This window comes from Anomalospiza imberbis, chromosome 1, assembly GCF_031753505.1.
Source record: "Anomalospiza imberbis isolate Cuckoo-Finch-1a 21T00152 chromosome 1, ASM3175350v1, whole genome shotgun sequence".
In the NCBI taxonomy this organism is placed as follows: domain Eukaryota; kingdom Metazoa; phylum Chordata; class Aves; order Passeriformes; family Viduidae; genus Anomalospiza; species Anomalospiza imberbis.
This window is the reverse complement of record NC_089681.1, coordinates 4,143,797-4,287,590: the sequence shown is the minus strand read 5'-3', so window position 1 is coordinate 4,287,590 and position 143,794 is coordinate 4,143,797. Positions and strand designations below refer to the sequence as shown.

General features: G+C 46.5%; 1 protein-coding gene and 1 long non-coding RNA gene across 6 annotated transcripts; one reads left to right on the top strand and one right to left on the bottom strand.

Annotated features, from left to right (window-relative positions):
• Positions 1–52,342: 52,342 nt before the first annotated feature.
• Positions 52,343–137,115, bottom strand: SLC45A4 (solute carrier family 45 member 4). Of its 5 annotated transcripts, XM_068179873.1 has the most exons (9): positions 136,958–137,113; positions 136,370–136,509; positions 88,485–89,103; positions 64,418–64,606; positions 61,865–62,044; positions 60,678–61,753; positions 60,479–60,578; positions 59,281–59,492; positions 52,343–58,428 (listed from the first exon to the last, which is right to left on the bottom strand). In XM_068179873.1, exons 3-9 carry the CDS (start codon positions 88,726–88,728, stop codon positions 58,066–58,068), a joined length of 2,364 nt encoding a protein of 787 aa, XP_068035974.1. In that variant the 5' UTR covers positions 88,729–89,103; positions 136,370–136,509; positions 136,958–137,113; the 3' UTR covers positions 52,343–58,065. The 5 variants fall into 5 exon arrangements, with proteins under 5 accessions (XP_068035974.1, XP_068035978.1, XP_068035967.1 ...); XM_068179877.1 differs by lacking the exon at positions 136,370–136,509 and having other exon boundaries at positions 136,958–137,115; XM_068179866.1 differs by lacking the exon at positions 136,958–137,113 and having other exon boundaries at positions 136,370–136,715.
• Positions 114,832–118,847, top strand: LOC137468313 (uncharacterized). Its single transcript, XR_010995871.1, has 2 exons — positions 114,832–114,932; positions 115,837–118,847. It is a non-coding gene; the product is annotated as an uncharacterized lncRNA (long non-coding RNA).
• Positions 137,116–143,794: the final 6,679 nt, after the last annotated feature.

The following is a 143,794-nucleotide window of genomic DNA, read 5'->3' as shown; positions in this document are numbered from 1 at the left end:
GTTCAGTTTTCAGTAGAGTTTCAGGTACTTCCTGAGGGCCCCTTGGTGGTGGGAAGGCACCTCTGAGCTCCTCAGAGCCGCTCTTTTCCCCTCTGCCAGCTGAGAGCTTGGCCAGGTGTAGTTGCCTCTGTGAGCCACTGTCTCCTCTCCCAGAGAAGGGACAAAGGGAGCAGGAGCTGGCCCTGGCAGGAGAAAAGGGAGGCTGTGAGTGACCGGGCTGAGCACTCCCCATCCCTCTCTGGCCCTATGGCTGTGCTGCTGTTGGGCTTGGTCAGCTTCTGTCTGAGACTCTGAGGCCAGCTTGTGCTGCCATCCCCTTCTCTTCTCTCTCAGGGAAATGTTGCCTGTTTCTTGGACCCCTCAAGGCTAGCGTTTGTTCAGCTCCTTTTTGCTGTGGTTTATTTTTCCTGGTCTCCCAACCTGAAAACCTGAGAGGAGCAGAGAGACCTGCTAGGAGCCCACAGTGCTCTTGGTCCTATGGTCCAGTTTTTGGAGGCACTGTGTAGAGAAGGGAGTTGGACTCAGTGATCCATATAGGTCACTTCCAAATTGAGCTGTTCTGGGATTCTTTGATCAAACCAAGGGGTGGCAGTGTCTGCTTCCAGAAATAACCCATCTGTGGAGATGGGAGCTGCTTGGAAATTCAGGTGGTTGTGTGCTGGCTGTAATCTCCCCAACAGGGCCATGCAGGGAGGGAGTAAACAGCCCCTTCCTCTGCCTCCCAGCCTGTGCTCACAGGCTGCTGGGGAGTTTTAAGGGACCAGGCCCCATTTTCTTTCAGTGCCAGCTGAGTTCTTTTGGAGGCAAATGGAACTAAACTCCATCTTCACCCCCTGATGTGCCTTCCTTACCTGTCTGCATCCGTTTCATCTGCCACTGTAACCTGCAGCATTCCTCCTGGCATCTTGCTTCCCTCTCCATGATGAGTTCTCCGGTGTCTCGTCACAGGTGCCCTGCTCTCTGGAGCGGTGCGTGACCCTGTGCCACCCCAGCTGTCAGGACAGGGACACTGCTGAACAAATGCACAGAATGCTACCACCAGCCACCCTTGTCCCCAGGATTTGGGCCACTGTTCTGCCGAAACTCGTCTCTGGCCCTGCTGGGTGGCTGCCCCTAGCCACTTTTTGAGATATGAAGGGCTGCCCAGCACATGGGACCCCCAGTGTGAGGGGGAGTGGAATGTCACCCGGAAGATTGTGAAATCCCACAGGCACAGCCCGTGTCCCCAGTGAGCTCTGTGTGCAATGAGTGTTCCACAGCCAGGCTGACACTGCTGCGGGGTCTGCGAGTGCATGAGGTTTCGGCTGGGGATGGACATGGGGACAATATGCCACCCCTGCCCCCCAGGATGGGAGATAGCCCAGCTGCTGCACAGCCTGGAGAATGCAGGGGCTGGCCCCACTGGGGCAGACTGGGCTGGGGGAGGTATAATACTGGTTTTTGGTTGTTCTTGGTCCAGACTGGGAAGTAGAGGCAGTGCTGGAGCAGCTCCTCTGCAGGCTGTTCCAAACCACAGGATAACTGCGGGTTATCCTGTAACGCACAACAGCTCAGGGGGTGCCCCAGACCCACTGTCCTCACCCCCACCACAGCACACTCCAGCCAGCCCAGACCCAGCACCTTGCTCGCAGCCCAAGCAGGGAGCTCTTCTTGGACAAGGATCACAGAGTTCCACTCCCAGGGCCAGGGATGAGTCACATCCCCTGGCCAGAGCAGGGGGATCACCCTAAAGGAACAACAGCATGCAAGAGTTTTCTGCTTCTTGTCCCTCTTTCCAGACCTCCTCCTGCCATGATGCTGGAAGGGATCAAGATTATTTCCCCTCCTCCTCCACATGGCACAGGGCCCCTTCACTTGTCATTGTGCCAAGAGAAGACAGAAATGTAGGAAATTCCCTGGCAGTTAATCCCCCCTCACTTTGGGCTCTCCAGGTACAGGTGTCCCTCAAGGTAAGGATGAGCCCAAGACTGTGCTGGGCAGAGTGGGGCCAGGAGGGGAGGCTGGTAGCTACTAGGAAGTTCCTCAGCTCTATCCCACCCAAACCCAGCACAGCCCCTCTCTGGGTGTCCTGCAGGTATCTGGAGAGGCTCCTACACCAGTGAGGAAGGTCCCCATTTTCCTCTCTGGACCGGTGAAAAAGCAACGGCATAGGCTGGGCCTGATGTACAGTTTATTTATTTGGCCACCATTCATCCGTCGGTGGATCCAATCTTTTCATCTCCCTGGTGCCGTTGCCTCAGGGACCTGCCACTGCCCCTGGGAGCTGAGCATCCTCAGGGGGAGCCGGCATCTTTGGCCCTCGCCCCGGTGCTGGCCCCGGGCTCACTCCTCCGGCTGCCCCCTGAGGCAGCTGCAGGAGAAAAGGCAGCGCAGAGCTCTCCGGGCCCTGTTGGCCATGGAGCGCCATGGCCGTGGGGCCGCGGGACGGCTGCGCTGCCAGCGGGGCCCGCAGGAAGGCTGCAGGCCAGGGGCTGGGCAGGCACCGGGCAAGCTGCTGCCGGCGGCTCATCTCCGCAGGGCTTTTCCTGGGGCGGGGCGGTCTGGGCATGGCCAGCCTCTGTGCCTGCTGCGTCGGCCTCCTCCACAGGCTCAGCAGGCAAGGGAGAACCCACTGACATAGCTGAGTCTTCGAGCAATGCCGTGGGGAGAGGCTGGCTGCGGTGCTGGATGCAGGGTTCGCTGTCCACTGGAGAAGCTGGTGGTTCTGCTTCCTCCTCTTGCAGTGGGAGAGATAACAGGCTCTCTGGCTCGCTGTCACTCTCTCCTGCCGCTGCACTGTCATGGAGCTCCTCTTCCTCCCACATTTCCAGGAGCTTGTCAAGAAAGGCGCAGGATGGCGAATTGTCAGAGGCAGAGCTCAGGCCTGCCAACAGGTCAGGATGTGCAATCTCCGTGTCGTTTTCTGCCTCTTCTGCGGAGTCCTTGACGAGAGCACTGCAGGAGAGTGAGTTGTCCACGACAGGGCAGAGCTCGGCCAACAACTGGTCAAGAGACACAAGCTCTGAGCAGGTTTGTGTCTCTTCCGCGGCGTCATCGGTCACACTGCAAATGTCGTGCAGGACTGAGGGGCCTGCAACTGGCTCCAGGGTGAGGCTTGATGCATCGCTGAGGATGCACTTGGACTTCACGGGCCTTTCTTTGTCCTCCAGGGAGGAGAAGGCGGCCCTAAACATCTCCTCGTAGACCTTGTCTTCCATCTCCTCCAGCTCCTTCCTCTTTTTACGTAGATGAAGCATCATAGCCTCATCATCCTCCGGGCACCACCGCTTGCGACACACAGTTTGCTCGGCTGGCCGAGGAATTCTCGTCACCTCCTGGCGGGCTCTTAGCCACTTGGAGGTTCTGGAGGTGGACCTGATGGACCTGTTCTCCCGCAGATACGGGCCCAGTCCTGCAAACAGGTTGCTGCAGGTGTTGCCCCCATGCCCTAACTGCACCTGGATGAGCTGCACTGTCTCAGAGTGCCCCGGGTGCTTCCAAGACGGCTGGGTGGCAGTGCAGAGCAGCAGACCACGTGCGGCTTGCACGGGTGGCATGGCATGGCCCTGCCCTGCTGCTGCCCCATGCCGTTTGTACAGCAGTGGCTGCCCCTGATGGGGCCGCCCGTGGGCATTCGCCTCCTGCTGCTTCCGCATCTTCAGTGTTCCTTGCCAGAAACAACCAGACGAGCTGCTGCGTCCTGAGAAGCTGCTGCCTCCAGAGAAGCTGCTGCCTCCTCAGAGAGCTGCTGTCCTGGGAGTGGCCGCTGCAGGGTATTTTTAGCCCCGGTGGCCACAACATGGACCTGAGTCACAATGGTCTCTGGGCACGATGTCACCACGGGTCACAAAGGCCTGGTTGGCATGGCCGCCCGTGGTCCCTGAGGCCTGGCCGTTTCCATGCAGATGTCCATGGTCACGAAGGCCTTTAGGCCGTTGCCCCTCGATTTGCCCACACTTGTTCTTCTCTCATTGACCTGAAGCTCTCTCATCCCCCCTTGTGGGATCCACCCCTAAATATCCCCAAAGAAGCCCTGTGCCGTGCCAAAGGGTGTTTCCCACCCAGCCCACCATGTGTCCCGGCTTTGAACCCAGGTAGAAATATCATCAGATGGCAAAAACCCAGGTAGAAATATCATCAGATGGCAAAAACCTGTTTGAATTTCATCTGGCCACTCCTTTTAAAGAGAATAAAAGGGTTTTGTTAGAGAAGTTGAGGAACACAGGAGGACCAAGGAAAATCACCCCTCCTTAATCGATGTGAGGATGAGGGGAATATGGTCACAGGGCCTGAGGAAAAGGCTGAGTTATGGAATGCCTTCTTTGCCTCAGCCTTCAACAATCAGATGGGTTTCTGGAGGACAAGCAGTCCCTTGAGCTGGCACACAAGGACGGGGAGCAGACCAGACCCCCTGCAATCCTCGAGGAAGTCTTTAGTGACCTGTGCAGCCACGTAGACGCTGCCAAGTCTGTGGGCCTGGCCCCGAGTCCCTCAGGGGTGCTGAGGGAGCCCCTGGAAGAGCTGGCTAAGCCCCTCTGCCATCCTTCATTGTCATCAGTTCTGGCCAGTCAGGGAGGTGCCTGATGACTGGAGGTGGCAGTGTGACAGCCATGCCCAAGAAGGGCCACAGGGAGGATGCGGGGAACTGCAGGCCTGTCAGCCTGACCTCGGGGCCCAGCAAGGTTCTGGAGCAGATCATGGTGAGGGGGATCACAGGGCCCAGAGAGGACAGCTGAGGGATCAGGCCCAGCGAGTGTGGGTTTAGGAAAGGCAGGTCCTGCCTGAGCAAGCTGATGTCCCTTGGGCTGAGGGGGAGTTGCCTTGGGCCTGAGGGGAAAGCGGGGCATGGAGTCTCCCTGAACTTGAGCAAAGCCTTTGACTCCATCTCCCACAGCGCAGTCCTGGAAAAGCCGTCAGCCCAGGGCTTGGGCAGGGGCACTCTTTGCTGGGTTAAGGACTGTCAGGATTGATGCATCCAGAGCGTGGTGGGGAATGGTGTCACATCCACTGGGTGTCTGGTCAGTAGCTGTGTCCCCTGGGCCCAGTCCTGTTCAGTGTCTGTCCCGCGGGTGTGGGTAAGGGCTTCGCGGGCACCCTCAGTAGTAAATTTGTGATGAGAACAAGGCAGGTGGGAGTGTCGATGTGCTGGAGGCTAGGCAGGCTCTACAGGCTGGCCAGGTGGTGTGAGGCCAGCAGGGTGAGGTTCAAGGAGAGCAAGGCCTGGGTCCTGCCCTTGTGTCCCAAGAAGCCCCGGCAGTGCCCCAGGCTGGGGGCAGAGTGGGTGGACATTTGTCCATCAGGAAAGGCCCTGGGGTTCTGGTTGACAGTTGCCAAACGTGAGCCAGTTTGTGCCCAAGTGGGCAAGGGGGAGGGTGGTATCCTGGGCTTCTGTGTCAGCACTACTGGGTCCAGCAGGATCAGTGGAGTGACTGTCCCTCTGTGTAGGGCACTGGGGAGGCCACACCTTGAGTGGTGTTTCTAGTTTTTGGCCCCTTACGTCAAGACGGTCACTGAACTGCTGAAGCGTGTGTGGGGACAGACAATGGCACTGGGAAATCTCTGGAGCACAAGCCTGGTGAGGAGTAGCTGAGGCATTTGTGGGGTCTCAGTGTGGAGGAAAGGAGGCTGAGGTGAGACTTTGTCCCTCTCTGCAAATCCCTCAGAGGAGGTTGTAGCCATGTGGGTGTCAGCCTCCTCCTAACTCACAAGCATGGAATCACAGAATCAGCTAGGTTGGAAAAGACCTTGGAGATCATCAAGTCCATCCTATGAACAGGATAAGCTGAAATAGACTCATTTTAACAGCAGGGGAAGTTTAGATTGAGTATTAGGAAGAATCTCTCCATGGAAAGGGCTGCCAAGCACTGAGAGGAGCTGCCCAGGGAGGTGATGGAGTCGCCGTTCCTTCAGGTGTTTAAGGAAAGACTGGATGCGACACTCAGTCCTCTGGTCTGCTTAACAAAGGTGGCGATTGGTCATAGGCTGGACTCAGTCTTGGAGGTATTTTCCTGTGTAATCAATTCTGTGATGATTCTATGAAAAATGAACCAAACCCCAAGCAGGCATTGACTTCTCAGAGCTGCTGATAGCTGTTCTGAGGAATCTCCTTTAGGAAGAATCACAGATGAAATCTGTCACGGAAACTAGAAATCAAATGGGACAAATGAGCTCTTCACTGTAAGTTTACCCATCAGCTGGTGTTTGTGATCTGGCTCCAGCTTTCCCCTCTTGTTCGCAGTGGTCCGAGAGGTTGATGGGTTTGGATGTGAACTGATTTCTTTGGGAGCTGCTTGTGTGTGTCTATTAAATCATAGACTCGGAGGTGATTGGGGGGACCCTCAGCTCTTCAGCCCTAGCAATGGCATGAGTGGTGACAGATTCTGTGTGACAGCCACCACCCTTTGTCAGGACAGAGCCTGGAGCTGGGGACACACGCCTGCCCCAGGTATCCCCACTTTGCTCCACCTGTGCTCTCTCCTGGGTTACACCTGAACCCTGCAAGTGTCAGGTGAGTTTAGAACCATCTCTGAATTGCAACACCCGCATTCTTGCCAGGCAGTGTTTGGCAGTAGCATTTTTGGAAATATGCACGAAGCTCTGGGGTGCAGGTGAGTGTTATTTGCTTTGCACAGCTCAAGGACCAGGTGTCCCTCTGCTCACCTTCCCTACAAACACCACAGGGACACGAGTCACCAACTCTTACTGAAACGTTTATTAAGATTGAACTTCGGAACAACAGATTGGAACACAATGTCTCATGGAGCAGAATACTTCTAAACTGATTTTTTTTCTTTTCTATGCATAAATGAAAAAAAAAAATCAAGATTATACAAAAAGAACAGAAAGTGCAGAACACAATAAAACAGTTCTCATGCAACAATTTTTTTAACCTTTAAACAGAAAATAAGCTCAACAGTGTAGAAATAAAAATCATACATACATTATGCCGTCTACGCACTCAAACATTCATCTGTGACATCACTTTTCTTTATCCCTTTTTCCTCATAAAACAACATTATGTGTTTAACACATGCTTATAAACATTGCTAAACTCAGCAAGAGCTATTATAGTGCCCCAACTTAATAAGTTGATAAAAAAGTAGTTGTCATATGGCCAGTTCACAAAGGAACTAAATATTCTCTTTTTTTCTATTTTGTTTTTGTTTTTTAATATTTTTTCCCCGCTATGAGATGCTTATATGCAGCTTTTGCTCTTGCCCTGCAGTGGGAAGCTGCAGGGCAAGAGCAAAGGGAAGATCTACGTGGTCAGTGCTGAGAGGAAGAGTGTGGAGAAGGAGCTGGTCGGCCACGCCGATGCGGTGAAGGCGCTGTGCTCGGCAGAGGACAGGTACGTCCTCAGCGGCTCTGGGAAGGAAGAAGGGAAGATTGCCATTTGGAAGGCCGGATAGTCATGCTGTTCCAAATGTGTCTGCCTCCTCTGGAGAAAGACAAAGACCTGGGACTGTGTTTACTTCAGCATTTTGCATCTACTTCAACCACCTTGCCAGTGTTATGTTCTTGTATTTATTGGGTTTCCGTCCCTGTGTTGTACAAAATGGAAATTAAAGCCAATCTTCCCTCACACCCTGTCCTGCTCCTGCACATTTGGTAAAGGAACAGAAATGAGAGAAGACAGGTCACTGTCTTCCCAACTGGACATGAGGTGGTGTGGAGGGTTGGCGTTACCTGCCTGGGGCAGGTCACATTGGGAACACCAGAGCCAGCTCAGTAATTCCATGGGAGCTCTCTCTCAGCAGTGCAAGGTTGCTTAAAAAAAAGGATGTAATGATGTCCTTACAGCCGGTAATAGGTGGAAAAGGGCACTGAAAGGAAAAAAACAAGTGCGCAGAGTTGTCACTGTGATCATCTTTCTGAGCTCAGAGCTGTAGGTGGGCAGTGTCCCTTACCCTTGGTGGGATTTCTGGGGCTGTTTTGTTTAAAATGCAGGCACAGACAGGCTCTGCCCACAGCACTGAAAGCTCCTCCAGCTGAAACAAGGTATTTCCAATGAATATTTTAGGTTTTTAAATGTATTCTTTCTTTGAAAACAGTACACAGCACTTGGCATTTGGAGCAGTTTGTGAAACTGATTTTTTTTTTTTTTTATCTGAAGCATTAATTTATTTAATTCTTGTATGTATTAGACTTGCTTTTGGAAGTACCTCTCAGTCTCTGGGCAGACCAACTTCTGCCCCTCCTCCCTTCAGTTCTTGTTCCGGCAATCAGAGGAACTGCTGTTATTTTGGGTAGAACCTGCTTTATTTTTAAGTTCTGCACAGTCCTGAAACCCCTCCTCAATCCCTGGAGCAAGCACCAGGGGCTGCAGCCTGGAGGAGTCTCCAGAGCAGCATTCCCTGATTGGTGCCTGATCCACAGTGGTTTTTCCACTGGTGACATTTATCTGCAAGTAAAACAATACATCGGTGCAGGCTAGTTTTATCTGCATCAGTGCAGAGTGGGACACAGTGTCTAAAAGACTGTAAATAGAAGGACAAAATGGGCTGCTACTTTTCTTAATGTAAACCAGTGTAGGGCTAAATAGAAGGGTGTAAACAACTGGAAAATATTATGACTAGAGATTTTACGACTCTGTATAATATTTCTGCTGATAAAAGTTTTTATCATAGCATGGTAACAAAAATTTTACTTTTTTTAGCTTTTATACCAATTTAAGAATATTAAACACTATATTGATACTCTGGCCTCTGTACTTTGTTTGAGCACTGACTTGCTCCTCTCTGTGTGCTGGAATGAAGAATTGCCTGGGATTTTCTCTCTGCATGTTCTCCTTTCTAAAACAGCTTCTGCTGTAAGGTGTCTACCTTTGAGCCTCATATCTGTGACTTTCAGGTTTCTTCTTTCCTCCCCTGGCTCAGTCAGACTGCTTGGGGTAAGTGACAGGAATTATTTACTGCATTCAAAGACGCACAAGGGCTGTTAATGAACTTTCCCTGACTGCAGAAATGAACCGGCTGTATCAACCTGCTGCCCACCTGTTGCTGTCTTTATTGATTTTCATTCCTGGCATACTTTTTAGACCTGGTTTTGTCTTCTTAGCTGGTTTTTAGGTGCTCACTGACCATCTCAGCTTTGCTCCAGGATTTCAGCTGTGGGAATGGACCTGCAGTCACAGCACTGTAAGGTTGTGTTCAGTTTTCAGTAGAGTTTCAGGTACTTCCTGAGGGCCCCTTGGTGGTGGGAAGGCACCTCTGAGCTCCTCAGAGCCGCTCTTTTCCCCTCTGCCAGCTGAGAGCTTGGCCAGGTGTAGTTGCCTCTGTGAGCCACTGTCTCCTCTCCCAGAGAAGGGACAAAGGGAGCAGGAGCTGGCCCTGGCAGGAGAAAAGGGAGGCTGTGAGAGACCGGGCTGAGCACTCCCCATCCCTCTCTGGCCCTATGGCTGTGCTGCTGTTGGGCTTGGTCAGCTTCTGTCTGAGACTCTGAGGCCAGCTTGTGCTGCCATCCCCTTCTCTTCTCTCTCAGGGAAATGTTGCCTGTTTCTTGGACCCCTCAAGGCTAGCGTTTGTTCAGCTCCTTTTTGCTGTGGTTTATTTTTCCTGGTCTCCCAACCTGAAAACCTGAGAGGAGCAGAGAGACCTGCTAGGAGCCCACAGTGCTCTTGGTCCTATGGTCCAGTTTTTGGAGGCACTGTGTAGAGAAGGGAGCTGGACTCAGTGATCCATATAGGTCACTTCCAAATTGAGCTGTTCTGGGATTCTTTGATCAAACCAAGGGGTGGCAGTGTCTGCTTCCAGAAATAACCCATCTGTGGAGATGGGAGCTGCTTGGAAATTCAGGTGGTTGTGTGCTGGCTGTAATCTCCCCAACAGGGCCATGCAGGGAGGGAGTAAACAGCCCCTTCCTCTGCCTCCCAGCCTGTGCTCACAGGCTGCTGGGGAGTTTTAAGGGACCAGGCCCCATTTTCTTTCAGTGCCAGCTGAGTTCTTTTGGAGGCAAATGGAACTAAACTCCATCTTCACCCCCTGATGTGCCTTCCTTACCTGTCTGCATCCGTTTCATCTGCCACTGTAACCTGCAGCATTCCTCCTGGCATCTTGCTTCCCTCTCCATGATGAGTTCTCCGGTGTCTCGTCACAGGTGCCCTGCTCTCTGGAGCGGTGCGTGACCCTGTGCCACCCCAGCTGTCAGGACAGGGACACTGCTGAACAAATGCACAGAATGCTACCACCAGCCACCCTTGTCCCCAGGATTTGGGCCACTGTTCTGCCGAAACTCGTCTCTGGCCCTGCTGGGTGGCTGCCCCTAGCCACTTTTTGAGATATGAAGGGCTGCCCAGCACATGGGACCCCCAGTGTGAGGGGGAGTGGAATGTCACCCGGAAGATTGTGAAATCCCACAGGCACAGCCCGTGTCCCCAGTGAGCTCTGTGTGCAATGAGTGTTCCACAGCCAGGCTGACACTGCTGCGGGGTCTGCGAGTGCATGAGGTTTCGGCTGGGGATGGACATGGGGACAATATGCCACCCCTGCCCCCCAGGATGGGAGATAGCCCAGCTGCTGCACAGCCTGGAGAATGCAGGGGCTGGCCCCACTGGGGCAGACTGGGCTGGGGGAGGTATAATACTGGTTTTTGGTTGTTCTTGGTCCAGACTGGGAAGTAGAGGCAGTGCTGGAGCAGCTCCTCTGCAGGCTGTTCCAAACCACAGGATAACTGCGGGTTATCCTGTAACGCACAACAGCTCAGGGGGTGCCCCAGACCCACTGTCCTCACCCCCACCACAGCACACTCCAGCCAGCCCAGACCCAGCACCCTGCTCGCAGCCCAAGCAGGGAGCTCTTCTTGGACAAGGATCACAGAGTTCCACTCCCAGGGCCAGGGATGAGTCACATCCCCTGGCCAGAGCAGGGGGATCACCCTAAAGGAACAACAGCATGCAAGAGTTTTCTGCTTCTTGTCCCTCTTTCCAGACCTCCTCCTGCCATGATGCTGGAAGGGATCAAGATTATTTCCCCTCCTCCTCCACATGGCACAGGGCCCCTTCACTTGTCATTGTGCCAAGAGAAGACAGAAATGTAGGAAATTCCCTGACAGTTAATCCCCCCTCACTTTGGGCTCTCCAGGTACAGGTGTCCCTCAAGGCAAGGATGAGCCCAAGACTGTGCTGGGCAGAGTGGGGCCAGGAGGGGAGGCTGGTAGCTACTAGGAAGTTCCTCAGCTCTATCCCACCCAAACCCAGCACAGCCCCTCTCTGGGTGTCCTGCAGGTATCTGGAGAGGCTCCCACACCAGTGAGGAAGGTCCCCATTTTCCTCTCTGGACCGGTGAAAAAGCAACGGCATAGGCTGGGCCTGATGTACAGTTTATTTATTTGGCCACCATTCATCCGTCAGTGGATCCAATCTTTTCATCTCCCTGGTGCCGTTGCCTCAGGGACCTGCCACTGCCCCTGGGAGCTGAGCATCCTCAGGGGGAGCCGGCATCTTTGGCCCTCGCCCCGGTGCTGGCCCCGGGCTCACTCCTCCGGCTGCCCCCTGAGGCAGCTGCAGGAGAAAAGGCAGCGCAGAGCTCTCCGGGCCCTGTTGGGCATGGAGCGCCATGGCCGTGGGGCCGGGGGCCGCGGGACGGCCGCGCTGCCAGCGGGGCCCGCAGGAAGGCTGCAGGCCAGGGGCTGGGCAGGCACCGGGCAAGCTGCTGCCGGCGGCTCATTCCCGCAGGGCTTTTCCTGGGGAGGGGCGGTCTGGGCATGGCCAGCCTCTGTGCCTGCTTTGTCGGCCTCCTCCACAGGCTCAGCAGGCAAGGGAGAACCCACTGACATAGCTGAGTCTTCGAGCAATGCCGTGGGGAGAGGCTGGCTGCGGTGCTGGATGCAGGGTTCGCTGTCCACAGGAGAAGCTGGTGGTTCTGCTTCCTCCTCTTGCAGTGGGAGAGATAACAGGCTCTCTGGCTCGCTGTCACTCTCTCCTGCCGCTGCACTGTCATGGAGCTCCTCTTCCTCCCACGTTTCCAGGAGCTTGTCGAGAAAGGCGCAGGATGGCGAATTGTCAGAGGCAGAGCTCAGGCCTGCCAACAGGTCAGGATGTGCAATCTCCGTGTCGTTTTCTGCCTCTTCTGCGGAGTCCTTGACGAGAGCACTGCAAGGGAGTGAGTTGTCCACGACAGGGCAGAGCTCGGCCAACAACTGGTCAAGAGACACAAGCTCTGAGCAGGTTTGTGTCTCTTCCGCGGCGTCATCGGTCACACTGCAAATGTCGTGCAGGACCGAGGGGCCTGCAACTGGCTCCAGGGTGAGGCTTGATGCATCGCTGAGGATGCACTTGGACTTCACGGGCCTTTCTTTGTCCTCCAGGGAGGAGAAGGCGGCCCTAAACATCTCCTCGTAGACTTTGTCTTCCATCTCCTCCAGCTCCTTCCTCTTTTTACGTAGATGAAGCATCATAGCCTCATCATCCTCCGGGCACCACCGCTTGCGACACACAGTTTGCTCGGCTGGCCGAGGAATTCTCGTCACCTCCTGGCGGGCTCTTAGCCACTTGGAGGTTCTGGAGGTGGAGTTGATGGACCTGTTCTCCCGCAGATACGGGCCCAGTCCTGCAAACAGGTCGCTGCAGGTGTTGCCCCCATGCCCTATGTGCACCTGGATGAGCTGCACTGTCTCAGAGTGCCCCAGGTGCTTCCAAGACGGCTGGGTGGCAGTGCAGAGCAGCAGACCACGTGCGGCTTGCACGGGTGGCATGGCATGGCCCTGCCCTGCTGCTGCCCCATGCCGTTTGTACAGCAGTGGCTGCCCTTGATGGGGCCGCCCGTGGGCATTCGCCTCCTGCTGCTTCCGCATCTTCAGTGTTCCTTTCCAGAAACACCGAGACGAGCTGCTGCGTCCTGAGAAGCTGCTGCCTCTACAGAAGCTGCTGCCTCCTCAGAGAGCTGCTGTCCTGGGAGTGGCCACTGCAGGGTATTTTTAGCCCCGGTGGCCACAACATGGACCTGAGTCACAATGGTCTCTGGGCACGATGTCACTACGGGTCACAAAGGCCTGGTTGGCATGGCCGCCCGTGGTCCCTGAGGCCTGGCCGTTTCCATGCAGATGTCCATGGTCACGAAGGCCTTTAGGCCGTTGCCCCTCGATTTGCCCACACTTGTTCTTCTCTCATTGACCTGAAGCTCTCTCATCCCCCCTTGTGGGATCCACCCCTAAATATCCCCAAAGAAGCCCTGTGCCGTGCCAAAGGGTGTTTCCCACCCAGCCCACCATGTGTCCCGGCTTTGAACCCAGGTAGAAATATCATCAGATGGCAAAAACCCAGGTAGAAATATCATCAGATGGCAAAAACCTGTTTGAATTTCATCTGGCCACTCCTTTTAAAGAGAATAAAAGGGTTTTGTTAGAGAAGTTGAGGAACACAGGAGGACCAAGGAAAATCACCCCTCCTTAATCGATGTGAGGATGAGGGGAATATGGTCACAGGGCCTGAGGAAAAGGCTGAGTTATGGAATGCCTTCTTTGCCTCAGCCTTCAACAATCAGATGGGTTTCTGGAGGACAAGCAGTCCCTTGAGCTGGCACACAAGGACGGGGAGCAGACCAGACCCCCTGCAATCCTGGAGGAAGTCTTTAGTGACCTGTGCAGCCACGTAGACACTGCCAAGTCTGTGGGCCTGGCCCAGAGTCCCTCAGGGGTGCTGAGGGAGCCCCTGGAAGAGCTGGCTAAGCCCCTCTGCCATCCTTCATTGTCATCAGTTCTGGCCAGTCAGGGAGGTGCCTGATGACTGGAGGTGGCAGTGTGACAGCCATGCCCAAGAAGGGCCACAGGGAGGATGCGGGGAACTGCAGGCCTGTCAGCCTGACCTCGGGGCCCAGCAAGGTTCTGGAGCAGATCATGGTGAGGGGGATCACAGGGCCCAGAGAGGACAGCTGAGGGATCAGGCCCAGCGAGTGTGGGTTTAGGAAAGGCAGGTCCTGCCTGAGCAACCTGATGTCCCTTGGGCTGAAGGGGAGTTGCCTTGGGCCTGAGGGGAAAGCGGGGCATGGAGTCTCCCTGAACTTGAGCAAAGCCTTTGACTCCATCTCCCACAGCGCAGTCCTGGAAAAGCCGTCAGCCCAGGGCTTGGGCAGGGGCACTCTTTGCTGGGTTAAGGACTGTCAGGATTGATGCATCCAGAGCGTGGTGGGGAATGGTGTCACATCCACTGGGTGTCTGGTCAGTAGCTGTGTCCCCTGGGCCCAGTCCTGTTCAGTGTCTGTCCCGCGGGTGTGGGTAAGGGCTTCGCGGGCACCCTCAGTAGTAAATTTGTGATGAGAACAAGGCAGGTGGGAGTGTCGATGTGCTGGAGGCTAGGCAGGCTCTACAGGCTGGCCAGGTGGTGTGAGGCCAGCAGGGTGAGGTTCAAGGAGAGCAAGGCCTGGGTCCTGCCCTTGTGTGCCAAGAAGCCCCGGCAGAGCCCCAGGCTGGGGGCAGAGTGGGTGGACATTTGTCCATCAGGAAAGGCCCTGGGGTTCTGGTTGACAGTTGCCAAACGTGAGCCAGTTTGTGCCCAAGTGGGCAAGGGGGAGGGTGGTATCCTGGGCTTCTGTGTCAGCACTACTGGGTCCAGCAGGATCAGTGGAGTGACTGTCCCTCTGTGCAGGGCACTGGGGAGGCCACACCTTGAGTGGTGTTTCTAGTTTTTGGCCCCTTACGTCAAGACGGTCACTGAACTGCTGAAGCGTGTGTGGGGACAGACAATGGCACTGGGAAATCTCTGGAGCACAAGCCTGGTGAGGAGTAGCTGAGGCATTTGTGGGGTCTCAGTGTGGAGGAAAGGAGGCTGAGGTGAGACTTTGTCCCTCTCTGCAAGTCCCTCAGAGGAGGTTGTAGCCATGTGGGTGTCAGCCTCCTCCTAACTCACAAGCATGGAATCACAGAATCAGCTAGGTTGGAAAAGACCTTGGAGATCATCAAGTCCATCCTATGAACAGGATAAGCTGAAATAGACTCATTTTAACAGCAGGGGAAGTTTAGATTGAGTATTAGGAAGAATCTCTCCATGGAAAGGGCTGCCAAGCACTGAGAGGAGCTGCCCAGGGAGGTGATGGAGTCGCCGTTCCTTCAGGTGTTTAAGGAAAGACTGGATGCGACACTCAGTCCTCTGGTCTGCTTAACAAAGGTGGCGATTGGTCATAGGCTGGACTCAGTCTTGGAGGTATTTTCCTGTGTAATCAATTCTGTGATGATTCTATGAAAAATGAACCAAACCCCAAGCAGGCATTGACTTCTCAGAGCTGCTGATAGCTGTTCTGAGGAATCTCCTTTAGGAAGAATCACAGATGAAATCTGTCACGGAAACTAGAAATCAAATGGGACAAATGAGCTCTTCACTGTAAGTTTACCCATCAGCTGGTGTTTGTGATCTGGCTCCAGCTTTCCCCTCTTGTTCGCAGTGGTCCGAGAGGTTGATGGGTTTGGATGTGAACTGATTTCTTTGGGAGCTGCTTGTGTGTGTCTATTAAATCATAGACTCGGAGGTGATTGGGGGGACCGTCAGCTCTTCAGCCCTAGCAATGGCATGAGTGGTGACAGATTCTGTGTGACAGCCACCACCCTTTGTCAGGACAGAGCCTGGAGCTGGGGACACACGCCTGCCCCAGGTATCCCCACTTTGCTCCACCTGTGCTCTCTCCTGGGTTACACCTGAACCCTGCAAGTGTCAGGTGAGTTTAGAACCATCTCTGAATTGCAACACCCGCATTCTTGCCAGGCAGTGTTTGGCAGTAGCATTTTTGGAAATATGCACGAAGCTCTGGGGTGCAGGTGAGTGTTATTTGCTTTGCACAGCTCAAGGACCAGGTGTCCCTCTGCTCACCTTCCCTACAAACACCACAGGGACACGAGTCACCAACTCTTACTGAAACGTTTATTAAGATTGGACTTCGGAACAACAGATTGGAACACAATGTCTCATGGAGCAGAATACTTCTAAACTGATTTTTTTTCTTTTCTATGCATAAATGAAAAAAAAAAAATCAAGATTATACAAAAAGAACAGAAAGTGCAGAACACAATAAAACAGTTCTCATGCAACAATTTTTTTAACCTTTAAACAGAAAATAAGCTCAACAGTGTAGAAATAAAAATCATACATACATTATGCCGTCTACGCACTCAAACATTCATCTGTGACATCACTTTTCTTTATCCCTTTTTCCTCATAAAACAACATTATGTGTTTAACACATGCTTATAAACATTGCTAAACTCAGCAAGAGCTATTATAGTGCCCCAACTTAATAAGTTGATAAAAAAGTAGTTGTCATATGGCCAGTTCACAAAGGAACTAAATATTCTCTTTTTTTCTATTTTGTTTTTGTTTTTTAATATTTTTTCCCCGCTATGAGATGCTTATATGCAGCTTTTGCTCTTGCCCTGCAGTGGGAAGCTGCAGGGCAAGAGCAAAGGGAAGATCTACGTGGTCAGTGCTGAGAGGAAGAGTGTGGAGAAGGAGCTGGTCGGCCACGCCGATGCGGTGAAGGCGCTGTGCTCGGCAGAGGACAGGTACGTCCTCAGCGGCTCTGGGAAGGAAGAAGGGAAGATTGCCATTTGGAAGGCCGGATAGTCATGCTGTTCCAAATGTGTCTGCCTCCTCTGGAGAAAGACAAAGACCTGGGACTGTGTTTACTTCAGCATTTTGCATCTACTTCAACCACCTTGCCAGTGTTATTGTCTTGTATTTATTGGGTTTCCGTCCCTGTGTTGTACAAAATGGAAATTAAAGCCAATCTTCCCTCACACCCTGTCCTGCTCCTGCACATTTGGTAAAGGAACAGAAATGAGAGAAGACAGGTCACTGTCTTCCCAACTGGACATGAGGTGGTGTGGAGGGTTGGCGTTACCTGCCTGGGGCAGGTCACATTGGGAACACCAGAGCCAGCTCAGTAATTCCATGGGAGCTCTCTCTCAGCGGTGCAAGGTTGCTTAAAAAAAAGGATGTAATGATGTCCTTACAGCCGGTAATAGGTGGAAAAGGGCACTGAAAGGAAAAAAACAAGTGCGCAGAGTTGTCACTGTGATCATCTTTCTGAGCTCAGAGCTGTAGGTGGGCAGTGTCCCTTACCCTTGGTGGGATTTCTGGGGCTGTTTTGTTTAAAATGCAGGCACAGACAGGCTCTGCCCACAGCACTGAAAGCTCCTCCAGCTGAAACAAGGTATTTCCAATGAATATTTTAGGTTTTTAAATGTATTCTTTCTTTGAAAACAGTACACAGCACTTGGCATTTGGAGCAGTTTGTGAAACTGATTTTTTTTTTTTTTATCTGAAGCATTAATTTATTTAATTCTTGTATGTATTAGACTTGCTTTTGGAAGTACCTCTCAGTCTCTGGGCAGACCAACTTCTGCCCCTCCTCCCTTCAGTTCTTGTTCCGGCAATCAGAGGAACTGCTGTTATTTTGGGTAGAACCTGCTTTATTTTTAAGTTCTGCACAGTCCTGAAACCCCTCCTCAATCCCTGGAGCAAGCACCAGGGGCTGCAGCCTGGAGGAGTCTCCAGAGCAGCATTCCCTGATTGGCGCCTGATCCACAGTGGTTTTTCCACTGGTGACATTTATCTGCAAGTAAAACAATACATCGGTGCAGGCTAGTTTTATCTGCATCAGTGCAGAGTGGGACACAGTGTCTAAAAGACTGTAAATAGAAGGACAAAATGGGCTGCTACTTTTCTTAATGTAAACCAGTGTAGGGCTAAATAGAAGGGTGTAAACAACTGGAAAATATTATGACTAGAGATTTTACGACTCTGTATAATATTTCTGCTGATAAAAGTTTTTATCATAGCATGGTAACAAAAATTTTACTTTTTTTAGCTTTTATACCAATTTAAGAATATGAAACACTATATTGATACTCTGGCCTCTGTACTTTGAGCACTGACTTGCTCCTCTCTGTGTGCTGGAATGAAGAATTGCCTGGGATTTTCTCTCTGCATGTTCTCCTTTCTAAAACAGCTTCTGCTGTAAGGTGTCTACCTTTGAGCCTCATATCTGTGACTTTCAGGTTTCTTCTTTCCTCCCCTGGCTCAGTCAGACTGCTTGGGGTAAGTGACAGGAATTATTTACTGCATTCAAAGACGCACAAGGGCTGTTAATGAACTTTCCCTGACTGCAGAAATGAACCGGCTGTATCAACCTGCTGCCCACCTGTTGCTGTCTTTATTGATTTTCATTCCTGGCATACTTTTTAGACCTGGTTTTGTCTTCTTAGCTGGTTTTTAGGCGCTCACTGACCATCTCAGCTTTGCTCCAGGATTTCAGCTGTGGGAATGGACCTGCAGTCGCAGCACTGTGAGGTTGTGTTCAGTTTTCAGTAGAGTTTCAGGTACTTCCTGAGGGCCCCTTGGTGGTGGGAAGGCACCTCTGAGCTCCTCAGAGCCGCTCTTTTCCCCTCTGCCAGCTGAGAGCTTGGCCAGGTGTAGTTGCCTCTGTGAGCCACTGTCTCCTCTCCCAGAGAAGGGACAAAGGGAGCAGGAGCTGGCCCTGGCAGGAGAAAAGGGAGGCTGTGAGTGACCGGGCTGAGCACTCCCCATCCCTCTCTGGCCCTATGGCTGTGCTGCTGTTGGGCTTGGTCAGCTTCTGTCTGAGACTCTGAGGCCAGCTTGTGCTGCCATCCCCTTCTCTTCTCTCTCAGGGAAATGTTGCCTGTTTCTTGGACCCCTCAAGGCTAGCGTTTGTTCAGCTCCTTTTTGCTGTGGTTTATTTTTCCTGGTCTCCCAACCTGAAAACCTGAGAGGAGCAGAGAGACCTGCTAGGAGCCCACAGTGCTCTTGGTCCTATGGTCCAGTTTTTGGAGGCACTGTGTAGAGAAGGGAGTTGGACTCAGTGATCCATATAGGTCACTTCCAAATTGAGCTGTTCTGGGATTCTTTGATCAAACCAAGGGGTGGCAGTGTCTGCTTCCAGAAATAACCCATCTGTGGAGATGGGAGCTGCTTGGAAATTCAGGTGGTTGTGTGCTGGCTGTAATCTCCCCAACAGGGCCATGCAGGGAGGGAGTAAACAGCCCCTTCCTCTGCCTCCCAGCCTGTGCTCACAGGCTGCTGGGGAGTTTTAAGGGACCAGGCCCCATTTTCTTTCAGTGCCAGCTGAGTTCTTTTGGAGGCAAATGGAACTAAACTCCATCTTCACCCCCTGATGTGCCTTCCTTACCTGTCTGCATCCGTTTCATCTGCCACTGTAACCTGCAGCATTCCTCCTGGCATCTTGCTTCCCTCTCCATGATGAGTTCTCCGGTGTCTCGTCACAGGTGCCCTGCTCTCTGGAGCGGTGCGTGACCCTGTGCCACCCCAGCTGTCAGGACAGGGACACTGCTGAACAAATGCACAGAATGCTACCACCAGCCACCCTTGTCCCCAGGATTTGGGCCACTGTTCTGCCGAAACTCGTCTCTGGCCCTGCTGGGTGGCTGCCCCTAGCCACTTTTTGAGATATGAAGGGCTGCCCAGCACATGGGACCCCCAGTGTGAGGGGGAGTGGAATGTCACCCGGAAGATTGTGAAATCCCACAGGCACAGCCCGTGTCCCCAGTGAGCTCTGTGTGCAATGAGTGTTCCACAGCCAGGCTGACACTGCTGCGGGGTCTGCGAGTGCATGAGGTTTCGGCTGGGGATGGACATGGGGACAATATGCCACCCCTGCTCCCCAGGATGGGAGATAGCCCAGCTGCTGCACAGCCTGGAGAGTGCAGGGGCTGGCCCCACTGGGGCAGACTGGGCTGGGGGAGGTATAATACTGGTTTTTGGTTGTTCTTGGTCCAGACTGGGAAGTAGAGGCAGTGCTGGAGCAGCTCCTCTGCAGGCTGTTCCAAACCACAGGATAACTGCGGGTTATCCTGTAACGCACAACAGCTCAGGGGGTGCCCCAGACCCACTGTCCTCACCCCCACCACAGCACACTCCAGCCAGCCCAGACCCAGCACCCTGCTCGCAGCCCAAGCAGGGAGCTCTTCTTGGACAAGGATCACAGAGTTCCACTCCCAGGGCCAGGGATGAGTCACATCCCCTGGCCAGAGCAGGGGGATCACCCTAAAGGAACAACAGCATGCAAGAGTTTTCTGCTTCTTGTCCCTCTTTCCAGACCTCCTCCTGCCATGATGCTGGAAGGGATCAAGATTATTTCCCCTCCTCCTCCACATGGCACAGGGCCCCTTCACTTGTCATTGTGCCAAGAGAAGACAGAAATGTAGGAAATTCCCTGACAGTTAATCCCCCCTCACTTTGGGCTCTCCAGGTACAGGTGTCCCTCAAGGTAAGGATGAGCCCAAGACTGTGCTGGGCAGAGTGGGGCCAGGAGGGGAGGCTGGTAGCTACTAGGAAGTTCCTCAGCTCTATCCCACCCAAACCCAGCACAGCCCCTCTCTGGGTGTCCTGCAGGTATCTGGAGAGGCTCCTACACCAGTGAGGAAGGTCCCCATTTTCCTCTCTGGACCGGTGAAAAAGCAACGGCATAGGCTGGGCCTGATGTACAGTTTATTTATTTGGCCACCATTCATCCGTCGGTGGATCCAATCTTTTCATCTCCCTGGTGCCGTTGCCTCAGGGACCTGCCACTGCCCCTGGGAGCTGAGCATCCTCAGGGGGAGCCGGCATCTTTGGCCCTCGCCCCGGTGCTGGCCCCGGGCTCACTCCTCCGGCTGCCCCCTGAGGCAGCTGCAGGAGAAAAGGCAGCGCAGAGCTCTCCGGGCCCTGTTGGCCATGGAGCGCCATGGCCGTGGGGCCGGGGGCTGCGGGACGGCCGCGCTGCCAGCGGGGCCCGCAGGAAGGCTGCAGGCCAGGGGCTGGGCAGGCACCGGGCAAGCTGCTGCCGGCGGCTCATCTCCGCAGGGCTTTTCCTGGGGCGGGGCGGTCTGGGCATGGCCAGCCTCTGTGCCTGCTGCGTCGGCCTCCTCCACAGGCTCAGCAGGCATGGGAGAACCCACTGACATAGCTGAGTCTTCGAGCAATGCCGTGGGGAGAGGCTGGCTGCGGTGCTGGATGCAGGGTTCGCTGTCCACAGGAGAAGCTGGTGGTTCTGCTTCCTCCTCTTGCAGTGGGAGAGATAACAGGCTCTCTGGCTCGCTGTCACTCTCTCCTGCCGCTGCACTGTCATGGAGCTCCTCTTCCTCCCACATTTCCAGGAGCTTGTCAAGAAAGGCGCAGGATGGCGAATTGTCAGAGGCAGAGCTCAGGCCTGCCAACAGGTCAGGATGTGCAATCTCCGTGTCGTTTTCTGCCTCTTCTGCGGAGTCCTTGACGAGAGCACTGCAAGGGAGTGAGTTGTCCACGACAGGGCAGAGCTCGGCCAACAACTGGTCAAGAGACACAAGCTCTGAGCAGGTTTGTGTCTCTTCCGCGGCGTCATCGGTCACACTGCAAATGTCGTGCAGGACCGAGGGGCCTGCAACTGGCTCCAGGGTGAGGCTTGATGCATCGCTGAGGATGCACTTGGACTTCACGGGCCTTTCTTTGTCCTCCAGGGAGGAGAAGGCGGCCCTAAACATCTCCTCGTAGACCTTGTCTTCCATCTCCTCCAGCTCCTTCCTCTTTTTACGTAGATGAAGCATCATAGCCTCATCATCCTCCGGGCACCACCGCTTGCGACACACAGTTTGCTCGGCTGGCCGAGGAATTCTCGTCACCTCCTGGCGGGCTCTTAGCCACTTGGAGGTTCTCGAGGTGGACCTGATGGACCTGTTCTCCCGCAGATACGGGCCCAGTCCTGCAAACAGGTCGCTGCAGGTGTTGCCCCCATGCCCTATGTGCACCTGGATGAGCTGCACTGTCTCAGAGTGCCCCGGGTGCTTCCAAGACGGCTGGGTCGCAGTGCAGAGCAGCAGACCACGTGCGGCTTGCACGGGTGGCATGGCATGGCCCTGCCCTGCTGCTGCCCCATGCCGTTTGTACAGCAGTGGCTGCCCCTGATGGGGCCGCCCGTGGGCATTTGCCTCCTGCTGCTTCCGCATCTTCAGTGTTCCTTTCCAGAAACACCTAGACGAGCTGCTGCGTCCTGAGAAGCTGCTGCCTCTACAGAAGCTGCTGCCTCCTCAGAGAGCTGCTGTCCTGGGAGTGGCCACTGCAGGGTATTTATAGCCCCGGTGGCCACAACATGGACCTGAGTCACAATGGTCTCTGGGCACGATGTCACCACGGGTCACAAAGGCCTGGTTGGCATGGCCGCCCGTGGTCCCTGAGGCCTGGCCGTTTCCATGCAGATGTCCATGGTCACGAAGGCCTTTAGACCGTTGCCCCTCGATTTGCCCACACTTGTTCTTCTCTCATTGACCTGAAGCTCTCTCATCCCCCCTTGTGTGATCCATCCCTAAATATCCCCAAAGAAGCCCTGTGCCGTGCCAAAGGGTGTTTCCCACCCAGCCCACCATGTGTCCCGGCTTTGAACCCAGGTAGAAATATCATCAGATGGCAAAAACCCAGGTAGAAATATCATCAGATGGCAAAAACCTGTTTGAATTTCATCTGGCCACTCCTTTTAAAGAGAATAAAAGGGTTTTGTTAGAGAAGTTGAGGAACACAGGAGGACCAAGGAAAATCACCCCTCCTTAATCGATGTGAGGATGAGGGGAATATGGTCACAGGGCCTGAGGAAAAGGCTGAGTTATGGAATGCCTTCTTTGCCTCAGCCTTCAACAATCAGATGGGTTTCTGGAGGACAAGCAGTCCCTTGAGCTGGCACACAAGGACGGGGAGCAGACCAGACCCCCTGCAATCCTGGAGGAAGTCTTTAGTGACCTGTGCAGCCACGTAGACGCTGCCAAGTCTGTGGGCCTGGCCCAGAGTCCCTCAGGGGTGCTGAGGGAGCCCCTGGAAGAGCTGGCTAAGCCCCTCTGCCATCCTTCATTGTCATCAGTTCTGGCCAGTCAGGGAGGTGCCTGATGACTGGAGGTGGCAGTGTGACAGCCATGCCCAAGAAGGGCCACAGGGAGGATGCGGGGAACTGCAGGCCTGTCAGCCTGACCTCGGGGCCCAGCAAGGTTCTGGAGCAGATCATGGTGAGGGGGATCACAGGGCCCAGAGAGGACAGCTGAGGGATCAGGCCCAGCGAGTGTGGGTTTAGGAAAGGCAGGTCCTGCCTGAGCAACCTGATGTCCCTTGGGCTGAGGGGGAGTTGCCTTGGGCCTGAGGGGAAAGCGGGGCATGGAGTCTCCCTGAACTTGAGCAAAGCCTTTGACTCCATCTCCCACAGCGCAGTCCTGGAAAAGCCGTCAGCCCAGGGCTTGGGCAGGGGCACTCTTTGCTGGGTTAAGGACTGTCAGGATTGATGCATCCAGAGCGTGGTGGGGAATGGTGTCACATCCACTGGGTGTCTGGTCAGTAGCTGTGTTCCCTGGGCCCAGTCCTGTTCAGTGTCTGTCCCGCGGGTGTGGGTAAGGGCTTCGCGGGCACCCTCAGTAGTAAATTTGTGATGAGAACAAGGCAGGTGGGAGTGTCGATGTGCTGGAGGCTAGGCAGGCTCTACAGGCTGGCCAGGTGGTGTGAGGCCAGCAGGGTGAGGTTCAAGGAGAGCAAGGCCTGGGTCCTGCCCTTGTGTCCCAAGAAGCCCCGGCAGTGCCCCAGGCTGGGGGCAGAGTGGGTGGACATTTGTCCATCAGGAAAGGCCCTGGGGTTCTGGTTGACAGTTGCCAAACGTGAGCCAGTTTGTGCCCAAGTGGGCAAGGGGGAGGGTGGTATCCTGGGCTTCTGTGTCAGCACTACTGGGTCCAGCAGGATCAGTGGAGTGACTGTCCCTCTGTGTAGGGCACTGGGGAGGCCACACCTTGAGTGGTGTTTCTAGTTTTTGGCCCCTTACGGCAAGACGGTCACTGAACTGCTGAAGCGTGTCTGGGGACAGACAATGGCACTGGGAAATCTCTGGAGCACAAGCCTGGTGAGGAGTAGCTGAGGCATTTGTGGGGTCTCAGTGTGGAGGAAAGGAGGCTGAGGTGAGACTTTGTCCCTCTCTGCAAGTCCCTCAGAGGAGGTTGTAGCCATGTGGGTGTCAGCCTCCTCCTAACTCACAAGCATGGAATCACAGAATCAGCTAGGTTGGAAAAGAACTTGGAGATCATCAAGTCCATCCTATGAACAGGATAAGCTGAAATAGACTCATTTTAACAGCAGGGGAAGTTTAGATTGAGTATTAGGAAGAATCTCTCCATGGAAAGGGCTGCCAAGCACTGAGAGGAGCTGCCCAGGGAGGTGATGGAGTCGCCGTTCCTTCAGGTGTTTAAGGAAAGACTGGATGCGACACTCAGTCCTCTGGTCTGCTTAACAAAGGTGGTGATTGGTCATAGGCTGGACTCAGTCTTGGAGGTATTTTCCTGTGTAATCAATTCTGTGATGATTCTATGAAAAATGAACCAAACCCCAAGCAGGCATTGACTTCTCAGAGCTGCTGATAGCTGTTCTGAGGAATCTCCTTTAGGAAGAATCACAGATGAAATCTGTCACGGAAACTAGAAATCAAATGGGACAAATGAGCTCTTCACTGTAAGTTTACCCATCAGCTGGTGTTTGTGATCTGGCTCCAGCTTTCCCCTCTTGTTCGCAGTGGTCCGAGAGGTTGATGGGTTTGGATGTGAACTGATTTCTTTGGGAGCTGCTTGTGTGTGTCTATTAAATCATAGACTCGGAGGTGATTGGGGGGACCGTCAGCTCTTCAGCCCTAGCAATGGCATGAGTGGTGACAGATTCTGTGTGACAGCCACCACCCTTTGTCAGGACAGAGCCTGGAGCTGGGGACACACGCCTGCCCCAGGTATCCCCACTTTGCTCCACCTGTGCTCTCTCCTGGGTTACACCTGAACCCTGCAAGTGTCAGGTGAGTTTAGAACCATCTCTGAATTGCAACACCCGCATTCTTGCCAGGCAGTGTTTGGCAGTAGCATTTTTGGAAATATGCACGAAGCTCTGGGGTGCAGGTGAGTGTTATTTGCTTTGCACAGCTCAAGGACCAGGTGTCCCTCTGCTCACCTTCCCTACAAACACCACAGGGACACGAGTCACCAACTCTTACTGAAACGTTTATTAAGATTGAACTTCGGAACAACAGATTGGAACACAATGTCTCATGGAGCAGAATACTTCTAAACTGATTTTTTTTCTTTTCTATGCATAAATGAAAAAAAAAATCAAGATTATACAAAAAGAACAGAAAGTGCAGAACACAATAAAACAGTTCTCATGCAACAATTTTTTTAACCTTTAAACAGAAAATAAGCTCAACAGTGTAGAAATAAAAATCATACATACATTATGCCGTCTACGCACTCAAACATTCATCTGTGACATCACTTTTCTTTATCCCTTTTTCCTCATAAAACAACATTATGTGTTTAACACATGCTTATAAACATTGCTAAACTCAGCAAGAGCTATTATAGTGCCCCAACTTAATAAGCTGATAAAAAAGTAGTTGTCATATGGCCAGTTCACAAAGGAACTAAATATTCTCTTTTTTTCTATTTTTTTTTTTTTTTGTTTTGTTTTTTAATATTTTTTCCCCGCTGTGAGATGCTTATATGCAGCTTTTGCTCTTGCCCTGCAGTGGGAAGCTGCAGGGCAAGAGCAAAGGGAAGATCTACGTGGTCAGTGCTGAGAGGAAGAGTGTGGAGAAGGAGCTGGTCGGCCACGCCGATGCGGTGAAGGCGCTGTGCTCGGCAGAGGACAGGTACGTCCTCAGCGGCTCTGGGAAGGAAGAAGGGAAGATTGCCATTTGGAAGGCCGGATAGTCATGCTGTTCCAAATGTGTCTGCCTCCTCTGGAGAAAGACAAAGACCTGGGACTGTGTTTACTTCAGCATTTTGCATCTACTTCAACCACCTTGCCAGTGTTATTGTCTTGTATTTATTGGGTTTCCGTCCCTGTGTTGTACAAAATGGAAATTAAAGCCAATCTTCCCTCACACCCTGTCCTGCTCCTGCACATTTGGTAAAGGAACAGAAATGAGAGAAGACAGGTCACTGTCTTCCCAACTGGACATGAGGTGGTGTGGAGGGTTGGCGTTACCTGCCTGGGGCAGGTCACATTGGGAACACCAGAGCCAGCTCAGTAATTCCATGGGAGCTCTCTCTCAGCGGTGCAAGGTTGCTTAAAAAAAAGGATGTAATGATGTCCTTACAGCCGGTAATAGGTGGAAAAGGGCACTGAAAGGAAAAAAACAAGTGCGCAGAGTTGTCACTGTGATCATCTTTCTGAGCTCAGAGCTGTAGGTGGGCAGTGTCCCTTACCCTTGGTGGGATTTCTGGGGCTGTTTTGTTTAAAATGCAGGCACAGACAGGCTCTGCCCACAGCACTGAAAGCTCCTCCAGCTGAAACAAGGTATTTCCAATGAATATTTTAGGTTTTTAAATGTATTCTTTCTTTGAAAACAGTACACAGCACTTGGCATTTGGAGCAGTTTGTGAAACTGATTTTTTTTTTTTATCTGAAGCATTAATTTATTTAATTCTTGTATGTATTAGACTTGCTTTTGGAAGTACCTCTCAGTCTCTGGGCAGACCAACTTCTGCCCCTCCTCCCTTCAGTTCTTGTTCCGGCAATCAGAGGAACTGCTGTTATTTTGGGTAGAACCTGCTTTATTTTTAAGTTCTGCACAGTCCTGAAACCCCTCCTCAATCCCTGGAGCAAGCACCAGGGGCTGCAGCCTGGAGGAGTCTCCAGAGCAGCATTCCCTGATTGGCGCCTGATCCACAGTGGTTTTTCCACTGGTGACATTTATCTGCAAGTAAAACAATACATCGGTGCAGGCTAGTTTTATCTGCATCAGTGCAGAGTGGGACACAGTGTCTAAAAGACTGTAAATAGAAGGACAAAATGGGCTGCTACTTTTCTTAATGTAAACCAGTGTAGGGCTAAATAGAAGGGTGTAAACAACTGGAAAATATTATGACTAGAGATTTTACGACTCTGTATAATATTTCTGCTGATAAAAGTTTTTATCATAGCATGGTAACAAAAATTTTACTTTTTTTAGCTTTTATACCAATTTAAGAATATTAAACACTATATTGATACTCTGGCCTCTGTACTTTGTTTGAGCACTGACTTGCTCCTCTCTGTGTGCTGGAATGAAGAATTGCCTGGGATTTTCTCTCTGCATGTTCTCCTTTCTAAAACAGCTTCTGCTGTAAGGTGTCTACCTTTGAGCCTCATATCTGTGACTTTCAGGTTTCTTCTTTCCTCCCCTGGCTCAGTCAGACTGCTTGGGGTAAGTGACAGGAATTATTTACTGCATTCAAAGACGCACAAGGGCTGTTAATGAACTTTCCCTGACTGCAGAAATGAACCGGCTGTATCAACCTGCTGCCCACCTGTTGCTGTCTTTATTGATTTTCATTCCTGGCATACTTTTTAGACCTGGTTTTGTCTTCTTAGCTGGTTTTTAGGCGCTCACTGACCATCTCAGCTTTGCTCCAGGATTTCAGCTGTGGGAATGGACCTGCAGTCGCAGCACTGTGAGGTTGTGTTCAGTTTTCAGTAGAGTTTCAGGTACTTCCTGAGGGCCCCTTGGTGGTGGGAAGGCACCTCTGAGCTCCTCAGAGCCGCTCTTTTCCCCTCTGCCAGCTGAGAGCTTGGCCAGGTGTAGTTGCCTCTGTGAGCCACTGTCTCCTCTCCCAGAGAAGGGACAAAGGGAGCAGGAGCTGGCCCTGGCAGGAGAAAAGGGAGGCTGTGAGTGACCGGGCTGAGCACTCCCCATCCCTCTCTGGCCCTATGGCTGTGCTGCTGTTGGGCTTGGTCAGCTTCTGTCTGAGACTCTGAGGCCAGCTTGTGCTGCCATCCCCTTCTCTTCTCTCTCAGGGAAATGTTGCCTGTTTCTTGGACCCCTCAAGGCTAGCGTTTGTTCAGCTCCTTTTTGCTGTGGTTTATTTTTCCTGGTCTCCCAACCTGAAAACCTGAGAGGAGCAGAGAGACCTGCTAGGAGCCCACAGTGCTCTTGGTCCTATGGTCCAGTTTTTGGAGGCACTGTGTAGAGAAGGGAGTTGGACTCAGTGATCCATATAGGTCACTTCCAAATTGAGCTGTTCTGGGATTCTTTGATCAAACCAAGGGGTGGCAGTGTCTGCTTCCAGAAATAACCCATCTGTGGAGATGGGAGCTGCTTGGAAATTCAGGTGGTTGTGTGCTGGCTGTAATCTCCCCAACAGGGCCATGCAGGGAGGGAGTAAACAGCCCCTTCCTCTGCCTCCCAGCCTGTGCTCACAGGCTGCTGGGGAGTTTTAAGGGACCAGGCCCCATTTTCTTTCAGTGCCAGCTGAGTTCTTTTGGAGGCAAATGGAACTAAACTCCATCTTCACCCCCTGATGTGCCTTCCTTACCTGTCTGCATCCGTTTCATCTGCCACTGTAACCTGCAGCATTCCTCCTGGCATCTTGCTTCCCTCTCCATGATGAGTTCTCCGGTGTCTCGTCACAGGTGCCCTGCTCTCTGGAGCGGTGCGTGACCCTGTGCCACCCCAGCTGTCAGGACAGGGACACTGCTGAACAAATGCACAGAATGCTACCACCAGCCACCCTTGTCCCCAGGATTTGGGCCACTGTTCTGCCGAAACTCGTCTCTGGCCCTGCTGGGTGGCTGCCCCTAGCCACTTTTTGAGATATGAAGGGCTGCCCAGCACATGGGACCCCCAGTGTGAGGGGGAGTGGAATGTCACCCGGAAGATTGTGAAATCCCACAGGCACAGCCCGTGTCCCCAGTGAGCTCTGTGTGCAATGAGTGTTCCACAGCCAGGCTGACACTGCTGCGGGGTCTGCGAGTGCATGAGGTTTCGGCTGGGGATGGACATGGGGACAATATGCCACCCCTGCTCCCCAGGATGGGAGATAGCCCAGCTGCTGCACAGCCTGGAGAGTGCAGGGGCTGGCCCCACTGGGGCAGACTGGGCTGGGGGAGGTATAATACTGGTTTTTGGTTGTTCTTGGTCCAGACTGGGAAGTAGAGGCAGTGCTGGAGCAGCTCCTCTGCAGGCTGTTCCAAACCACAGGATAACTGCGGGTTATCCTGTAACGCACAACAGCTCAGGGGGTGCCCCAGACCCACTGTCCTCACCCCCACCACAGCACACTCCAGCCAGCCCAGACCCAGCACCCTGCTCGCAGCCCAAGCAGGGAGCTCTTCTTGGACAAGGATCACAGAGTTCCACTCCCAGGGCCAGGGATGAGTCACATCCCCTGGCCAGAGCAGGGGGATCACCCTAAAGGAACAACAGCATGCAAGAGTTTTCTGCTTCTTGTCCCTCTTTCCAGACCTCCTCCTGCCATGATGCTGGAAGGGATCAAGATTATTTCCCCTCCTCCTCCACATGGCACAGGGCCCCTTCACTTGTCATTGTGCCAAGAGAAGACAGAAATGTAGGAAATTCCCTGGCAGTTAATCCCCCCTCACTTTGGGCTCTCCAGGTACAGGTGTCCCTCAAGGTAAGGATGAGCCCAAGACTGTGCTGGGCAGAGTGGGGCCAGGAGGGGAGGCTGGTAGCTACTAGGAAGTTCCTCAGCTCTATCCCACCCAAACCCAGCACAGCCCCTCTCTGGGTGTCCTGCAGGTATCTGGAGAGGCTCCTACACCAGTGAGGAAGGTCCCCATTTTCCTCTCTGGACCGGTGAAAAAGCAACGGCATAGGCTGGGCCTGATGTACAGTTTATTTATTTGGCCACCATTCATCCGTCGGTGGATCCAATCTTTTCATCTCCCTGGTGCCGTTGCCTCAGGGACCTGCCACTGCCCCTGGGAGCTGAGCATCCTCAGGGGGAGCCGGCATCTTTGGCCCTCGCCCCGGTGCTGGCCCCGGGCTCACTCCTCCGGCTGCCCCCTGAGGCAGCTGCAGGAGAAAAGGCAGCGCAGAGCTCTCCGGGCCCTGTTGGCCATGGAGCGCCATGGCCGTGGGGCCGGGGGCTGCGGGACGGCCGCGCTGCCAGCGGGGCCCGCAGGAAGGCTGCAGGCCAGGGGCTGGGCAGGCACCGGGCAAGCTGCTGCCGGCGGCTCAACCCCGCAGGGCTTTTCCTGGGGAGGGGCGGTCTGGGCATGGCCAGCCTCTGTGCCTGCTTTGTCGGCCTCCTCCACAGGCTCAGCAGGCAAGGGAGAACCCACTGACATAGCTGAGTCTTCGAGCAATGCCGTGGGGAGAGGCTGGCTGCGGTGCTGGATGCAGGGTTCACTGTCCACAGGAGAAGCTGGTGGTTCTGCTTCCTCCTCTTGCAGTGGGAGAGATAACAGGCTCTCTGGCTCGCTGTCACTCTCTCCTGCCGCTGCACTGTCATGGAGCTCCTCTTCCTCCCACGTTTCCAGGAGCTTGTCGAGAAAGGCGCAGGATGGCGAATTGTCAGAGACAGAGCACAGGCCTGCCAACGGGTCAGGATGTGCAATCTCCGTGTCATTTTCTGCCTCTTCTGCGGAGTCCTTGACGAGAGCACTGCAAGGGAGTGAGTTGTCCACGACAGGGCAGAGCTCGGCCAACAACTGGTCAAGAGACACAAGCTCTGAGCAGGTTTGTGTCTCTTCCGCGGCGTCATCGGTCACAGTGCAAATGTCGTGCAGGACCGAGGGGCCTGCAACTGGCTCCAGGGTGAGGCTTGATGCATCGCTGAGGATGCACTTGGACTTCACGGGCCTTTCTTTGTCCTCCAGGGAGGAGAAGGCGGCCCTAAACATCTCCTCGTAGACTTTGTCTTCCATCTCCTCCAGCTCCTTCCTCTTTTTACGTAGATGAAGCATCATAGCCTCATCATCCTCCGGGCACCACCGCTTGCGACACACAGTTTGCTCGGCTGGCCGAGGAATTCTCGTCACCTCCTGGCGGGCTCTTAGCCACTTGGAGGTTCTGGAGGTGGAGTTGATGGACCTGTTCTCCCGCAGATACGGGCCCAGTCCTGCAAACAGGTCACTGCAGGTGTTGCCCCCATGCCCTATGTGCACCTGGATGAGCTGCACTCTCTCAGAGTGCCCCGGGTGCTTCCAAGACGGCTGGGTCGCAGTGCAGAGCAGCAGACCACGTGCGGCTTGCACGGGTGGCATGGCATGGCCCTGCCCTGCTGCTGCCCCATGCCGTTTGTACAGCAGTGGCTGCCCCTGATGGGGCCGCCCGTGGGCATTCGCCTCCTGCTGCTTCCGCATCTTCAGTGTTCCTTGCCAGAAACACCCAGACGAGCTGCTGCGTCCTGAGAAGCTGCTGCCTCCAGAGAAGCTGCTGCCTCCTCAGAGAGCTGCTGTCCTGGGAGTGGCCGCTGCAGGGTATTTTTAGCCCCGGTGGCCACAACATGGACCTGAGTCACAATGGTCTCTGGGCACGATGTCACCACGGGTCACAAAGGCCTGGTTGGCATGGCCGCCCGTGGTCCCTGAGGCCTGGCCGTTTCCATGCAGATGTCCATGGTCACGAAGGCCTTTAGGCCGTTGCCCCTCGATTTGCCCACACTTGTTCTTCTCTCATTGACCTGAAGCTCTCTCATCCCCCCTTGTGGGATCCACCCCTAAATATCCCCAAAGAAGCCCTGTGCCGTGCCAAAGGGTGTTTCCCACCCAGCCCACCATGTGTCCCGGCTTTGAACCCAGGTAGAAATATCATCAGATGGCAAAAACCCAGGTAGAAATATCATCAGATGGCAAAAACCTGTTTGAATTTCATCTGGCCACTCCTTTTAAAGAGAATAAAAGGGTTTTGTTAGAGAAGTTGAGGAACACAGGAGGACCAAGGAAAATCACCCCTCCTTAATCGATGTGAGGATGAGGGGAATATGGTCACAGGGCCTGAGGAAAAGGCTGAGTTATGGAATGCCTTCTTTGCCTCAGCCTTCAACAATCAGATGGGTTTCTGGAGGACAAGCAGTCCCTTGAGCTGGCACACAAGGACGGGGAGCAGACCAGACCCCCTGCAATCCTCGAGGAAGTCTTTAGTGACCTGTGCAGCCACGTAGACGCTGCCAAGTCTGTGGGCCTGGCCCAGAGTCCCTCAGGGGTGCTGAGGGAGCCCCTGGAAGAGCTGGCTAAGCCCCTCTGCCATCCTTCATTGTCATCAGTTCTGGCCAGTCAGGGAGGTGCCTGATGACTGGAGGTGGCAGTGTGACAGCCATGCCCAAGAAGGGCCACAGGGAGGATGCGGGGAACTGCAGGCCTGTCAGCCTGACCTCGGGGCCCAGCAAGGTTCTGGAGCAGATCATGGTGAGGGGGATCACAGGGCCCAGAGAGGACAGCTGAGGGATCAGGCCCAGCGAGTGTGGGTTTAGGAAAGGCAGGTCCTGCCTGAGCAAGCTGATGTCCCTTGGGCTGAGGGGGAGTTGCCTTGGGCCTGAGGGGAAAGCGGGGCATGGAGTCTCCCTGAACTTGAGCAAAGCCTTTGACTCCATCTCCCACAGCGCAGTCCTGGAAAAGCCGTCAGCCCAGGGCTTGGGCAGGGGCACTCTTTGCTGGGTTAAGGACTGTCAGGATTGATGCATCCAGAGCGTGGTGGGGAATGGTGTCACATCCACTGGGTGTCTGGTCAGTAGCTGTGTCCCCTGGGCCCAGTCCTGTTCAGTGTCTGTCCCGCGGGTGTGGGTAAGGGCTTCGCGGGCACCCTCAGTAGTAAATTTGTGATGAGAACAAGGCAGGTGGGAGTGTCGATGTGCTGGAGGCTAGGCAGGCTCTACAGGCTGGCCAGGTGGTGTGAGGCCAGCAGGGTGAGGTTCAAGGAGAGCAAGGCCTGGGTCCTGCCCTTGTGTGCCAAGAAGCCCCGGCAGAGCCCCAGGCTGGGGGCAGAGTGGGTGGACATTTGTCCATCAGGAAAGGCCCTGGGGTTCTGGTTGACAGTTGCCAAACGTGAGCCAGTTTGTGCCCAAGTGGGCAAGGGGGAGGGTGGTATCCTGGGCTTCTGTGTCAGCACTACTGGGTCCAGCAGGATCAGTGGAGTGACTGTCCCTCTGTGCAGGGCACTGGGGAGGCCACACCTTGAGTGGTGTTTCTAGTTTTTGGCCCCTTACGTCAAGACGGTCACTGAACTGCTGAAGCGTGTGTGGGGACAGACAATGGCACTGGGAAATCTCTGGAGCACAAGCCTGGTGAGGAGTAGCTGAGGCATTTGTGGGGTCTCAGTGTGGAGGAAAGGAGGCTGAGGTGAGACTTTGTCCCTCTCTGCAAGTCCCTCAGAGGAGGTTGTAGCCATGTGGGTGTCAGCCTCCTCCTAACTCACAAGCATGGAATCACAGAATCAGCTAGGTTGGAAAAGACCTTGGAGATCATCAAGTCCATCCTATGAACAGGATAAGCTGAAATAGACTCATTTTAACACCAGGGGAAGTTTAGATTGAGTATTAGGAAGAATCTCTCCATGGAAAGGGCTGCCAAGCACTGAGAGGAGCTGCCCAGGGAGGTGATGGAGTCGCCGTTCCTTCAGGTGTTTAAGGAAAGACTGGATGCGACACTCAGTCCTCTGGTCTGCTTAACAAAGGTGGCGATTGGTCATAGGCTGGACTCAGTCTTGGAGGTATTTTCCTGTGTAATCAATTCTGTGATGATTCTATGAAAAATGAACCAAACCCCAAGCAGGCATTGACTTCTCAGAGCTGCTGATAGCTGTTCTGAGGAATCTCCTTTAGGAAGAATCACAGATGAAATCTGTCACGGAAACTAGAAATCAAATGGGACAAATGAGCTCTTCACTGTAAGTTTACCCATCAGCTGGTGTTTGTGATCTGGCTCCAGCTTTCCCCTCTTGTTCGCAGTGGTCCGAGAGGTTGATGGGTTTGGATGTGAACTGATTTCTTTGGGAGCTGCTTGTGTGTGTCTATTAAATCATAGACTCGGAGGTGATTGGGGGGACCGTCAGCTCTTCAGCCCTAGCAATGGCATGAGTGGTGACAGATTCTGTGTGACAGCCACCACCCTTTGTCAGGACAGAGCCTGGAGCTGGGGACACACGCCTGCCCCAGGTATCCCCACTTTGCTCCACCTGTGCTCTCTCCTGGGTTACACCTGAACCCTGCAAGTGTCAGGTGAGTTTAGAACCATCTCTGAATTGCAACACCCGCATTCTTGCCAGGCAGTGTTTGGCAGTAGCATTTTTGGAAATATGCACGAAGCTCTGGGGTGCAGGTGAGTGTTATTTGCTTTGCACAGCTCAAGGACCAGGTGTCCCTCTGCTCACCTTCCCTACAAACACCACAGGGACACGAGTCACCAACTCTTACTGAAACGTTTATTAAGATTGGACTTCGGAACAACAGATTGGAACACAATGTCTCATGGAGCAGAATACTTCTAAACTGATTTTTTTTCTTTTCTATGCATAAATGAAAAAAAAAAAATCAAGATTATACAAAAAGAACAGAAAGTGCAGAACACAATAAAACAGTTCTCATGCAACAATTTTTTTAACCTTTAAACAGAAAATAAGCTCAACAGTGTAGAAATAAAAATCATACATACATTATGCCGTCTACGCACTCAAACATTCATCTGTGACATCACTTTTCTTTATCCCTTTTTCCTCATAAAACAACATTATGTGTTTAACACATGCTTATAAACATTGCTAAACTCAGCAAGAGCTATTATAGTGCCCCAACTTAATAAGTTGATAAAAAAGTAGTTGTCATATGGCCAGTTCACAAAGGAACTAAATATTCTCTTTTTTTCTATTTTGTTTTTGTTTTTTAATATTTTTTCCCCGCTATGAGATGCTTATATGCAGCTTTTGCTCTTGCCCTGCAGTGGGAAGCTGCAGGGCAAGAGCAAAGGGAAGATCTACGTGGTCAGTGCTGAGAGGAAGAGTGTGGAGAAGGAGCTGGTCGGCCACGCCGATGCGGTGAAGGCGCTGTGCTCGGCAGAGGACAGGTACGTCCTCAGCGGCTCTGGGAAGGAAGAAGGGAAGATTGCCATTTGGAAGGCCGGATAGTCATGCTGTTCCAAATGTGTCTGCCTCCTCTGGAGAAAGACAAAGACCTGGGACTGTGTTTACTTCAGCATTTTGCATCTACTTCAACCACCTTGCCAGTGTTATTGTCTTGTATTTATTGGGTTTCCGTCCCTGTGTTGTACAAAATGGAAATTAAAGCCAATCTTCCCTCACACCCTGTCCTGCTCCTGCACATTTGGTAAAGGAACAGAAATGAGAGAAGACAGGTCACTGTCTTCCCAACTGGACATGAGGTGGTGTGGAGGGTTGGCGTTACCTGCCTGGGGCAGGTCACATTGGGAACACCAGAGCCAGCTCAGTAATTCCATGGGAGCTCTCTCTCAGCGGTGCAAGGTTGCTTAAAAAAAAGGATGTAATGATGTCCTTACAGCCGGTAATAGGTGGAAAAGGGCACTGAAAGGAAAAAAACAAGTGCGCAGAGTTGTCACTGTGATCATCTTTCTGAGCTCAGAGCTGTAGGTGGGCAGTGTCCCTTACCCTTGGTGGGATTTCTGGGGCTGTTTTGTTTAAAATGCAGGCACAGACAGGCTCTGCCCACAGCACTGAAAGCTCCTCCAGCTGAAACAAGGTATTTCCAATGAATATTTTAGGTTTTTAAATGTATTCTTTCTTTGAAAACAGTACACAGCACTTGGCATTTGGAGCAGTTTGTGAAACTGATTTTTTTTTTTTATCTGAAGCATTAATTTATTTAATTCTTGTATGTATTAGACTTGCTTTTGGAAGTACCTCTCAGTCTCTGGGCAGACCAACTTCTGCCCCTCCTCCCTTCAGTTCTTGTTCCGGCAATCAGAGGAACTGCTGTTATTTTGGGTAGAACCTGCTTTATTTTTAAGTTCTGCACAGTCCTGAAACCCCTCCTCAATCCCTGGAGCAAGCACCAGGGGCTGCAGCCTGGAGGAGTCTCCAGAGCAGCATTCCCTGATTGGCGCCTGATCCACAGTGGTTTTTCCACTGGTGACATTTATCTGCAAGTAAAACAATACATCGGTGCAGGCTAGTTTTATCTGCATCAGTGCAGAGTGGGACACAGTGTCTAAAAGACTGTAAATAGAAGGACAAAATGGGCTGCTACTTTTCTTAATGTAAACCAGTGTAGGGCTAAATAGAAGGGTGTAAACAACTGGAAAATATTATGACTAGAGATTTTACAACTCTGTATAATATTTCTGCTGATAAAAGTTTTTATCATAGCATGGTAACAAAAATTTTACTTTTTTTAGCTTTTATACCAATTTAAGAATATGAAACACTATATTGATACTCTGGCCTCTGTACTTTGAGCACTGACTTGCTCCTCTCTGTGTGCTGGAATGAAGAATTGCCTGGGATTTTCTCTCTGCATGTTCTCCTTTCTAAAACAGCTTCTGCTGTAAGGTGTCTACCTTTGAGCCTCATATCTGTGACTTTCAGGTTTCTTCTTTCCTCCCCTGGCTCAGTCAGACTGCTTGGGGTAAGTGACAGGAATTATTTACTGCATTCAAAGACGCACAAGGGCTGTTAATGAACTTTCCCTGACTGCAGAAATGAACCGGCTGTATCAACCTGCTGCCCACCTGTTGCTGTCTTTATTGATTTTCATTCCTGGCATACTTTTTAGACCTGGTTTTGTCTTCTTAGCTGGTTTTTAGGCGCTCACTGACCATCTCAGCTTTGCTCCAGGATTTCAGCTGTGGGAATGGACCTGCAGTCGCAGCACTGTGAGGTTGTGTTCAGTTTTCAGTAGAGTTTCAGGTACTTCCTGAGGGCCCCTTGGTGGTGGGAAGGCACCTCTGAGCTCCTCAGAGCCGCTCTTTTCCCCTCTGCCAGCTGAGAGCTTGGCCAGGTGTAGTTGCCTCTGTGAGCCACTGTCTCCTCTCCCAGAGAAGGGACAAAGGGAGCAGGAGCTGGCCCTGGCAGGAGAAAAGGGAGGCTGTGAGTGACCGGGCTGAGCACTCCCCATCCCTCTCTGGCCCTATGGCTGTGCTGCTGTTGGGCTTGGTCAGCTTCTGTCTGAGACTCTGAGGCCAGCTTGTGCTGCCATCCCCTTCTCTTCTCTCTCAGGGAAATGTTGCCTGTTTCTTGGACCCCTCAAGGCTAGCGTTTGTTCAGCTCCTTTTTGCTGTGGTTTATTTTTCCTGGTCTCCCAACCTGAAAACCTGAGAGGAGCAGAGAGACCTGCTAGGAGCCCACAGTGCTCTTGGTCCTATGGTCCAGTTTTTGGAGGCACTGTGTAGAGAAGGGAGTTGGACTCAGTGATCCATATAGGTCACTTCCAAATTGAGCTGTTCTGGGATTCTTTGATCAAACCAAGGGGTGGCAGTGTCTGCTTCCAGAAATAACCCATCTGTGGAGATGGGAGCTGCTTGGAAATTCAGGTGGTTGTGTGCTGGCTGTAATCTCCCCAACAGGGCCATGCAGGGAGGGAGTAAACAGCCCCTTCCTCTGCCTCCCAGCCTGTGCTCACAGGCTGCTGGGGAGTTTTAAGGGACCAGGCCCCATTTTCTTTCAGTGCCAGCTGAGTTCTTTTGGAGGCAAATGGAACTAAACTCCATCTTCACCCCCTGATGTGCCTTCCTTACCTGTCTGCATCCGTTTCATCTGCCACTGTAACCTGCAGCATTCCTCCTGGCATCTTGCTTCCCTCTCCATGATGAGTTCTCCGGTGTCTCGTCACAGGTGCCCTGCTCTCTGGAGCGGTGCGTGACCCTGTGCCACCCCAGCTGTCAGGACAGGGACACTGCTGAACAAATGCACAGAATGCTACCACCAGCCACCCTTGTCCCCAGGATTTGGGCCACTGTTCTGCCGAAACTCGTCTCTGGCCCTGCTGGGTGGCTGCCCCTAGCCACTTTTTGAGATATGAAGGGCTGCCCAGCACATGGGACCCCCAGTGTGAGGGGGAGTGGAATGTCACCCGGAAGATTGTGAAATCCCACAGGCACAGCCCGTGTCCCCAGTGAGCTCTGTGTGCAATGAGTGTTCCACAGCCAGGCTGACACTGCTGCGGGGTCTGCGAGTGCATGAGGTTTCGGCTGGGGATGGACATGGGGACAATATGCCACCCCTGCTCCCCAGGATGGGAGATAGCCCAGCTGCTGCACAGCCTGGAGAGTGCAGGGGCTGGCCCCACTGGGGCAGACTGGGCTGGGGGAGGTATAATACTGGTTTTTGGTTGTTCTTGGTCCAGACTGGGAAGTAGAGGCAGTGCTGGAGCAGCTCCTCTGCAGGCTGTTCCAAACCACAGGATAACTGCGGGTTATCCTGTAACGCACAACAGCTCAGGGGGTGCCCCAGACCCACTGTCCTCACCCCCACCACAGCACACTCCAGCCAGCCCAGACCCAGCACCCTGCTCGCAGCCCAAGCAGGGAGCTCTTCTTGGACAAGGATCACAGAGTTCCACTCCCAGGGCCAGGGATGAGTCACATCCCCTGGCCAGAGCAGGGGGATCACCCTAAAGGAACAACAGCATGCAAGAGTTTTCTGCTTCTTGTCCCTCTTTCCAGACCTCCTCCTGCCATGATGCTGGAAGGGATCAAGATTATTTCCCCTCCTCCTCCACATGGCACAGGGCCCCTTCACTTGTCATTGTGCCAAGAGAAGACAGAAATGTAGGAAATTCCCTGACAGTTAATCCCCCCTCACTTTGGGCTCTCCAGGTACAGGTGTCCCTCAAGGTAAGGATGAGCCCAAGACTGTGCTGGGCAGAGTGGGGCCAGGAGGGGAGGCTGGTAGCTACTAGGAAGTTCCTCAGCTCTATCCCACCCAAACCCAGCACAGCCCCTCTCTGGGTGTCCTGCAGGTATCTGGAGAGGCTCCTACACCAGTGAGGAAGGTCCCCATTTTCCTCTCTGGACCGGTGAAAAAGCAACGGCATAGGCTGGGCCTGATGTACAGTTTATTTATTTGGCCACCATTCATCCGTCGGTGGATCCAATCTTTTCATCTCCCTGGTGCCGTTGCCTCAGGGACCTGCCACTGCCCCTGGGAGCTGAGCATCCTCAGGGGGAGCCGGCATCTTTGGCCCTCGCCCCGGTGCTGGCCCCGGGCTCACTCCTCCGGCTGCCCCCTGAGGCAGCTGCAGGAGAAAAGGCAGCGCAGAGCTCTCCGGGCCCTGTTGGCCATGGAGCGCCATGGCCATGGGGCCGGGGGCTGCGGGACGGCCGCGCTGCCAGCGGGGCCCGCAGGAAGGCTGCAGGCCAGGGGCTGGGCAGGCACCGGGCAAGCTGCTGCCGGCGGCTCATCCCCGCAGGGCTTTTCCTGGGGCGGGGCGGTCTGGGCATGGCCAGCCTCTGTGCCTGCTTTGTCGGCCTCCTCCACAGGCTCAGCAGGCAAGGGAGAACCCACTGACATAGCTGAGTCTTCGAGCAATGCCGTGGGGAGAGGCTGGCTGCGGTGCTGGATGCAGGGTTCGCTGTCCACAGGAGAAGCTGGTGGTTCTGCTTCCTCCTCTTGCAGTGGGAGAGATAACAGGCTCTCTGGCTCGCTGTCACTCTCTCCTGCCGCTGCACTGTCATGGAGCTCCTCTTCCTCCCACATTTCCAGGAGCTTGTCAAGAAAGGCGCAGGATGGCGAATTGTCAGAGGCAGAGCTCAGGCCTGCCAACAGGTCAGGATGTGCAATCTCCGTGTCGTTTTCTGCCTCTTCTGCGGAGTCCTTGACGAGAGCACTGCAAGGGAGTGAGTTGTCCACGACAGGGCAGAGCTCGGCCAACAACTGGTCAAGAGACACAAGCTCTGAGCAGGTTTGTGTCTCTTCCGCGGCGTCATCGGTCACACTGCAAATGTCGTGCAGGACCGAGGGGCCTGCAACTGGCTCCAGGGTGAGGCTTGATGCATCGCTGAGGATGCACTTGGACTTCACGGGCCTTTCTTTGTCCTCCAGGGAGGAGAAGGCGGCCCTAAACATCTCCTCGTAGACCTTGTCTTCCATCTCCTCCAGCTCCTTCCTCTTTTTACGTAGATGAAGCATCATAGCCTCATCATCCTCCGGGCACCACCGCTTGCGACACACAGTTTGCTCGGCTGGCCGAGGAATTCTCGTCACCTCCTGGCGGGCTCTTAGCCACTTGGAGGTTGTCGAGGTGGAGTTGATGGACCTGTTCTCCCGCAGATACGGGCCCAGTCCTGCAAACAGGTCGCTGCAGGTGTTGCCCCCATGCCCTATGTGCACCTGGATGAGCTGCACTGTCTCAGAGTGCCCCGGGTGCTTCCAAGACGGCTGGGTCGCAGTGCAGAGCAGCAGACCACGTGCGGCTTGCACGGGTGGCATGGCATGGCCCTGCCCTGCTGCTGCCCCATGCCGTTTGTACAGCAGTGGCTGCCCCTGATGGGGCCGCCCGTGGGCATTTGCCTCCTGCTGCTTCCGCATCTTCAGTGTTCCTTTCCAGAAACACCCAGACGAGCTGCTGCGTCCTGAGAAGCTGCTGCCTCTACAGAAGCTGCTGCCTCCTCAGAGAGCTGCTGTCCTGGGAGTGGCCACTGCAGGGTATTTATAGCCCCGGTGGCCACAACATGGACCTGAGTCACAATGGTCTCTGGGCACGATGTCACCACGGGTCACAAAGGCCTGGTTGGCATGGCCGCCCGTGGTCCCTGAGGCCTGGCCGTTTCCATGCAGATGTCCATGGTCACGAAGGCCTTTAGACCGTTGCCCCTCGATTTGCCCACACTTGTTCTTCTCTCATTGACCTGAAGCTCTCTCATCCCCCCTTGTGTGATCCATCCCTAAATATCCCCAAAGAAGCCCTGTGCCGTGCCAAAGGGTGTTTCCCACCCAGCCCACCATGTGTCCCGGCTTTGAACCCAGGTAGAAATATCATCAGATGGCAAAAACCCAGGTAGAAATATCATCAGATGGCAAAAACCTGTTTGAATTTCATCTGGCCACTCCTTTTAAAGAGAATAAAAGGGTTTTGTTAGAGAAGTTGAGGAACACAGGAGGACCAAGGAAAATCACCCCTCCTTAATCGATGTGAGGATGAGGGGAATATGGTCACAGGGCCTGAGGAAAAGGCTGAGTTATGGAATGCCTTCTTTGCCTCAGCCTTCAACAATCAGATGGGTTTCTGGAGGACAAGCAGTCCCTTGAGCTGGCACACAAGGACGGGGAGCAGACCAGACCCCCTGCAATCCTGGAGGAAGTCTTTAGTGACCTGTGCAGCCACGTAGACGCTGCCAAGTCTGTGGGCCTGGCCCAGAGTCCCTCAGGGGTGCTGAGGGAGCCCCTGGAAGAGCTGGCTAAGCCCCTCTGCCATCCTTCATTGTCATCAGTTCTGGCCAGTCAGGGAGGTGCCTGATGACTGGAGGTGGCAGTGTGACAGCCATGCCCAAGAAGGGCCACAGGGAGGATGCGGGGAACTGCAGGCCTGTCAGCCTGACCTCGGGGCCCAGCAAGGTTCTGGAGCAGATCATGGTGAGGGGGATCACAGGGCCCAGAGAGGACAGCTGAGGGATCAGGCCCAGCGAGTGTGGGTTTAGGAAAGGCAGGTCCTGCCTGAGCAAGCTGATGTCCCTTGGGCTGAGGGGGAGTTGCCTTGGGCCTGAGGGGAAAGCGGGGCATGGAGTCTCCCTGAACTTGAGCAAAGCCTTTGACTCCATCTCCCACAGCGCAGTCCTGGAAAAGCCGTCAGCCCAGGGCTTGGGCAGGGGCACTCTTTGCTGGGTTAAGGACTGTCAGGATTGATGCATCCAGAGCGTGGTGGGGAATGGTGTCACATCCACTGGGTGTCTGGTCAGTAGCTGTGTCCCCTGGGCCCAGTCCTGTTCAGTGTCTGTCCCGCGGGTGTGGGTAAGGGCTTCGCGGGCACCCTCAGTAGTAAATTTGTGATGAGAACAAGGCAGGTGGGAGTGTCGATGTGCTGGAGGCTAGGCAGGCTCTACAGGCTGGCCAGGTGGTGTGAGGCCAGCAGGGTGAGGTTCAAGGAGAGCAAGGCCTGGGTCCTGCCCTTGTGTCCCAAGAAGCCCCGGCAGTGCCCCAGGCTGGGGGCAGAGTGGGTGGACATTTGTCCATCAGGAAAGGCCCTGGGGTTCTGGTTGACAGTTGCCAAACGTGAGCCAGTTTGTGCCCAAGTGGGCAAGGGGGAGGGTGGTATCCTGGGCTTCTGTGTCAGCACTACTGGGTCCAGCAGGATCAGTGGAGTGACTGTCCCTCTGTGCAGGGCACTGGGGAGGCCACACCTTGAGTGGTGTTTCTAGTTTTTGGCCCCTTACGGCAAGACGGTCACTGAACTGCTGAAGCGTGTCTGGGGACAGACAATGGCACTGGGAAATCTCTGGAGCACAAGCCTGGTGAGGAGTAGCTGAGGCATTTGTGGGGTCTCAGTGTGGAGGAAAGGAGGCTGAGGTGAGACTTTGTCCCTCTCTGCAAATCCCTCAGAGGAGGTTGTAGCCATGTGGGTGTCAGCCTCCTCCTAACTCACAAGCATGGAATCACAGAATCAGCTAGGTTGGAAAAGACCTTGGAGATCATCAAGTCCATCCTATGAACAGGATAAGCTGAAATAGACTCATTTTAACAGCAGGGGAAGTTTAGATTGAGTATTAGGAAGAATCTCTCCATGGAAAGGGCTGCCAAGCACTGAGAGGAGCTGCCCAGGGAGGTGATGGAGTCGCCGTTCCTTCAGGTGTTTAAGGAAAGACTGGATGCGACACTCAGTCCTCTGGTCTGCTTAACAAAGGTGGTGATTGGTCATAGGCTGGACTCAGTCTTGGAGGTATTTTCCTGTGTAATCAATTCTGTGATGATTCTATGAAAAATGAACCAAACCCCAAGCAGGCATTGACTTCTCAGAGCTGCTGATAGCTGTTCTGAGGAATCTCCTTTAGGAAGAATCACAGATGAAATCTGTCACGGAAACTAGAAATCAAATGGGACAAATGAGCTCTTCACTGTAAGTTTACCCATCAGCTGGTGTTTGTGATCTGGCTCCAGCTTTCCCCTCTTGTTCGCAGTGGTCCGAGAGGTTGATGGGTTTGGATGTGAACTGATTTCTTTGGGAGCTGCTTGTGTGTGTCTATTAAATCATAGACTCGGAGGTGATTGGGGGGACCGTCAGCTCTTCAGCCCTAGCAATGGCATGAGTGGTGACAGATTCTGTGTGACAGCCACCACCCTTTGTCAGGACAGAGCCTGGAGCTGGGGACACACGCCTGCCCCAGGTATCCCCACTTTGCTCCACCTGTGCTCTCTCCTGGGTTACACCTGAACCCTGCAAGTGTCAGGTGAGTTTAGAACCATCTCTGAATTGCAACACCCGCATTCTTGCCAGGCAGTGTTTGGCAGTAGCATTTTTGGAAATATGCACGAAGCTCTGGGGTGCAGGTGAGTGTTATTTGCTTTGCACAGCTCAAGGACCAGGTGTCCCTCTGCTCACCTTCCCTACAAACACCACAGGGACACGAGTCACCAACTCTTACTGAAACGTTTATTAAGATTGAACTTCGGAACAACAGATTGGAACACAATGTCTCATGGAGCAGAATACTTCTAAACTGATTTTTTTTCTTTTCTATGCATAAATGAAAAAAAAAATCAAGATTATACAAAAAGAACAGAAAGTGCAGAACACAATAAAACAGTTCTCATGCAACAATTTTTTTAACCTTTAAACAGAAAATAAGCTCAACAGTGTAGAAATAAAAATCATACATACATTATGCCGTCTACGCACTCAAACATTCATCTGTGACATCACTTTTCTTTATCCCTTTTTCCTCATAAAACAACATTATGTGTTTAACACATGCTTATAAACATTGCTAAACTCAGCAAGAGCTATTATAGTGCCCCAACTTAATAAGCTGATAAAAAAGTAGTTGTCATATGGCCAGTTCACAAAGGAACTAAATATTCTCTTTTTTTCTATTTTTTTTTTTTTTGTTTTGTTTTTTAATATTTTTTCCCCGCTGTGAGATGCTTATATGCAGCTTTTGCTCTTGCCCTGCAGTGGGAAGCTGCAGGGCAAGAGCAAAGGGAAGATCTACGTGGTCAGTGCTGAGAGGAAGAGTGTGGAGAAGGAGCTGGTCGGCCACGCCGATGCGGTGAAGGCGCTGTGCTCGGCAGAGGACAGGTACGTCCTCAGCGGCTCTGGGAAGGAAGAAGGGAAGATTGCCATTTGGAAGGCCGGATAGTCATGCTGTTCCAAATGTGTCTGCCTCCTCTGGAGAAAGACAAAGACCTGGGACTGTGTTTACTTCAGCATTTTGCATCTACTTCAACCACCTTGCCAGTGTTATTGTCTTGTATTTATTGGGTTTCCGTCCCTGTGTTGTACAAAATGGAAATTAAAGCCAATCTTCCCTCACACCCTGTCCTGCTCCTGCACATTTGGTAAAGGAACAGAAATGAGAGAAGACAGGTCACTGTCTTCCCAACTGGACATGAGGTGGTGTGGAGGGTTGGCGTTACCTGCCTGGGGCAGGTCACATTGGGAACACCAGAGCCAGCTCAGTAATTCCATGGGAGCTCTCTCTCAGCGGTGCAAGGTTGCTTAAAAAAAAGGATGTAATGATGTCCTTACAGCCGGTAATAGGTGGAAAAGGGCACTGAAAGGAAAAAAACAAGTGCGCAGAGTTGTCACTGTGATCATCTTTCTGAGCTCAGAGCTGTAGGTGGGCAGTGTCCCTTACCCTTGGTGGGATTTCTGGGGCTGTTTTGTTTAAAATGCAGGCACAGACAGGCTCTGCCCACAGCACTGAAAGCTCCTCCAGCTGAAACAAGGTATTTCCAATGAATATTTTAGGTTTTTAAATGTATTCTTTCTTTGAAAACAGTACACAGCACTTGGCATTTGGAGCAGTTTGTGAAACTGATTTTTTTTTTTTATCTGAAGCATTAATTTATTTAATTCTTGTATGTATTAGACTTGCTTTTGGAAGTACCTCTCAGTCTCTGGGCAGACCAACTTCTGCCCCTCCTCCCTTCAGTTCTTGTTCCGGCAATCAGAGGAACTGCTGTTATTTTGGGTAGAACCTGCTTTATTTTTAAGTTCTGCACAGTCCTGAAACCCCTCCTCAATCCCTGGAGCAAGCACCAGGGGCTGCAGCCTGGAGGAGTCTCCAGAGCAGCATTCCCTGATTGGCGCCTGATCCACAGTGGTTTTTCCACTGGTGACATTTATCTGCAAGTAAAACAATACATCGGTGCAGGCTAGTTTTATCTGCATCAGTGCAGAGTGGGACACAGTGTCTAAAAGACTGTAAATAGAAGGACAAAATGGGCTGCTACTTTTCTTAATGTAAACCAGTGTAGGGCTAAATAGAAGGGTGTAAACAACTGGAAAATATTATGACTAGAGATTTTACGACTCTGTATAATATTTCTGCTGATAAAAGTTTTTATCATAGCATGGTAACAAAAATTTTACTTTTTTTAGCTTTTATACCAATTTAAGAATATTAAACACTATATTGATACTCTGGCCTCTGTACTTTGTTTGAGCACTGACTTGCTCCTCTCTGTGTGCTGGAATGAAGAATTGCCTGGGATTTTCTCTCTGCATGTTCTCCTTTCTAAAACAGCTTCTGCTGTAAGGTGTCTACCTTTGAGCCTCATATCTGTGACTTTCAGGTTTCTTCTTTCCTCCCCTGGCTCAGTCAGACTGCTTGGGGTAAGTGACAGGAATTATTTACTGCATTCAAAGACGCACAAGGGCTGTTAATGAACTTTCCCTGACTGCAGAAATGAACCGGCTGTATCAACCTGCTGCCCACCTGTTGCTGTCTTTATTGATTTTCATTCCTGGCATACTTTTTAGACCTGGTTTTGTCTTCTTAGCTGGTTTTTAGGCGCTCACTGACCATCTCAGCTTTGCTCCAGGATTTCAGCTGTGGGAATGGACCTGCAGTCGCAGCACTGTGAGGTTGTGTTCAGTTTTCAGTAGAGTTTCAGGTACTTCCTGAGGGCCCCTTGGTGGTGGGAAGGCACCTCTGAGCTCCTCAGAGCCGCTCTTTTCCCCTCTGCCAGCTGAGAGCTTGGCCAGGTGTAGTTGCCTCTGTGAGCCACTGTCTCCTCTCCCAGAGAAGGGACAAAGGGAGCAGGAGCTGGCCCTGGCAGGAGAAAAGGGAGGCTGTGAGTGACCGGGCTGAGCACTCCCCATCCCTCTCTGGCCCTATGGCTGTGCTGCTGTTGGGCTTGGTCAGCTTCTGTCTGAGACTCTGAGGCCAGCTTGTGCTGCCATCCCCTTCTCTTCTCTCTCAGGGAAATGTTGCCTGTTTCTTGGACCCCTCAAGGCTAGCGTTTGTTCAGCTCCTTTTTGCTGTGGTTTATTTTTCCTGGTCTCCCAACCTGAAAACCTGAGAGGAGCAGAGAGACCTGCTAGGAGCCCACAGTGCTCTTGGTCCTATGGTCCAGTTTTTGGAGGCACTGTGTAGAGAAGGGAGTTGGACTCAGTGATCCATATAGGTCACTTCCAAATTGAGCTGTTCTGGGATTCTTTGATCAAACCAAGGGGTGGCAGTGTCTGCTTCCAGAAATAACCCATCTGTGGAGATGGGAGCTGCTTGGAAATTCAGGTGGTTGTGTGCTGGCTGTAATCTCCCCAACAGGGCCATGCAGGGAGGGAGTAAACAGCCCCTTCCTCTGCCTCCCAGCCTGTGCTCACAGGCTGCTGGGGAGTTTTAAGGGACCAGGCCCCATTTTCTTTCAGTGCCAGCTGAGTTCTTTTGGAGGCAAATGGAACTAAACTCCATCTTCACCCCCTGATGTGCCTTCCTTACCTGTCTGCATCCGTTTCATCTGCCACTGTAACCTGCAGCATTCCTCCTGGCATCTTGCTTCCCTCTCCATGATGAGTTCTCCGGTGTCTCGTCACAGGTGCCCTGCTCTCTGGAGCGGTGCGTGACCCTGTGCCACCCCAGCTGTCAGGACAGGGACACTGCTGAACAAATGCACAGAATGCTACCACCAGCCACCCTTGTCCCCAGGATTTGGGCCACTGTTCTGCCGAAACTCGTCTCTGGCCCTGCTGGGTGGCTGCCCCTAGCCACTTTTTGAGATATGAAGGGCTGCCCAGCACATGGGACCCCCAGTGTGAGGGGGAGTGGAATGTCACCCGGAAGATTGTGAAATCCCACAGGCACAGCCCGTGTCCCCAGTGAGCTCTGTGTGCAATGAGTGTTCCACAGCCAGGCTGACACTGCTGCGGGGTCTGCGAGTGCATGAGGTTTCGGCTGGGGATGGACATGGGGACAATATGCCACCCCTGCTCCCCAGGATGGGAGATAGCCCAGCTGCTGCACAGCCTGGAGAGTGCAGGGGCTGGCCCCACTGGGGCAGACTGGGCTGGGGGAGGTATAATACTGGTTTTTGGTTGTTCTTGGTCCAGACTGGGAAGTAGAGGCAGTGCTGGAGCAGCTCCTCTGCAGGCTGTTCCAAACCACAGGATAACTGCGGGTTATCCTGTAACGCACAACAGCTCAGGGGGTGCCCCAGACCCACTGTCCTCACCCCCACCACAGCACACTCCAGCCAGCCCAGACCCAGCACCCTGCTCGCAGCCCAAGCAGGGAGCTCTTCTTGGACAAGGATCACAGAGTTCCACTCCCAGGGCCAGGGATGAGTCACATCCCCTGGCCAGAGCAGGGGGATCACCCTAAAGGAACAACAGCATGCAAGAGTTTTCTGCTTCTTGTCCCTCTTTCCAGACCTCCTCCTGCCATGATGCTGGAAGGGATCAAGATTATTTCCCCTCCTCCTCCACATGGCACAGGGCCCCTTCACTTGTCATTGTGCCAAGAGAAGACAGAAATGTAGGAAATTCCCTGGCAGTTAATCCCCCCTCACTTTGGGCTCTCCAGGTACAGGTGTCCCTCAAGGTAAGGATGAGCCCAAGACTGTGCTGGGCAGAGTGGGGCCAGGAGGGGAGGCTGGTAGCTACTAGGAAGTTCCTCAGCTCTATCCCACCCAAACCCAGCACAGCCCCTCTCTGGGTGTCCTGCAGGTATCTGGAGAGGCTCCTACACCAGTGAGGAAGGTCCCCATTTTCCTCTCTGGACCGGTGAAAAAGCAACGGCATAGGCTGGGCCTGATGTACAGTTTATTTATTTGGCCACCATTCATCCGTCGGTGGATCCAATCTTTTCATCTCCCTGGTGCCGTTGCCTCAGGGACCTGCCACTGCCCCTGGGAGCTGAGCATCCTCAGGGGGAGCCGGCATCTTTGGCCCTCGCCCCGGTGCTGGCCCCGGGCTCACTCCTCCGGCTGCCCCCTGAGGCAGCTGCAGGAGAAAAGGCAGCGCAGAGCTCTCCGGGCCCTGTTGGCCATGGAGCGCCATGGCCGTGGGGCCGGGGGCTGCGGGACGGCCGCGCTGCCAGCGGGGCCCGCAGGAAGGCTGCAGGCCAGGGGCTGGGCAGGCACCGGGCAAGCTGCTGCCGGCGGCTCAACCCCGCAGGGCTTTTCCTGGGGAGGGGCGGTCTGGGCATGGCCAGCCTCTGTGCCTGCTTTGTCGGCCTCCTCCACAGGCTCAGCAGGCAAGGGAGAACCCACTGACATAGCTGAGTCTTCGAGCAATGCCGTGGGGAGAGGCTGGCTGCGGTGCTGGATGCAGGGTTCGCTGTCCACAGGAGAAGCTGGTGGTTCTGCTTCCTCCTCTTGCAGTGGGAGAGATAACAGGCTCTCTGGCTCGCTGTCACTCTCTCCTGCCGCTGCACTGTCATGGAGCTCCTCTTCCTCCCACGTTTCCAGGAGCTTGTCGAGAAAGGCGCAGGATGGCGAATTGTCAGAGACAGAGCACAGGCCTTCCAACGGGTCAGGATGTGCAATCTCCGTGTCATTTTCTGCCTCTTCTGCGGAGTCCTTGACGAGAGCACTGCAAGGGAGTGAGTTGTCCACGACAGGGCAGAGCTCGGCCAACAACTGGTCAAGAGACACAAGCTCTGAGCAGGTTTGTGTCTCTTCCGCGGCGTCATCGGTCACAGTGCAAATGTCGTGCAGGACCGAGGGGCCTGCAACTGGCTCCAGGGTGAGGCTTGATGCATCGCTGAGGATGCACTTGGACTTCACGGGCCTTTCTTTGTCCTCCAGGGAGGAGAAGGCGGCCCTAAACATCTCCTCGTAGACTTTGTCTTCCATCTCCTCCAGCTCCTTCCTCTTTTTACGTAGATGAAGCATCATAGCCTCATCATCCTCCGGGCACCACCGCTTGCGACACACAGTTTGCTCGGCTGGCCGAGGAATTCTCGTCACCTCCTGGCGGGCTCTTAGCCACTTGGAGGTTCTCGAGGTGGACCTGATGGACCTGTTCTCCCGCAGATACGGGCCCAGTCCTGCAAACAGGTCGCTGCAGGTGTTGCCCCCATGCCCTATGTGCACCTGGATGAGCTGCACTGTCTCAGAGTGCCCCGGGTGCTTCCAAGACGGCTGGGTCGCAGTGCAGAGCAGCAGACCACGTGCGGCTTGCACGGGTGGCATGGCATGGCCCTGCCCTGCTGCTGCCCCATGCCGTTTGTACAGCAGTGGCTGCCCCTGATGGGGCCGCCCGTGGGCATTCGCCTCCTGCTGCTTCCGCATCTTCAGTGTTCCTTGCCAGAAACACCCAGACGAGCTGCTGCGTCCTGAGAAGCTGCTGCCTCCAGAGAAGCTGCTGCCTCCTCAGAGAGCTGCTGTCCTGGGAGTGGCCGCTGCAGGGTATTTTTAGCCCCGGTGGCCACAACATGGACCTGAGTCACAATGGTCTCTGGGCACGATGTCACCACGGGTCACAAAGGCCTGGTTGGCATGGCCGCCCGTGGTCCCTGAGGCCTGGCCGTTTCCATGCAGATGTCCATGGTCACGAAGGCCTTTAGGCCGTTGCCCCTCGATTTGCCCACACTTGTTCTTCTCTCATTGACCTGAAGCTCTCTCATCCCCCCTTGTGGGATCCACCCCTAAATATCCCCAAAGAAGCCCTGTGCCGTGCCAAAGGGTGTTTCCCACCCAGCCCACCATGTGTCCCGGCTTTGAACCCAGGTAGAAATATCATCAGATGGCAAAAACCCAGGTAGAAATATCATCAGATGGCAAAAACCTGTTTGAATTTCATCTGGCCACTCCTTTTAAAGAGAATAAAAGGGTTTTGTTAGAGAAGTTGAGGAACACAGGAGGACCAAGGAAAATCACCCCTCCTTAATCGATGTGAGGATGAGGGGAATATGGTCACAGGGCCTGAGGAAAAGGCTGAGTTATGGAATGCCTTCTTTGCCTCAGCCTTCAACAATCAGATGGGTTTCTGGAGGACAAGCAGTCCCTTGAGCTGGCACACAAGGACGGGGAGCAGACCAGACCCCCTGCAATCCTGGAGGAAGTCTTTAGTGACCTGTGCAGCCACGTAGACGCTGCCAAGTCTGTGGGCCTGGCCCAGAGTCCCTCAGGGGTGCTGAGGGAGCCCCTGGAAGAGCTGGCTAAGCCCCTCTGCCATCCTTCATTGTCATCAGTTCTGGCCAGTCAGGGAGGTGCCTGATGACTGGAGGTGGCAGTGTGACAGCCATGCCCAAGAAGGGCCACAGGGAGGATGCGGGGAACTGCAGGCCTGTCAGCCTGACCTCGGGGCCCAGCAAGGTTCTGGAGCAGATCATGGTGAGGGGGATCACAGGGCCCAGAGAGGACAGCTGAGGGATCAGGCCCAGCGAGTGTGGGTTTAGGAAAGGCAGGTCCTGCCTGAGCAACCTGATGTCCCTTGGGCTGAGGGGGAGTTGCCTTGGGCCTGAGGGGAAAGCGGGGCATGGAGTCTCCCTGAACTTGAGCAAAGCCTTTGACTCCATCTCCCACAGCGCAGTCCTGGAAAAGCCGTCAGCCCAGGGCTTGGGCAGGGGCACTCTTTGCTGGGTTAAGGACTGTCAGGATTGATGCATCCAGAGCGTGGTGGGGAATGGTGTCACATCCACTGGGTGTCTGGTCAGTAGCTGTGTCCCCTGGGCCCAGTCCTGTTCAGTGTCTGTCCCGCGGGTGTGGGTAAGGGCTTCGCGGGCACCCTCAGTAGTAAATTTGTGATGAGAACAAGGCAGGTGGGAGTGTCGATGTGCTGGAGGCTAGGCAGGCTCTACAGGCTGGCCAGGTGGTGTGAGGCCAGCAGGGTGAGGTTCAAGGAGAGCAAGGCCTGGGTCCTGCCCTTGTGTCCCAAGAAGCCCCGGCAGTGCCCCAGGCTGGGGGCAGAGTGGGTGGACATTTGTCCATCAGGAAAGGCCCTGGGGTTCTGGTTGACAGTTGCCAAACGTGAGCCAGTTTGTGCCCAAGTGGGCAAGGGGGAGGGTGGTATCCTGGGCTTCTGTGTCAGCACTACTGGGTCCAGCAGGATCAGTGGAGTGACTGTCCCTCTGTGCAGGGCACTGGGGAGGCCACACCTTGAGTGGTGTTTCTAGTTTTTGGCCCCTTACGGCAAGACGGTCACTGAACTGCTGAAGCGTGTGTGGGGACAGACAATGGCACTGGGAAATCTCTGGAGCACAAGCCTGGTGAGGAGTAGCTGAGGCATTTGTGGGGTCTCAGTGTGGAGGAAAGGAGGCTGAGGTGAGACTTTGTCCCTCTCTGCAAATCCCTCAGAGGAGGTTGTAGCCATGTGGGTGTCAGCCTCCTCCTAACTCACAAGCATGGAATCACAGAATCAGCTAGGTTGGAAAAGACCTTGGAGATCATCAAGTCCATCCTATGAACAGGATAAGCTGAAATAGACTCATTTTAACAGCAGGGGAAGTTTAGATTGAGTATTAGGAAGAATCTCTCCATGGAAAGGGCTGCCAAGCACTGAGAGGAGCTGCCCAGGGAGGTGATGGAGTCGCCGTTCCTTCAGGTGTTTAAGGAAAGACTGGATGCGACACTCAGTCCTCTGGTCTGCTTAACAAAGGTGGCGATTGGTCATAGGCTGGACTCAGTCTTGGAGGTATTTTCCTGTGTAATCAATTCTGTGATGATTCTATGAAAAATGAACCAAACCCCAAGCAGGCATTGACTTCTCAGAGCTGCTGATAGCTGTTCTGAGGAATCTCCTTTAGGAAGAATCACAGATGAAATCTGTCACGGAAACTAGAAATCAAATGGGACAAATGAGCTCTTCACTGTAAGTTTACCCATCAGCTGGTGTTTGTGATCTGGCTCCAGCTTTCCCCTCTTGTTCGCAGTGGTCCGAGAGGTTGATGGGTTTGGATGTGAACTGATTTCTTTAGGAGCTGCTTGTGTGTGTCTATTAAATCATAGACTCGGAGGTGATTGGGGGGACCGTCAGCTCTTCAGCCCTAGCAATGGCATGAGTGGTGACAGATTCTGTGTGACAGCCACCACCCTTTGTCAGGACAGAGCCTGGAGCTGGGGACACACGCCTGCCCCAGGTATCCCCACTTTGCTCCACCTGTGCTCTCTCCTGGGTTACACCTGAACCCTGCAAGTGTCAGGTGAGTTTAGAACCATCTCTGAATTGCAACACCCGCATTCTTGCCAGGCAGTGTTTGGCAGTAGCATTTTTGGAAATATGCACGAAGCTCTGGGGTGCAGGTGAGTGTTATTTGCTTTGCACAGCTCAAGGACCAGGTGTCCCTCTGCTCACCTTCCCTACAAACACCACAGGGACACGAGTCACCAACTCTTACTGAAACGTTTATTAAGATTGAACTTCGGAACAACAGATTGGAACACAATGTCTCATGGAGCAGAATACTTCTAAACTGATTTTTTTTCTTTTCTATGCATAAATGAAAAAAAAAATCAAGATTATACAAAAAGAACAGAAAGTGCAGAACACAATAAAACAGTTCTCATGCAACAATTTTTTTAACCTTTAAACAGAAAATAAGCTCAACAGTGTAGAAATAAAAATCATACATACATTATGCCGTCTACGCACTCAAACATTCATCTGTGACATCACTTTTCTTTATCCCTTTTTCCTCATAAAACAACATTATGTGTTTAACACATGCTTATAAACATTGCTAAACTCAGCAAGAGCTATTATAGTGCCCCAACTTAATAAGTTGATAAAAAAGTAGTTGTCATATGGCCAGTTCACAAAGGAACTAAATATTCTTTTTTTTTCTATTTTTTTTTTTGTTTTTTAATATTTTTTCCCTGCTATGAGATGCTTATATGCAGCTTTCTAGTAATACGAGGCATTTAAAATAAGCTGGTCATTTGGCTACTTAAAGGGCTTAGTGTTCATGTTACATCAGGCAAAACAAATTCACACTGGGAACTGACAATTTGTTGAGAGAAAAGTCTGGATTTTGGGGTAATTTATTACAATTTGGCTGTCGCTAAGGACTGAGTAGTGCACAGTAAATAAGGTGACACTGAGTTTGACTAAATGCTCCCAGAGCTTCACCCCAGACTTCCAAATTTAAGAATAAATATGCCAGAACAGGTCAAATTGAACCATGCTCTGCATTTTCCTTAAAAATGTAGCAGGTCGCAAGGGTATCAAAAGCCCTTTAATTACAGCAGATGCTCTCTTTTGGTGGGGAGGTATTTGCCCCTCCTGTAAACCCCTTGTACTTCCAGGGGCGAGGGAAGCTGAGGTGGAAATTCAGGTGAAGCTGCTCAGGTTGAGGAACCAAACCAAATTGGTTTTCCAGGAGGTGATTTTAATTTAAACAACAGGAAAACCTGAAACTCCTTAATGAGCAGATCACTGGGTGCGAGTGACATGCCAGGAAAAGGAATTGAGCCTTTTTTTGTTTTCTAAGGCAGTTTCTGAACTGCTGAGCCTCAAATTCAAACCCCAGTTGGTGTTTGAGCTCCTGCAGCTCTTTTGGATGCAACATGACAAAGAGAAAACTTTGGGTAGCTCCACTTTTTCCAAATGACCATTTTGTGACATGCTTTACAAATGTTCAGCTTTGTCATTTAAGGAAGGAAAACAGCTAAAGGACTCTCTGGAACTATAAAGTTTCTGCAAAGAAAAATAAAATTTGGTATTCCACACAGTCATCAATAACATTTCTGTGCAATATTTGGTGTCCATTACATTTAATTGGCCTATTCCAAGGAAACGAGGACAAAACAGCTGCAAAGAAAACCAACTTCTCTTTCACAACAGACACTTCAGATGCCGAAGCTGCTACATGTGCTTGGAATATCATGCAGGAGTTCATTTGTTCATTTAAATAGGATACATATTTATAGGTGAGCTTGTCTTGCATCGGACCAGGATGAGGGAAGAACGGGAAGAATTCATTTGAAAACAGAGTGGAGTACAGTGACAGCAACACACAACCACCAAAGGTATTTTGGCCCGAGCAGTGTGTCTGGAAATGTACAAAAACAGAGAGGTACAGACACACACACATATCCCTAAAACCCCCCAAATCTCAGCACCTGCCTCCTGCGCTTCCCTCCTGCCCATATGTCCCAACTCTCCGAGGAAAAAAGTGTGACTTTCTCTACCTTTACTCATAGATGTGACCTCAACCTGCATGGCTGTGAGATCTGACAGCCAGGAAAATCCTGTTTTTCACGGTGGATACTGGAGGAAGCCAAGCTCACCCCAGACCAAGGGCAGGGGACATGTTCTTAACAATGGAAGCAAGGTTTTAATGAGGTACCTGGCAAAAAGCACCATGGTTGCTGCTGTCATTCCAAGTGCTGGGGGGGGTTCAGATCAGGTGGGAGAGGGATAAGAAAAACTCAGTCCTTGCCTATGAAGAAAACCTCATGCAGCCTGTTCCATCCTGGGGTCTGAGTGCCACCATTAGCATTGACGTGCTGGGAATATTTCAGAGCCTAGAAAAAGGCTCCAAATGAAAGGGGGAAAGGACACCGGGTGTTTCAAGAGCACAAACCTCCACTGGATTTACTGGCCTCCTCCCTCCTGATGATAAACAACCTCTATCTTTCCACAACTACTCACAGCCAGCGCCAGCAAAACACCATATTTGTCTTATTAAAAGGTTATTTAGGCAATAAATCTCTATGAAAGTCATCAGACTAGCAGGAAGAGAAACCAAGAGAAACTAAGAAATTATTGCTTCTGGAGTCTGAAATTGCTGTCCACAAAGCAGCACAGATCTCAATGGACTTGTGGAATAACCCAACAGGGCCAAACCCACACTGTGCCTTTCTGAGGGGTGAAAGTTAAAGCTTCTCTGCTCTCACATGAAACATCTCAAGGGTCTGAGCACCAGCAGTGCCTCATGTCACACATCACTGTAGCAGAACATGTTAAAATTGTTTATAGTACTGAACAACACAGAACTGAACCACTAAACCTTAGTCCTACTAAATTGATGGTCCAATGGGATGACTTCAACTAGACAGGAATACAAACAAAAAAAAAAAAAAAAAGATATTAGTTGTCACCAGGAATAACAAAAAAAAAATTAAAACTTAAAATTAACACTTAAAACTTCTCTTTCCATAAGCTCTGCAACAAACACACAAAATTATACTACTTTAATTGTGGCAAAAAAAAAAATCTGTATGAAAAGATAAGGTAAGGGACAGATGAAGAAATAAATCATTGCCCACTCCACACTGAACACTGCTGGGGCTAGAAAGATAACTTTCACATCCAAGGAAAAGCCCTTGGGAGACCTCAGCAGGTGAAGCCAATGTGGGGGTTTCCCAGGCTGGCCCAAGGACAGGAGGAGATGCTTTGGCTGTGGCCCTTCACGTTAATTCTTCTGGCAACACTACAAAAAATTCAGCGCATTTACAATGAATAATTATTTCCTTGGCCTTTACCAGGGAGTGAAATCAGCTTCCTGCTGTGGCAGTGTGTGTATTCCTGCATTATGAGCCCCATAAACAACTCCAAACACAGATTTTAACATCCAGGTCTTAGAAATGAAGCCATGCCAAACACTGTCTGTGACAAAACTGACCCTGCCCCGCCTTTGCTTGAAGCCTCTGGGCTCGAAATGAAAGGTCCTTCCTCCATCCTTGCCCTTCTCTGGCTGAGAAGGCTCCATAAACATGGGTGAGCTCACTCCCAAAATGGTTTCATGTTCCCTCTGTGGGATCTGAAGTCAGAGGGAGCTTCAGCCTCTCCACCCCCTCTGCAGCTACTTGGTCAGTGTGACAATGCAGTGAAAGAGATCTTGGCTTAGAAAGTGCAATGTGGAGTAATGGAGATTTGATCCATGCTGGTCCATGGAACCCTTGGGAAAAAGGTAAAGCTGGCACCAGTCAGAAGGTGTAGGTTTTTAAACTGTTGAAGAACCTTTCCAACAGTAGAGATTAAAATAAGGAGTACTTGACAGTGGTTATTTAACGAAAAGCAGAATCTTCACGGAGCTTCAAATATTAAAGCCACTTTCAAATGTATAACTCAGCATGTAACTTACACGAATGCCAGTTCTACGGTGAAACACATTTGTCTCTCACACATGAACATCACCAGAATATATTAAATGTAACTGAGATGATAAAATTCACGGCAGAATTTCTCACAACTGCTTTCTTCAGTAAGGTCTCACGCTCTTCAGTAGTATTGCTCCCCTGGCTGAACACAGTTCACAGTACATGTTCTACATAAAAGAATATTCAGCATAGAAAAACAAAAAGACTTCCTCAAGACACTTGGAAAAACAAATACAAGCCCTAAGTCCTGTGTGATTACATGTACTTCAGTGCTCTGTGATGTCACCAGCCTAAAAACATTGTCACCCTTGACAGCAGAGGCCATAGGCATTGACTGGAAGCCTTCAGAGAAACGCACGGATGCCACCTACAAATACATCCAAACATCCACTTCTCAAAAACATTGACAATTCAAGTAATTCATTAAGAACTGCTTTTCATATTGAGAGATAGCTTCTTTATCTGAATGCCTGGTTTGCAGCATGATTGACACAGGCATTTGCAAGTCTTGGAGGAGGAGGAGTTTGAGGCAGCAGGAATCTCACACGGTGCTGTGTTTGCCTGTCCAGCACACGGATTGATGGCAGCCTGGGGGGCCCAAGCCAAAATGAGTCAGCATCACAAACATGTCCTACAAATGACAATCAGAAGTTTGTGAAACAAGTTTCGAAAGTTGCTTTAAATGGCTGCTGGATAATGATCCAAACCTATTTTAAATCAAATTAGCGTAACTCTTTCAACCTCTTTCCAGGAAAGTATCTTTGCACTGCAGCTGGGTCCTGAATCACAGAAGGGGACATGGAGGATGTGCTGACAACATTGGTACGGCAGCTCAGAAGAGCTCTGGCCTACAATTCCTCCAACACAGGGACTGCAACAGCAACATTTGAATTTTAAGGCCTAAAAACTGTTTCTGACACAGATTTTTATACACCCAGACTATGCCATAAAGTGATGGAGGTAGGCCTTGGGTTCTCCTTGTTGTACTGACCCCATGCCTTTACCTTGGCTGCTGCATTCCCAGCCAGGAGGTTAAAGGATCGTAAAAGTGCAATTAATCAATTACTTCCTTTCCCTACGGAAGAGAATCCACACGCCCCCTCCCACAGAGCTGACCCCAGAGATGCCCTTTCTCCACGGCAGCTTCATCCAGAGATGATCAGGTTTAAATGCTGAGAAAACCCCCGAGCTCACCAGCATGTGAAACTCTCAGCTAAAAATTGTCACAGCGTATTCCAACAACATTCAAAAAATGCAGCACTTGTGATAAAGAAACCTGTGAGTGCTGGCCACCTCTCCCAGCTGCTGCTCCTTTCATCTACAGCTGACATCCAGCACACAGTGTCACCCTTTCCTGACAAGCAGCAGATTTGGGAGTGGTTGTGAATAGTATGACTGAAAGAATTCATGGCAGTTTCTTAGAAACTGCAGTAATTGCTTTTTTTTTTCCTTGAAAATAATTGCAAATAAAAGGAGTCTGCAGTAATTGCACTAACAAAAACATGAAGCCTAAAATTAACGTAGCTGTCAGACCAGTAATATCATGCTCATTTAAAAAATCGATTGATTTCTAAGCATAGTGAAATCGGAAATGTTCAGACAAAAAAATGGCAAGAGACTATAGGTCGAGATAGCTTCCATTTTCTGTTAGTTTAGAAACAGCTGAAAACTTCATTTTTCTAACTGCTAATTGTATACACTGTGAGTGTCATGCAGATTAATAAAACTTATTCGAAATCTAAATGTATTCTTAATAAAAAAGTGTTCAGAAATGACGTTTCTAAGTTGTAGAGAAAGCAATTAGCATCAGAGCGACCTGCTCAAACCTAGAGGAAGGACTAGAGAATTTCATTTACATTTTTGCACGAAACTGCCTGTTCTTCTGCAAATTTTAGCTAGAAGTACTGAAGGTCCTAATTTGCTTTCCTGGAAAAAAAAAAAAAAACACAACAAAAGTTCTTGATCCTGCACCTGCACTCCTTGGAATGTGGGTGAACAAGCGCTGGCCGCCTCACACGGCTGACTCGCCCTCCGGCTCCGCCGCCGCAGCTCCTTTGCGCGTCAGCTTCAGTACCGTCGGCTTCTCTGCGCCTGCGCCGCTGCCCTCGGCTGTCTCTGGAGGACCCAGTCCCTTCGGCTCTTCCTTTGGCTCTTCATTGACTTCAGGGTAAATCACCAAGAAAGTTGCTGTCAAAAAACCCAGGAAGGATCCCACCGAAGCCACCATGGGGATAACTCTGACCGTGCCGACCATGTCCACCACGCCGCCGAGCGCGGAGGCCACCAGGATCTGGGAGATGTAAACCTGACACGACAGGATGGCACAGTCGATGCCAAACCCTCGCTTCGAGTTCCCAGGACTGTGGTGAATGTACTGCAAAAAGACAAGAAACATGGTAGGAGATAAAACTATGGATGAAAGCAATACTTAAACACCAGAGATTTCCTCAAATTTCTCAGACCCATGGTCAACTTCACATCATCTTTGTATAGCACCATGACACAACTCCAGAGCAAGAGCCTCCTTATCTGCTCATCAACAGCCTCCTCAGGACCCTGCAGCACAAGGCAGGTATTGACAGGGTCACTTCTATTCCACATCACCTCCAAGATTAGGTTTTGTAAAAATAACTTTACATTAAATATTTGGTGTTACATGAAACATTAATTCTATGATCATAACAAGGAATCTCCGTCCCAGTTGCAATTCAGGAACTTGTAACAAAAGTTCCTCCTGTAATTTGTAATCCAAATGGAACAGTGGAATGACACTGTTGGGAAGTAAAATCGTCCTTGTTTGCAGCAGAATTGTTTTGATTTATGCATCTCCAAAATTACAGGTGCATTTCCAGACTCACTTCAAAATCTAAGACTGTGAAAAACCTGAGTTAACACTACCATACCACATCAAGACAGGAGTAAGAACTAGATATACAGTAAATATTCACTCCAATAATAATTTAATTTCTCTTCACCTGCCATACGCACCCAGATTGTTTTATAGGAAAAGCATAGGAAAAAGCAATCACGACCCCCTCTGAGCCAACTCAATGCCAAGACTATCTGATTTCAGCACCAGCTCCTGCTATTTACTATCCATTCAAACTTTGGCACACACCCCAACCAAGCAGGTATCTTCAATATGGGATTTAACAAATCTATTTTGCCACCGTGATCTTATCCGTTCTGCCTTGATTCACATATATACTCCAAATATTTCACACACCTGTTTTATCTCATGGTATTGTCCCAAAAGTGCGTAGGGGCAGTAGGAGATGCTCATGGAGACTATTCCCATCGTGCTGATCATTATCATGGTGACGTACACGTTGGGGAACATGGCCATCACTGCAGTGCCAAGGGAAAAACCCAGCGTGCCCAGGATGTAGATTACTTTTATGCTAAGGTCGTAGTTGTCCAAGTATTTCTGCAACAAGGCTGCAGAGATAAAGAATAAAACAGGAATCAGAATGGTTTGAGTTGGAAGGGGCCTTAAAGACCATCCAGTTGCAACCACCCCTGCAACACTTTCTACTATCCCAGATTGCCCCAAGCCCCATCCAACCTGGCCCTGAACACTTTCAGGGATGGGGCAACCACAGCTTCTCTTGGCAACCTGTGCCAGAGCCTCACCACCCTCACAGGGAAGAATTTTTTCCCAGTAACCAATCTGAACCTGCTTTTTTCAGTTTGAAGCCATTTCCCCTTAAATATCAGTTTACTCACTAAAATTTTAGGGGACTGATGTGGCCATGGCCGCCCTTTACCCTGTTTAGGAGGTGGATGCTCATATTTAGGCTGTCTGACCAGCACAGCCCAGCTCTCACTGGGAACAGGATGTGTTCCTGCTTCAGAAAGAGCCCATCCCCACAGTACTGAGCTGAGCAGACATGCCGGCTATGTGCTGCAAAAGGCAGAATTTACCTTTGGCAAAACCTCTCACTTTCAGAGTCTATTGCAAGCGCAAATTATCTGCAGAATGACTTTCAGAAATACATACTTATAATTTTGATTTAAAAACAGTCTTTGCAAGAACCCTCTTGCATATGCTTAAATCTCCTACCAAGCATGATTTTAATTTCCTGAAGGCTTGTTAAATGCCACTCAATGTCCTTTGATTTCATTTTGTGCTTTATGCCACTTAACCATCTGTTCATATTTCCACCTCTACATTTGGAGGACCTTTTTAATATTGATTCTTAAAGAAGCCCTTCCCCTTATGACCACAAGAAATGCTTTTCCAAAATATCCTTCACCTCAAACAAGGAGGTGGATGCCAACTGAAGCAACACTATTTCAGGAGGGCAAGGAGTTGGATGATCTTTATGGGTCCCTTTCAACTCCGAATATTCCATGATTCACTTTTACCTTAGAAATACATGCATGAGGTGCATTCCACTGTGTGTGACTGCAGAGTCTCTTACCTGAACAAACAGCAGCAGTAGCAGCATAAATCACCAGCCCCCAGCACCCCATCTGAACCCCAGCATTGTAGGCATGCAGCTCTGTTGAATTCGAAGGGGCCTGCAAGAGACACAAACAGCAACACCACTTTGTTGTACCGGGCACATCTCAGAAACGAGGGACTCTGAGCAGGTCTGCCCATGGGAACTGCTCTCCTACCTTTGGATCGCCCTGGAAGATGACCTGTCCCATAAAATCCGTATAGAACACGGCTTCAGCAATGATGGAAAACCAAGTCAGGAGGTGGCAGACGCACAGCCTCAGCAGCTCCTTGGGCATCTTTAGCATCGACAGCCACAAGAGTCTGACGGTGGTTTCGGTCTCGCCCTCTTCACTTTCCGTGTCCCCACTGGAGTTGGTGGTGCCGCTCTGGTTGCGATGCCGGCAGCGCTGCCGCTGCCGTTTCTGCATGTCGTAGATATCGTTCATGCTGCGCGAGGACTTGATCAGGACGATGGCGTTGGCCCGGCGGAAGCGGTACCGGTGGGAGCCGATCTTGCCATAGTACGAGAAGGTGTAGGATGGCTGCCGGTAGAACATGTGCCTGCGCCGCCGCATGGAGTTGGAAGTGCTGGATTGCTTCATGCCTATTCTGGCGTGGCCGTTGAGGAACTCTTTTGGTAGGGAGCCGCTGATGTTTGGGACTTTATCTTCATTTAAACGATTATCAAGCAACATTTCCTCCTCCTTCTCATTCTCCCTGAGGAAAGCAGACAGGTGGTTGAGCTTGGACTTCATGATCTCCTGGCTCGTGTTGTGGGGAGTGTTTGGATATGAAGCATCCTGAAAAATGGAGGGTTCAATATCATGCAGGAAAAGCAGCTCTGATTCAATTTCCAGTGTGGCATCAGGCATGTGCAGAACTGAGTCACTCTTGCTTCTCACAATGTTCACCTCAAGGAACTCCATATTGAGGTCATGCTCCGACTGAACCTCATCATGGAACATGGAAGCTCCATACGGCTCTTCCTCACTTATTACATTCAGCCGATTCAGAGGGGGGAGACTGCCACTGAATTTGGCACTGGAAAGTGTGTCTCCTTCATCATCGATCCTGTCCTGCTGAGGGTTATATTGCTCTTCTTCAATGCTAAAAAGGTGGAGAGCAACGGAGACAGAGAAAATAATGGCTGCAAAGAAAAAAAGGACTTGCTCTTGAGATTTAAAAATGCTACCCAAGAAGGTCTGTGTCCAATCCAGCCCTCCTAACATATAACCAATTGCTCCTCCAAGACCTGTGGAAAAGAAAAAAAAAGAGAAGTGAGTTCAGGAAAAATCAATTCAGCCACAACCTGGTCTTCAGGAAGACTGAACAGCTGCCAAAAACATCTCAGCTAACTCCCTACCAGCTGAAAATGCATGGATGTTCAGGGCCATATCTTGTTCTTCACTGTCCACCACATCCAACAAATAGGCCCGAATTGGCCCTTCGGTTGCATCGGCACAGAAGTCCAACACCACAACTCCAAGCACCGTGAGAACTATTCCAATGGGCTGCTTGTCCGGGACATCACCAATAGCCAGACCTGGGGAGAAATGGGAGAGGTACCTGAGCATCTCATTTAAAAAAGGCAAACTCCTAAGAACAAGCTTAACACCTTAGGAGAGAGGTGGCCAACAAGTTCACTGCAAACACTTCTTTATGGAGCAAAATGGCAATTTCAGCTCTTTTGCACAGCATTCTGTAAGGCCTGGGACATGGATGGTTTTTATGTTCTTAAGACTGACATTTATCAAAATGTTATTTTAAAAAGCATCTCTTAAACCCTGGATATTATTTGTATTCCTCACATGTATTTTCCATCAGATGCTGAAGGCTGTTTTTATAAAAGACAGCCATGGTTGGAGAGGGGAGCATCCAAAATGACGTATTTCATCTGTCAGATACATCCACAGGTAACTGCACTGCTGGCAGCATTCCTCACACAATACTTAATGTGCAGTAGTTGCAGGACACCAAGATAAAATTAAATTTAACTCCTTCATAGCTCTCTTTCCTTTTCTTAAACATTCTTATTTTCTAGATCGCTTTTTATAAGCAAAACTTTTAAGGATGAAGCAACATGAATGTATTTTGCATTGCAAAAAGCATCAGTCAGCTTCTGTTGACAGCATGAGATGAAATGCTTTTTATCTACAGAGTAGAAATGCAGCATTAGTGCAGAGCTGGATAATTTGTCATGAGATGAACCAGTGACAAAAGCATGAATTACTTGAATCACAGAGATTTAGAAGTTACACATGCGAGGCTGATAAAACCATTAGTGTAACTGATTAAAATGTCTGTGGAAGGAGATGAACTGGCTAAGCCACCAAAAATCATCTAAATCTCAAGTGCTGATTCCTGCATATTGAATCCTCATTTATACCAAGCCTTTTGAAGGCTAAAGAAGTTTATAAGTGTTCTACATTCAGCTGAACCCTACAGCAGAAAACACCAACACTGCTTTACAACTGCTGGAAACCTGAACAGGGCAGGAGAGAACAGGAGCTGGGTAAGGTGTTCTTCTGGGACATGGCTGTATCACGACTGGTTCCCCTCTCTATGACTCCTACTGCCAGAGGCCACGTTATGAAAGAGGGTCTGATACAGTTTTTTCAGCATCTCCTGTTGTCCCAGTTTGCAGTTAGGATTGCAAGTAACTGGAGACTGAGGACAGGGAACTGAAGAAGAAAAATCAACAATATTTTGTGCTGATTTATTAGAAGGCTTCAAAATCAGCCTATAAACTGAGCCTGAGATTTGCTTGCCAGTATCAATGGCTTCTGATCTAAACTACTGTATGGAACTGAGAGCTTCTTATCACTGAAAATCTTTGTAAGAGGGTTGCAGTCTAACATCTGGCAAACATTTGGAGGAAGAGGAATAAGTCTTGGAGACACAACAACTAAATACAATTGATGACAACTAAATACAATTGGTATCAAACCATACAGTCACCCTAGCACAATGCCATATGATAACAATTCAAATAAATAATAGTTATTGTTTTGGATAAATTTAAAAAGCATAAACTAAATGTCATCTATTTGAACAGTTTGTCCACTGCAGTTTGCACAGAATTGAAGCCAATCATATGGCATTCCAGTATAGCTTTAACAGACTGAGCCAAGCTAACATTCCACTCATTTCCCTCAATTAGCAGACCTGTTTCACAACAGAACTGCATCTAACCCCAAAAAAGAGAGCCAAGAGGATGTTATTAGGTGCTAAGTTCCTTTTGTTTGCATCAGTCCAATCATTTTGTAAACATTTTCCTAAACGTACTTGCTGTCACCTCTCCTACAATAAATTTACAAAGAGATTGTAGATTAAATTTGTAGTAAACTATGTTCAAGGGAAACTATTTTTACCAGCTTTGATGGGGGCTCAGGAAAAATTATTTTCCCACATAGTTTTTGATAAACAAATATTAACTGTGTTCTGGGTTTTTTCAATACCAGGTCTAAGAAAAGCACAAGAAAAAGTGAAAAGATAATTTTTGAAATAATGCTGGAAACAGGATGTGTTGCCAGATATGCATTAAAGGGAAAATGGATCACAACAGGAAACATTTCCCTGTGAACAGGTTGCTACAATTTTCCCATGTCAAGGATTGACCAAATTTGTCTCAGCGAGTGCAAACATTATGCTGGCAACCATTGTATTAATACCATTGTTATTAATACCAGTTACAGCCACCATTGCACAATGCTCAGCACAGTGCCGTAACTCTGAGTTCAAATAATAAAAGGCAAGATGGACAGAGCTCAAGTGCAGGGTTGTGGAGATTTCTAATGATTTTAACATTAAATATGAGGTAAACCAAGTGCAGAACATTATCTTTACTGCCTGCATTAAAATCTCAAAGCAGGTACATTAGCAGGGGATGCATGTAGGGGATTTCCTTGTTATTTACCTATCACAGAGCCATTAAGGAAAAGTGCAACTCCAAAGAGGACACCAATGCAGAGAGCAAGGATAAAAGGCCGCCGGCGGCCCCAGCTCAGCGTGCAGCGGTCACTGGCCGAACCTATGAGTGGAGTGAAGATCAAGCCCAGGATAGGGCTGAGGAACCAAGTGAGGCTGTAGTATTGTTCAGGAAGACCTAAAACGAAGACAAAAATGACAGAAAGTTTATGTGGTAGACACCAAACATCTCACTCTATACATGAAGTTTTGTTGCAGCATTGAAAATGGTAAATTGAGGGTAATTTATCTACAAGTGAATTCTTCCCAACTTCAAAACTCATTTAAGATTCTTTAGCAATGGTTAAAAGCCAGCTAAGGAAAGCACAGATTGTTTACCTTTCAAAACCTGGGCAATAAGAAGGTAACAATTGGAGTATTTTTGCTACTGAGTCCTCTATTGATTTGTGGAACATAAAACCAAAGATTTTAGGATGCTTGGAAGCTGCCTGGCTGTAAGACACAGATCCCCTGCTAAACAAAGATTCAAAATTGAACATTATAGCGGTGCTGCTTTCATCTAAGACCACCCCTACAAAAGGGTTATTAAAGATTTAATGGACTGAGAGTGAAGGAAAGAATTTGAATGCCTTATGAAATGTCCTATTTATAAGCACAAAAATGTTTACTTACAAAAATGAACAACAGACAATAAAAACAACAATTAGCAATTATTCATCAGCTTAGATAAATCTAAGGTTTGCTCATCCCCACTTTGCTTTCTTAAAGAACAGAGATGACTATTTATAGGATCAGATGGAAAAAAGTTAAAATCTACTACACAGAACTTACTAGAAAACAACAACTTGCTAGAAATAATAATTTCTGGAGAAGAAAGAGCTCCCAAGTCCTGCTCACATCCCCAGCACGGAGCAGTGGCCTGCAGAGGGCAGACTGGCCACAGCAGCAGCCACACTGACTCCTCTGGGACTTGCCTCCCACTGGTTTATCAGCACAGGGCAGGTGACACTCCGACACGGTTCTTAGAATAACGTTAAAAACAAAACAATCTATTTCTTGCAGTCCAACTGATGCCAAGACAGAAAAACTCAGTGTCTTTATCCCAGGAAGGAAAACCATTTATTATTCAAATCCGTATTTGGTGAGTGCGAGCAGCATTTGACCTTTGCTAGCGAGATCAACCTGTACCTTGTGCTCCCTGTTCTGCACACTGAGGCATCCATTACCAAGCAGGATTATACCAATCCCTGCCCAAAATAGCCTCTGATGCAAATTTGGAAGTCTAATCTGCTGATGTTTAAAGTAGCACCAAATCTTGACTAGCAACACTGACTTCTTCCATGAGACAGATCAGATTTTCCCAAGAGTGTTGCACACTCTGTGGTGATACGGAGATTATATTATGGAAAACAAGCTATTTTTTGGCATAAATAATAAATTTCATCATCAGGATTCAAAATCCAGGTCTGAGGCCAAGGTCTGTGTGATTTGACTCAACTTTGGCTAATGAACAAGCTAACAGTGACAGCTGCCCTGATGAGTCCAGTTATTGGAAGGGACCTGCCCCTGCTGAAACTTCCCAACCTGTGTTTGCCATGAACCTTCTGACACAGGCAATGGAATCATGGTTCAGCCACCTTTCCTTGTTACAGGCAGCTGCAGGCCTGCACTGAGGCCAATACTCCACATCAGTACTTACCATGGAACTGCTGATTCCTTTTGCACAGGATTTAGATCCTTAGGAAAGGGCTGTTTGTACAGGTGGCATCATGTTCACATCATGATTCAAATCACTATCTCCTGTTTAGCTTTTCCTGCTGTTTGGTGATGTCTTGGCTGATATGGAAGTATTAGCTGAGACATAACACTGTGTGTGTTTGCATATCAGACCTAAAGCTCATGTTCAAGAAGCCACACTGCCTCCAGACTGCAGCATTTATTTGCATCATCCAGCTTCTCTTCACGAACACTATCCTCATCAAAGATGCAAGTCAGGAAGTCAGCAATTCAAGCAGAAGTGCAAGGAAAACTTCCATCCCCCTGTATTTTAACAATCCCTTTAACTTTACCACGTTCAACAGCTTTCCAAGCACACAAGCAGGTTCAGGTACCTCTTGTTTAACTGATATCTCACCTGCTCCAAGATATTGACACTTATCGGTGCCTGAGCTGGCTTAATGATGGGGAAGAGGAAACATTTAGTTCAAGGCAAGTAAAACTAAAGGCTGGGCATGATTCATTTAGGGTGAATGATTTTTCTGCAGGACACAGAAGAAATGGCAACGTGTAAATACTCATCCCATTTAGCCTGCACAGAGCTATCCTGGGAGCAGTGGTTGAGCACCAAACGTTGCTACTGTGTGAGGCCAAGTCCCTGCAGAGTCTGCTTCAAACACAGTGAGAGGCTGCAGCTTAACCAATGTCTTGGATCTTTAGTGCAGTGATCACCAACATCTGGAATAACTTGATGGTGTTTCACTGCACGAGGGCTGTGTGCTGAAAGCAGATGTTTCTTTTCTGAATTATGTTGTGACTTGTGAGTTATGAGCTGGGACATCTCAATCAAGCTCATCCATCAGTAAACACTTGTGAGACGCTGGGATGGTTTTGCAGTAAATCATAGAGAGATGTTAAATAAACACAGAGGTGAAGGCTGGCAAGAGCTCTGCCATCAGCCTAACAAGCCTCATCACATCTTATGTGGATAAAAAAATCAAATAGACATATTTAAGTAAAAGGGACACAAAGAGATTATCTTTTAATAATCCAACATCCATTGAGACAAACAATTTGTTTTCATGGAGACTGTGAGCAGAAACAACAAGGAAACACTGGTAGATCGGGGACAAGCAATAGAAGTGCAAATCAGGGACACCAAGGGTTGGCACTGTTCACTGTCCCTCTGTCTTTGAGGCCACCACTTTGTCTCCAGTCTGCAATGACACTTCTCTGTGGTGTCTTAACAAAAAAAAAACAAAAAAAAAAAAAAACAAAAAAAACCAAAAAACAAACAAACAAAAAAAAGTTCTGGAAACTCACAAACCATCTGAAATGATGATTTGAAATTATTTCCTCAGAGAACTAAAAACTGTTTACAAATATTTCTCCTTCAACTGTAAAACCTGCACATTTCTAAACTGAATGGATAGCTGTTTTTAATGCTTTATTAGCCACAGCTAACTGTCATAAAAATGTCCTAAAATTATTTTAAAAACATTCAGTACCTGACTTCAAGTACTTTCAAGATCAACTTTGCATGTAATAACTCAAAATCAGATTAAGGTCTGGTTTGATTTTACAGGTCAATAAAAGGAAGGAAAAAAGGTTTTTTACCCAACCTTTGATGCATGACTAAAATTAATGAGTTTTATCTTTCCATGTGTGAATCAGAGGAGAGAGACTGAAATGCTTTCTTGGAAAGAATTTATTTTTACTTATAGCAAAGGACGATCTTCCTAACATCTAAGTACTATAAATAAAAGCCTAAATCTAAATATTTACAGTGAAAATGGCTTACTTTGCAGAAGACATGAATCTCAATGATTTCAGAACAGAGCCATGGATGTAGCTTTTATGGAAGGGTAAAAAGGACACTTGAAACCCCAAGAACATTATGTTTCAAGATTCTTTTTTCGAAAAACCACTTTGATTTTTTTTTATTGAACTACTTATTAGCAGCCAAAATATCTATCTTTAGAAAAAGAGGCCATGATAAAAATCTGTACAAGAATTAATAGCCCCATGCCAAGAAAAATGGAAGAATTTCTCAAAAGCTTTGAGTGCTCCCCCAAGTAAACAGGAAAGGAATAACTTCCAAGTGAAATACAAGCCATTCCCATAGATTGGGTAATGGCAGGAATCACTGACATGAGCACAACCTGCTTTCTCTCTTGCTGGAGAAGCCATGCCATGGGACTGCTTCCATAAGCTAAATGGCAGGGCCCTAATAAATTGCATTCCAAGAGTAAGCCAGTAGTTTATAAAGTCATCACGTGTGTTTTACATAGTTATGCAGAATTCCAAACTGTTACCATTTATTAAGTGATGTGTATGGCTTTACTGTAAGTATGTAAACTCTGAGTTTGTCACATCAGAATATAGTTGGTTACCCAAGTGGAAAACAACTGAGTGGGGTTAGAGAAGACTCCTGGTGGGAAGTGGGTGCACATGAAAACTAAAAGCAGTAGAGGAAAAAATTAATCTGCTGTTGGGAGAATTGCCACCACAGCCTGACAAACTCCTCACCTGAGCAACACAGGCAGACAGAGCAATCATTGTAGGAATGGGCAGGAAAGTGAATTATCCAGTTTCCTTTTGTGTTTGCTTTCTAGGTCTGAAAGTTGAGATGTGTAATTGATAAACTCAGTCTGCCCAGTGAACTAAAACTCTGAAGCACTCTAGTGCCCAGAAGTCTTCTCTCTCTGTACAGATTTAGGTGTCATCTCTGATGTCTGTGCTCAGCATTGTTGCTGGGAAATCAGACTTTTGTAAAGCTCACAGCCATGTTCTACCAGGAGTTTTCCAGGAAAGAGCTTTCTGAGGCACTGAGCACAACCTCCACTATCCCATGAAGTGAGACTTCAAAAGGTACCTCACAGATGCTCTTCCTAAAATTCACCCTTCATGCTGGCAGAGTCTGCAGAACCTTCATCATTTCAACAGTACCTTGCTTTAGTGCTAGACATTTTTATATAAATGAGAACATTCCAGACATACAAGGAGAACTCCAACCTCAAAATACTATTCTTCCCTTAAAAGAGGCTGTTCTGGTTTTAGTATCTTGAATATCTGCATACATGATATGCGCATTTAGGTTGGCATGTGTGATTTGGCAGGAGAAGCAAAAAAAAAAAAAAAGGACTGAAAATTGAAATACTTTAAGAAATTGTGTGTGTCTGTGTTTAAACAACAGAAACCCCCCTAAGTCTTCCAGAAGTTTTCTGTTTCACAAGAATGAGCTCCAAATATGAAACTTTATAAAAGTTCTGTCTGCAAGGGTGTTACAAAGCTGAGGAAAGTAATTGCATATCCTAATGTTTCCTTACTCTGTACATGTATGCTGCTAAACCTACTGAATGTTACCATTTTATGCAATATTTTTAAATGGGAAGACAGTTCAGAAGGCAGCTGAGGCAGGAAAAACAACAATAAGCAGAAATGTAGAGACAGAGGGAATGTTTTGACACCTAGAAGTTCCTTCTGACACCCCCATCAGTGGCAAGGACTCAGCTGGGTGGTGTATTTTAAATAAACATGGCTATGCTTACGTGCTGGGCCAGCAGCCCTGCAGCATCCAGTCTCTGACGTGCACAACAGATGCACGGATGCTGGCTTGGACTGGACTTCAAGGCAGCACAGCCATGAGACTGTCATCCATTTGACAGCCTGTCCACAACCTCTTGCAGCCAGAAGTGAAATGTCCCAACTGCTGAGAGCTGCTGTATCCCCCTAGAACAGGCCAAATCTCAGCTGGGACTGATTTTGTATGGCCAAGAGTGGTTCCACGCAGCACATACCTTTACCAAAGGCTGCTGAGACACATGCAAGCTCAAAGGCCAAAGCAGCTGCATCCCATTACCAATTTAATGCTGTTCCTTTATTTTGTCTGTAATTTTCCACCTCCATGCTTGCCTTGCCAGGTGGCGGCTCTTAGAGCAAACCACCATCCAGCAACTTGGAAAAGCAGCCTGGTGGCCTCACGGGGGAGGAATAATAACAGGAGGATTATTATTTAGCCTTTTACTGACAGCTAATCTGAGGAAACACCGAGGAGGGAAAAAACATATTGGATAAACAAGGTTAGTATTTGTGGCGTGAACTGAATGTGGAGCAGGTCACAAGGCAGACTCAGAAGTCTCATACAAATCAGTGAGAAAAAGAGCAAAACACAACAACAGCTTCTGTTAGGAGCAACGACTGCTACTGAGACCCTTGTAATATGGCATTTCCCAGCCAGCTACAAACAAACAGGACACTGGCTTCTAGTAAATAAGGGTTTGTTTTTTCCCAGACAAAAAAAGTGCCCAACAATAGTGGGACCAGCACTGCTCACGGTTCACAGGAAATGCTCACTGTGTCACCATCAGTCTAAGGGCTGCGTGAGGTCACGAGTTACATGGAAGAAAGATTAAGTCACATGCAGCAGTTTCTATTCAAAATCTCTTTTTGATAAGTTCTATTGGGGGAAAAATAGTTCTTTATAAGCTTAACAATAAGATCTGATATGGGAATAGGATGCTATAGTCCTATTTTCATTTGTTAGAAATCATCACCTAGAGACTTGTTTATACACTTTAAATAAACACCATACAAATTTCTGAATGAACACAAGAAGCTGTCATACTCTGCAAATGCTTTCTCTTCCACAATTTCATCCTTGTATAAAATACTGCATGCTGCTAAAAATATTTCACATTGATGTGTTTAAAACTACATTGCTTATACAATCTGCTTTGTTTAGACTATTTTTAAGGAATGCACCAAGCAGAACGAATCCTTGTCAAAAAGCTGTAGAAAATTTTGAATTCTGGTATTTGTTTTTCATCTTATACATAAAAATTATAGGAACCACTGCAAATTGAAGCAGTTTAGCTTTGGTGGATCTATATGAGGAGTAGGGGTTTCAGAACAATTTCATAAATTCAGCCAAATATGCATTCCCTTATATTTAAAATGAAAATACAGACTTGCCACACATTTGTGTCTCCCAAAGAAACTGCAAACAAGCTGCAATGCCTGTTTTGACACCATGAAACTTTGACCATATATTCTTTGCTTCTTGCTATCTCCCTTCAGATTTTAGAACTTTTAATGCCTTAGAGTGGGACCTGGAGCTGCCAGAGAAACCATACCTGAGCCAACATATGTTGAACCAATGCACTGGAATAGGCCTGACTGTGGTCTGAGCACTATTGAGGTATGGTCAGCACTTGAACATAGAGTTTGTTGCACCCATGAGAAACCACATTCTAACTTCTGGATTGAAACAGGAACTCTGACCAACAGGGAAGGGGTAAAAAAAAGCAAAGTAATTTCTCCTGGTGCCCATTACCACGATCTGAGCAGCGAGAGTACAAGCTTTTAAGAAGGAAATAATTTTAAGTACTTCTTGAAATCAGAGTCTGGCAGCACATGAGACGAGACAGCCTCTAATTTGCAGCCCTAATGCAACAGTATCTTACAGCTGCTGGTGTGAGAAGAAATGAACCTTATACAGGGCTTGATTTTTAGATGAAAAATTTGCTTTTCATTCAATGACTCCTGCCCAGCCTGTATAAGGTACTTGCTCAAGCCAAGCACGTGTTCAAAACCCGCTTGGAAGCAGCAAACAGCACAACACTGGTGAAAATTTGACCAATACTTGTGATCACAGGGCTCAGTTCAGTTGCAAGAGAGCAGGTGGAAGAACTCAGAACTGTGAGGTTTTTCATTGCTGCTTAGCTTCCTACATTAAAATGGTTGCCCAGCAAGCTGTCAGGCACCTTGATTCACTCAGTGTCTCAGGAACAATCTACTGCATAAACAGCATCTCAAAACTGTGGCTTCAATCTTCCCGCTGGTAAAATTCACAACCTGAAATTCCTCTTGTGCCTGTCGAATCAGAGCTCTTGTGCTTAGCCTGCAACATTCACGAGCTGTCAGCACATTATCCCCATCTCACAGGCAGGAGTACGTGCGCTCTGCAAGCCGAACACTGCGGGAACACAAATGTCACCCACTTGCAAGAAGTCTCTCCTCTCCCTCATCCCCCTCCTGTAAGGTCTAGTCAGCAGGGATGGCTGCACAAGGGCTGGGATGCTGAGCTCTCAGCTCACTCAGCTGCTGTGTTACTGCTCTGGAGGATATACAGGGCTGCCTCCTCTGTCCAAACAAGGAATTTTTTGTGGGACACAAGACCGGAGGGATAAAGAGTGATAATCAAGAGAACAAATAATTAATAGGAATATTGCAGAGACATAAAAAACATGGCACTGCAAAAACTTGACATCCAAGGGCAAAAATCAGAAAATTCTTTCCAAAACTACCAGCAGAAGTCAGAAGTCAGACTATTCTCAATGCTGGAACAGTCAGGAAAAACCCAGAGGACTAAAGAGACACTTTGCAGGGGAGAGGACTGGGGCACTGTCTGCCTTCTAGGATAGGAACCTGCTTCCTGCATTGCCGTGATATTCAAAGCTTCTACAGCACATTCAGGTCTTTAAAATGCACCCACATTTCTGCTTTAGTCACTCCCTATCATAAGGACAGAACTCAAGACAAAATCTGCATCTACGTTAGAGACATAGGAACAAATAATTAATAGGAAAATTAAAGTGATGATATTGGGTTAGAGATGTAGGAAAACTTAAAACTTGTATTCCAAATTTTAGATTTCCTTAGGAGTTGGACACAAATAAGTCAACACTGTTACAGAAGAATTAACTCCCAAAAATTTGGAAACTATTTCATGCCATGTCTGCATCTATACTAGAGCCATCCATTTTGAAAGACCAGCTAAACTGGTAATAAAATAAAGCCCTTGCTCTTCAACAGCTTCAGTACAGAAATATTAGTGTGGTGTTTCACACAGAGAGTTCTGGAGGTGCTTTTAAGCTGCAGAAGAGTAATATCTCCTTCTGGCAAAGCTGTTCTGCCTTTTGAAACTCCCTATGCTATAGCATGCCAGCAGCAACCACGGTGGGTTAAATAACACTTCTGGAAAATGGAATTAAGGAAATAAGTGACAGGCCTCTTAAAGGATTTCATCATCCAGCTCTCCCATTTTCTGTCTCTGCTCAATTATTGCTTCTCAACCTCCTACAACTGTCCTCCCCTTCTCATATTTGGCAGCTGTGGGAGTTGTCAGTGTTTCATTAAGCTCTGCTGCTGCACGGCTGTTCTGCCAAAGTTGTAGAAAGGTTTATGTGGCTTTCCTGACAAATTCTGGTTTATAACCCAGTTTTATGGTGCTGTGTCAGGAAAGTGAAGCGTATGTTAAGAGAAGTGAGCCAAAGGTATGTGTGGAAGGGGGAGAGGGGAAGCAAAAGCCTGGGAACAGCTGAGGTCTGAGGAATCAGAGAGAGAACACATGGGCTGATCTGCAGGCAGGCAAATGTGATTTTCCTTTTAGCATGATCACAAATGCTGTCAAGCACAGCTTTTAAAGCTTCCATTATTTATTTTTAAGTTTCTATTCCTCCTACTAACCTACTTCCAGAGGGGCAACCTATGGTAATTCAGGGAGAAGACTGTTTCTAGCTTACTGCCTTTATAACAATCCAGTTTCCTACTTCCTTACCCAATATTGACACATATGTCTATTACTTGATTTATTTGCTACTCCTGCTGCTGCAGAGGAGGAGGAATCAAAAGCAATGCATATGACCTGCCCTGCTCAAAGAAAGGCCGCAGAATCAACCGCTGTTGTAGATTTTTTTTACTGTAGCTAATTAGCAATTCTTATGGGTTCCACTGAATTATATCCTTATCAAACCCACAGTATTTATTTTTTGCCAGGGTAGAGTGTAAAGTGCCAGCTTTACTTAAGACAGAAGCTGAACCTTTTATGCTCAAATACTGAGAATGCCAAACAAGCTTTCCCCATGCTCCAGCAGGAAAATAAGCTGCAGAGAGAGCAAGGAAACAACATTGCCAAGGGCTCCCACCTACTGCTGAAGCTGATTCACTCAAATTTGCCAGATTATCTGTGCTGTCCTTTTTGGCTCTTGGGAAACTTGTTTTTAACTTTTCTTGCTCTCTCACTTATTAACCAATATTTAGAAATATATCACTTTGACACTAATAAGAAATTTGCATCACAGTGTTGAACAAGCTGAAATGGAATATAGATTAAATCTGATGCAACTTCCAGTGTGCTGAAGCAGCACCAATAAAAAAATTTCTTTTTAACTACCACTGTTGAGCAGTTTTAAGGGTGTATCAGAGGTGTTTACATCAAGTAAAAAACTGAAAACTTTCTTCAGTGTTCCAGAAAAATACGGGTTGTGTTCTTTATTATAGAATCACCCAAGGCTGACTTCACAATGTCAGGGTATTTATTCCCAGCCTGTCTCCTGCTGCTGGCTGGTTAAGCAAGCTGCAGATGCAGGACTCAAAGGTCACACACACAGCATCAGCATCCATTTCCCTTCACTACTAACTGTCTAAATGTATGCAGGCCCGTGTATGAATGCAGCAGTCAATAAGCTGTTTCACCACACTGATCCTTCCCTCGCCCTTATGGGATGTAATTAAAAGGCATCAGCCGTACATGATGCCCCACTTGGGCTCGGCGCATTACGTAACGCTGCAGCACTTCCCGTTCCTCTGGCTGCAAGATTACACATCAATTACTGTGACATGTGTTGCCTGAAGAGATGCAGCATGCCAGTTTATCCAAAACTCAATAGGGTTTTTCGTCACTGTTTCTAGAATATTGACAAATTTATAAACACAGGACTTTGGCTCAAATTCCCCGAAAATTCCCGAACCCAAGAAATTCCTAATCACACAACAGAAAATCTTTCAGCAACCTGTTCCATTAATGAACAGTGGAGCTTTTGTTGCAGTGATTAACACATTAATACCCTAGAATATGACCATCTACTTACATGGCTGAGTCAAATCCCAACCAAAATCTTGTGTTAACCCGTAGTTGTAACTCCAAGCAGAGTCAAATCTCAACTGTTAACCCAGATTGAAGCAACCCTCCCACCTCCTAGAAAAGTCTGGTCAACAAACAACTTTTCACCTTAAGAACAAATTTTTAATTAAAAACCTACTGACTTAAGGGAGATCTATTCAATATGGGGCTGCTCAGCAGTACCATGAGGCAGCAGTAGGTGCAGCCTGTGCCCTCCTTGCTCTGGTGCTGTTCTGCTCCACAGGGCAAGGAGTTTGTGCCCAAAGGAAGCTTTGAGCACCATTCCACACTGATCTACCCAGACCTCAAGGGTAGGTGAAAGCCTGATTGACATAACTAAGCAAGGACTAGGAGATCCCAAATGTTCTGGGACTTGCTTGTGGTCACGACTTTTAAACCACCATTGTAGCAAACACTAGGCTAGAAGGCATCACCAAGATATTAATTCCTATTCACTGCAGCAGAAATCTCCCCTGATGTGTCTGTTCCACTCCACCAACTCCCAAGCCCTAGGGAATCATAAAGGATCTGGTCCACTCTGCCAAACAAATGACTGGCATATATGTAGTCCAGCATGGCATCTGCACAGTGTACCCAGGAACAGAACTTGAAAAAGGAAGGCAAGCAGACTTGAGGGTAGCCAAAAAAGTATTTTTTTTTTTTGTTGAGCAGGCAGCCAGACAGAGTTTGGTCAGCACAATATTGCGCCCTTGAATTGCAAGCAGCAAAGAAAACAGTTCACTTCCAGCCTCGAGAGTAAAATGCAAGGAGATTGTCTCTGCACATTGATAAAAATCATTCTTTCCTTCCCCAGTTTTTAGACTTGACTACATGCTTGGAAGTCACATGAAAACATTGACTTAAGGAAGTGTTTTTTGGCCTGTGTACCCCCGCAGACACCATCTGAGAACCTTTTTCTTCCTGGGGATTAGTGACCAGACAGTTGATCTTTACATTTCAGCTGGGCTCACATTTTCATAGTCCTTTTAAGGGTCAAAAGGTGGTGCAGGCAGCTCCTTCTACAATTACCCTGGGTGACCCAACAGAAAAAATGTAATACCTAATAAACGTCATAGCTACCCAATATACACTTCATATTCCAAAAGCCATTTTCCCCCCAAATTTCCAGAAAAGAAAAAAGATGAACTGATCCTACCAACACTCCTTAGGCCATTGACATGCAGTTTCAAAGTGCTTTACTTCCCTTTTCAAGACTCAAAGCCTCCCAAAAAAGCACCATTCTTATGACAGGCTTAAAAAAGTGTATTGTTAATTGTTACCATGCTGAAAAATCAACCTTCTAGACTTTATAAAAGCTTTTGGACCACAGGTTTGTTTATGACAGGAATAAACACTCTGTCTGGGATCATTTTGGTCATAACTGTGCTACTGGGAAGCTTTACTAAAAAGTCAGCAGAGAGTAGCAACACAGCATTTGCTTTTCAATTATTTGCTATTTCAAAAGTGTTGCTGAATTATATGAATGAATATATAAAGAAACATGCTGATTCTTCTAACTCATTATTCATTATTTGCTTTTAAAAAAAACCCAAACAGGCGAATTTTGCAAATAACCTATCCTAAGCCCCTAAAAAGAAACTGCATTCCTCTATGCAGTTGCCTGTATTGAGGTTAATTCCTCATGTGGCTACATCGAGCGGAACAGAAATCCTATTAGTGCTTTCCCTGTTTGTGGCAACAAATGAACAGCACTTTGGAGTTTGCAGGCACAGTTCTCCACGTACACTGCTCCAGGAAAAACACTGCAGTTCACCAGAGGCTGTAACCATCTCTAGATATAAGAATGAGGACTATCAGACAGAGAGTTTTAATCAACTGAGGATTTTCCCTGCCAAAAAATGTGGGTTTTCTCTGTAGCTATTCATGCCACCAACCACCTGCCTTGTGGCAAAGCATTATAGAAAATCATCCTCTCACATGAAATTCTGGGGCTGATTAAAAAGACAGTGTTGGTGTTTATGGAACCTGCCTCAAACTTTCCTAACTTGCATGTTTTGGCTTGAACGTTAACTTACGTGAAACACGTTCTATACATGTACAGGGGAGATTTAAAAGCAGAGCTGCATTCACATTGAAGTTTTCTAAATTCTAGTTAATAAAACCCTTGATCTTAGTATTTTGAGCTTACAGGGTCATACCACAGAGTTGCTCTCATAGGAAATTTTAGTAACTAGGAGCAGAGTCTCAGGCATCAGTCCAAATAACTCACTCACTGTGTCCGAGAGAAGTTGCTCTCCACCCTCACTCAGCTGATTAAAAATTATACAACTGCATTTGTACATGAGAGATAATGAGATCCATGGAGTCCCTTTGCACCAAATAACAGGAATTGATAGTCTGGAATAAAATGTAGTAATACAAGATGAATATAACTTCTTACTGCAGACCCTTAAATGTGATCTTTACTCACATGTATTATGTTGCCCAATCAGTGAAGCTACACGTGGAAAGATAAATTTACCATGAAAACCTGAAGTTAAACAAGCAGAGCACGCCAGCACAAACGACAGCAAACATTTCCTTTCCAAATTTGCAAATTCCTCCACTGGGGAGGAAGCAGAACAGAACTCTATTCCAACAACCAGACAAGTGTTTTCATATATATTGTGAAAACCAGTTGTCTTTTATACCACTCTGCATGTGATTTTTTCTTGCCAATTAAACTTATAAAAGAATGGAACAAGTTATACATATTAAATATACATGTATATATTATTATATATGTCATTTAAACATATATACAAGTTATATATAAGTTACAGGTATAGCAACTCTGCATTATTCTGTCATCCAACAAAGCCCCTGAGTAATTTTTAAGATTCAAACCTAAATAATTTGCAAGATTTGGCAATCCTTTCATATCTGACCAAGTTGTACCAAACTCTTCTGAATGTTACAGCTTAAAAGCATTTGAAAACTTATTTTAAACACATTTGCCACATGAATAGGGTAGGAATACACAGTGCAGAAAAATAACCTTCCTCTCCAATTATCTCCATAACCTCTGGCACACACTGACTCTCTCCAGACCGATGGAGTCCTTGGCACAAAATTCATGATGCGTGACTTTGACTACCTCAAAGAACGGGGAGCATTTGGTAGACTATTGCTTAATTAAATTACAGAGAAAGAGCCACCCTCAGCCTTTTAACTGATTACATAATCTTATTTTCTCATGCCAACCTCAAATATTGTGAAGACTCCCCCATGCACTTCTTGAGCTTCTCTAAAGTTACACAGTGAGACCGTACTGGGGGGACCCAGGAAGTCATTGAGGAAGGGGTTTCAACACTGCTGCTCACCACAGGCCCAGCCATGACCTCTGAGATGTCAGCCAGTTTGGGCTTGAAAACTCTGTTTCTGGCATACTCCTGTTGGTTGTAATGGAAAGGAAAGAATTTAAGTTCTCTTTTAATTTCATACAGATGACAATTTCCTTCTGCTATTATTTAAGGTCAGTATTAAGTAAGCATTATTTGCTTTGTGTTAGAGGGTAGGTTTAGATTGGATATTAGGAAAAAATTCTACCCTGTGAGGCCCTGGCACAGGTTGCCCAGAGAAGCTGTGGCTGCCCCACCCCTGGAAATGTCCAAGGCCAGGTTGGACAGAGCTCTGAGCACCCTGGTCTAGTGGAAGGTTCCCTGCCCATGGCAGGGGGGTAGAACTGGATGGTCTTGAAGATTCCTTGCAGCCCAAGCCATTCTAGGATTCTATTTTACAAAGACATTAATATCAGGAATACTCAAACCCTTTTTTCTAAAACAGCACATGTAGTGCAGAACCACTACAGAGGTGATAGTCTAGCAACCAGAAATTTATTCCTTTAAAGTTTTGCAAAATAATAACTTAAGGGGAGGAAAAAAGAGCAAAGCACACTGCATCTGCTCTTCTTTTCTGCTGCAGCTTGGAAGAAAACAGCAGATCAGATATTTCAGTGACATCCAATCGCTGCACAAATTTTTTAAATTGCAGCTGAGTATGATAAACAATAATTTTGAAGTCACCTGATGCAGTCCATATAAGACAGCAGGTATGCCTGTAATGACTCTTCCTTGCCAGAAAATGTCTGGCTTGGTAGAACACTGACTGAGTTTCCAAATCCGGTAAAGAAAACATAATGAATACCACAACTGTCTCCACTACAACTAATTCACCCCAGTAAACAATCATTTATCTGAATCCTCAAGACACTTAGGTTTAAATTCATGAAGATTCTTTCCAGAGTGCCCAAGTTTAACACTAATTTTAGAATATGTAATTTAGTACTTATTTTCCTGCCACCTACATGAACTTGATCTCTATTCTCCAAAGAAATACTTTACTTTCCAGAAGTGTCCAGATATAACATTTGTAAGAGGTATTAAAACACTTCCAGATCAAGAGCTCATTTAAAGCAGGATATTTTTGGAATTTGCAGATTATCCTGGGGGATGGGGGGGGGTGGGTAAGCTCAATTCTGATAGAATTATTGAAAGACTATTGTTTACAGAGCAGCACAACTGATAAAAGCAGGAAAATCATGTTTTTATATAGCCAATACAAAGAACACATAGAAAATGATCCAGCTCTGTTTATTACTTGAGCCAGAAAGAACAGACACTGGGATTCGGGGGAGGATAGAAATTCAAGGTGAAGATGATCTGAGCAGAAGTTATACAAAATTTATGGGCATAATAAAAGCAATTGCACTGCCTCATGATGGGACACTTGCCAGAGACAAAGCTTATATCAAGGACACAACCAGGCCACTGTAGGGACTGAGCCTTTCTGTTCTGATACCCTGCCCTGTACAACCACCTCCATGGGGAAAAGCATTCTTGCTCTGAAGTGTGTTAAGACATTTTTGAGCCGAGTGTGGAAACTCTCTCCTCACACCTAGCACTCCCAAAAGCCTGGAAAGATGGCACCTAACTGTGCTGTAGAAAACTATAGCCCAGCAGTCACCATTCCCTAAAAATAATAAAAGCTCAGATTCAAATTCTTCAGTTTATATGCTCTGTATCTACTACCCTGGAAAAAAACTCACCTGGAGGCTCCAACTGAATATCACCAAATGTTAACAGAGTTGGGGTCATCTGTTTTTGGAAAAATCTACATCTGTTCTGCTCTGTACCCAGCTACTCAAGACTTCAGGGAGAAGAAGATCTTTATGCAGTTACATGAGCTATAGGAGATTTATCCAAACCAATGCAGACATAATCCATAACATGGATTTTCCCTATTTAGTTAAAAGTACTTGTATTAAATATTATCAAACTGAATCAGTAGCACAAAACATTTCCAATAATTTATTGCAAAACAGCCTGCAGGAAGTGTATCTGAAACCTCTTCAACTGTTGTTTGGTGAAAAGAGGATGATTAAATGGGGTCCAAGAGGGGCATCACAACAGAAAGACTCTTGCAACAAGCACACAGGAGACTGAGGGGAACAGAGTCAAGGGGCTGCAGCTCTGACAATCCTATATTAAAACATTACATGAGTTGGTCTGCTGACACTCTTTTCATTTCCAAAGTGGCTTTAATTCTATTTCCTTGAAAAGTAAGACTCCTGTTCACAAATGAGTTCCCAGCTATTCCTTTTTCATAACCTGTCTCTCAGTCCACATTCAACAGAAACCCACTGAAGTAAGCTGTGGGGTTGCCAGTTCCAATGCTGGGCATCCAAATCTCAGTTCTGCATCTGCAAGTTGCTGCCACCAGAACCCCATCCAAGAGCTGAAAGGTTTCTTTTTACAGTAAAAAACAGGCAATTGCCTTCTGGAAAATTGCCCTGGTGGCAATTACTTTGTAATAAAGGAGCATGGAAGCACTATCGAGTTTCACCTATTATTGCTATGGCAAAGTTACCTCTTGGTCAGAGCTGAGGGTCAAACTCAAATTCTGAGCAGAAAAACTCATGCATGTAGAGTCAAGGCTTCTTCTGACATCTTGGTCCAGATGAGGGTGTTTAGATAGAAGTATAAAGAGATGTTTGGCATGTAGTGGAAAGCAGATTAAGAGGAATGGTTTAGGCTAAGAAAGATGTTGCATAAATGTGTCTTTAAAACCACTCAATTTTAGTGCATTTCCAGGAGGTCAAAGTCTGTCCCTACTTCTCTCATCTTTTCCCCACTACTCACAGGAAATCTTGGTAAAAAGTCAGGGATCCTGCAGTTCCTTTATTCTCATCTGTGCCCATTTCTACCCTAGAACTGTCCTTGAAAGCAGCAGAAAGGCTTGCCTTGAGTCTCAAAACAAGGTGGGTCTGCTATGTGTGAGAAGAAAGAATTTCAAGTCAATTTGGTGACCCAATGATAAGAGAAACATAAAAACCCTGTTTATAATAGATTGAAAAAATAATTTAATGCTATTGGCTGATATGAAAATTTAAAAAACATTTTTTAATTTAACATGGTCTCATACCCAGTTCACCACCTTTAACTTCTAGCAGTGATTAGTCCTTATTTCTGTGCTTTACTAGGTCTCTGGGCAGGAGAAAAGGAATTTAGGAAAGAAGGGGAACAGAGATCTCAAAGTACACCTAAGTCATGCCGAACAGTTTAGCCTCTCCTAACCCGTGGCTACTCCAGATAAAAGGCAGGCAGCATGCTGGACAGGAAATGTCTACAGGTAGGAAGAAGCAGCTACATAAGGATAGAGATGTACATTTCCTTCTTAGAGAGTGATTATTTTTGGAGTCTTCAAGCTCTTTGACAAATTAAAGACTAAAATGTCTATTGCTGCAGAAAAAAAATTATTTGAAGAACAGAGGTGACAATGAAATCAAAAATACTTTTTAAACCTCCATCCTTCACTGACAGCCTGCATTTTTCCACAGTTTGTTTTCCCCTGCACTGTGCTGCTTCTGTCAGCCCACAGTTTTCAGACCTGTTCATATTTCTTGTGTCATATACTGGTCACTTGCTCTAACCTCAGACCACACAAACTCTTAAAATGAAAACCTATGAGGATTCAAAGAGTGTTCACACAACAGTTTTTACTGTGAACACTCCTTATGCTAGGGGTGGAAAACCCAAACCACATTAACATTCCCACAGTACACAATTAAAAGCTCAAGGAATTCTGTTAAAGAATTGGAATGGGAAAAAGCAGCACCATAATAAATATGAACCTTATTTTAGAAGTAGCTTATCCAGCAAGCCTTATTCAGCCAAAAAAACAGGGAACAAGCAGTTACCTACTGGTAAGTAGTAATAGGAAACATATGTCATGCTATGGGAGAAGCCTCTGAATCCATTTGCACTTAACTCCTCTCTCCTAGAAAGGCTTTTCATCCAAACTCACAGTCTGTAGGACCCTAGAGCCAGCAGGAATCCTCACATTACCCAGCTGAAAATCTGCCATGTGTTATCAGTGGTGCCTTTGAATGCCAGATTCAGTGTTACTTAAAGAAAAACAGAACATTGATATAAAAAATGCTGTAAGGAACAGCTATTGCACAACTGCCAAACTGCATGGCATTTGCCTTCATATGGAAATAAAGCACATGCTCCTAACTGCCCCCAGGATTAAAAATCTTAACAGTTCCATAGCACCATTCTTTTAAAAGGGCTTTAAATATATCTTTAACCCAACCTTCCACTAAGGCTATCTGTGTTCAAAATCTGTGCTGCTATTGCTTCGAGGTCAAAAGATATTTTATGTAAGAGTGATACATGATATGAAAGCCTGCTTGCTTGTTAGTTTAAAAAAAGTACAGTAAAATTAGTCTTACACAACCCCTTAGTGGGCATAAAATTAGTCAATAAGTAAAAAAAGATGGGTGGGGAGGTTTTATAGAGCAATTAACATGTGCCTCAGGCACAGTAATTGCAGTCTTATACATTCTACCACATGAGATGTGAATACAAACTTTACATGATCTTACAGACTAACTAAAGCTAACAAGGCTGAAAAAAGGATTTAATTGTTTATTATTCCAGGTTTTCTGGGTCCACCGTATATTCAATTCTTGCCCTCAGGTTAGCTGTGTTACAGCCCTCTCTTGGGACAGGTCAGCTCTCAAGCCATTAATTCTTCCAAAGAGAAATTCAGATCCTGCAATTCACTCTCAGCATCAAATGCAGCCATGCCTGGGAGCACGAATGCAGCTGAATTGAACAGGAATTTAACTCTGGGAGTAAAAGGCCAGGTCATAGCAACTCAGTTTCTTCCTGGTAAGACAAGGTAAGGTAGGACATGGCTGAAATGGAAGATGAACCTTTGCAGAAAAACAGTTAAAAATACACAACCTTAATGTAACCTCTGGCAGAGATGAGGAATAAACTCAACTACTCGAGCTGAGCTGAAATAGACTCAGTGCTGCTTTGTGTTGAAGAGCTTCCTCCATCTGCACGAGGCTTTCCAGCCACTCAGCTCTTTTTCATTTAAATTGTAGGCAGCCTCTAACAGCCCATCCAACCCTTTGCTCCCTTCTTCCCCAAGAGATCTTTCAGGTTTTTAGATTTCCTTTGATCTCAGGCTTAGCCTTAGGAAGGCTATCTGCTTCCACATAGAATTGAGTCAGCAATTGATACCTTAATTCCTTTGAAGAAACAGACCTAGAAGCCAATTAATCTCTAACATTTCATGCTTGGTTTCTAAATACATCTCCATAATCTCCCTTTACCTGCAAGCATTCTTCTCAGGCAGGTATCAACACTACATTTCAATGGAGAGAGTCACTGCTGTAAACGAAAAGAGTTAACTCTGGAATATTGAGTCTCTTCTGCATAATGAGTTCTCAGCTACCACAGAGATTTCTCAAAATCAGCAGTTTGAATTATTGCTTAACACACTTTTTCCATACTGGCAATTTCACATGAACCAGATTTCAAGACCCTTTATGCACAGTCTGCTAAGCTTTAGGCTAGATGAATTTTGAATGTTAGACAATTTCTTTTTTAATGAGATAGTATATGTAACTGCTTTAGCTGTAAAATAACAGCCCAAACCCCTGATCAGCTTTCCTATGTATATGTGACTAGAGCAACTACAGCATTTTGTTTATTTGAAAGGATCTAATGAGAGAATTTTTTTTTCCAAACAAAAATAATCTATGGTGTTCTGCTTTGTGCAGCTCAGCCTTTCTTTTTAATAAAATCTTGTAATTAGCAGTGAAATACTCAATTTCCAGAAATTCTATTCTTCAGTGTTATTGCCTAAACAACACTGATGCTCAGGGTTAACTGACTAGTATTTAATGGTAGACTAGCCAATGTTTACTACAAGAACCCATTAATTCTCACAGTAAAACAAAGTGATGCCATCACAGAGAGGCACTCAGATATGAAATACATAAAAAATAGCTTTTTCTGCAGCATACCAGACAAACATCTCTAAATGTAAGAGATATTATAAATGTAAGTACCACATGTAAACTCATTTTCCTTATATATCATTATGAAACTATGTAAATGTACACAGATACTTTTAAAGAGCACCAGTGTAATATATTTAATTTATGCAGAGGAATGAGGAACAGCTCTGGTGCTGACAGTCACTTCTGTGTCTATTAACTATTCATAAAAAACTCAATAGCATTGAAAGAGCCTTTGAAGCAACAGTAAAGGCTTGACAAAGCTTTTACCATATTAAATATAAAATGTGAAATTCATGTTTACAGCTACCACTACTCATTAGTCAGACAGTGAGTTTTTCATGCTGAAAGCAGCAGCCACCCCAAGCCACAAAATACAGATTTTTTCTTCTTCCATAGTCCTAACGAAACAGGTACATGGATCCCACCTTTCAGAAGAACTAAAATGGATTTACACCTTGTATTTAAATCAACATTTTGTTTGAATTAAAGTAGAAATAATCTGAAATTACCAAGTTATGTATTTGTTAATGGTTTAAAGTGTTATTAACCTAAGTAATGTGATTTCACTGAACAAGTTGCTTCAAAAAGCAGTTTCTCCAAGTTTACATCACACCAGTCTTTGGTTTCTCCTCCTTTTACTTTTATTCAAGCAAAATCCTGTGCAAAATAATTTTATCATGTATCCAAATCTTCCATGAACTTATGAACTGGGATGATTTTAGAGACTTAATCCTTAGAAGCCAAGTTTAATGATGGAAGAAAATACACTGTAATTTATAAACAATAGCAGGGATTTTAATACCCTCTCAGAGATAAGCAGCATTAAGTACCAGATGTTTCAGAAGACAAAGGCCTCATCCTCATCCTGCTCCTATGGAATTTGTAGTTTCTGTGCAGGGGAAGCAATCAGCAGTGTTAATAGTCAAGAATAACATGAATCACTCAGTTTCTCAAAATCCTTGGACTCATGAACAAGTAAAACTTAAGTTCTGAAGGTGCTGAAAGCTTATTTTCTAGTAAAATTTAACATTGGCTGGGAGAAACTGCTTATTGAACAGGTCCCAAAAAGGTTAATGGAGATTTTTAGAGATTATAACTTCTGTAAGTGTCAACTAATATCATTTCATCTGGACTCTGACTGGAATTCTTATATTTGGCATTTTTTTACATTGTTTGAATTTTCAGCAAGGTCACCGCTTCATTTTGATTCTTGAGCCGCAGATACTAAGAAACCAAAGAGCAAGCTGTAATTAAAAAAAACCATGTAATATATATTTGGCTTGTACTTGTTGCTAGGCTACTAAAGCCCAGTTATGACTACAAGACTGTTACAGCGTTGTAGCTGCATTTCTGACACAGCAATGTAACATCAATTATAGCAATAAAGACAATTATTAAAGTTAGAAATTAGAGCTTCTTTCAGTAGAGGTGCAGTAACTTGGGTGCTTCAGCACCTTTCCAATTCACAGTATGCACTGAGTCAAGCAGCTTTGACTGATGTTTTCAAGTTCTCATTAAAATTTCAGAACTTCAGGAAACTTAAACACAATGAGTTCAACCACTGCTGAACTGGAAAAGGACCATCCAAGTGTCCATCTCCTTCAGCTGATAAAATCTCATGGGTTACAGAACAAGTAGGGCAGGTTAGTCATCTGCCAAATCATAACTACACCTCTGATCCAGGGTACTCAAACTGTGAAGTCAAATACTTGCAAGCAGAAAGTGTGTAACACCATACCAGTGTGCCTAAGGTTTTCATGGTGATATCTGATAAGAATCTCAGATTATTTCAGTGATCAAAGTTTTCCCAGGTGCAGAAAAGCACAAGCACACACTGCAAAGTTTAACTGTTAATATTCAACACACTCTGTAAAGAGTCATCTTTTTCTGGATACCCAAAAGGCTTCTTGCTCTTCAGTGTATTATAATCAAAATTGGTTGAGTCGCCCCACTTCCCCAGGTGCCAATTCTCAAATATAGTTTCTCGAGCCAATTTAATCTCACAGAAACTGATCTTTGCTTTTACCAAAACAAGAAGCAAAGGGAATATTACATCAGTTCGACTGCTATATTGCAACCCCCTCCAGTGAGGCATAAATATAGTTCATGCTGAGGCAGACAGATGTTGAGGTTGATAAAGGTAAACAGAAACATGTAAGAGGTAATTAACAAAGAGGCCAGCTAAGTCACCCGTGAATAACTTAACCCTTTAGTGAATCCAACATTGTTTTTAGCCCTGCTGAGGGCACAGGAGCCAAGCAGAAAGATTTAAATTAGCTCCCAAAGCACTGACATTTGTAACTGCTACCTCCATTTCTTATCTCTGTGCCTTGGAACATCATTGCTGCATCCCCACAGACTTTGACATCGCTTTGTCGAGATGCAGCTTTTCTAGAAGTGAGAGCCCTCTTCTTCCCTTCCCCCAAATCCCAATGTTATTTTGATCACTGGAGTTAGGGAAGGAAGGGAAGAGATATTTCTCAATTATCTAGAGGAAACAGCTAGAAAAGCCCACAAAAGAAATGTAAACTGGAAGACGGGTCAGTAATTATGAGGATGGTTTATTTATGCTGTCTGACCTTACCCTGTGGTAAGGTAAAGTCAGCTTAACCAGCCATACATTTTAATCATCCAAATGCCAGCACAAACAAAGCAAACAAAAACATACAGGCCACTTAGAAAACCAGGGATCTTCTCCATGCAAAGCAGGATGCAAGTTTTTGAGTTTATGGTAGACAGTTATTGAATCAATGCTGTCAGTACAAGGGACTGAAGTCTCTAAATCTCAACTTACTCAAAAGACAAAACCTCCGAACAAGTTATAAATGTTACAAACATTCCTAGATGAAGCTGCATGTGTTTTATTTAGTAAGTCAGGTGGATCAGAAAAGGTCTTTTTTTGGACCTTTTTAGAATCTGTTTTAACTATGCAAACAATAGATCCAAGAAGACCATCTGATGAGCTCTGAAAATTAAAATTCTCAGGAAAACATAGAGGCTTAACTCATCAGCATCTCCCATGGCACTAACTGCACTGATTATTCACTCCATTCACTCAAAATAAACCAACTAGCAATTTCATATGAAAACACATTTTTAACTGCAGCAAGACTGCATGAAAGTACTTGTACATCACATGCTCACAAGTTGAATCTAAAATGCCTTTTTCTCATGTCAAACAAACAAAAAACCCCCATGTGTTTCATTCAAGATCCTAACCTGGAAATTTTTAAACAACGTTGTAAATAGTATTCATTGAACATTATTATTTAGTTGGTTGAGTGCTTCTGTTTGGCCACAGCTGAGCAAGCTGTAAGGCACACCTGCACAGGTAAGCCAAAGCAAACATATAATATCCAAATATATAGACAATTATACAGTGCACACACATGGTTGGTTTACTCCCCACTCAGTCTGGCATTTGCATTCTGTGTCGTGTAATATTTTCTGATATATGATTGACAAGTTTCTGTATTTGATAAAGGCAATATCAGATACTCTTAATAATGTAAACAGTTTATTTGAAACCTATGACAATACTCACCATGAAATTTAACACTGACTACCCCTATTCTAAACCACACCACTCTCCCCATTATCATCTAAGCCTATTGGTATCATAGTTTATTCATATGTATTCACATGCTATAAACTGCACATTAATCACACAAAACAAGACTCTCTAGTAGTTAGAAATAAATGCAGTAGTTCACTGGAAAAAAAAATTTATCTAACTGCTTAGATATTGTAAAGTACTGCAACCTGAAGCATTTCTCTATAAATTAAAAAAATGCTTCACTGTAATCCTTTATAGCCTAATATTGTTTCTAGTTTCTAGGACACTTACCTTGTAGTAGAGAATTTTAGAATTAAATCAGGTTACATTTTTTACAGAGGGAAGCAATATGAGACACATGATGAATGCATGTAGAAATCCTTCCCATTTAAACATGATCACAAAGTTTAATCTGCTACAGTCACTAAGGAAAACAACCAAAATCTTTTTTACCTTGTGTACCTTTAGTTGGCAGATGCATCTTCCGTCTTTGCCTGGCTTCAATCAATGCAAAAATATATAGAAAGCTCTGACTCACAGAAATGAGAATTACTTACCAATCTGTAACAATACAGGTGTTACCAAAGCTGTCTCCATGGCATAACAAAATTCCCTGCCAAACATTACTGCACCATGCATCACCCACAGGCGTATCGGTATCCGGTCGATGGATCCTTCACTAATGGTCTCCTCCCTACTTTCATTCTCCTTGTTTTCTGGTTTCTGAAGCTGTGCCACAGGTAGATCTTGAACTTGCATAGATTCTGAATCAGCATTCTGAGGAGCCATTTTCATTACCATAAAAAATATATATATTTGTTATATCTATATAAATAATACTACCATAACTCCACGAACAAGTTAGGGTGTCTTCTCTTTCAGCTTCTGTTCCTCAGGCAAGTAATGCTTATATTCCTCTTGTACAAACAGGTATCTTGCAACTTCTTGTATAGATACGAGACATTAAGAATGAAAAGCTATTTGGTAAGAATTTCAACATATGGCTTGCTGGTTTACTGTGAGTTAGAGTTAAAAATCCATAATTGCCATTCAGTTAATACCAGTTTCATAATTATTATTGAAGAAGTGCTGAAGTTGTTATTCGTGCTACACAGAGGTGGAAAGGCGACACAAAGAGGTGCTCCACTGTTAATCCCCATCGAGTGGCTGATTAATCTGCAACAAAAAGCAAGCATTTAAAAATTTCAATAGGCTTTTTCAGGATATTGTGTCCCCCCCCTTAACCATATAACCTATTTCCTGTTTCATGCTTTCCATTGTCCTTGCCTAGCATAGGGTCCTTTATTCCACGTTCCCTCCTACCTCTGCACTTTCCATTGAAAAGCAGTTATGCCTTGTATTTAAATGATACTTTACTGTACTCCAGTTCCTCTGGTTTGTGGTCCTACACAAAGCCACAGAAGAATGTCAGGGTACTTGTCCAAGATCCTCAGAACACCGAGCACAAGATTAAAATTCTGGGAAATTTAAAGCAGGTTACATTTCAGAAACAGCATAGGATATTCCAGTTCTATGCCAGGAAGATGATTCATCAATTACCATGGTCACACACACATCTCCATTTAGACTTTTGGAAGCTGCAAGTTACTTTGCAGTAACTATCACACCATTTTATACTGAAGGTATTTCTCAAGGAAGCATGAGCAAAATAAGCCATGATGAATATAACTAAGGATTGATATTTAAATATTTAAACTTTAATGAAGATATACACAACATATGAATTCATCTTCTTTCTGCACACAAGATCAGATCATCTTACTCCTACATCCTGTGAGGCTGCTGAAATTAGTGAAAGCAGAATGGCACAGAATCTTCCACATTAAAATTATTAAAATATATTCTAATCAGGTAAGACAAGCTTCTTCTGTACCTTCCCCTCCTTTGTGCCATAGATGAAATCTGAGCAGATGTACAAATACTGCACCATGCCAATCAAAACGTGTTTAAGCACTTAGGAGAAGAATCTCATAAAAAGTCAGATTACATAAAGTTTGTATTAGAAGGATGAATGTTTACATCTCTGCACACAGGGTGACTGAGCTGTGACCCCAGGACAAAACCCCTCAGGGATATGGTTCCATGAAATGCTGTCTCTGGCAGCAAAGCTGGCCTCAGTAGAAGTCCCCACACTGCAATTCCCTGTCTCTTCAGTTGTGGCAACAAAAACTCTTTGTGGGCTTGAGCACATACCAGATCATTAAGTAGTGAGCCTAAAACTGAGCCTTAGGAAACAGATGCCATGTTTGGTGTTCAAAGCACATCACAAGAGCAGCTCTGTTTCAGTGGGACCTGAGACACTGTTCTACTAAACGTGCATCCTGAGAACACCATCTTGAGCACTAATCCCTCCTGCTGACACCCTTCTGAGAGTTGTTTATTGCACATATTTTATTCTTCAATTCAAAAGCATCTTTTTTGGTACACATCTTTTCTTCTTCCAGACTCCCCAAGATAACTGGAATTCTCACATTTGATCACCTCAAGAACAAAATAATACTAAAATTTTATTTTACCTCAAGAACAAAATATTGTTAAAATTTTATTTTTATTTAAATTCCACAAGAATGTTAAAATGACTTACTGAACTAGTAGTGTACACCAAGTTTTAAGTTCAAGTTTTTATCTATAAGAATTAAATAGCTCAGAACAAAAAGGACTTGGAAAGCATTTCTCTACCCACTCAGAATTAACAGATATTAAGATGTAAGTAGTTTATCATAAATGTAAAATACGCTGTGTAATAAAAAAACCCATCCACCTTACATAACACAAGTTCTGAGTGAGTAAAGCCTACAAAATACATGTTCTGGAGTAGGGGCAATTATTTTAATTACAGACTAGTCATAAAACGTTTAACTGCTAGCAGACTCAGGCATCACGACATTCAGTAGAATTTGAAAGTACACACATTAGCTCTTATTATCCAAAACTCAGCAGAACATGTACATTGCATTACAGACTAAGGGTCATGGATTACTCTCCTGCACAATCTGGTTTAAAGTCTCTACTGTTTTCTCATGCCTGATTTCCCCTCCTGTGAAGGATTTAATTCTCCTTCCCTATGCAGTTCCAGGGTGAGGCACTGAGGAAGGCAGTTCATCACTCAAGAATATTCTGTGATGCACTGCAGCAGCCTGCACATGGCAAGAAGGATGACACCAAGCCAGGAGCATTTGTCCTATGAAAGGATAAAGAGGCAGGAAAAAAGCAGATATCAGAGATTTAGCCCATTTGAGCAAGGCTCTTAAGGGATGACTGAAAAAGTTATTCCTGAAGTGGAAGACGATGTGGAGTGATCACATAATTTAAGAGCCAGGAATAATGGGTGGTAGATGGAGGTAGACTTTGAAGCTGTAATTGACACAGATAAGAACAGCATATTTTAAACATGCCAGAAAAAGCAGTTACAGTGTTCAAGTGCAATAGGAGGAGGCACAATGGACAGGTTTTATCTAAAAGAACAGAGAATTACTGTTCCATTATGTCAATTTTGTGGTAAGCATAATGCTAGACTTCCTGCAGCACTTTCATCTGACTCCAAGTGCACATCTAATACAAGAGCCAGAGAATAACAAGAGCCTCTCAGAAAGGTCTGCAGTTCTTTCCTAAGCCCTGCTCAGTTGTGTTCATGTTCATTTTAGAGTGATACATATTCTGCTTCTTTTTTTCCAAGTTCATTTTGAATTTGGCGAGATTGAATACTGGCATTTTTTCTTCTCAAAGAGGGAGACAAATTCATTTACCTGATGGAAATAAATATAACAGAGGCTTTTATGCAGCAAAGAACTCCAAAGTAAATGGCACCTGAAGAGAAGCTGGATTAAAATACCAATGCAGAATTTTCTGATGTCTGCATCCAGCACTAATTGTTTTTCATGGCTGGTTTTTGAGGGTATTTTCATAACTAACAACAAATAAAGCAGTAGAATGAAGAATTTCATTCATGGGAAGGAATTCCTGTTGGGCATTGTACACAGGTTGGGTGTGAAGAGAACTTTAGATACAGAAATATTTCTGATCTTGCCGAGTGTTTATGGGGGGAGGGGACTGATGACACTGTCTCTTTGTCAGTTTAATTGCACATATTTTACTCTGACCTTTGGCTATATTTTAGCAATGACAAAAACATAAAGCAATAGTTAATATTACAACAAAACAGATGAGTAATATAGTCCAAAACCTAATCTGTAAGCAAAATTTTATAAAGCTTCTCAAATTGCTTGCAATCTTATCTTTGTTATACTTTTACTACCTACCTTCCACTGAGGCATAATATGACTGTGTCAAACACAAAACATGTTACAGGCTTGACAAGTCAATAATCCTGAGCCCCAAATAGGTACTCTTCATAGACAGAGCCTGTGAACCATCAAAGAACCAAAGGAAAATCACTGCCTTTCCTCAGGGTTTGCCAAAGAAGAGGAAGTGTTATATAGGTCATATCTGTAGTCCACAAAATTCTATGGTTTTCTTTTCCCTAGGGAGCACTGTGATGCTTAGGATGCACAAAGAGCTCATGCTACATAATTATCCAACATGATGCCTCAGGCAAATGACTTCTATCACACATCTCAGTGTGTTTTTAAGTTCAGGACTTAGGGGTTTGACAAGCAGTGTTCCTGCATTTGTGATGCCACCATCTGGAGGTCAGCAGACTGGTAGCACACCCATCAATACCTAAATAAAATGAGGTTAACAGTGATCCTGCCCAAATCGTTTAAGACTGAACTATTTTTGATGCATGTTTCCAGATCTCTCTTGCTAACAAGGAATTGGAATGCACTGTTTGACAAGTAACTAGAATTTCTGAACCAGTGCCAAAGCATATGACTGTAAGTTGTGGAGTACACAGCACATTTCAGGTAATCACAAATGTATTTTTTTGAGCTGTAATAAAGCTGGGAAGTAGAAAAGTGTTAAATGGGCCCAACTGGATACCATGAGAAGATTTCAAATCTTTAAAGCCATTGGACATTCCCTCAGGCATTTACTGGTGTAAGAAATAATCTCAGAAGAGGTGATATGCACTAATTAAAAAAACCCAAGACACTGAGAAAAATAAGCACAGCCTATGAAAAACTGGAATGAGCAAACTGAAAACGATGGAAATACTTCTGTCCAACACTACTGAATATCTAAGGAAAAAAAGGAGAGGATTGAACAGAGAAACTACCCCTTATCTCATCCTCTTCTTTGAAGTTTATTGCATTAACTTCCAGTCATTCATGTAGTTATCTCCTGTCTTCAAGATCTGCCTCTTCATTATCATTACTCTCTTTTACATGCAAGGATACAGACTGACCAAAGCTATCTCAAATCATGAAGAGCTGCATTCAGTTTTGCTCACAGAATTATTTTTTAATGATGTTGGAAATACTCTTAACTCAAAGATTCTGTGGTTTAAAAGAATTTTACCTTCTTGATGAGGAAATGAAGGATGAAGAGACACCTTGAGCCATCATTGCATACAATGACTTTTCATTTATCACTACCTTCATAAGGGAAAATAGCTAAGAATCAATTTATCAGTCATTACAGAATTTAAATAGGCTTTAATAATTCTGGTCACAGTTGTCATTGTCACATTAGGACCTGTCAATGATCCATTCCGCTCAACACATCAAAAAGCCCCAAACAACAAATAAACCCCAGGTAGGTGTAATTCTTCATGAAATATTCAAATGTTTACTTGGAAAAAAAAGTGTAAGACTGCACAAGCTGCCAGTCTAATAGGAGAAGATTTTTGTTCCTCCCAGAGCCTTACAACTTATCGTCCTCCAATGCTTCAATGAGTGCATCTCACAGACACCCATGCTAGCAACCACACTATTTCACCTGTGAATCATATCAGATTGACAAGCCTGTAAGTGCCCAGTCATTCCATTTATTTGTCAAATACTTTTCTGACAAGTTGGTTTATGCTCAGGTTTTCAAGTAGTCTGGCCATATCTTGAAGAGTTATCTAGATTGATTTAAGTTTAGCTTTAATATTAGCATAGAAAGAAAGGCATTCTGAGTTTATTTGTCTTTTCTTCAGGTTGAGTAAGTGTTTGGCTGAGCACTTCTACCGCAGTGTTGCAGACAAACATCACTTATTATTCCTTCCACAATTCAATGCAAAGTGGACAATGGGTTATGCTTCAGCATCTGACTGGCTTGTGAAAGAACACATCATTTGGGCTTGTGCCTTTTCAAGAGTAAAATGGCTTTCATCCAAGCATAATTGCTGGTGTTTTGAGTTCAAATGCTCTGTGCTCCACCACACTAACAGACAAAGAGAATACTGCTGTAAAAGAGCAGTTCTTAAAGGCAAGGCTGACCTTCAATCCCTCTGCAAGGTGGCTGCACCACCTTACAAAGCCTTGTCCAATCTCAAAATATATTAAAAACTACTCTGTAAGATCAAGCAACTGATTTTGTAAAGAAATATCACATAAAATACATTACCTGCTTATTCCACTGCTTACACTCTAGGTTTCTCATTCTTTAAGCTGGTATAAACAAGTACTTCCCCTAAGAGCACCATTCTGTTCTTCCTTTTCTTTGCCCCTTGTTCCTTACTCCCACTGCTTCCTGTGCAGCCACACCAGCAGCACAGCAGCAAACCAGACACTGTAACTGATCCAGGCTGAAAACAAAGTTGACAAAAACATGTCCAAGTAGCTAAAGAAATATCCTTCATAAAACCCTGTTGGCTACAGCGATCCATACCATCATAACAGGGAGGCACAGGAGCAGCTGGAAGTGACCCTTTGGGCAGCAATACCCAAAGCCAAAGTGAAATTGCAGCTCACAGAGGAAAGGAGGTGTTGGTGGGTCCCTGCAGCTACAAGGTCAAAAAGCAAACTCATCTGCCCAGCTCCAGACACCTGCTGTGCAGAAGGCAGAAGGAACCTCAGGCATGCTGGGAGAGCTCTCTTGTATTCTCCTTGCCAGATGCAAGGCAGAACACCACTTGCTTGGCCAACACGCAGTTATCTTCTCCCTGGCAGTTTTGTGGCTCTGTTGCTAATAATTAGCTGCTATTTACAGTAATAGAACTGGTGAGAAGGGATGTTTTTTGGCCCATGCCAATACTCAAGTGTTCAGTCACTGCACTAGGAAGAAAAGCACCTAGAACACATACCTGGAAGTTTTGGCTCAGCAGGATAAATGTGCTCAACTACCCTACTCGAAGTTCAGAGGAAGGGCTGTATCCTTCTGTGATCTGATGAAGTTGTTCCATCATAAAGGTGCAGACAAACTCTGTGACTTTCTGTATAGGTGAGTCATAAGGCCTTTGGTTCAAAACAGCATCAATTACAGGCAGGCAGTTGTTTCAGTTCCCATTAAGACTTCTGACAGCTAAATGCAAACATTGAAAGTTTTGTAGCTACTACTTTCTAAAAAGAGAACTGTATTAACCCTATCAGAGGGAGAAGACTACACTTGCTCAGGAATATTTTTTTTTTTAAATCGATTGTATCATGTATTACTTAACAACATTTCCATATATGAGCTATGTTACCTCCAGATCCTGAAAGTCAACTTCTCACTTTAAAACAGTCTTACATTACACCAGACTGGCCTGTTGTGAATCACTAAAACCTGCCAAAGGAAAAAGGTTAAGGCTAACTGGGTGCAATAAAGAACCACATTTGACATGTCCTAACATCTAATTCATCATTTAGGTAATCAAAGGCATTGAAACACAACAGCATAAGCCAGCTTCTTCTACAAGGACATCATGTCCAAGCAACCTTATGACTAATAGTGACTGCAGGTCAGATTCTTAGCAAGTTCATCCTGAAACCTGAGATTTGGAGGGGGAAAGAAGAAAGAAAAAAAAAATAAAAAGAAAAAAAAAAAAGGAGAGAAAAGAGCCACTAGAGCCACTGGAAACAGCACAGTGCTTTTGCATCATGACCTACTTTTGAAGCTACCACACAATTTAGGCCACAGAAGCAAGGTCTGGGCAGGGGTAAGTCATTCTGCATCACATTGTGAATTAAAACAATATGAAGCAATCCACCTCACACGGAGAAACAGCATTTTCCCCACTTCTTCCAACACAAACTTTTGCCCGCCTTCAGGACTCTTCACACACTGAAAGTCCATTGATGTCTTTTACAACCTTGCTGTTTAAGCCAAAACACGATGTTTCAAATACAAATTAATCTAAGAGAAGCAGATGATGCTGGCAGCTTTTCTACTCTTAACACTGAACATCTGACATCCTCTACTTCCCCAACAAATAAATATCCAAACCACGATTCAAAACATAAAAGGAAGGGTGTGAACAGCTTGATTTTGGAAGGGTTAATGAAAACGTGTTGCACCCTTTCCTTGGTATGTATACAAAATTCCAGAAATTATTAAAGCCTGACATATACAGGCTTTACAAACTCCAGCCCTGCCTAAGTTAAATCTTCCACAGGGTTTCCTGCTTCCTTCTTTCCATAATGCATGGCCTTGACTAGAACCCCCTTGGCTTTCTTGGGACCCTCTTTCCACCCCCTCACAGCTTATTTGGAAAATGACCAAGAGTAAGATTTTGGCTCCTGCTGGAAGAGGTGGTGATGCAGTCAGAGATGGCAATCAGGGCATGACAAACTCCCCTGATGGGAATTTTCCTGCCCAGACACATGAGGGAATAGAAAGCTCAAGAGGTAAGGTGGACTGGTGAAGGTGCTTGTGACATCAGGAAGAACAGCTTTGAAAGACAGCACTATTTCATCATTATTTGTATTTTGGGGGCCAACATAATTTCTCCATTCATTACTGGGAAGAATATGTAGGAAATCATGGGTCTTTATGCAATTACTGAAACAATTCTGGGAAGCCATCTTTTTAAGAGGGATCCAGAATTTAATGTGAGACAGATTTTAATTCAGTGAATTGGATATTATACTGCTCCCCAAAGGCACAGCCTGTTACTAATATTAGATCAGATTACATTGTTAAATCACGGCTGCTGCTGTTTTCAGTAGGAAATACTTCATTTTGTTAAACTGGAGAGGTGGCATTATCTGATTTGACTTGTATTTTGATTTACTGATAGGTAAAAAAGTCACATATACTCACATTACCTTCATGTTTATTAATACAGATACACGAAACAAGTAAACAGCTAAGGGAGTACGTGCATAAATAGCAGTAGAGAAGCCCTCAGAGCTAATGGGAAATGTAACAGCTGAGACCAGGGATGCTGGGGAGAAAACAGGCACTAAGAAGCCAGCACAGCAAAGACATAGACATGCCTGATTTGTGATGGCTGCATCTCCAATTATCAGGTTCTACACCCAAAATTAGGTAAAGGGCAAGACAGCAAGCACTAACAGCTTTCAAAACCAAAAGCTAACAACCAAGTCATCACAAAAGCACAAAACTCAAAACCTCATGGGGACAAGATCACTCAGGCCAGTGTGCAAACATGCTGTTATGGGCTGACACTGCTGCAAGCCACTAAGAAAACTCACTGATTTAGTCAGATAGGCGCAAACTTCAGTCTGGCCTGAGCTAAAGCTGTGGTCCAGCTTGGAATGTCCTATTAAAAGATCCTCAAGTTTTTAAACCATGTTGACCCCAAATGTTATCTCCTATCAGAATTAAATGGATTTGGTCCCTCTGTCTCTATGAAGTAGAACAACAGAGGAAAACAAAATTAAGGCTATCATCAGCTAACATCTTAATACATAACCAAGTGGATTAACTGCACCAATCCCACCTTCCTGCTGGAAGAAGGGCAATGTCTAACCCAGCACGACTGGTGGTGCAAGAATAATCCTATCAGGACATCGTTGCCAGTAGCATTTTTTTTTGCAAGTTCTTTCACCAAGGCTGTCCTCCTGATTGCAGTGGGGAAAATGGAATACACCAGAGCAACCTTTGCTGATTCTCCAGAATATGAAATACTTTCTATAATAGGTTAAGACTAGAGTTTTGCATGAATATTCATCCATAAAAATAGTCAAGCCAGGACTGATTACTTAGTCTGTACCTGCAAAGTTAGACTTCCCTTGCAGATGCTACTGTGAAAAGCACATTATTTTCACATACTGGCATTTAAACTAATCATATTCACTGCCTGAAAATTCACAGGCTGGTTTCTTCAGGCTGCAAATACTTAAGAAACCCAAATACTGACAGAATATGTAATAGACAATTACAGAAGCTATTCAATAGATCAAGACAAAAAAAGAGCACAGCATAGATCTTCATAAGCTGACTTCCTCTAGCATATCATTAATGTCTGCAAAGTCTAATTCATTGGAATTATCTTCAATTACCAGTCCCTAAACGCATTACCATCATTCAATCTCAGAAAACTCTGTTAAAGGAAGCTTTTGAAAACATCCCTAGAATTTTGTTCACCCTCCAACAAAGATGTAGAAGTCAGGTTTTGACCGGATTTTACTAAGTCTGAGGAAATAATTACTCCCTCAGAGAAAAACCAAAACATGTCAGAAGAGGGTTTCTCACGTTACAGATTCTCCAAAGGGTTTGTAAACAAATATAGGTAACTGGTTATATCATCTTGCACTAAGTGCTCTCATTTTGCCTTGTTTGAGTGGACTCACAGATCAAAGGGGAACCTCATCACCGTGATTGCTTGGTAAAGAAATCAGCATTTACAGCCTAACCTGCAGACTCATTATGATTGCTGGAAATAGTTTCCTGTCAGCACAAGGGAGAGAGATTCCTTCCCTTCCCCACATAAGCTTTGCCGAGCTTCCCTCCATCTGAGCCAAGGAAAATATTCTAACATCCCCTGATGAAGTATTAAATGGAGCTCATCACTTCAGTACTGAAAGAAAGGAATAAAAGGTGTTTAGAGATAACATTTATTTCTTACTTTACTTCCTGGCACCAAAATAATACCACCTCCTCCTAAACCTGCTGCAAAGGGTGTGGTAAAAGAGCTGCTTTCCACCCCTCTGGCCCCACACCTGCGATGCATGAGGTAGTGCTAATAGAGGAAACTGCAGGTTTAGGGTGCAGCACCTTCGGTAAACATCTCCAGCGCCTCCCTTTAGCAGAACAAATAATTACAAACAAACGTTGAGAGAGCACACTCCATAAAAAGTATTGCTGGAGCACTTGAGCAGATCCCTGCTCCAGTTTTTGAGGCTGTCCCAAATACCAGTGTGACAGACGTGTTTATGTACACTGCCATGAAGTAGAGCGATTTGGTTTCTCAATTATTTAAATAAACATTTGAACTGACCTAGCAGTGATGCACAGCCTGTATATTTAAAGTAAGGTGTATAATTACAAAACAAGACAAACAAAATTAAGAATCCCCTCTTAAACCCAATAACTATTAAACCTTAAAATCAAAGAATTACTGTTTGGTCAATAATATGGATAAATCAGCACTTAAAAGAGTTGCATCACCACACTGATTTCAGACCTTATTTACAGCATTTAGGATCAATACAGTAAGAACTTCCACATCCAGTACTTTTAACAAAGCAGGAAACCCACACCACGTAAAAGTTACACCTTATAGGAGACAGAAATACAGGTATTAAACACACTATATTTTGACCAAGTTGCAAACCATCCATTTTACTGCAAATAATATGTTTTAGATAGCTGGTTTATAAGCAGCCCCATAGAAAGCTGATGGCCACATTTAAGAGCAGCTTGATCAAGACATTTAGATTTTGGACGATGAAAAAATGCTATTTTAGAATGTGTTTTGCCAAGCTCTAACCCTGTTAGAACTGTCAGGATAAGATATTTACTGACATGTACACTAAAATAATAAGAGGTTACAAGTGCTTGGCAGCTGGACTTGATACATGAAGACCACCTAGCAGGGCAATATTTAGAGGACATAAACCTCTTCCATTTGCGACTCTAGAGAACTATGAAATACTTGGCAAAGACTTGCAAAATTTGGCATTTTTACCCAATTTGGGAATGACTGTCAGCTGTTCTCCTCTTAGAGGATGCACAAGCTCCAGCCTCCATGCCACTTCAACAGCAGACATCTGGACCACTCTGGTGTGAGACCTGCAGCACTCCTGCACCAGAGAAGTGTTTGTACCCTGCTGTCACATCAGTGCAATCACTATATAAGGTCTTGCAGGTGAAAATATTTGAAAGCAAACCCAACTCCCAGTCTAGGTTTAGCCCTGTCACAGACAATTCAGTCATGCTTTGTCAGTCCAACAACTTTTTTTGCATGCTTCCTGCAAAACACTCAGCTTGCCATTCTCCAAGGGAAACTCACATATAACCCAAGGGACAAAGCTGCACTGTGAGATGGCGGCAGATCTCATCCATGGAACTCTAAGCATCCTCATTTCAACCAGATCATGACTCTTGGGCCTCTCTAAGTCCCCACAGAGACAAGTTTCCAAGGCAGAGTGGTTAAGAGGAGTTAATGGTTTCAGCAGCTGCACTATAACTATTTGTTACAAGGCAGCTGGGACTACCACAAGCAGGTTGTAAAGGCAGTAGAGATGCTAATGTACATTTAAATACCTTGAACATTGGTTGCCCCTGTGAGCTATTATTCCCACCTCACCGCCAAACAAAACTAAAACCAACCCACCCAAAACAACAAGCAAATGCTGTTTGAGAGGCATCTAGTCTCCCAAAAGCATTTTGTTGGAGGTTACTATCAGATAACACAGATGGATTACCTAAAACATCCTCAGTGAGTTCATCTTTCACATGCTAAAGCAGCTTTTCTTGAATATCCATAAGAACAAAAACATTGTTGCAATAGTGTCTACAGGACTAGGCAGGCTTCTTCTAGGAAGGGGATAGTTTCTCTGCATTAAAAAGGCATTTAAAAATCAACAAGTCATAGCCAATGTCAATTTAGCTGTAAGATTCAAAGTGATTGCACTTGAGTCATTCTACAGATACAGGACTGCTGACATAAAGAACAGGGCAGTGAGAGGTTCAGCCTATACAAGCTTGATTGTTTAGAAAACAAAGCTAATCTAGTGGTTGTTTCTTTATGCAAGGCTAATTGCATACCAGCTGGAGTGCCTTTCCAGATCATTCTCAGAGTCAGAATGAATTTGTGGTCAGATAATATCACAGGTATTTCTCTAAGCAGGCAGAGCTGCTTTAATGTGTGCAGGCACTGAAAGCAGCATATGTGAAGAGCAAAACAATGAAGGAAACACCAGAACTGAAGTGCACAAAGTAGTTTGACACTGAAGTGTAACAGCTGAGGTGGCAGGTTATCCTACTAGACATCTAATATGCTCAGAAAGGGATAGGATCCTCTCCGCAAAGTGCACTCAGAGAACAAGCAATCTCTTTTGCTCATTCTCTTACCCTGGATAGATCCTGAAATCTAAAGCCAAGGGAGAAATTCAGAGAAAGAAGTAGTAACCTGAACACCCGACAAGATAAATTTGGCTTTGTGCCTGTATTGTTTAAAGAGACACCAAAATACACGTGCAGCTTGTGCAAGCTATCTTCAGAGGAAGGAATATAAAAGGGACTCCACAGACTGAGTAGGTGCAAATAACAGCTACAGCTTCAATTCAGGACTGAGTACTCCTAATAATTTTAAAAGCACACCTACTACAGCTTGGAGAGTGGGTGCTGATTTGAAGAATAAACAGGAACAGCAACATCTTGCTCAGATAAATCTTTAGAATTAGTCTAACAGGCATCTAACATTAAAGGACCTCTCAGCTCAGGGACTGTAGGCCTATTCACATAACAGAGGAAGAACTCACCAAGCTGTGAGCTGATCAGTGAATGCTGCCTTCAGTGCTCTGAGGCTACCTGCTTATGCATCTCAACAGACTGACAAGAGCATTACCTAAGCTTGAGTAATAGCATCTAGAAAGAGCGTGGGCTTCATGAAGAGACTTAAGTTAAATAGCTCTCATTCATAATCTGTCATCCACACACCTTTATTATAGTGCTTAAAGTTTGTGGTTCCATCACTGACTTTTCCTCAACTTGCTCCACTCACATTCAGTCTGGATTTATCTCTGCTGTTCTGCTCAGATGGCAGAAGAAATACCAGAAGAAGAGTTCTAGTCTCTGGTCTTTTCTGTGGTTTTATCATCTTTATGGTTTGGAAGCAGCTGTTGGAAACAGGCACACCACAAGACAGGGATTCAGCTCTGCTCTCAGAGCTTTCTGTTCTCTGATCCTAGAAGTATAATGGATGCAGAGTCTTCTCACTGCTCCTCTGGAAAGCTGAGCCTGACCTCACAGTATTCCAGATGTCACATTTCCAGATCTGTCAACTCCTAATCAACTTGCAACTTATTATTGCAAGATTCTACTTGCAATAATATATTAAATTTCTCCATTTTCAAAACTGTCTTGATGCTTATCTTCCAGGAGATGGCAATTGCCCACAGCAGCATCCCAAGCAAGGAGTATCCCTAATGGCAGAGGTCAAAGGATGATGGGAGCTCACATACACTTGGCTGAAGCTGTTTGGTGTTTCTGACTAGATAAATTTCAAAGGGATGTTCTCTTTCTGTGCTGCAGAAGAAGTCAAAGGCTTGCATCTATGGGAAGAAATTGAGGAGACCAGGAGAACAGTCTACCAGGGGATGAGTTAAAGTTATAAAACTAAAGTCAGGTGCTTGAATGAATACTGCATGTGTTACCTAATTTCAAATTTTCAAAGAGTTTTACGTCTTCAGACTATTTTTTTAAACAACTGCTCTACTTTTAACTGAATACTTTCCCTTATCAGTTTATTCTGGTACAAGATAGTGGCTTGGCTTCCACCCCAGTTCCAATGAAGATAGTTAACGCTTAAGAGATTCTTTTCGCTAACATCACAACCAGCTAAATCCATTTATCACACATGAAATTGATAAGGGATACGACACTCATTCCTGAATTATTTTGCTGTCTCATTGTCTGCAAGGTGCTTATAAGTAACAGTTTGTTGAAATTAATAGACTTGCCATTCAACTTTACCACCCCAAGTCCTTGAAAAGCAGACAGGAAGTTGTTATCGTCATATAATGATGCATATAGTCCTAAGTATCTGAAGTACAACACCTGTTTGAAGTATACAGCTGTTAAGAGCAAGCAAACCAAAAATATGAAGTGAATGAGGCTTTGAACAACTGGCAGTTATCTTGGTGACATTAACTTTGCCTAGAATTTCTAAAAGCCTTGTGTAAGTACTTTGGCATATTGGATAGCTTGTTATAGGCCTCTGGTTCAAGGAAGAGATTTTAGAATTGATTCTAGACAAGTAGAATTGCCTGAATTGGGTCGCTCAGGAAGTCTTCCAGGGAAATCCTACTCTGAAACACTTGAAGGTTTAATAAATTAGCAATCATGTAGGATTTCACAAGTCTTATTAATAAGCAGTAGATGTGCCATGCATCCCTGAATATATTCAGGCTCTGTCAAACTTTGATGAAACCATCACTGAAGTGGGTTGGACACTCAGAGGATATTACAACAGGTTCCACAAATTTTGCTGTCAAGAGTAGCTGGAGTATTCCAAACCAGTATTCCCAAGTAGGGTTTCAGGAGCTTTCTAGTGTTGGTCCAGAAATATTATCAGCCCATGCACTGAGAACAGGTTTACTGAACAGGGATCTCTCTGTAAGGATTCAAAAGCACAGTGTGAAATAAAACCAAAAACCTAACAAATATTTATTCAAACACTGCTTCCTGATAGTGGTTTAGAGAAGGGATTACACATTTTTTAGGAAGACCTGTGGATTCCAGCAGAGAAGCACAACCCAAGTCAGTACATCCTGTTGAAAGGAGATATTCTCACTTTTGTCCTAATGTTCTTTTAGAGATGAGGATCACCTCATATGACAAATGATTCCTCATCAAGCACAATAACATTCAAGTCAAACACTTCAGTGAGCAAAGCATGCTGTACATCAAATTGAGCCAAGCAGAAAAAACAGAGAGGAAATAATCAAAAGGACAGGAACCAGAAGACATGACTACAAGATCTGAAGGGCACGAGATTTTTTCTAAACAAAGTCTTAACAGAGGGTTTCAAATGTAGAAGCTGTTGAAAGAACAACATGATGAGATCTCTCCATCAGGAAGGTAATGATTGGCCCAAGTTGTAACAGAATTAGAGAATATTTACTAGATGCAATGGGTAACAGAAGTGCTCTTATCCATCATGAGGAGGACAACCAGCAGGATCACTCCTTCCTTGCCCCACTGATGGATCAAGTTCTCATGACTCTACAAGCTGAGGTTGCTCCCTGCCATTCTTTCATCTTCATTTGTGAGCACACAGTTTCCCATCTCCCAGAGCCCACAAAGGCACAGACATTTGCATGTGCTGTGTGTGTAGGTGTGAGTCTTCAGCAGTAACACAGGAAGCTGAGGAAGAAAAGTATTCATTTCTTGTAGCTTGTGAACAGGAAAGTATATCTAGCGTTTGACTAACAAAATCTTAAAGTTATTGCAAGTTACTGGTCAGTACAGAGGTATTTGACATTTTACACTTTAGTCACTTGTCAGAGTGAAGAAGCCCTTAGGGTGATAAATTTCATGCTTACTGAACAATATTTTAATGAAATGCATGGCTTGCCCTTCTAGGCCGTATTTTATTTTGGTGGCTTTACTAAGAACATTGTGCTTAGTCATTTTACTTTTTCAATTACAGGACCTGCATATGCAATAAACGAATGTTTTTATTGTTTGAATAATCACCTGACAGATTTTCAGGAGGAATAAGATTTGATTAAAGCAATCAGCAGTTAACCATAATATATCCCTAACTGGTTTAGGTTTTAAGAGCCTAAATAGATTTGAAATAATTTAATGTTGCTTAGTACAGCAGTCAAGATTTAACAGATAAAACAAGGGCACCACATCCCGGTTAAGTGAAATCCATTTATCACCCTGTTAAGTTTTTATTCTTCCACTAACAAATTTCAAAGTTCAATATATTACCTCTATATAAAGATTTCTGCAAAACACATGGGCAGACTTTTGACCCACAGACTTCGCTGGAGAAGTACATATGTTCATATAGTAAAACAGGCATAATTCAAAAGGTCACTTCCATTTTGTTTGAAATCTTTCCTTTTAAGCCAAAAGATATTTAAATTTAAGTTTCAATTCCACATTAAAACAGCCATGATGTGACACATTACTACCTTTAACTTGTATTCTGGTTTTCAATCAAGCTGCAGTGAGTTTACATTAACTTAATTTGGATTGAGAGTTGGGGGATAAAAATGTCTTAGTTTATCAGGAAAAAATAAAACCTGCAGGAAAAGAGTTCATATGGTGCCTGTAAAATTCTTCCTACTTATCTGTAGAAATGTGAACAGCAGTGTGCATAACTCAAAAAAGTTTTTGCTACAAAAGCTTTTTCATCTTCCTCTGAGGACTTTGTGTGCCCTTGCTCACCACTCATACATGAAGTCTGGAAAAACACAATGAATATAAAATGTGCAGCTGTATTCTGTATTTTGCCCAATGAAAGAACACTTGTCATGTTACAATGAGCATCAACCAGGCTCAAACTTTCATTGGCAAGGAAAGCAAAACTCAGCCTTCAAAACGTGAAACTGAAATTACCATAGACAAATTTCCCAGGTATGAAAAGTGAATTCCTTCTGAAGAACAGTGTAATCAAAGCAGACTCCAGTTTACTTTAGGACACATGGGCTAAATCAGCCATCTGGGTAGGATCTTGAGAGGCTTGATCCCAGATTTCTTTGCTAAACAGAAAACAAACTGCACACATGTATGTGCCTTCTCATATGCTTTTTATTAAACACTCCCTACCATGAGAAGCAAGCCTGACAACCATTTGCTGAGATTAAACTATTTCAGAAGCACTGGCAGTTCAATGTTGCAGCCACAGCTGAATCCCACCAGTCTGTGAGCAGTGGCACCTGTCTGTCACTTTGGATACATCCTTCCCACATATGCTGGGAATGAAACCCCCCACCTACCTCATGAAAAAAGCCTCCCAGACTTTCAGGCTTTTGCTGCACAATCTACAGTTTAATTCTGCGCCTAAACTTCTTAGAAGTCTTAGAAGGGAGTGAAGATCTAACATGAAATTACAAGCCCACACATAAACAATGTAGGATATATTCATTGCTCATGTAAGCCCGCTGTATTTTCATTATTCCCTGCAAGGCTGGAAGGGTCACAGCACTATTACAAGCCTAAGCCCTTTCAGATGCAAAAAGACAGACTTGTGTAGCTTTAGTCTCAGCTGCTCACACCAAGCAACTTAGAGCTCCAGTTTGTCCTGTGAGGCCAACAAACTAATGAAGGAAAATTCTGGGCTCTTGCTTGCTTTATCAGATAGAATGGAGTAGAGAAGTTTCCAGCCTTGACTTCCTGCTTTCCTCTCAGTCCAGTCCAATATTTTAAAAATTTCTCTGGTGAAAGCCAAGAATTGGCCAGTGTTCTTGTTATTCTCATTCTTTGAAAAGATATGACTATTACCCAGACAATGAGAAAGGAAGTTATTTAATCCCTACAACAACAGTGAGTAAGAAAATGAAGTATTATAATGGCATGAGCATAACTGCATCAGGTAAGAATTAAAAATTATGCTGGACAGTCATTAATGCAAAAATAAGAAATCCATTTTTATGTAATATTTTGACACAGGCAGGCTTCCACTAAGTTACAGGGAAATGCAATATTAATGAACTGAATGCTGCTACTGAAGATAAACCAAGTGTTGCTTTCATTTGCACAGTACTTCCACCCTGACCACATTCATTTAGATGCAAGAAGGAGAGGATAGTGCATAGTGAAGGTATTATAAATACAGAGCTGAAGTATTCAAACACATGCCTGTATTAGAGAATATACCATTAGTATTAAAGCTTGGAGAACCACTACCAACATCTCTATTTCATACTATTTTTTCACAGAGAAAGCAGTTTTACTGGGAATGCCTAAAGCACAGAAGTACAGCAACTTTCTTATCCCATCTTCTAGGGCAAGATCTCCAAATCATTTCGACAGCAGCAATTTCTGCATGTAAAGCTGAAATCTTATTCCTTACTTAAAGAATCTGTCTTGTAAGCTATGGTGTGTGTGTATATATATATATATATATATATTTATTTATATATATATATATATATATATATATATCTCCAGTCAATACAACAATTGCATGTAGGGGCTGAAAGCTTTCTCTGGTAGTGATGTTTGACCATGGGCCACTTAGCAGCGTGGCTTTGTCAGTGGGTAGCCCCTAAAACTTCAAAGGTCAGAAAAGGCCATCAAGGACACATCAGTTACTAAGTTCCAACCAGACAGAATGAGGCTGTGATCCACAATCAGGGCAACTTACCAGGTTCATTGTAGAATCCTGCAAGTGAGATACTCGGCAAGACACAGACTCCTCACAGAGTCACCCAGACAGGGAGTCTGTTGACAAAGAGCTTCCTAAAGAGGCTGAAGCACAGGGAACAGTGTAGCCAATATTGTAGCAGTGATAAATTCAAGCATTAATTACACCCAGTTATTCAGTAACCAGCCTTAACAAGGAACTGGAACTGATCTCTTAGAACGTGTTAATTTAGGAGCATAGTTAATGAGGAAGAGAAAACTACTAAGTGCAGTTGAGGGAAATGCCATGCAGTGTTGGGCTGCTGGAATGAACTGGAAGTTTGTAGTCTGATGAATGTGCATGTTTTGTAGCTTGCAGTAATTGAGCACTGGAGCTTTTCTGTTTATGTGTATCTTTACCACAGAGAGGTAGGGTGATGCAGTGAAATTGCTCAAGGAGCAGAGTCAAGTTTATACTGTACATCCCTGAGATTCATTAGGTTTTACATTGACAAAGTGATGTTACAGAGATCTAGCCATGAACAGGCTAAGAATACCCTTGGACAGAGCAGTGAGGTTTTATCTTAAGTCATCACACCAAGACTATTACTTGTCCACAAATATACCCTGATGTTCCTAACCAGTAAAAGACTTACTAACAATATAATACCAAAGTCACTAGACACACAGGCATCTGATATTAGCACAAAATTCACTGTATGGGAACCCAAACCCTTTTATATCCAGCTTAATTGGGGGCTACTACACAATTGAACGGCTGTGGTAGTGTCCCAGTCATATGCATACAAAGAAGATTAGAGATCCCACTAGTGCTGTAGGGTCAAAAGGCTTATTTTCAACTGGCACCCTGAATGTCACACAAACTATTCCAGAGCAATTGTCTGGAAGGGGACACACCTCATCTGATTCAATTCCATTTCTTCAGTAGACTGAAAGATCTGCTATGCAGCTGCATAATGAGAGTTTTGAACAGACTATACCTGGAAGATGACAAAATGGAAAGGTGATTTGAAAACAAAGCAGCAGAAAAAGTTCCAACTGTAAGGCCAGAAATGACTGTAGGAACATGAATGGAATAGGTAACTGCCCATTCACTCTCTTTTTTCAGTTCATCAAAGGGAATTTGACTTTTAGAGAGGTGGAAGTGGTGTGATGTTGTTGGAAACAATCAGCGTACCTGTGCACTGAGAAGTGGAAGCCTTTTCCCTCTACACCAAAGTTAGAAGCAGAACAAGAGCCAAGAAAAAGAACAAACCTACATCACAAGCTGATTCCCCCAGATACGAATCAGACAGCAAACGGGATGTGCACTAGAAGTGCTGGTGTTAAAGCAAGCTGTGCATTTGTTTTGGGTTATTTTTTGAACTCTTGGGAGTTAGCTGGCCAGCCACACTACTCTAAGGAGCAATAGTTCAGACTGTCAAATCACTCCTCTGGGAGTACCCGGAGCCAGACTGCTCAGGCCAGTGTACTTGCTCAGATATTCCCCTCATAAAATGGGAGGAGTATTTTTTACCTTGCCTTCATCCCCCCCTGCCCCCCCCTCCCAAAAAAAAAAAAAAAAAAACCTAACAAAAAAATCAACCCCCTGAAGTTACCTGGAAGCACAGATCCAGCATCAAGACTACTTAAGAGTTGACTCCTGTTTCTGTTATTTGTACTTCCATGTGATTGATAAGAAAGCTGTAGGTTAAATAGCGCTCATTTAAATGTATTCTAAAAGACCATCCTGTGTGTAAGTGATGATAGGAAATTAAGTGCACAGAAATCTGACTGCTCTGCAGTCATTGCTTGCTGGGTTAAGCCACTGGTTTCTGGATGGGGTCCAGAAAGATTGATCATATATTCAAGGGCAGAATGCAGAAGATAAGAGTGACATGCAGTTGTGCTTTTGTAAAAGAACACTGGGTTCGGCCCCCAGTTAGATCATTTATTTATCTGGCACTGAAGGGTGATAATGGCTTGTTTTCAAGTCTCCAAAATAAATGAACTACACTGCATGCAGAAGTAGTCCAGGCCAGCCAGCAGAGGATAGAAAATATGCAGGGTCAGCATAACACTGGTTTCAATTTCAGTTACAAAAACATTAGAGCTCTCATTTAAAACAAGATGAGGAAACTAGGTCCTCTCTCCACTCTGCTGAGAGAACCAACCTTCTCTCCCCAGAATACTGACAAAATCCACTTGAAACAGAGTTCAGCAAAACAATTCAGGGTAACACCTTCCTGCTGCCACTTACACACTAGAATCTTCTTAAAATATCTTTGGCTTACTCTTAGGACTAAGCTTTATCTCCTACCCTTTTGTACCTTGCTACATGAGCAGCAGCTATTGACTGACAATTTCAGTCGTGCAAGGAAAGTATGTCTCAGTCCCCTACCAGAACACCTCAGGCCACCAGATTAGTCAGTCTTCATATAACACTGCAAAAGAGATTGAGTCAAGCCTGAAGTGTCAGGCCAGCCAGGCCTCCTAGAGCTAAAGTTTAACAGTCTTTATCCTCCATAAATGGGAATCCTAGAAATCAAGTCTTCCCCATCTTTAATTGGGTCTTCAGTTTTGGTAGTGGTCCACATTATAGAGACCAACTTCTCATCATCTGTAGATTGAGATTCATGTTTTGAGCAGAATACATGCCAGCAAGAGCCAAACCAAGGTCAGGAGCAGCTCTTCAGCCAAACCAAATCATTACCCAACAAAAGCCTTGTGTCCTGATGCTTGCCAGAGGCACTTGCCAAGAGCAAGTTTGATGAGGAAACCTGGCTGCTTGTCCTGAGTTGTTACAAAGCCGTATGCCAGCTGCAGTCTAAATGACTGCACAGCACTTGTTGGAAGTACCAGCAAGAAGGGGCTTTAGTTAATAGCCACCATGTGCCAGTTAGGTCACAGCACAAACCACTCCATGGCTCAGACACTGCACTGCTCTGAACCCATCACTGAGATGCCCAAAGCCCAGCTTTTAACTCAAGGCAAATTCAGTCTTGGGCAACTCTATTGGAGGTCTAGATTTAATAGCAGGAAATCAGCTCTTTTGCTTGCAGAGTACCTTGTGTCACGTGGAGGAATATTATGCTTCTTTACCACACTAAAGAGTAATCAGTTTATTTAGAAAAGCAGTAATTACTCAGTGCTTGGATACAGAGGCCCTCACAGTCCCAGATGCAGGATATAATATCTGTTTACCAGTGGAAGCTTTGGGTAGTTTCTCTGGGCAGGGCTGTGACCCAACTGCAAGATGTGTGGGTAACTGATAAGCTGCTGACCGTAAAAGTCACCTGACAGCAGCAGCTCACTGAAAGTACGCAGTCCCTAGTTCACAGCACTCCACAGCTTAACCATGTCTGCTTCCATGCTTGGTTTCTGGGCTGCCCAGGATCTCCTGTCTGAAAGGTGACTCTCAGGTTGAAATATCAGCTGTCAAGCTACACATGTATCACTCATCCTGACAGCATTCTGCTTCAACTATGACAACTGGATTGTTTTCTGGTTTTGCATGCAGCCTTAAACATACAACAGCTAGAAAGTTTATTGGACTTGATACAGCCATTACTGGGCAGGTGTAATGCTCTGCACAGGAAAAGTTTTGTTTCACTCATGTCAGTTTAGCACTGGTATATTAAGCTAAGCAATGCCCTCTGCACTCTGTAATCCCCAAGTCAATGGCTATTGCAGAATCAAAGTGTTCAGAAAGGCTGACACTAAGCTGAAGGACCATGAGCTCAAACAGAATAGCTTTCAGATCAGTTAACCCATCTCTAAGGGAAACAACTGCACACAAGGCTGTTCTGTTGGAGTTTAGGTGAATCTTATGCCTATAGTTGGAATAGGTCACAGCCTGGGATCTTGCAAGTGTTACAGATATAAAGGTCATGGGAGTGACCCTTGCAAAACTAAAACACAGCACAAACAGTTCTTCATGTTACTCATTATTCTCCAAGCTGCTAAAACTTCCTCCTCCATCACAACAGCCTTGTCAGTTCCACCGGGCTCTCCTGGCAGATCAGCTGGAAAGCTCCATTAGCTTTGCCTCTGTTCAGCATGCTTTTACACTATTAAAAGTAGCCTATAGCATTGCAGTCAGTTTGAAGGGCAAGTGAAGGTTGTTTTTATGTCAAACATGACACCAGCACACATACACTGTTGCTCAACAGATACTGCTTGATTATTTTATGAAATTATTTTAGGATGGCTTATGTTGTAAGAGGGGCAGAAGAGTTACAGACCACAGGTTAAGCTCAAAAGCAACTGCCAGCTCGAGCTTCTTGTGATAGGCAGTGTGAAGGATTTCACTGGTTTTGCCCAACATGCAAGTAGCACTGCCTACATTCTGCTAGTGGAACTGGCTTTCTACTCTAGGAATTGATGCTGGAAGTCATAAGGTGCTCAAATAAGTGGTGCATCACAAGCAGAGTTTACAGACTAAGCTAGACAAGATCAAATGCGCTTGTGTAAAGGAACTGTTTATAGCTTAAATCAGTGTCTGCTGCAAGTCCTGAAGTGTTACATGCAGCTGTGTTCACAACTACAGGCACTACCTGGCAGGTCATTCCAGCCATCATCTTCTCACCCAGGAATTCATGACCCCCTAAAGCTTCATCTTTTCTAAGCTGCTCAGTTGGCAACATATTTTGACTGCAAGAAAGTTTTTCAAACGTTAGAGGCAGGTTCACTGGTGAATTACTCTGCAGGTACCATCCAATGTTCATATTCTCCTTGCTTTTATAAATGATCCATTTAAGTTTATACAGGGATAGAGGCAGAGTCCATGCATTCCTGCCTCAGCATACAAGCAGAGCAACATTATATTACCAAGTCTTAACTTTCCAGCTGCCAGAGAATCCAGGACTGGAGTGAGTTTAGAGGTATTTAACCTGGGGAGTCACAGCCCTGTGAGACAGGTCCAGCTTCAGCCTGCTCTCTCAGAGCCTGGATTTCCACCTGGAGTAATCAAGGCACTTACTTCAGAAAGCTCCTCAAACAGGCTCAACACTTGCTTCAGTGTGAAAACTTAAGGTCACATGCACTTAGACATACAAGCATGTGCATTGTTTCAGTCAGAGTTACACCACGCTTCACTGGAAGCCACGAAAATATTCCACTTGTGCTGCCCCACTGAAAAGGCACATGAACAAAGTTGTACTTCTTGAGTTTTGTTGTAACAAAAGACAGTACTAGCAGCAGGTTCACCAGCTGTCAGCCAGTGTTCCTGCCACCTTCTCAAGATTAACTAAGGACACCTCCAGCAGAAAACAACCTCTCTTGGCAGTGCAAGGCAGCACAATACAACTGTATTTAAAACAGACTGATTTTTTTTAAGCACATTTCAGCTTGGAGGGAGAGGATTGCCCTTGATTGCAGGCAGTCCCCACAGCATCCAAGCAAGATCACGTCAGCAGATACTGCTCATTCCTTTCTCAGCAACAGACTCCCAGAGAGCAGCAGGCTCTCCTGCAGGAGTTAACCCATAGTTACAAAGGAGGGTTTATCTGTAGAACCACACATTTTCCTTTTGCTGAAGATGCCTCAGTCATACATAATTGAACACAGGAACAGCTATCATTTACTTGCTCAGAGAGGCACAAGCCAACCCATGTAAACCGGCCTCTGACACTACAAATAGCTAACTAAAATAGAAGTTATTCCACTGATCCCACCCATTACATCATGGAAATCGTTATTTTGTCATGAAAACTCCCTCAAGCATCCAATTTAATCTCATTAATAGAGGAATGAAGCTCTCACTTCCAAGACAGCAGTTACCACTACCTTTGACATAAACAGGAACTCACAGATGTTTTTGGATGCATCAGAGACTATTGGATGCATGTTTAGGAGTTTAAGGTAGCGTCAGCTTTTCAAACTTAGAGTAAAAAGCATTTCTGTAAGCATTTATAGCCAAAGTGTCAAGTAAATAGTTTAATCTCTTGTCTGAAACCTCTTCCCTTATTTAGGAAGGGAAAAATTAGGCATGTTGAACATTTCATCCATCCAGTATAATCACTAAACAAACCAAGCGAGGAAGACCTTATCTTTCACAGTACTGGTAGGAGGGAAGAAGTCACACAAGCCACAGCAATGCAATCACATCAGGAATCCCCCTCTGCTAGATATTTACCAAAAAGCCTGACTTGGGGAGGGAAGCAGAAAGTATTCACCAGCTCGCTCTTTGAGCTCAAGCACCTGCTCAAGCCATATTTCATTAAATATTTTAGTAGCACTGTCTGATCACAGCAGTGGAACATGACGCAGCTCACACTGGAGCAGTTTTTGCAGAGCAGAGAGGATACATGCTGGAACAGTGCAATTCCTTCCCACGGATCCTCATAATGATGCAGTTATTTGTCTGTGCTCTGTATCTAGTGCTGCCTCTCCTTGTAGATCCAATTCTTGTAACATTTCTTTTCCTGAAGGAGAAAACATCTCTCCTCTCTAACATTCAATATATTTCCTATCCTTTCCCATTTTTAAGTCCCTGAATTAGCCAGGCTCCAGCAACATTGATTCACTCACCACACCCAATGCCAAGTCAGAGCCTCGGCAAAATCTTTTCCTCCCCTCTTTTTTCCCCTCTATACCTGGAGAATACTGAAGGCAAAGCACTTAAACAGAAGACTGCCCCAGGGAGAGAGTATTTTTCAAGGTCAAGCAGAGTTTCTGCACCTGCTAAAGGTGCAAAATTAACGCATGTTAAGAGTTGGAGATCACTGATAACATGATCTTAAGGAAAACTGCTGCATTCATGGAGGTTTAAGAGCAAAGTTGGAAGTAACTTCTTCCCCCAGTACCCTCCCACCAGCATATCAGGCAAGGAGAGACTCAATTGTTTTGTGATAAAGCTTTGAGATCAGGTGACAGATTAAGTGTGGAATTATTCAAATGGCAGACTACTAAAGTTCAATAGTCTGAAAAGGTACACTAATTTCCATCTTTGGTCCCTTTGTCAAGTCCTCTTCCAGTGCAGTCTCCACCCAACACAGTCCTAAAGGGGCACTTAATGAATTCTGATGAGAATGAGATGGCTATCTCAAACACCCCAAACAACTCGAACATCACCTTACTCATTCCTCATCCCTTCCTACCCTCTGTAGCCCAACATCTAAGTGACCCAATTTCTCACCACAGCATATGCCATTTCCAATTTCCACCTCTGCAGACTAACATGTCCCTCACCCCCAAGATCCTCATTGCCTTCCCATCTTCACTTCATATATCCACACCCAAAAGCTCCTCAACCCTCTCACCTTTCCAGTCCCATAACTTCTTCACCCAAAAGGCTTCTCAGCCCCTAACTCCAAACCTTTCTCATCTCCACCAGCCCCACACGACCTTCTCACCCCAAGCCCTTCCAACCTTTACCAGCCCCTCATCCCCGTCACCCCACAGCGTCTCAGCCGCCCCTCGCCTCCACACGCCGTCCTCACTGCAGACACCCCTCACAGCCCCAGCTCCCGCCGCCCCCCTTACCTGCCCCCGGGTCTCCCCCAGCACCCGGGACCTGCTCCGTGCGGCGGAGGGGGGAGGCGGCGGCGCCGGGGGGGAAGGGCGGGGGATGAGGGAGGGAAGGGACGAGGTCACTGACGGCGACGCGAGCGCGGCGGCACCGGGCAGCGGCGGCCGCTTTATACCGGGTCCTCGAGAACCGGCACCCGCTTCCGCTTCCGCTTCCGCCCCCTCCCGCCCCCGGGGTCATGAATATGCAGCGAGAGGGGCGTGGCCTCCCGGGGGTACGTGAGGTGTGGGTTGTGAATATGCATTAAGAGGCGGGGCGTCCTCGGGCCGTGGGCGTGTTTGTGAATATGCAATGAGGGGCGTGGCCTCAGGGAAGGTGGGGGACGGGCGGGGGGCGTTCCTGGGTGACGGCGGGCGGGCTACGGGGGCGCCCAGGCGTCCGCTGCAGGGGTGCCCACGTGAGGGGAGCTGAGGCCCGCGATGGCGGGACCGGTGTTGGGAAGCGACAGCGTCACAGAGTGATACAATATTCACGAGTCGATTCCAACTCCTGGCTCTGCACAGGACAGCCCCAACAATCCCCAACAATCCAAACAAACTCACGTGCCTGCAAGAGCTGTCCAAACACACCCTGAGCCTTGCTACGCTTGGTGCTGTGACCACTTGTCTGGGAAACTCTTCCAGTGCCCAGCTACCCTCTGGGTGAAGATTCTTTTTGAAATATCCATCCTAAACCTCCCGGACAGGACATCAGGCCATTCCCTCGTGTCGTGTCACTGGTCACCACAGAGAAGAGATCAGTGTCTGCCCCTCCTCTTCCCCCCTGCAATGAGGTGTCCTCTCAGTCTCCTCCAGGGTGAACAGATCAAGTGTTCTCAGCCATTCCCGTATTCCTTGTCTCCTCAAGGCCCTTCACCATCTTCATTACCCTCTTTTGGTTGTTCTCTAACAGCTTTCCATCTTATGTTGTGGTACCCAAAACTGCACACAATATTCAAGGTGAGGCCACCTCAGAGCAGAGCGCAGCAGAACAATCCCCTCCCTTGCCCAGCTGGTGATGTTGTTCCCAATGGCCCCAGGACAGAGTTGGTCCTCCTGGGTGCCAGGACACGGCTGACTCATATTCATCTTGCCATCAACCAGGACCCTCAGATCCCTTTCTGAAATGCTTCTTTCCAGCATCTCATTCCCCAGTTTGTGTAGCAGGAGTTTTTCCCTCTGCCTGCGGATGAAGGATGAGCCTGTTGGCGCCGCTCCTGGGTTGAAGGGGGGCTCTTGGTCGGAAAGGAAGCATGAGTGGCAACCTGAGGGCAGATGGAGGCTCTACCTGCACTGCCCCAGCCAAGGTAGTGGGCATTTGCACAGAAACAGAGTGCAGACCCCCTTGCTCCTCTCAGGCAAAGTTGTGCCAAGTACAGCTGCAAACCAACAACTTGGAAAGTGCAGGAGTGGGTGTTGTTCTCTGCCTGAGATACTGCAAACATGCTGTCCCCAAGTTGCTGAAATTGTCCTTTTTCATCAAGGAGAATAATACCTTTTCCTCATGTCTGGCTGCAGTCAAAGTCTCATCCTGCCTCCCCACCTTCCCCTGCTGCTCTGCCCACCAGAGGCCATGAGCTGCCTCTCCTCATTTGCAGCCCAACCCTGTGACAGGGTATGTGCCAGGCCACCATGGAGAGGGTGACATGTGGCATTTATTATGTATTTATCACATCTGCAGAACACAACCCTCAACACACAGTGCCCAGTGACTCTGAGGACATTAAAACGCTTCATTCCCTGTGGCACCCGTAGCCCTGCCAAATTGGAAGAGCCCTCTGCAAACTTGCCATAAAAGACTGTGTTTTTTTAGTGCTGGCGTGTGTTTTTTTATTCCCAATTAAGGTCTCCTAGCTTTAATTGTGCTGACTGCATTGTGCAGGCTAGCATGATATTTAATTTTCATTACTTACATAAACTGGGGATACATAGAGCAGCCTGCAAGTGGCATGTAAAAATGCACGTTACATTGCGCAAGTGTAATTGTATTCTGTTTCTTGACACACCATTAAGTATATATTCCAAAACAATTTTTTTAATGGTGAACTTCTTTTTCTACAACTCATGAATAAATAAACCGCAAAGCATACCAGACTTCAGAAGAGGAAAACCACAGAAGGCAAAATGGGAGAACTGTACACATCTATTAAAAAGCAAGATGAATCTTGAGTCTAACAGAGAGACTCTATTACAAGTCCTTAAGGGAAAAAAAAAAAAAGTGAGCAATATTTTGTTCTATAATGCTGTTATCAATATGCTTTTGGTTTTAGGCTAATTCAGACCAAGGGCTGAAAAGCATGCATGACCAATCATGCACAACTCACTAAATTAAACATCCTCTGGCGAGGATGTCCTAAGTCCATTCAAAGAGTGATGGTTTTTAAGACATATTACTGATGCTTATAAACACAAAAAGTGGCAAAATAATTGTCTTAAGTAGCCAAATGATGAAGATAAAGGATACACACCCATAACAGCCCAGTGTAACACCTACTCTTGACAGCAAAACAACATCCATTGTATCAAAACCGTGATACACACGAACAAAACAATAAAGTTTCTTCCGCAGAAGAAACAAAATATACCTATACTTATAGAAATGTCTAATGGTTCTATGGTAAGAAAAAAATATTTGAATGACTTTAGTGGAAATTCTGAGACCCTAATACACCCAAAAACACCAAGAAAGGATCTCAAGATATCATTACAGCTTCTAAGATGTGCTTCTTGTTACCTATGGATTTGTGGCAGCCCCAGCTACCTCATGGTTTGACACCTCATTTTAAAATAACTGAAAAAAATTAAAAGTACTTATTTTTCAGTCCTTTTTGTTGCCTGCTGTTGCAGTGAAGTGTGATCCTTACCTCAGCCTGACATTTTAGACCCGTTCTGGCAATGTCCAGACTTGTCCAGACATGTCCAGATATTTCTCCACTGTATTTCCTCGTGTTATTTTCACTCAGAAGTTGTTAATTCTCAGCTTTTAGCTGAGCCTAAAGTCAGAAAGGGAAATTTTCCATAAACCAAACATTTTAGCTTAAAAAAAGTGATTTTTCATACTGAGTGAGGGGGTAGAAAAAGATCCAAGGAAACAGACCCACCTTCTCCCTCTGAGGTTCTTACTCAACTCCAAATATTTAACCCATAATAAATAAACGCACTCTCATGTCTTGGCAGGGGAGAAATGAGTGTCAGTCAGGAGCCTGATGTGCTGTCCAGACGTGTGCTGCGTTTGCTCGGGAGAGGCACTGCGAGAAAAGCCCCTGGACTGAGGCTGAGAGCAGGATTGAGACAACCCCTGAGCACTCCCCTCAGCAGGGTGGCAAATCCTGTTCTTTGGAGAGCCCCTAGGCAAAGTGTAGGGACTTGAGGCACTTCGGGGAGAGCTTTTTTTAAAGAAAGCATCCAGAAGTCACCTTAAAATCTCTCTCTGGCTCTTGGCATGCATGTATCCACTTCGTTGAGTAACGTAGTTGAACCCCCCCAAGGTACTGATCCCTTGCTTACCCTCGCTTCCCCTGGTTTCTTTGACATGGAGTACGCGAAGACTTCAGAAGACAAATAACCTACAGGACCTCAAACCACTGGAGAGCAGCATCCTGCTCCAAACACCTTGCCTTTTGTCTTGGCACAGATGCAGGCGCAAGGGGTCTTCCCTATTTAACGAGATGTTAATCAGCCAGACGGCAGGCTCATCAACAAGCTGCCCTGAGTGCTCTGTACTCCATTTCACAGGTACTTGGCTTACCAAATTGTTATGAAAACTCACCATCCAGCCAAGCCAAACAAACACCAACCCCAATATTATTTTACACGCGTGTCAAAAGAAATAACTTGCCGCAGGCCAAGCAGGCGAAGGAATTTTACGAGGCTGCGGCTGATCCTCCCTTCTCCCCTCCCTTAGACAGTTAAAGAAATGTTTGTATGATGAAAGGGGTAAGGGAGCAGAGGACAGCTGGTTAGGAATTAATGAAATGTTTGAGCATTATCATGCGATAATGGATTTAGCTGACTGTTCGCCAGTGTTCAGATCTAGTGTGAATTGCTTTATATGAAACAAGGGGATTCCTAGATTATACAAACCTCCTGAGAACGCTGCTGCTCCTAAATCCTTTCAAAGCTGCGATTAAAAAAAAAAAAAAAAAAAAAAAGTCATTCTCCCTCGGGATGGACAGAAGTCCTTGGGATTGTTTTGACTTACTTTCGGACTTAATGATGTTTGACACAGCCAGCTCTCTGAGGTGTCTCTGATTGGGAGTGGCCGTGGGTTTGGGAAGCCTGAGGCTATGCTTGAAGCAAATATGAGCACCCAGAAACGCAGGTGAGGTCTCCCAGCCAGGACATTTATAAACAGGACATGAAAAATGAGTCTCAACTTTTAGACATTTGGCCTGTAACTCAGCCCCAGGGTATCTCTCACAAAGAGTGATATATCTGATGGGAGACCCAGGCTCTGGACTTGAAACTGCTGTTTATCCTTCTTGCCACCCTCCCCCAACACATGTTGTCATTGCAATGGAACTTTAATGGCTGTGCAAAATGGCCCATGTCCCTTGATGCTTATTTTTTTTCCCTAAAAGCATTGGGATGCTTCTGTTTTTTATAGATGTGAACTTGTGGCTAGTCAACCAAAGATATTTTGTCTGAACACAGACAAGTCTCAAGAAGGTTTTAGGAAGAGCAGAATGTGTGAATCTGTGACTGGCACCCAGACAGGCAGATTTTCAGGTCCATTCAGGTTGCCCATGTTAGCCAAAATTGGCTTTTAATCCTGAGAGCCAAAGGGCTTCCGACAGAACTCACAGGTATAGAGTGTGACTCAGATTTTGCCCTGTCACAGCCCAAAGTTCACCCATCTGGACCCAGCTGGTTCATGCCACCCCAGAGCAATGTCAACAGTCCTGAGCAAACAGGGTGGTGGAGGTGTAGGTTCCCTTTGCCCTCATCCTGCACTGAAACCTGGGATCCCCCTGTGCTGGGCATTGGTGAGGTCACACTTCAAATCCTTTGTTCAGTTTTGGACCCCTAACAACAAGTACATTGAGGTGCTGGAGTGTGTCTAAAGAAGGACAGTGATGCTAGGGAAGGGTTTGGATGATGAGTGGCTGAGGGTACAGGGGGTGTTCAGCCTGGAGAAAAGGAGACTGAGAGGTGACCTTATCATTGTCTACATGAGAGGTGATAAGAGGTGATCTCTATCACTTTTGGGGAGAGAGTTCAGTGGTGGACTTGGCAGTGCTGGGTTAATGGTTGGATTTTATGTTCCTAAAGGTCTTTTCCAACTGAAATGATTGTATGACTCTAAAAGCAGTAGCTACAACCTCTCTCACATCACCCTCATATGGAAAATAAACAGCTCATGATAGCAGTTGTGTTACAAGGTGCTCATACAGGCTGTCAGATTGGGTTGGCTGCTTCTGCCACTTGTGAGGTCTCATCATGAGTTCATGCCTTGAAGAATGAGAGTTCCCTGACATTATTTTCCTGGTTTGCACATCTGAAACCTGGTATTAATAGCTGCAGAAATTATCCTGCCTCTTGAGTTTATGTGGTCTATAATTATCTTCACAATAAAACTGTGAGGAATTAAGCTTCAGAATAGTTTATAGGTGTCAAGGAGTGACGTGACAGTCCTTCAAGAACTGTGGCTTTCAGTCCTCAAGTGCCAAGAGCAGTTAAGATGCTGCTAGACAGCACTTAAGAACTGCAGGGCTTGTTCAGTTCAGTCACTGCTTCCCTTGTCTTGGAGAGATCAGAACCTCTATTTTTTTTTTTAATTCTGTTTACTTTTCCGAAACTTTTCTGTTTCTCTACACTTGGGCAATGAGCTGAGATTAGTCAGTTTTCCTTCTAAGCTGCTTCTTATGAAATGAAACCATGACTGTGATGTTTATGAGGTTTCCATTGCTGCAGAGGGATATTTGTATTTTGGTTCCTCTATTTTTGTTGAAAAATAGAAATATTTTCATCATACTGGATGTGCAGAGAACCAAAATCCTGAACCAAAGCCTGAAGTGCAGGAGACTGTTTCAAGTCTGAGATGATTTTCAAGTAACTTCATTCACGTTAGCTTTACCCTGAAAGCTGACTGGTAATATTTTCAGTTTACACTGGTGAATGTCTAAAAGAAGACCAGTTAGTCTTCTGCTTGCACAGACTCCTGCTGCCTCCTATAAAACCAAATTTTCTGAAGTTTCACCTCAGAGACCTTGTGGTCTTTCAGTAATTAATGGAAGCTTGTAAAAAAAGATGGGAAGGGACTTTTTATACAGCCAGAAAGTGATAAAACACAGGGGAACAGTTTTAAATAAAAGAGGGGAGAGTTATGATTAGGTATTAAGAAGAAATTCTTTACTGAGAGGGTAGTGAAGCACTGGAATGAGTTACCCAGAGAAGCTGTGGCTGCCCTATCCCTGGAAGTGTTCAAGACCAGGTTGGATGGAGATTGGAGCAACCTGGGATAGTGGAAGGTGTCCCTGCCCATGGCAGGGAGATTGGAATGAGATGGGCTTCAAAGTCCTTTCCAACACAAACCATTCTGTAGTTCTTGGTTACTTAATGCTTTCTCATTATAACACAATGTTTCATGGATTAAATAATAGATGATAGACATTTGGGCTAACCCACAGAGAAAAAAATACCATTTCTTACCTGATCACCACAGAAATGCTTAATTTATAGCTCTAGACATTAAGTGATGACCTCTAGTTAACTGAGCATTTATCCCTGCTCACACTGCCTGCTTGTTTTGCAGTCTTGTGGCTCCAGCTGGATTCAAACTGTGCAGGTGTTACTGGGCACGCTGTTTTGATCACCAGGTGGGACCTGAAGCCTGTGTAGCCTTCTTGGAGGATTCACTTTGCTCTCTGCTCTGCTAAGGCCTGTTACAACCACGTGCTGTGATTTATCTCATCTCTCCCCTTGCTTAATCCGTCACATACTTAATTGGTGTTTGCAATATTTTGGGTCCCAGCATAAACAAATTGTTTAGCCATGTGTCATCAAAACTGCATCTGGACAACAATCAGCATTCTCCATATTTTTGGAAAATCCTAGGAAAGAACTCAGAAGCTACACCTGTGTTGGTGACTTCTGCAGATATGACTCAGTGTAAGCAGAAGCCAATGAGCAGTCGCAAAAATGGACACTGTTGTGCTTACTGTATTCAGAGTGTTTTCACATTTCCATGAAAACATGAGTAACACTCACCTGGGTGATGAAAAAGCGAGTTGGATTGGCACTGGTTGGAAACGGGATGGAAAATTAGTATGTAAAGAACCTAGTGATTAAGATAATGAAAAACAATGTTAAGAGTCTTAGGTGAAGCCAAGTTTTGTAGCCCTCAAGCTTTTAGTTGTGAAATTGTTGGCTCTTGTGTTGTTTCTGAAATAGAAATCTATTTAAATTACTTAAGCAACCCAAGTTTCAAGAATAACCCCGAGCAGGCTCTTTTAGTTGTGACTGAGAAACCAAATTGGGTGAATACTTTTTATTCTAATTGCTTGAATTTCCAAATACAACCAGAGAACCAAACAGCTGCAGACCCTAAAGTGTTTATTATGAAAGTAATTTTAAACTTTGAGGAATAAATGAAATGCCAAAGTTGATTGGAGTGGAAATCCCCTACAAAATACTGGGATTTTTTTAGGATTCTTTTGATCGTTCCCCATGCTGCTCCTAAAAGCTGAGTATAAACTGAAATATTCACAGTTTTTGGAATTAACTTAAAACAGTTGTCCCTCTACCTGGTGTACAGTGTGGATACTTCACACCACTGTTCTTGTGCTCTAGTTTCGCTTTTCAGTTTAAATGATTTCAAAACCACTTACTCCCAAAAGGAGTAATTTTTCCTTTCCTTTTCATCTCCTCATACTCTTTAGAATCATAGAATATCTCAATTTGGAAAGGACCATAAAGGTCATTTTCTCCAACTCCCTGCTCCTTGCAGAACCTAAAACTAACCCATATGACATTGTCCAGGCACTGCTTGAACTCTGTAGGGGCCCTTACAAAGACCCCCACAAATACAGTGCTCTCCTTTGGGAATGTGGGATAGGTAATGCAATTTGCAGACATTTTTATGGGGATAAATACATGGCAATACACTATGGAACCTCAGAACTCTGCCTAAGGAATGGTAAGAGTTTAGTCTTGGGATGAATTAATTCATCTAGTTGATTTGGTAGGAAACCCTAACAAAAAAGAAGTATAATTTTCTGTTGAAGAAACCACACACATTGACTCATGCCACAGTCCCACACCTTGCCTGCCAAGGCTGGCAGGTCATGGTCAGGCCCTTTCACAGAATTCTCACTTCTGACTCCTATAAAAACAGCTTCATTTTCCAGTTTCTCCTCAAGCAATTTCATAATTTTCCCTCAAACACTTACTGGACTTCCGAGGGCTACAACACAACCTGCTGGACGGGGACCTGCAGGTGGCCTGTGTCCATGAACACTGTGCCAACAGCAGAGACCAGGAAGATTTGGATGGAGTTGTGCTTTCCTGCTCTTCTTCCTTAGACAATCCTATCAGTTCAGCAGCTTCTTACCTTATTTATATCAGGAGCCTGGCAACTAAGCTCCTGACTTAATCACCTCAAAGACTCAAGGCTGCTTTGGTAGGGCCAAAAGTTTTGTATTACTGTCAGAATAGGAATAAAGAACTTTTCTCCTTGAATGGGTTCCAGCCCATTTTGGACTGGTGATGTAGTTACACTGGGCAGATGGATGCTCTCCACAGGGATGTGTTAGTCCTCACCTGGGCCAGAGCACAGAAGGACAACAGATGATTTGAATGGAGATAATTTGCAACCTGGAGAGCAGACACAAGAGGTTATAGCTGAAGATAAAGAAGTTTGTAAAACTGAGAGAAAGTTCCTAGCAATGAGATTATTTGGGAGGTTTAACAAGCTCCCCAGGGAAGCACTGTTCCTGTGGGTAACTCTGAGAAGAGACCAAGAGAAATGTTTTTGAGGAGTTTAGACTTTCCTGTCAAGTAATCAGCTATATTTTTGTCAGAAAAGGCCTTCCACAGTCCCAATTAAACAAGAACTGGCCTGACTGCCCAAAATTTGAACAAAACCTTTTTCTTTTCTCCAGATGGCAAATATTTCTTATCTTTTCCTTGTGCTTTCGCTCCCTCCCCCCCCCCCCCCTGCCCCCCCAATTAATGGTTTTGGTCAGATCATAGGCATATGTTTCAGAATCTGCTAGAAAAAAAGGTTTTCACAATTGATGAATTGATTACCTAAATGCCTTTAAAATTTTTTCAGTCAGTGCCCAGGTAGTTTCCTGCTAACCAAGTATTCTCCCAAACCATTTCTTCTTAAAGGACCATGCCTTGTTGTTGAATACAAACTTGGACCTGTTTTCTTGTGGTTTGAATAGATACAAGGTCTCTCTACCACATGGATTTACTCACATCAAATACCACAAACCCCATATTTCGGATGAGCTACAAATCTCATCCACTAAGAGCTTATATTAACAAACTTGCAGCATTTCATCCTCTCTGTGGTTTTGATCTCCCTCTGAAACACAGCTGAAGCCAAGATGTTAAAAACTTCTCAGGAAAAGGGATGCACTGTTGGACCAACCTCACCTCCTTAGATTACTGGTGTAAAATTCAGAGACAGGGACAGGCCTATAAATTGGAATCCCTCAATATTTCCAGGGCTTGAATGCTGAGTTTTGTCCCAGCTCCCTGAGCTCTGTCTGAATTTTGCACTTGAAGCCAGCCCTGGGGAAACTTAGAGCTCTTCGGACCTTTGCTTTCTATCTGTGGGTGACAAAAACCACAGAGCTGGTTGTAGCAGAGCTCTGTCATCTGCACTGTTAATAACAGGAAGAAAGAAAGAGAAGCTGTTCAGCTGAACTGTGACCATCTCCAACTCATCCTGAGATGTACTATTTGAGCCACAAAAACCCTCCACACATTTCATGCCTTTCAGGGATGGATGTTGCACCACCTGTCTCACTGGTGGTTTGCAGGATTTATATTATTTTTAATCAGAAAGAGTGCAGGGGTGCAGAAATACCTGTTATTTTCAGTGTAGAAAATATCTTCTCTGTGTGTGTGTGCATTTCATTCACAAACTTTACTTTCGCTCAAATGACCTATGAGTATCTCTTGTCTCATGGAATTGAGTGTTGTTTGCTTGTTCACAGCTTCCTTTCCTTCCGTTATCCAGCAAAGAAAGTTTGCTTAAGTGGCTTTTGTGAACTCTTTCAAGATCCCCAGAAGGATGATACAGGAAACAGAGAGTTTCCTTTCTATACAAACTTCTAGGGTGTTCCCATAATAGCCTGAAATTTATCTGCCCTCAGCAGCCTGCAATTGGACAAAAAATTAATGGACTGTCAAGGGATCAGGCCAAACACAATTAACATATCAGAGAGGACAGTTTGCAATGAGAAAAAATCCTCCACTTACACAGCACCTTTTATCCCATGTTGCCAAACATTTTCCTTTCTGCATTTCCAATTACTTTACAAGTTGGCCATGCTTTAACCATCCAGCCTGAAATTTTCCATAATTGCTCCCTGCCTCATGTCGAATACATTTTCAGAGAGCAGTGAAGGGGGAAAAGCTTCAGAAAAAAAAAAAAATCCTCCTAAAAAGATGCAGTTATATTGCACTGAGCTTAAAGCTAATGAATTAGTTTTAGGGGTGTTAAAGTATTCTCCCTCTTTATTTTGAAGAACATGTTTGCACCTCAGGAGACCAGAGTGGGAATGAGACTCTTGGCACAGCAGCAGTGCTGGGGATGAGAATCTGTCACCATTGCCATGAAAATGCATCTGGGTTTGTCCAGAAAATAAACTACAGACAAATCCCTATTTCAGTGTTTTAGAGGCAGGTTTGTACCATGGTTTTATGCCTTCTGACTGCTGTGCCCGTAGTTTCTGCAGGCCCCCAAAAGCAGCTCCTGTAAGCAGAACATCTGGCCAGGGCACCGACAAAATGGATTCTTATCCTTCAGGATTTCACCTGGTGTGACCTGGCACTGTGGGTGAGATCTGGGAGGATTGTAGCACTGGGAGGGAGGGCAGGGCCCGTGCTGAAAGCTGACAAGGTAGAAATGTGAGTCATTAAAAGGCAAAGACCAATCTGTAAAGAAACAATTACTAACATATTAAAAAAAAAAAAAAAAATTTGATCTGGAAGGCACGTTCGCCTGGTGGTTGACACTCCCTACTAAAGCACTGTCTTGTTCCAAAAGTCTCCCATGAGATGAACAAACCTTGCCAGGAATAATCACAGATTTGGAGTTGTATAATTGCTCAACTAAAGGCAGGCAGGGAACAGATAGGGAACCTGTGCTTTGCTTTTTCTGCCCACTTCCTTGTTTTCATGGCTGTGCACTGCTCTGGAGCACTGGGCCTTGTATTGGCCAGAGCAGTCAGGACACCAGGAAAGGAAAAAAGCTTCTAAGCAACAGCTTCATGGTGTGTGTTGTTTTTAACTCCATTCATAAAAGCAGTGAGCTGGGCTGTGCGAGGCGGGCCGGGGCTCTGAGCCCTCGTGTCTGCTTGGAGCAGAAAGCTCTCGACATGCTCGAGCTGAGCGCCGCAGTTTTATACCCTTCCAGCACTAATCCAGCAATAAAGAAAATGGCTTTAAGCCACTTCACACCCATTAGTGCTCTCCAGAATGCTAATATGGCATAGAGATGAAAGGACTGCAACGAGGGGAATGAGGAGATGTGGGCAACAGCTTCGCCTCCCCTCTTAGGGAGGTTTGGTTCATTCTCTCAAGGAGCAGGGGCCAAATATGGGGAGCAGATGCCGTGGCAGCACAGCACAGAGCACTCCCAAGTCATGGTAGTCAGGCAGCATTAATGACAGGGCTGGGATGCCTTTATTTTTTAGTGGTAATTCATGGTTAGCCAGAAACCTGATCCTTGATCTGCTGCAGCCTGGAATGCCAAGTCCATTTGCACTACCTGTATCTGTGTGGCTTACAGGTGGGAGATGATGTGAAAATCATTTGGTAATAGCAATTAGCACAGCAACAGTTTTTCTTTATTTTCTAAATAGGCTTGGAAAAATTAATCTTTTTTTAAATTAAGAAGCAAGGTTTGTCACTTTTAAAATCAAGGGCCTCATGTTTAGTGCCAAGAGCCTATATTTTTTCCCAACCCAAACATCCTCTGTGAAACAGCACTATTAAAAAAGTCCCTGAGAAAAGGTAAAGAGGTTCTGCTAGAAAGTCTCATGATGCAGAGAAAGAAACTGAGGAGGATGGTTGATGGACCATCTGGGACTTCACGGGTTCGGAAACAGGAATGTGGTAGAGCTCCAGGATGTTTACGCTGCAGCAGGGAAGGTGAGAAGGGATTTTACCCATAAATACCTGCAGCAGAAGAAGGTGCCAGGTGAAAGCAGGCTGTCAAATCTATTAGAGCCATTTGCTGGAGATGGAAACAAGAGATGTTACCGCTGAAAATCAGGACCAGAGGTTAATTAACTATAGGAACAATCCTACTGAGAAGCCATCCTGTGAATTCCTATGTCATGGCTTAGGGGCATTGCCATCAGATGCTTTAGGTGTCCCACGAAGCTGCTTACCACGTTGGAGACAACCTGCTTTTCCATTGGTTCCAGATGGATGCCAGGGCTCCTGCTGCAGATCCCTAAATCTCAGGACTGTGGATACCCCGGGTGCCTGCTGCAGGACTGTGCCCTACTTTTGTGTTTCTCAGTGAAAGAGCCTCATCAAGTCTCTGGGGAAAAAAAAAAGCAAAACAAGGACAAAGTTCTGCCCTTCCACTACTCTGTTTTCATTTACAGCCAAATTCTGCCAATCTTTTAGTGTCTATTTAAAACTTCTATTTCCTTCCCACCAGTCTGTTTCTGTGCTCGAGTGCATGTTTCTTTTTCTTTTTCTTTTTCTTTTTCTTTTTCTTTTTCTTTTTCTTTTTCTTTTTCTTTTTCTTTTTTTCTTTTTCTTTTTCTTTTTTTTTCTTTTTCTTTTTCTCTTTTTTCTCTTTTTTCTCTTTTTTCTCTTTTTTCTTTCCCTTTCCCCTGTTGTTTCACAGTCCACCTGATGATGCTCATCACTTATCACTCCAGACACACAAGGACCCTGAGCTGAGCCCAGTCTATGTGCAGACACTCTTACATGAGGTGTCAGAGCCTGCTGCATATCCAGGGGAGGAGACTGTGCCTGACTTTCCTTGGCTGTGACACTGTGGCTCAGCCTGGAACTGACAGCTGTGGAAAATTAATGGATGGGCCCTGTTTCCAAGGAATGGCCGTCAAGGTCATGGTTTTGAGGCTATAAGGGCAGAGCCCTTTCCTACTTGCAGCCAGTACACATGCCAGCTTTGCTGTCCCCTCTTCAGATGTCACCATGTCACCAGATCGCTGTCACATGAGGGCAGCATGGGTGAGGGGGTGTTTTTGGCTGCCCAGCCTGTTTTCATGCCCAGGGACTCTATGAATATAACCTGATGATGTTCGAGGTGTAACTGAAACCTGCTCTGCAGACACAGCTCCTGGCTGAACTGTCCCTGCCCCTTGCAAGGCTGAGCAGTGGAGTTTGCTCAAACCAGCCTTCAGGACAGGGTCACCCTGTGCAGCAGCGTGCAGGGGGGGTACCTGGTGCTACCTCTCTGCTGAAGGTACTGGCCTGATAAGTGCTCTTCTCCATCTTGGTGGTTGGCCCACTTGAGTGGAGCCAATTTGCTTGCAAAGAAATGGATTTTTCCCAGGCACAGAAGCCAGCGATAAATCCTTTTGGGCATGGAGGGTCTGGGCTTGGAATACATTGAGCTCTGTCTCTGGGCAGTTTAATCTCGTCAGCCAGAAACCTGTATGGATTTACACTTCCATATGCAACTGTTTGATAATCATGTTGCCATGGCTACATTTGAATCCTGCAATAAATGTGTAATTTCACACATTTACATCAAAAGGAGCTCCAGAACATACAGCTGCCTCACAAAGCAGCTGATCTCTCTCCAAAAGCACTTTCCATTTTTAACTCCATATTATTGTACTCACTGATGTGCTTCTTTTAGGAGGGGGGTGAGGTCTGTAGGGCAGGTGTGGCAGTCAGGTTCTTGAGGTCTGATCCATACTAAGGTTCCCTCAATGCTGGCAGCAAGGCAGTTGCCCTGCTGGAGTCAGAGCAGCCATTTCCAGGGCAGTGCTGGTTCTGCAGCCACACCAACTACAGGGGACTGAAATCCTTTGAAATTGAAGAAGGACAAAGTTAAACACAAGGTCCTGGTGTGCCCAAAATGCAGGGACAAGGACTGAGAAAGAGGAGTGGAGTGCAAGGCTCTGCTCAGGGATGACACCCACCTCTCTTAGCAGTTTGGTCTCTTCATTGCCTTTTCATCTCAGTCCTCTCAGGTCTTCTTCCCTGGTTCCTTGCCTCCTCTCTCCCACTCCCTGCCAGCCTGATTGCTCCTTATCTCACCAGCTAGCTTGTCCCAGTGTTTTGCCTCCAGGCTACCTCTCCCTCCAGCGCTTTCTGAGTTCTGTCCAACTTGTGATGGCTCCTTGTCCCACACACACCCTCTGTTAATCCCATGGGCAGCTTTTTCCTTGGTCCAAGCCTCTTTCTCTACCTCTGACAAGATGCAATGGGCAGGGAAGTTTTAAGAGGAACAGGTCACAGGGGGAGCAAAGAGGCTGTACCAGGACACAGCTTCAACCAGCAGCAGCTGAATGAAGTGGTAGATGGCACCCACTGATCATCAGATCTGGAGAGAAAATTGCATCCAGATTCTATCCCTGCTGACTTAAACAGATTTTTTCAGGAACTTGAAACTTGGACAGTTCTGCCTTTGGTTTTTTTCCTATAGCAACAGCAGCTGGAACACTGTTGGCACCAAGGCAGGGCTGCAGCTGGTCTTGTCCTTGCTCAGAGCAAAGAGATGCTGGAGAGTGTTCAGCACTCACAGAATATGGACAAAGCAAACATTTCAGTTCACTCCGTGAATTTACTGTTGTGTGGAGAGAGAGGAAATTTGACTGTGACAAGTGCCCAATACTGACAATTTCCGTGTGAAAAACTGGAAGAAGGAAAAATATTGGAAAAGCATAAGATTATTTTTTTTCTCAGTTGTTTATACAATTGGAAAAGTTAAGTAAGTCTAATTATTGAGGTTATTGGTTTTAATGAGTCACCGCCTTGCTGTTATTATTCCTGGTTTCTGTTGCCATAGGACAAGAAGCTGCAGCTGGGCTGAGCCCTGCTACACAACAAATCTTCACACTTGCTATTCCAAGATTAAGATATAGGAAAATGAGTGGCTCAGACAAATGAGAGCATGGAGAAGGAAAGTGATGTTTGCCAATGTGTTGTGTGGCAACATGACCAGTATGCAGATACTGGGAGCAAAGATGGGTTTCTACCAGAGACTGATTTTTGGAGGTTTTTTGAGGAGCACTTCCAAAGACTTGATAGAAAGGAAGTTGGCTACCATTGTGGGCTGGTTGTTGTTGGGAAGGGCTATGGACAGAGAAGTCACAGGGTGTTGAGAGTAAGACCTGAGTTTGGTGTTGTGGGAAGGGATGAACCAGTGAAGGGATATAACCTGAGAAACAGGACAAAAGAGAAAGGTTAGGAGAAAAATCTCCTTGGTGGTATCAAATGGGTAAGAGTGAAGTGTGATCAGAGCCCACAAGGAGTGCTTCAGTAACAGAAAATGGAAGAGATATGCAAGAGATTTACCTGCAGGGCTGGAGAAGCTGGGCTTGAAAAATTCTGCAAGGTTTAACTGCAGCCTAAATTAATGGGCTTTGAAGGAGAGGTATGAAGTGGCATCAGGAGCAGTTGCCTGCATGGCAGATAAACCATCATGTTGCCCACTGTGTTTTGAGAAGATTTAGGTAAAAGGTTTGGGAGAAAAGGGTTTATCAAAAACTCTGTTTTATCCAGGCTGGGCTTTAGATAATAATTAGACACCCATGACTTATTCTGGAGGATGAGATATCACTGAAGGATCTGTGCTTGAGCATGCATTAGCACGGGAGCCAGCTCTGGGCTGCTCTTAGGATCAGGCAGAGGCCAGGGGGTGGAGGCAGGAATGTGCCAGCCCCCGGTGTTTTATTGATTGTTTTTAATTGATCAGTTGTGTAGAAACAAAGTGAACAAAGTTTCTGGTCTCTTGGATGTTGCAGAAGGTGTTGGTTTTGCTTGCAGCTGCTTGAGCTTGCTTTTTCAGTTGATCATGCACTTTCAGTTCTTTCTCCAGGATGGCAGAGAAAAGCCCTTTTTGAGCTGGGCTCAGAAATAAAAGGGAAGATCTGCTAGAGCAATGGGCTGTCAGACAAGTTTTCTTTCCCTCTCAAATGCATGCAAGTGTGCCTACTGAAAATTCTATGGGAGCAAGCACAGGAAGGGTAGGCACCAAGTGTGAAAGTCATCCTCAAGCTATTGGCTTTTTCCCAGTGTGGCCCCTCCCTGTAAGCCCCACAAGAAGAGTGGCACAGTCTTTTTTCACCCAGTTTGGACACCATGTCCATTCAGTTCTAGCATCCATAGCCTGGGAGGAGAGGGAAACCCTCCCCTTTATCTGTATGGCATGGGTAATGTGTGTCTCTCCTTTCCACAGCTACCAAAATCTGGCATTTCCTGTTCTATTATCCATTTCCTAATACTTCCCAGGGCTTGAATGCTGGACTCGGCCAAGACTCCAGAGAGGGATTAGCATGGACTTGCCTTGACCGTGGATGACCTTCATTCTCTTTAGCATTTATTCTTTCTAGAGGATTGAGGAGGAGAAAGGGAGGGTGAGCCACAGCTGAATCCTATTCTTGGATCTCCCTTCAGCCACTGAAGAATGAGCTGACTGCCTAAATGAACCCAAAAGGCACCGTGGGGTGAGGCATATCACATCAAGGTGGACGTGGTGGCCTCTTCCCAAGTTCCTGAGCTGCCACATGCTCCAGCCATGCTTCAGCAGGCGGGACAGCCCAGGGACCCTGGGGACTGTGACAGGGCTGCTGCCAAGGCTCTGAGCTCCCCTCTGGGTGACTGGAAAACAGCAAAGACACAGGTCATGAATGCTGTCTGGAGTGAGTGACCTGGATGTGTCTGCCTAGACTCTGTACAAAGAGGCAATGTGGCCCTGGCTCCGTTGCTTCCAGGGCTTTGTGCCGAAGGCTGAAGTGGATCCTGTCCAACTTGTGGAGAGCCACAGCTCTTGCCCAGTTGCAGGAGAGGCCTCTGTTCTCTCTGGTGCCCAGAGAGGCTCTGCAGACCCGGCTGCACAATAGACTGGTCAAAAATGGATGCCAGGGAACATCTTTGTCATCACTGCCAAACTTCCTGATTACAGACTGCTCTGCAGCCTAATGCAGCTCACTGAAGGGGAATTCGGATGCTCAGACGAGAACTGCATAATTATACTGCCAGTTGTCCATGCTTTTTCACTCCTGGGGCCACTTAACTCTTTCACATATCATGCCAAGCCCCCCTGTGCAGCAACACTGCTGTGAATTTTGTAGGTTGCTAAAGTTAAGCTGTGTTTTACTTTGTGTGCTGATCATTGCTTTCTCTGTAGACTTGTGTGTATGAGAATTGTTTTCCTAAAGTCTCTCACCTCTCATCCAAAGTGCACTGAATCCTCTGACAATGGCAAGAAGAACCTGGCTTACCACCCAGCTCCTTCTCTCCCTCTCCCAACAAGTACTTGCTTGAAGTTTGTGAACACAGGAATCAACCCCAGGAGTTCTGAGCTAATGGTACAGTAGTGATCCGGACAGAAGTTGCTTCTGTGCCTGACAATTAGGTAAGAACTACCTCAGATACCCTGAGGTAGGTTTGACAGGACAAGTGCAGGGGACATGGGAGGCTGATCAGACTGACTCCAGTACTGCACAGGGACAGGGCTCAATCCACTCTATCCACTGAATCCATGACTATTGGGTTTGCTTCTTCTCTCTCTCATAAAATTATATGATGAAATACTTTTCCCTGGGCATTTGCCACTTCTGAACATTATTTAGTGTGTTGCATTACAAATAAAGGAAAATACTCAATTTCTGATATTTTTTTTTGTTTGAGGGTCAAATTTTATATCCACCAATCCTTTTTTTGGCAGGTTAAAATTAATGGACTTTTCAGAGTGATCAATGGAGAAATAGAGTATTAGTCTCTTACCAAATGAGACAACATGGGAAATATTAATTATATAATCTTGGATAAATAGCTTTCTTGCCCTGCTCTTCCCATCAGATCAGTGTATGAGGTACCAGACTCAGACAAGTAGAAGCATGGCTGCTTTTGCTTCCTTCTCCCTCCTGCATACAGAAATGAGGGACATGAAGAGATTGCAAGCTTGAATCAAAATGCAGTGGCTGTCAAGGAGCAGAGCTGCTCCTGTAGAAACATCCCTCCATCTCTGCCACGTGGGAAAAGAGGGATTTTGCCATTTCTTTCTCTTAGTTATGAACAAATACCACATGGCCATCACTCACCACTAAGAAGCCCAGTTAACGTATCTGGTGATACACCCTGGCTGCCCCGAGGTGCTGTTGTGCAATGTAAGTTGATAAATTGGGCCAAAAAATGCTTTAAAATCTCCTTGCTGCCACAGTAGCTTAAACTTCAGGTCAGAGTGGGCTCAAAATACACGGGGCTATAAATGAGACTCTACAGACACTATCCATTTCCCTCCACTTTTTCTTTTTACCACCAAGAATTCAGCTACTTTAGCATAACATCTCAAACAACAGGAGATAGTGTCAGTGTTGAAGAATCAACACTGCTTCTGCAACCCGTGCATGCCAGCTGGGAACAGTCAGCGTTCCCTTCCTGGAAAGGCTGTTGCAGTGATAAGAAGATGGAGAATGTGTTATTAGACTAGTACGTATGTGCAAGGTCTAGGATCTCAGATTTCTGTAGAAAGGTGTGACCTTGAAGTCTAACTTGAATTTGGAAATAGATGATCTTTAAGATCCCTTCCAACCCAAACCATCCTGTAATACTGTCTTCAGCAGAAATGGTGACATGAAATGGTTTAGTGCTCGATTTTCCATGAGGATACCCCTCAGACTCTGTGCCCACCAGCACAGACACACTAGTGATATGTGAGAGCCTTCCCAACCCCTGCCATTAGGGAAAAACAAGAGCTGGCATGAGATGGTAAATGCTGCCGTGCAGTGTTCACAGAAAACCTGTTTGCGTGGGATGTGCTGGAAAAATTGCTCAAGAATGGTGCATCCTCATAAGAAAAATGATCTGGCTGCTGTTCAGGTCAGTGGTTTTGTATCAGGGCTGCAGGCTGTATGGTTGCTTCAGTATATGGTGCAGCCACTGGCAAAGTGTTTGCTGTGCGTGTGATATAATTCCCCTTGCTCTGGGGTGTTGGAGGCCCTTGCCCTCATACAGTTTTGGGTCTGGATCCATGTTCTCAGAGCAGCTTGCACTGACACAGGGCTCCATGGCAGAGAAAGGCACCCTATGGATGTCACCCCAGGAATACAGGGCAGTCTGGATCAGTTTGCTGGTGGGGCTTCATCTTTTCATGGTGGGAAGGTGGCAAGGATAAAATGCTATGCCCATGTCAATAGCAATTGATAACCAGGATTCTGATCCCTGCTGAGCAAAACAGTGACTGTGCTTCAGAAGTGGATGGAGAGGTGTCTGAAAACACAGATCATGAACCAGCATTAGTTGCTGGAAGAACTAAATTACAGGAATGCCCAGGTGTTAACTGGAGCCTCCTCCCAACCTCTGCCTAACAAGCTGTCAACAAGCCATGAAGGGACAGCCTTCACTCATCTCCTTTTTTACCTTAGATGAAGGGGAAAGGAAAAAGACATCTGGAAGATTTCCTGCCAGCTAGAGAGCTATAAAGCCTCCCTCCCTCATTGTTCTTGCCCTCATACCACCAAACCCCTGGCCTTTGGCAACAGCAACATTGGTCTGCACTTGGTTCCTGTAACCTTCAAGACTAGAACCATCAGCAGGACTGCCACTAGCACCAGCCAGCCCCTGTGATTTCATAGGGTGAGGTTTAATAGGCATGTTTTAATAGGAATGCTCAGCAGAGAGGGCCCTTTTTCCTCAACAGCATTAAACAAAATAATACGAACAGTAAATTTAATGAATGAAAATGAAGTAGCCCTCCAAGGCAGACTGCTGCTTCTGCAGAGGATGTGCTCTTACACTGCTGAATGGTTTGGTTCCGGTCAGTCCTGAAGCAACCACTGGGAATGAGACCAGAGTAAGGTTATGTCAGAGGAAGGTTGTGCTTTAGGTTCCTTGTGCTACTGCTTTTTAAAAAATAAGCCTTCACAGCAACTGCTCTTTTCCCTCTGGAAGGAGAGTTGAGGCCCAGTTTGCAATATAAAGTTTAATAGAGAAATGAGAAAGGAGCATATTCCCCTTTTCTTGCAAACACACAATATCTCTCAATTGTGGCTTTGTGCATTGCTGACAAGTACAGACAGTGATGGGTTAGTACCCGGGGAGCACTCCCAGCCGTCACAACCCTTGTCCCCTTCACATTCCAGACCTGTCCCAGCACACACCAATGCCATCTCTCCCTTTTGATCCCCGGTCACCTTCTCTTCAGGAAGATTCAGTGCTATTTGACTGCCTTTCCAATCCCCATCCTATCCAAATCAACCCTGCCAAGTCGCCCTCCATGGCATCTTCACTATGCCACCCCAGCTGGAGCTGTGAATCAGCTCAGACCTTGTGTCCTTGCTGTGTCCATGCAGGAGGTCCTATGGGAACACCAGGCATTTGACACCAGCTTTTGAGGAACAGGCACCAATTTTATCTATGAGATGCTCAAGACCATGAGCGTTGAAAGCTCCAGGAGGGATCACCATGTTAAACCCAGCCAGGCTGTCCTTTTAAAAGCACAGCCCTGCCTAACACTCATCATCACAGCTACAGTAATTCCTTGGCTGCACTGCCAGGTTTGGGGTACAACGAGCAGTTCATGTCTCTTCTCCCCAAACACAGATGCACTTTCACACCCACACACAAAACTGGGGCATTAAAAACTTCCCTGTGATGGATCTTTCACAAGCAGCATTTCTGGGAAGGCCTGGCATTCAGATGGCAGGCAGGACAGCTGGTATCAGCAGTGCCTGTCATTGTAGTGTCAGGGCTTTGCAAAACAGGTCTGTCTTTTAAAATATATATGTTTTAAATTTTATTAAGAGTAGCCCTCTAAGCTAAGGTCTCCCTGCTCCTGACTATCTCAGAAGCTAAATCATACCAAACAATGTTCCCCTGCCTTGGGAATATTGTGCCATTTCAAAACACCAGCCTGGTCTGGTAATTCTGCATTTTGACCCCTCTGCCAGGCTGCTTCCTTTTAGCTGCCAGCAAGCATCCTTTTCCCAAATTAACCCAACCGCAATGAGCAGAATGTGCATAATTGCTCTTTTTTGCTCCAAACAGCCCGATTTACGAAGGGGACATTCCCTGCAGCAGCCAGCCTTGCCATAGTCATTATTCCTAAATCAGGTTGCGGTATCTTTATGCTCAGATACCACCTTTAATCTCACACGCTGCCTTCAGCAGCACCACTGGCTGCAGCAATCCCTTAAGATGCCCTCTTTCCATCCTCTCCCAGGCAAGCAAGCCAGGACGCTCCCGATGGAGCCGGCAGTCACCCGGCGAGAGCTGCATCCCCCCTTGGAGACAGGCATGCAACTTCCACCTGCGCTGGCAGGCGCGGAGCACTCACATTGGCGGCAGCGCGGATCCCTTTCAGCAGCTTAACAGCGGCTCATTTTTAACCCCGGCCAGCGGATCTAAGCTGCTCTCCGCAGGGCTCAGACGGAGCTGCCTGCATGACACCGAGGCATCCAGACGCCGGCTCGCCAGCTGACATGTCAAAGCAACGTCGTGGTTAGCAAGCTCATCAACAAATCGACTGACAACCCACACATCAGCGGGAGCGGGTCCCTGCGTTCCGTGCCGCCGCCGCTGCTCCGGGGTTTGTGCAGCCCCGTCGAACTCGGTGTTGCTATCTGGCGTTTTCTGCCGGTGTCTAAAATAGCATCAGGAACGTTCCCTGTTGATTTCCCCGGCAATGCTTGCTGAGCCATGCCGGGGACCACGGCTCTCGCAACCTGCCTCCACGCAGCGCCTTAAAAACATTTTCTTGCCTTTTCCCTCCAAAGGAGATGGGGGGTGCGGGGTGGGGGGGGGGGGGGAATAGCCCTGTTGATGTTTTTCTGCCCAGCTACCAGCAAATCCCAACCTGAGCTAATTCTGCTATGGCTGAAAGCAGAAGATGTCTGCAGTGCATGAAGCTGATTTGCTGACTTACCCTTCATCTCTCCCAGGAATGCCAGGTGAAAAAGCCGGCCTCTCGCTCCAGGAAAGAGCCACAAGAAGCTGGGCAGCAGCCACTGCAGAGCCTGATCAGAAGTTCGCTCCCTCTGTCACAGTGTGTGCAGCTTGCCAGGTATAGCCGGGATGAGAACACCCCGTGCTTTTCCCAGGATGAATGAGATCAGCACATATTCAGTCAAGGAAAAAAAAAATATCTGTGATGGTTTAAGACCTAGAGGAAAAGTGTTGGTCCACAAGTTGCTCTGCTTTACTACTCAGGATTTTCTGGGGAGAATTTCATCAGGAGAGGAGTTTCTCCTCTGCATTTGGTGTTGTTAGATGTATTAAAAAGCAAGCAAATAGTCGTGATATCCATGGGGTAGGCAGGAACCCATCCTTAGCCACATGAGGTAGAGGGCATGTGAAGGGCACCTTTACAAGCAGCAGAGATGTCTTTATAACCTGCAGGCTGATGCCTTTTGACTCAGACCAGCACCTTGCTGTTACAGGCTCCACAGGGGCTGTGCAGATCCAGACTGCTGGTCCTGGCTTTCCTGAGTGAGGTTGTTTGGATTAAACTCTCTTCCACCTGGCTGCTCCATGACTCCCCAGGTTGACAAAGTCCCTTTCTTCTGCCATGTCCTTCACATCAAACATCTCTCAAGGCACATCACCTGCCTGTCAGGCTGAGTATATCACTGAGCTGAAACCCTGGGGTGACAGGGAGGCAGAAAAAGTGCAAGAGGTGTTCAGAGGACTCAGGTGGGCTGAAACATTTTGGTGTCAGTGTTATGTCAAAGAGAATCTTGTATCTCTGGGTCTCTGTTGTTGTGCTGGGGGGGGATCCTGTGCTCCAGTGCAAGAGGCTCATGCCATGGCAAGAGTTTTGATGTCTGCCTTGGTTTTAGCTAATGGTTCGGAATCTGTGGGGCACAATGAACATGGCATTTTCCTTTAGTCTTGGAACTAGAGTGATTGCACTGGAGGAAGATGAGATGATTGCAGGATCAGGCTCCAAGGCTTGTGTGGTTGGATCCCAGCTTGTGTCCCCAACTCCCTGGCTTTAGCTACTGAAAACCCCCTCCCTCTCCCTCTCCCAAAGCCCAGGGCTAGGAGTTACTGAGGCACTGACCTCTGCCATGGACTCTGTGCATAACCCTGTGTGTGTCCCTGCATCTCCCCATCCCACTCATCTGCACAAAGCTCCTGTGCAGCTCATCCATGCAGGGAATGGGTTCCCTGCCTCCCACACCTGGCCTGGCCTTGTTCCCTGCTGACAGTGAGACTGGAATGGGGGGTTTGATGTGGCTGAGACAGTCCCTGTGAATAGGCTGAGGGGGAAGCCTGGCTCCCCTGGGTGTCACTTCAGCAGGATGCAGCAGGGCAGTGTGCTGTGCTTACCTGTCACCATCCTAAGGCCAGGTTTGTTCTCCTGCATCAGCAAAACTCATGGATGGCTGCCAGCCAGACCCCAGGGGAAGGTTTATCCCACCTGCACTCCAGGTCTGGCAGAGCCTTGGGCGACTTGTTGCTTGTCCAAGCAAGTTGGCTTCAGCTGGTGGATGTGCCCAGAGCCCCACTGGGTGGGAGAGCAGGGAATGAAGCAATCATGGAGGACCAGAGAAGATGCAGGAGAAAAGGACATTTGAGGGCAAGCTTGGCAAGAGTCCTGGGGACATGGTCCCCTGGGCCCAGTGATCTCTGAAGTCACAGCACAGAAGGGCAGTGCTACATAGGTCCCTCTTTGAAGGGTGGGCAGTGGGGATGATGGACCTCCCATCATCTCTGCAGAGCTGCTTCTGCCTTTGACCAATGAGGCGGCCATGGGCATGTTTGGAAGCTACACACAAGACTGAACTAACCTACCTCAGATAAGGCTTGGATTAATTAGTCAATACATGTTAAGTGCTGCAAAGATTTAAGGCTCTGCTTAATTGTTAAGTAACTCAATCATCAGTGGCTGAGTGGGATGCCTGAGGCAGAGTGGATGAATCAGCCATTCTCTGGCAAGTGCAAGGTAATGAGGGAGGAAACTTTTCAAGGCTGGGTGACAGTAGGATGCGTTGGTCAGGGGACAGCAGCAATTACGGAGGTCACTGGGACTGACACAGGTAGTCCAGAGAAGCTGTGGCTGCCCCATCTCTGGAAGTGTTCCAGGCCTGACTGGATGGAGCCATGAGCAACCTGGTCTAGTGGAAAGTGTCCCTGCCCATGGCAGAGGGTTGGAATGAGATAATCTTGAAGGTCCTTTCCAACCCAAACCATTCTGTGTTTCTATGACTGGGAGCGCTTAGGACATTAAAAAATGGTCAGGTCCTGCATGGAGCAGCTGGCTCTAGGGAGCAGGAGTCCCTTAGTGGATGGAGGGAAAGGCAATGATTTCATAGAAGAAAGAGATCTTTTTTACTCTCAATGAAAGAACTTCATTGAGCTCTTCAGGCTTGTTATGGCCAAGCCACTCTGAAAGAGGTGGGTTTGGGGCTGAACCAAAATGCACTAGGGGATGTGAGAGTGGTTTGGGTAAAGTGAGAAGCACTTAATGTGCCATGGACTCACCTGTCTTCCCTGTAGGGACTGGCCCCATGTAATAGGCTTGGGTGGGACATGGATCTGCTGCTGAGGAACCAACTTGTGTCCTGCAGGTCAGTTCTCCATGCAGTGATTACTAGCTGAGAGGGTTCCCAACAGGAATGTTGGTGCAGTCCATCACCAGCCTGAGACATCTCTTCTGCTGCCACCATACATCATGTCCTGTCACTCAGGGGCGAGTTTCCGACCTGGACCTGTTGCCTTGTTTCTGTGCCAGCAAATTGCATCTTCCACGGTCTCTCTATTTGCCCCTGCCTTTCCTGCTGAGCTTTGCCCTCTGCTTCTCTTCATGTGGGAGATTCCCAGGTCATGAAGTCTGCTCCCAAAGACCTTTGAACAGTGTCCTCAGAGTCAGCCAGGGTGTTTTCCACCTCCTTGTGAAAATATGTTTCCCCCTTGAAGGTGTAACTCACTGATACTGAAGCTTTAACCCCAGGGTTAACCCCCATGCAGAGGTGACTTCCAGCCATCCATGATCATGGCATCTCAGCCAGGTGAGATGAGGGACTACTTGGCATTGTGCCTCATCCACACACATATTCCCAGGGCTTTCTATGAGGCTGGATGTGGGAAGGACCTATCTACCTGGCATCAATCTGGCTGGAAAAAGCCTCTGAGCGCTGCCCTGGTGAAACATTAATATTTTCAGAAACAGGGAGCGGGTAGGAACAGCCTGTACTGTTGTGACAGAGCTGCTTGCACGAGATGAACCTCACTGCCAGGGTTGGGATGTGTGCACATGGCTCATGTGGGATAAAGGTATGAGCTCTGGAAAGGCGAGCAGGACAGCATGGAAGCATTGGCAAACAAGCCATAACTGCTTGCTCTCTTACCCTGCATGCTCCCACATCCCTGATCCCAGTCCTTGCCCTGAAGCTCTCTGTACAGAGCAGCACTGCCATAGGCAAGCAGCCCAGATAGGTTGCCTGGGTCCTGGATTAGACCTGCCTTATTCTTGGAGAAGCTGAAGTCACCAGCAGGCAGCCCCCGGTCCCAACACCAGCTGCGGGGCTTGGCGTAGGTTTGCAAGGCACCCCTTGACCTCAGCATCGCCCACATCCTTACAGCCTTGCTTTAATCCTTTTTTAATTAACTGCTGAGGGGTGTGATGGTATCAGAAGGGTGGGAGGGGGGTGGCCTGAGGTGTTTTGGGCTTGGTGTGTGTGCCAGCCAGCTGGGTTTGTTATGAGCGTGTCAGATCTCACAGGCTAGCGTTCTCCCTCCAGATCTGGTTGCAGCTCAGGATTGCGTGGATCATCCCTGCGGCTCTTGCACTGCTCAGGGATCCTGCCGTGTCCCACCTGGCAGGTGCTGGCAAATCAAAGATTCGCGTGAAATTGGCAGCTGAAAGGCACAGTGGCTTCTCTCACATCACAGAATGCTGGGGAGGAGGTTTGACTTCAGTCAGAAAACCCTGGGGGGATAACAAGAGCAGAGATGGAGTGGCCACAGGGATGTCTTAGATGGAAATGGGGGTGAGGTCAGCAGTTTTTTGGTCACTGATGTCATGCAAAAGGCTCCTAAGAGGTTTGGGTTTATCAGTGCTTGGTGGTGGGTTTTCACAGGGATTCAACAACCTGCTTATCTGGGGTTTGACTTGAGGACAAGGCATATCCTGGCTTTCCACACCCCCTACATCTCCACCATGGGGCACCTCAGTTGTCCAGAGTGTCTCCAGGGATCTGAATCTCCTGGGGAGAACAAGTTGCACACTGGACCTGAATGCTGTGAAAGTGGCTGTCCCTACGCTTAAAGCAGCCTCTGGCTGAAAGGATGAGGTGATCTGGGGACAGATTACCTGTCTCTACCCATGGGCCTGCAAGAAGGCAGGATGACTGGAACTGAGATCCCAGGCTGCTGGCACTACCAGGATCACCAAAAATGTGTGTGCTGGGGGTCAGTGGAGACTATGAGAGCACATGATGTTGAGTCTTAATAAAAGTACACCCAGATAATAACATTCATAGGTCCTGTGTGTCTGTTCTGCACCCTCACTGTGATTTCTTTGAGAGAAACTTGTCCAGTAGATGTCGATTTGGCCTATCCTGGTCCTGATGTGGCTCTTGGTTTTTGAACATCTGAGAAGATCTTGCGTAACATGGCCTTGAGGGGAATCAGAGGCTTCAGAGCAGGGAACAGAGCACAGCTGTTCTTGGCCACTGTGGATGATGGGACACAGTGCTGCCCAAAGCAGCACTGAAATTCAGAAAAGAAGGAGCTGACTTGGATGAGGTAGATACAAAGACTTTCCAAGGAGTGAACAATATTTCAGTCCCACTGGGAAAACCAAACCACATCCAGTGATGTGGGGCAGAGGCCAGATATGTTCAGTCAGTCTGATGCTCTCCTGGCTTTAACTGGTGGAGGCTGCAGACCACTGTGAACAGCCACCTAGGGTAGCTGGTGCACAGTAGGTTGTCCATTGCTGGAAATCTCCAAATCAACACAACAAAATTATTGCTCAAAAGGAAATTGTGGGCTTAGCAGAAGTGGTCAGTGCTGGGTTTTGCAAGAAGGCGGACTGCTGAGCACTGTTCATTCCATGTGCCTCAAACCCTGTGACTCTGAACCAGATGCTGGTCACTGGTCCCTCTTAACCAGAGTCATGAGAAGCTTTGTGAGCATGTTACATGGCCAGGAGGTGCTCTGCAGCATTGCTTACAAAATCTCTGCTTCCTGTGCACATAAATTTGGGCAAACTTTGACTTTGAGGGAGCCATCCTCATACCTTGTCTTTGCCCTGACCTCAAACAGCTGAGTGAAAGAGGTGCCTGAAATGAGGGAGACATGTGGATGTGCAGTGTGTCTGCCTGTAACACATCTGTCTGCCTTCCAGAAAAGCATGCAGGGATCCTGCCCACCCCTGTGTTTGCTGGTCCCCTTCCCAAGATGCTCCCTTGGCACTGGATGTGCACATGCAGAGCAGAGTGGAGCACCAGAGAGGTGCTTGGTGAGGGAAACCTGGGCTTTAAGGAGACAATGCTTAATCAGAAGCATGACCAGAAGGTGGAGGGCAAGGAGATGGATGTATAAATTCTGCTTGATGCCTCAAACTGCTGTCCTATGTTGAAGCTGGGAAGTTTGGCAGCAGCAGGAGCCTTGCCCCAGCAGAGGCTCCAGCATGGGAAGAGATTGCTCATGTCTGGGTCACCTGAGAATCCTCCTTGACAGAAAGCTTTCAGAACTGTTTGGCCAGATGAAGGTCCCCTCAGCTGCTGAGACTCCTGTCCTCCTTTTGGTTATTCTAAGGATAAGGTTTAAAAAAATCCTGTGAGTCAAGTCCTCATGAAACCTCCCTCCAAGTACAGGAATGCTTCACTTCACTTCAACTTTTGTTTTTGGGTTGCTTTTTTCCTCCTCAAGATCTGCTGGCTCTGGGGTTGGCATGAAGTCAAATGCTCTTCAGTGAAGTCAGGCTTTAGCTGGAAGCAAGTCCAGTTATTCATCCCCTTTGCAGCCAGATATGTGTTCCTCCCCTGAAGCAATGCTGCTGGTTTTGTATCCCTGCCCCACAGCCCTTCTGATCTGCAACACAGAGGAGCCTCAGAGTCCGTCTCAGCACTCAGCAACGGCTGGTTCAGCTGGTGGCAATGTGGAATTTTGCAGGCACCAGGCTGTGTGAGGGATCGGAAGTAACTCAGCTAACCTGCCTCTTATTCCTGGGGATGAATCATGGCAGTGTCTAAGCTTCAGGCAGCAAAGAGGGAGTGGAGCAGGGCAAATGCAGGGTTACAGAAAATGGGATTTCTTCATTCCTCAAACAGTAGTTCAGTTGTGCAGAGCTGTGGTGCTGCTTGGCTGCTGTTTTTCTGCACTCTCCGTGGTTATTCCCCATGGGGCTCATTAAAAGCGCAGGGTTTGTGCCCATGGCACTGCTGGCTTGGAGAAATGGACACAGGTCTCTGCAGAGTGGAGCAGAGCACGTATGTTCACTCCAGTTCTGTGGCTGGAGAAAGGGTGGAGCAAAGGAAACATGGAAAGGCATCAGCTGGGGAGATCAGGAGGTGGTGGGAGGGGAAGGTCTGTCAAAAATGGGCCATGGCCACAAAACCAGAGCTCCTGACATACCCCGTGGGGCTGTGGGATTGACCAGCCTGGCTACTCATGGTCTGTCTGTGCTTCCTACAAGCTGTGCCTCTGTTATGCCCTGACCTGTGCCCACACAGCAGAAGGGATCTGTGGGACACAGCAGCCCTGCTGCAGACTCTGCCAGCTCAGACCAGACCTGGAGGCATCAGGAGAT

What these genes read in the sequence shown, in the direction of transcription:
- SLC45A4 (XM_068179877.1), bottom strand. Translation starts at nt 88,728, where the DNA reads ATGGTAATGAAAATGGCTCCTCAGAATGCTGATTCAGAATCTATGCAA. An exon ending in ACCTGTATTGTTACAGATTG is followed by an intron (nt 64,607 to 88,484) that starts GTAAGTAATTCT and finishes TCTTCGTTTTAG; the next exon opens with GTCTTCCTGAACAATACTAC. An exon ending in CATCCATGCATTTTCAGCTG is followed by an intron (nt 61,754 to 61,864) that starts GTAGGGAGTTAG and finishes TCTTTTCCACAG; the next exon opens with GTCTTGGAGGAGCAATTGGT.